The 144,179-nt window shown below is 43.3% G+C and overlaps 1 protein-coding gene across 1 annotated transcript; it reads right to left on the bottom strand.

Annotated features, from left to right (window-relative positions):
• Positions 1–30,713: 30,713 nt before the first annotated feature.
• LOC144820056 (vomeronasal type-2 receptor 26-like) lies at positions 30,714–75,139 on the bottom strand. The gene is made up of 4 exons (XM_078677711.1): positions 74,843–75,139; positions 70,539–70,682; positions 43,453–43,576; positions 30,714–31,639 (listed from the first exon to the last, which is right to left on the bottom strand). The coding sequence occupies exons 1-4, from the start codon at positions 75,137–75,139 to the stop codon at positions 30,714–30,716; spliced, it is 1,491 nt and encodes a 496-aa protein (XP_078533837.1).
• Between the last annotated feature and the right edge of the window lie 69,040 nt (positions 75,140–144,179).

The raw sequence follows: 144,179 nt of genomic DNA, 5'->3' as shown, positions 1-144,179 counted from the left end.
TCCCACACGTCCAGCAGGTGCTACTGTGCTTTGAGGAGGTGGCCGGCTTCAAGGTAAATTACGATAAATCGTATGTTCTCAATCTCACCCTCTCCTCTGCGGAGGTGGACAGAGTGCGGCCGCTCACGCAGCTGCCGTGGGCCTCTTACTCCATCCTGTACCTAGGGGTCCGGCTGACGCCCTCGATAGGGAAGTTATACTCTGCGAATTTCCCCGCGTTGCTGGCAAAGCCCCTTGCGGACTTAGACCGCTGGAAACCGAAGTATATATCATGGCTGGGTAGAATCCACGCGCTCAAAATGGTCCTCCTGCCCAAATTTTTATACCTCTTCCAGGCACTTCCTATACCGTTGGATGTGGACTTCTTCCGACGCCTCAAAACCCAGATGCTTCGCTTTATCTGGCAAGGGGGATGGGCCAGGTTCTCCTTTGCTACTCTGCGTCGGCCACGGAGGGAAGGGGGAGTGGGCCTCCCCGATATGCACTTATACTACAAAGCCACGCAGTTACGAGTCTTGGTGGAGTGGTCCCAGCAATACTCGGAAAAACATTGGCTACACATGGACAGAAGCGTGGCGGGGAGATCAATCTGGGATCTGGCTTGGAAGCCTAAGCAGGATAGGCCCAAGAACGCGTACATCAGTACCCCCACTGGCACCACCTTGAAGGTTTGGGACACAGTGGGTAGTGATGAATGCTGGACTACATTCCCATCCCCCTTTACACCAATACACTTTAATCCGGCTTTCCCGCCGGCGTTGCATGAAGGGCCTTTCGAAGTATGAAGGGAAGGTGGCTGTAGGGCTCTTACACATTTGTTTCATGGCTATGCCCCGCTTACCTTTGACAACTGCATGCGTGATTATGGAGTCCCGCCGTCCGAGAGATTCCGCCACCTCCAACTGCTACACTGGGTCACGGCACCAGTAGTCTACGATGCAGCCACGAGGGCCCCCTCTCCATTTCAGGCCTTCATCTTACGGACCACTACCATGAAGGGCGTTATCTCCTTTCTGTATGACCTTCTGCTTACTACCGCCGTGTCCCCTCACCCCAAGTATATGGGACAATGGGAGGAACTCCTCGGACGAGATATTTCTGACGGGGAATGGTCATGCCTGTGGCGGGACATCGCTGCACATAATCACTCGGTGGATTTGAGGGAGGCCCATCTTAAAACTCTCATGGATTGGTATCTGTACCCGGCCAAGTTAAACCGCATTTTCCCGTCCTCATCGGACAGATGCTGGAGAGGCTGTGGTTTGCTGGGAGATTTCCGCCATATTTGGTGGGACTGCCCGGTCATCCGCCCATACTGGGAAGAGATCCTATCCCATATCAAAGAGATCCTTGGTTACCCAATTGCTGACTCAATGGCCCATGTGCTGCTGGGTCTTCGAGACCCGGCTCTCGAACACCAGACCAGAGCGGACAAAAAGATTTTATGGCTGTGTATTGGGGCTGCCAAACTTACTCTGGCAGCGGCCTGGAAAAAATCGGAGGCCCCAGTAATTTCACGGTGGCATGCGAAGCTGTGGCAATTGCTGAGCATGGAACGATTGGCGGACATCTTCCTGGGCAATTTCAAGAACTTTATATTCCGCTGGGGACCCTTGGTCCGCTTCCTTTCAAAGGGCTTGCCATCGGCAGTGTGCCTGTCCACGGTGCGAGCTCTCCACCTCTTTCAGGTCTGAATGTGACATCAGGTTGAATGAATGACTGAGCGTTGTCACCACCACCGGGGCGGGGGGTGGGATGAGTGCGCAGGTTTTCTGTTGGTTTGGTCCTTGCGGCACCCTCGATGATCCATGAGGCACATGAGGAGCCTGTGCAGCAGATGGCATGTATGAATACTACTACTCCGACCTCACAGAGCGTCCCACTCGTCGAGGTCTTGAACTGTGACCAGCATAGTCTAACACTTACCTGTTCTATTGCCTCCTCGAGCTGCAGTTCGTGCTTAAATGTGGTCGCTCTTTAGATCTTTTCCTTTTTTGCTACCTGCCTCTACTTATGCCCCCTGTGTGGGAAGTTGTGCGGGATTGTCGCTTTTTTCTTACTTCAGTTTTCTCTAATAAAACAAAATAAAGATTTTTTTTAAAAGTCTTTGTTCTCTAAAGTCACAAATCACTGAATCCAGCCTGAACCAGTCCGGTGGAGTCGGGGAGCACTTGGTTTATGAGGCGACATCCTGCCCTTTGAGAATCAGGGGCTCTGCTATCAGATGCCCTGTGGGAGGTGGAGCCATCATTCACGTAGCCAGGCACGGCCCTGTTCTGATCAGAGTCACCCCTCCCCATGCTCTGAATGTCGATCTCTCTCTCCAGCCAGGCCTGACCCAGCTAGCAAAGCCTACGGGAAAGCTTAGGCAAAAAAATACCTTGTTTCTAGAAGAGGCATTTTCGAACACAGGATACATAAAGGGTCCTTACTAAAAGGTGTATCTCAATGTCCTGAGCTTAAATATATCAAATTCGAATTTCCTATCAGGTTCCTGGGGGCAGGTAGGAATATGGAATGTAATACTCAGCCTGCCCATTCTGGCCTATGAGAGCGGATAGCCTCACAATAGTAAACAGTGAAATGGAGGGTAACTCGCTATTAGAACGTGCTGCACAGACATAGGCATGTTCTTCCTGTCACAGACAACTCACCCTGCCCTAGGGATGTCTTACATGGTGCAAAGGGAAGGTGCAGGGCCTGGGAAGTGGGGGTACCTCACAGTTACAAAGGCAGTTCTGGACTGCTGGTAGACATACTTTAAAAACTGCTTCTGTGGGTAGGGCAAATAAGCGCTGCAGGCCCACCAGCGGTATTGGGTCTACCAGCGCTGGGCACACACAGTGCACTTATACCAGGGACTGACAGGTAAACCAAATGAGCCAATTATGGTTATCCCAATTCATACAGTCATCTTTACACAGGGAGCGTTCGCACTGTGGCACTGATTAGCAGTGGCACAGCGCCCAGAGCATCTAAATTCAGCCCACATAAAAGATAGGAAGCGAAAAGAGGAAGGGAGACCCGCGCCAATGATGCCAGGTCTAATACTATTCATTACTGAATCGTGGGTGGGAGATGATATGGCTCCAGTCCTGCATGAAGCCATTCCTCTAGGTTATCAAACAATCACCCAAAATTGTATAGGCAAAAAAGGAAAAAAGGAGGCGGCCACACTGTTGTGTTCAGGCAAACAGTACATAGCACTAAAGTTGACGAAGTCTCCATAAAAAATTGTGAGGCCCTTTTCACCAGATGCAATTTTACACCACCTTCCTCCTGTACATTCCTCCTCCTTTACAGACCTCCACCTAGCAAGGCAACTTTCCCAGATGAACTTCTAGATATGTTTTCAAATTTGGTAACACTACACTCCAACTTATGCGTTCTGGCCGACATCAACATTTGGTTTGACAAGCCAAATATGCCCAATCTGAAAACAATCATCACTGGCCTAGAAGCCCTTAACCTGCATCAGATTGTCCAGGAAGTCACACACATCACTGGACACATCCTAGAAGTAATTTTTGCTAATACAGAAATAGTTACCTTTCAAACGATGACTCCAGTCACATGGTCAGACCACCATTTTCTTGCTTTCTAACATAAAACAACACTAAGCGAAGCACCTAAAACCACCTTACATTCATCCACCATTCTGTCATGGAACAAACTCAATTTGGAACACTTAGAAACACAACTAACATCCAGTAGAGATCTAGAAACGATAAATTCTGTTCCAAAACTGTATGAGTGGCTACCGGAAGCTTTTGATATCCTGAAACCACTACAAACCACACAACAGAGCAAAAAAAAAACAAGCACCTTGGAGAAATACAGAGATAAAAGAGATAAAACAACAAATTAGAAAGATACAACGTGACTGGCTCAAAACAAACAGCAACCAAGACAAACTTTGCCTACAGAAAATTAACAGATTGTACAAGTCAGCTATCAAAAAAGTGAATATTCAGACAGAATTCAAAATCCTAAATGTGCAAATAAAGAACTCTGTAAAATTCTCAATGTATTTCATAAACCAATTTGCCTAGCAGCTCATCCCCTTACTGAAGAATTCACAGACAAACTGGCAATTCATTACACGGACAAAGCAGATACATTGAACTCATACTTAAAACAGAGACAAAGCACCAGCACTAACCCTTTAACAAAGCAAGAATCCAAGAACACTAAAACCCAAACTCTCCGTTTCTTTCAACACATTTCACACTATGATTTTATGGGCCTGGGCAAAGCAAGAAGGCCTGCCAGCAGCTCTTTTGACCCGTGTCCACCACAAACCTCAAGACAATTCTTCTAACAATCTCTGCTGCCACTCCAGTAAGGAAAATCATCAACAACTCCTTAACTACTCGAATATTTCCAGAAGAACTCAATAAATCATACATGCACCCATTATTGAAGAAAACAAACTTTGACCCGCTGAAACCTGACAACTACAGACCCATTTCAAATGGATCTTTCCTGTGCAAACTGATAGAAAGAGCAGCTTTCGCCCAGATGTCAGAATTCATTGAAGAGAATGACATATTTTCAGACTTTTAAACGGGTAAACGGGATTCCATCCTGGAAGAAGCACAGAATCCGCCCTCCTTGCCCTCTGGGATGACTTGCAGAACACAGTTGACCTCAACGGGGTTGCTCTGCTACTTTTCATGGACCTCTCAGCTGCCTTTGACACGGTTGACCTTGACACTCTGATACAAAGACTCCACGAAGCCGGCATAGAGGGGCCTGCTCTAGACTGGATCATGTCCTACCTTTGTAACAGATCTAATATCATCCATACCTCACCTTTCTAGTCCAAACCGTATGTCACAAAAGCAGGGGTCCCTCAAGGCTCTATTATCTCACCTATGCTTTTCAACACCTACATGAAGTCATTACCGGCACTGATCAATCAATTTCCCCTCATGTGCTATAACTATGCAGATGACACACAAATACTCCTTCAACTGCAATGACCCAAAGACAATTGAAACAAGACAATTTTCAGTTGTCTCAGAGCTGTGGATCAATGGATGACGTGGAGCCATCTCTAATTGAAGGCTTCCAAAATGGAAATGCTCTCATGTGGCAATTGGAAACATTATGACCGGCTAGCCTTTGGCCTGATGATCTTAGAACACCACCTAAAATATTGAAGAAAGTAAGAAACCTCAAATGAGCATGGATTCCAAGCTATCGATGAATGCCCAAGTGGGCAAACCCGCAAGATCAAGCTTTGTTAGTATAAAAACTCTGCAACTAATTGTCCCCCATTTGGGATTGCCATACAAGGCCCAGGCTACCATTTCCCTTGTTCTGTCCAACCTCGATTATGCCAATAGCCTCTATCACAGATCACCTTTAATGACCATGAAAAGACTACAACGGATTCAGAATTCGGCTGCCAGACAACTCTTACAAGTAAAACCACAAGACTACCCCTTTCTTCAGAAAACTACTCAAGAATTGGCTCTTCCCCACATATCACCCATACACAAAGAGACATAATATACAGCAGATCTCTCTGTATAATAGCATTTATTTGTAGTATAGATATGTACCTATATATAAATGTGTAGAATACTTATGTTTAAAAAATATATGTCATATGTAGATATTCATTAGTTCTGCTTAACAAATGTACATATTACTAATAGTTACATTATTCTATGTTTTTAACATGTATATAAGTGAGTGCATGAATAAGTAAATATTTTTATCGTAACTATTTATCTATAATTGCTTCACTATTGATCTAAAAGAATATATAAATTAATAAAATATATTTAAATTACAACAAAACTTGAAAGCCAGAGTTTATTTAATGCATCTTTAATCTACATATACTACCTTCCTTTATGCATCTGTATACCTTCAATGAAGTTATGGATCTATATCTTTAATACTTTTGGATCTATATATTTATTACTTTTACTTATTTATTACTTTTCTTCTAATTCACCATATCCAATGAACTATCATATTTTTCACCCTACCGCTCTCAAAATGTTCTCTAGCTCAACCCTCTGACTCATCTCAAACCTCTTTCTACTACTCTTTCCAATGCACAAGCCTATTTCTCATCCTATACCTTTTTCAATATGTCCATTACCTCAACTCTCTCATTAATCCCAAACCCCATACCACTACTATGACCCCCAAAATATCCCTATCAAGACTCCTTCCTACTCCACACCTCCTGGCATCATCGCATACCTCTTTTTACTATTCCAATTCCCCAAAACAAGCCGTTCTAAACCCTCCCTCTGACACCTCCTCCTCCTCCCTTTTACTCATTCCCCTCCACCTCCCTTTTACTCATCCCAAGCCTCCTCCCTCCTACTAATATGAGCTCTAAAACAAACACACACACACAAAAACATTTAAATCCTTCCCTTCTTTCCCTCCACTATCCTTTTCAATCCAAATAACAGACTAACATGCCCACCACTCAAATTAAGTTTATATTTCACCATACTAATTCGCCATTAATCCTTTATGGGTTCTGAAGTAGGGTGCTATTTGCTGAAAAAGCGCTTCAAAGCCTCATCAGGGGTAGTTAGCGCTATATAAATGCAATTACAATACATTAGAATACATATAATCACACGAGAACATGAAATCAGACAAATCACCCATTATCCACCCAGAGAAGGGGACAAAGGGAAAAGGCAGGTGCCAGAACAGACAAGGAGAAATGGGCTGAGTTTAATGGAAAAATAAGGGAGAAAGAAATGTTGGAGTACAGGCATGAGTGACAGTACTAGGGAATAAGAAGGAAAAATGAGTACAGGGATATCCATTGGAGTATTGGTATTTATGTATTGGTAATTGTCATGGTAAAAGTGTATAGGTAAGGGTACATGTTGCACGGTATATGCAAGGGAAGAGCTACTAGGGCAGGGCTAGAGGTAATAAGGCATAGGGAGGGGTAAATGTAAAAAATTGTCAAATGTAAATTGATACTTGTATAGCGCACTACTCACCCGCAAGGGTCTCAAGGCGCTTGTACGAATACCGCTGTGGAACCCATCCTGGCTTTCCCTGTGAGGTCTCCACTCCTGGGCACCCCCAAGGTGGAGGCCAGGCGTCCTTAGCGTTGTGGGGGCCGTTGTGGAGAATAAGCAAGCTATTGCCCAGAGTTGCAGAGTGGGACTCCATGATTGGAATAGGCATCGAGGCGAGAATTATCAGGTCCGTGGAATTTTTTGAGCCCAAGACCCGCCGAGGCGGGGAATTGAACCCTGGTCCCAGGCTAGACCTCTGCATCAGGGTCTGCCGCTCTAACCATTGAGCCACACTTCTCCAGAAATACGTTGTTATAGGTAGGGGGGGCGTTCCTTGGGTATAGCAGTAGGTAGATGTGTGAGAGAGTTAGTAGGGATAGAGGCATAGGGAGTAAGTAGATACCTAGGCATAGGTACTGCAGAAGTCCTCTGATGTAGGTCAGGAGTAGAGGCCCCCAGGGTACACATAGGGGTATGAGAGGCAGGGCAAAGGCAGGAGCAGGAATGGTTAGACATTCAAAGTCATGAACAGTCATACAAGGCATTTGTAGGGACAGAGGTACAAGGGTATATAGAGGAGTGGAGACAAGAGGGTAGCAGCAGTTGCAGAGGTACAGGAGTATCGGTAGTAGTACAGGGGAAGAGCTACAAGGGTATGTGAAGCAGTAGATGTACTAGTTGGAGTTGTAGAGGCATACGTGCAAGAGTACCAGTAAACGTAGTAGGGCAGGAAGAGATTTACTAAGTGGTATAGTGGTAGAGGTAGCAAGGTGTATGTAAAAGTGGAGGTACTTGGGTAGCAGGCGTTGTAGCTGTACATGTGTACAAGTAGTGGTAGAAGCAGGAGGACAGGGGTAGTGGTACTGTTCTGTTTGTAGGATTGGTGGTACTAGCTCAGCAGCCCTTGCAGAGGTACAGGTGCATGAGTAGTGGTAGAAGCAGGAGGACAGGCGTCGAGGTACCATGGTGTATGTAGGAGCTGTGTACTAGCTCAGCATGTGCTGTAGAGGTACAGGTGTAGAAGTAGTAGTAGAGACAGGAGGACAGGAGTAGAGTTACCATGGTGTATGTAGGAGCAAATGTACTAGCAAAGCAGCTGTAGAAGAGGTACGGAAAGTGGTGGAGGCAGCAGGGAAGGACAGGGGTAGAGGTATCCTGGTGTTTGTAGGGGCGGATATACTTTTTCAATTCAATTCAATTCAATTAATTTATATAGCGCGCTACATGCCCAGAGGGTCTCAAGGCGCTTGAAGAGGGTGGGGAATTACTTGTCGAATATCCAGGTTTTAAGTTGCTTTCTGAATGCTAGGTGGTTCTGAGTGAGGCGAAGGTGAATGGGAAGTGAGTTCCAGGTTTTAGCCGCCAGGTAGGAGAAGGATCTTCCTCCCATGGTGGTTTTGTTGATGCGAGGGACAGCAGCAAGGGCTTGGTTGGAAGAGCGTAGCGGGAGGGGGTGTAGAAGGAAAGTCGTGTGTTGAGGCATTCGGGTCCAAGTTCGTAAAGTGCTTTGTGTGCGTGGGTGAGGAGGCGGAATGTTATCCTCTTATTGACGGGGAGCCAGTGGAGGTTTATCAGGTGACCAGAGATCTGGTCTTTACGCGGGATGTCTAGTATGAGTCTGGCTGATGCGTTTTGGATGCGTTGGAGTTTTTTCTGAAGTTTTGCGGTGGTACCGGCGTATAGGGTGTTTCCGTAGTCCAGGCGGCTTGTAACCAGTGCGTGGGTGACCGTTTTTCTAGTTTCGGTGGGGATCCAGCGAAATGTTTGTTTGAGCATGCGAAGAATGTTGAAGCAAGATGATGAAACGGCGTTGACTTGTTTGGTCATCGAAAGTGAGGAGTCCAGGATGACGCCCAGGTTCCGTGCGTGGTCCGTCGGGATGGGTGCTTTTCCAAGGGCCTCTGGCCACCAAGAGTCGTCCCAGACGGAGGTGGAGGTACCTAAGATAAGGACTTCTGTTTTGTCTGAATTCAGTTTCAGACGGCTGTGCTTCATCCACTCGGCTACTTCTTTCATTCCTTCATGTAAGTTGGTTTTGGCGGTGTTAGGGTCTTTGGTGAGTGAGAGGATCAGTTGAGCGTCATCAGCGTAGGAGATGATGTTGAGGTTGTGTTGGCATGCGATGGCCGCGAGGGGGCCCATGTATACGTTGAAGAGGGTGGGGCTGAGTGAAGATCCTTGTGGCACGCCGCAAATGACTTCAGCGGCCTCTGACTTGAATGGTGGGAGGCGGACTCTCTGAGTTCTTCCGGCAAGGAACGAGGTGATCCATTCCAGTGCATTTCCTTGGATTCCGATGTTTCTGAGGCGTTGTAGCAGGGTGCTATGACAGACTGTGTCGAATGCTGCGGAGAGGTCAAGGAGGATGAGGGCGACTGTGTCTCCATTGTCCAGTAGAGTTCGAATGTCGTCTGTTGCTGCGATGAGTGCAGTCTCAGTGCTGTGTTTGGCCCGGAAGCCGGACTGTGAGGAGTCGAGGGATTTGTTGGTTTCGAGGAAGGCGGCGAGCTAGTTGTTGACAGCTTTCTCAATGACTTTGGCCGGGAATGGAAGGAGCGAGATGGGGCGGTAGTTTTTGAGTTTGGTGGGGTCAGCTGTGGGTTTTTTCAGAAGGGCGCTGAGTTCGGCGTGTTTCCAGCTTTCCGGGAAGGTGGCGGAGTTGAGGGAGCAGTTGATGACGTCTCAGAGGTGTGGTGCTATGATGGAGTCTGCTTTGTTGAAGATGTGGTGAGGGCATGGGTCTGTGGGGGATCCTGAGTGGATGGAGTTCATCAGGCGGATGGTGTCCTCAGTGGAGATTGTGTTCCAGTCATTAAGGGTGTTCAAGGGGGGTGAAGGTACGGCAGAAGGTTGGGTGGGTTGGTCTCCGGGTTGGTTGTCGAAGCTGTTGTGGATGTCTGCAATTTTGTCGTGCAAGAACGAAGCTAGGGAGTCGCAAAGGGTTTGAGAGGGAGTGATGTCGTTGGAGTTGGCAGTGGGGTTGGTAAACTCTTTGACGATGTTGAATAATTCCTTGCTGTTGTGGGCGTTGTTGTCTAGTCGGTCTTTGAATGCGGCTTTCTTGTCAGTCCGGATCAGTTGGTGGTGTATGCGGGTGGCGTTTTTGAAGGCGTCCCTGGTGCTGGTGTTTGGGTCTTTTTTCCAGGCCTTCTCAAGGGAGCGACAGAGTTTCTTGGATTTCTTAAGATCGTCGTTGAACCAGGGGGCGTTTTTACTGCCTAGTTTGATTTGACGTTTTTTCAAAGGTGCTAGGTTGTCGGCGCTGTTGGTTAGCCATTGAGTGAGGTTAATGGCTGCTTGGTTGGGGTTCGATGAGTGGGAAGGGGGTTTTGAAGAAGCGATGAGGAGATCTGGTCGATGGTGATTTTGTTCCAGTTTCTTCGCAGAGTAGGTTGAGGATGGTTGTGGGTTGTGGTCTTTTTGTAGACAAAGTGAACGCAGCTGTGGTCCCTCCAATGGAGAGCTGTGGTGTGACTTAAGGAGATATGTTTGCTGGAGGTGAAGATAGGGTCGAGTGTGTGACCTGCGTAGTGTGTGGGGGTTTTAACAAGTTGTTTGAGTCCGAGGTTGGCGAGATTGTCCAGAAGGGTGGTGGTGTTGCTGTCGTTGTTCTTTTCCAGGTGAAAATTGAGGTTGCCCAATAGAATGTAGTCCTCGGAGGGGAGGGCGTGTGGGGTGATAAAGTCAGTGATGTCTTCACTGAATTGTGCACGGGGTCCTGGTGGCCTGTAGAGGAGGGTGCCTCTGAGTGTGGTTTTGGGGTCGGTGTGGATCTGGAAGTGAAGGTGTTCGGCGCTAGCGAGGTTGACGTCTGAGCTGGTTGAGATGCGGATGGAATTCTTATGGACGATAGCGATGCCTCCTCCTGTTTGGTAGGTGCGGTCTTTTCGGATGATCTTGTAGCCTTCCGGGATGGCAATGGTGATGTCTGGGGCTGAGGAGGCGTTCATCCAAGTTTCTGTTAGGAAGGCGACGTCCAGAGAGATGGTGTCTAGTAGATTCCAAAGGTCGATGGCGTGTCTGTGGAGCGAGCGGGTGTTGATCAGGATGCATTTTAGGTGGTTGGTGTCAGATCTCTGATTGGTGTTAGTGGATGAGGAGTTGGTCTTGGTGCCGTCATAATTGCAGGAGTTGCATGTGAATGGTCCATGGGTGTGTCCAGGTGCGGCTTGGGCGCAGTTGGGGAGTCGGCCGCGGTTTAGAGCTAAGAGGGTGGAGGCGTCGTATGTAATGCGGGTGGGGTAGGTGGTACGGGGGCCAGGGGGTCTGGCGCTGGGCGCGGTCTTGGCGCAGACGGGCGTAGATGGGCTTACCTTTGGCGCACCTTCAGCGCGACCGCAGCGCGTGAACGCTGCGCGTTGGTTCATCTGACTTAAGTGGAAAGTGGAGGGGGCGGAGCGTGGGAGGGGCAGCTGGGAGGCGGGAGCGAGGTGGGGGGAAGGTGTGTGTGGACGGCCAAACAAACGAGATCAAAATGGCAGCAACAGAACAAATGCTGCAGGGTAGGACGGGGTAATGCCGCGTGTAGGGTGGGAATAATGCAGCAGAGGTTTGCGAAAATAAAGCGCAATGGAGGGCTCACGAGCGCTAGGATGATTGGCACTATTTTCAAAGCAAAGTTCCCTTAAGCGATCGGATTGTGCAGCCACGCAGTCGGGTCAAGAAGCGCTACAAAGATGGGTCATCTTACTAGCATAAGAGCTGCTTTAGAGGTACAGATGTGCAGGTCGTGGTAGAGGCAGTAGAAGTAGGGGTTCCGTGGTATATGTAGTAGCGGAGGGACTATGGTGGCGGTCTTTATAGAAGTACAGGTGTGCGGTTGTAGGTGTTTCTGTAGCCATGGCCCACTTTGTATGTATATTTACAAGAAGTCAGGTTTTATAATTTTTGCAAAAGTGCTCAACCAGTATTACTCATGAGATCATCCTGGAATAACATCCCCAGATGAAATCAGCCTGGGATCATCAAGGAGTAAAACAGCCACTTCCAAGAGTTACAGAGGCGCTATCCTGGAGTAACAACAGCCACATCCAGAAATCATCATCTTTGACTAATAAATCCTCCCCCTGAAGTCATCAGAGAATAATCCTAGTATAATACCACCCCATCCCAAAGTCATTCTCAGATGATCCTGTTATAATCCTGGAGCAATACAAGTGTCTCCTGAATTCATCAGGGAATACTCCTGCACTAGAAAATGATCTGCACCTTGAAGTCATCAATACACCATCCTAGAGAAGTTTTAAATGAATCTGGAGTCATCTAATTTAAATATTTCACAAACCGACCCCTGCCCACACCACATCTTCAACAAAGGCGACTCCATTATCGCACCGCAGCTCCGGAACATCATGGTTTTATTTATTTCTTACTTTCGATTTTTAGGTTTTTTTTTTAAAGGATTTTTGACTCTGGATTACTTTGGTGGATTTTTCTTGGACTTTTAATTTTTTTCATTTTTTGAAAGCTCTTTTGGACTTTACATTTTTCCTTTTTTGTGGATTGTATTTTGATACCATGGATATAGATGTTATTCTACAACTGCAGAACTGTAAGTTCTATTTAATTATTGTTTTGTGGGTTTGACATTTTATATTTTATTATGTATGTGTGTTTCATGTAATTACATAAAAAAATATTTTATTGAGTTTTGAAGATAAAATACAGAGGATACAGGGGAAAATCATAATTGAACTTATAAGTAATAAATTAAACAAATTAAACAAATAAGTATTTAAATAAACAACGTAAGAGGGGGTAGAAAGGTTACAGAGTCATTTAGAACAATGAGTCATAAGAGATGCAGAGTCTAATATGTGCAGTGAAATGATATAAAGCTTGTCTATCATACAAATAGAGGCAGAGAAATCTACAATGCATAGGTATGCCCAATATATAGTTTCTAGGGCATAGATATGGAATCACACAAATCATGCATGTACATTTCACATTGCATAAACAGATTATAAGTAGGTGTCAGGTATAAGTTGGACAAACTTCCTTAATGCATTTCACTTTGCAGAGTAGCAGTCCTATTTGCTAAATTAGGTTAGGATTGGTATAAGGTTTGAGAATGTCAAGTCACCACACATAGATATGTTATATTTATAAAGGTGCTCCAGGCAAAATGAATAATAAGAAGTTGCCTAGGTTGGGAAGCCAACTTAGAGTTGAGTAAAATGCCCATGTTTGGCAAAGCCTAATGGGAGAGAAGGTGTGGTGAGTTGGGTAAGTGTCTTGAGCATGTGTTAAAGATAGTTTATTGGTAGCAAAATAGTTATCCAATGTTTCCCATATTGGTCTAGAAGATGATTTCCACAGAGAACAAACGAGTGCTATGTTGTCTGCATCCCGTTGTGTGATACCCAATTGATCCAGGTACGAAAGGAAGCCATGCGTGTATTTTTCCAATTATAGAGAACTATTTTGGTTGCTCTAGCAAGATACGATCGGCAGAATAATTACAGTCGGAGTTGAGGAAGCCTTTGATGAGAAAAGAAAGTTCTTTTTTAGGGTTACAGTTAAAAATGTTTTATAGAAATGCAAAGTCTTTGTCCCAGAAGGGGCACAGTGATTTACAGGGAAGCATGAGGTGTGCAAGGTCTCCCTGTTCCTTGTAACAATTCCAGCAAGTGGGATTTTCCAAGATTTATGAGGTATGTAGTCGAGATGGGGTCCAGTGGCTTTGTGTAGTAGTCAGAATTTAGTTTGTGAGAGAACTGGGGAGACTTTTTGAGATGTGACTGATAATGTTCCAGTCTGACTCTGTTACAAGATTAGAGGAGTCATTTTTCCAGTATGCTGTTATGTTCTTGTTTAATTTTGTTGTCTTAGGACGTAGTAGGCGATAGAGGTTGGACACGTGATGTCCGATTTTGTGAAGGTTGGAGACAGATTCAGGTAGGGATGGCACATTCTGGTGGCGATTAGATTGAGAGATTGGCGTTTTAATTTTGAGAAAGTTGTATAAGTCAAATTGTTCTAAATGAAATAGTGTTTGTAAGTCGGAGAAAGATAATGGCAATGTCTTGTTTAGTCTACGTTTCCTCAGCACCATTCTTGCTTTATTGTCATGCCAGATAAATCTTGAGTACAGTGTGTCTACTTTTTGGTGTGTCGTCTGATAGGAGTAGTGGAAGCATGCTAATAAGTTAGTCTCTAGTCTGCCCCACCACATAATAAATGTGGGTAACCAACTATCCAAGAGGGTTTTTGGAAGGTGATTGTTTTGTTGTGTTTGATGGTATCTATCTGGCCCAACCAAGCTCTATTCCAAGATATTTTATGTGTCCTTTCTGCCAGATAAGGCCCGAGTCCCCTAAAAGGTCAATTGTGGTGCGGAGGTTTATGAGTTTAACTTCAGATTTATCCCTATTTAGCTTGTAGGCCGAGAATTCAAAGTAAAGTTCTATGTTGGACATAAGGGCTAGGATATAGGGGAGTGGATTTTCAGTGAATATCAAGATATCATCCACATAGGCGGTCAGTTTGACGCGCCTACCCTTGAAATTAACTCCTGTGATTTTGAGGTTCCTTTTTATGTATTTGATTTATTTATTTATTATTTATTTTGAAATGTGTTAAACGCGCGGCTACCCCCAATGGGGGTGTCCCGGCGCTGTGGACAGCAAACAGCAGAGACCATAGGTGGACTAGTGACTGGAAAACAGCCATGTCTTCAAGGTTCACCTGAACAGAGATTCCGATTCGATAAGCCGGAGACTTAGTGGAAGGGTGTTCCAGAGCTTGGCTGTGACCACCGCAAAAGCTCTACCCCCTTTTCTTGAACGTTGGAAACGGGGGGAGCAGAAGGCAGAGGTGGTTGGATCTGAGTGCTCGAGATGAGTGCAGCAGCTTCAGTCTCCGTCTGAGATACCCTGGTCCCTTGCCCTTCAGAGCCCTGAAGCACAAGACCAGGGCTTTAAACTGGATGCTGGAGGATATCGGGAGCCAGTGAAGTTTCTTCAAATGTGGGGTTATTGAGTGGTGATAGCGGATGTTACATATCAGCCTAGCAGCCGCTTTCTGTACAATCTGCAACCGATAGATAAGATAAGCTGGAGCTCCCATGTATACGTGGTTCGAATTGTCCTGGTGGGAGGTAATGAGGGCATGAATGATTGTCCTCCTAGAATCCATAGGTAGATAGGGAAAGATCTTTTTAATCATACGCAATTTGCCAAAGCATGTAGAGGTGACTTTATTGATTTGGGCCTTACACGACAATTCGTGTCAATTAAAAAGCCCAAATTCCGGGCAGATTTGACAGGGGATGGAGGGGGGTTAAGCTCGGATGGCCACCACACAGAAGGTAACAGTGGGGCCTTTTGGTTGAAGATTAGCACCTCGGTTTTATCAGTATTCAGCTTAAGGGTATTAAAAGTCATCCATGATACAATGTTAGAGAGGCAACATTTAAAGTTGGATAGGCCGTTGTCAGAGCGATCTCTAAATGAGAATACTAGCTGAGTATCATCAGCATAGGAGACCACTCTGACCCGCAGGCTTCTATTACCTTAGCTAGTGGTGATAGGTAAACATTGAAAAAAAGGGGGCTTAGTGCCGACCCCCGAGGGACTCCGCAGCTAAGGGTTTTTTTATCTTTTGAGAGAAATGGCCGAGACCAGACCTGCTGCATTCTTCCAGTTAGGAATGAACTTATCCAGGCCAGAGGAGTATCTCGTATCCCTAAATTTTGGAGTCTATCCAGCAAGATGGTATGTGAGACGGTATCGAAAGCTGCGGACAGATCGAGGAGCACCAACATGGCTACCTCGCCTCTGTCCACGCTCTCACGAATAGTCTCGGTTACCTCCAACAAAGCAGTCTCCGTACTATACCCGGATCTGAATCCAGATTGCGAGTCGTGGAGGAGTTCTCTAGACTCCAAATAGTCGGCCAGCTGTTCTTGCATGACGTTTTCCAATACCTTGGCTGGTTTGGGGCGGAGTGATATAGGCCGGTAGTTGCTGAATATTGCAGGATCAGCCTCAGCCTTTTTTAGAATGGGGATCAGCAAGGCCTGCTTCCATATTGTGGGAAACTGGCATGATGATAGAGAAGAGTTCCAAATTGAGATGAATGGGGCGGCAATGACAAGGGCAAGGGTAGTAAAAAACTGGGTGGGAACCGGGTCTAGTAGCGATCCTGATTTGCACCGCTGTATTTTCAGCAGGGCAGTATCCTGTGGTAAATAAAATATTACCCTGGCAGAATTTCTAGGCATTAACAAAGTATCATGCATCAAATGAGAGACAGGATCCGTGGTGTCCAAGTTAAATGGGCTTTATTCCAATAACTCGAGTCAAAGGGAGAATATGTTCCATCACCTCTGAGGTTCAGGAAGAGTCTTCTAACAATTATTTACTGAACATAGTATATATACATTTCTTGTACATAGGCTAAGCAGAGCAAGAAGGAAAATGAGATAAGAACATGTGGGTGTACATAAGGGTGTGTACTTTGATGAGTCATAGGTAGGTGATAGGTAGGTGTCTTAGGTGGGTGGGTACTTAGGAGGAGTTTGCATGACCAGCTGGAACTCTGCCCTACTTGTGCAACTGGAGCATGACGTGCAATTGACGTGTAACTGGGAGGAGAGCTGACTTTCAACCTAGTAGAGAGATCTCTTGTGTCAAGGCGACCAGCATATCTAGTACAACTGATATCTAGAGTCAGGGGATGTATTATCTGAAGAAAAGGTTGTTCGTCACTAAAAGACAGAGAGGGCATATTTATTCGTTGCATGAGCTTTCTATGGGTGCAAGCACTGTGATTTACTTAAATGGAGACAGAATGGCTAGGCCCTATCTCCCTCGGACGGGTTCTGTGTACCTTCTTCACCAGGCTGAAACGTGACTCTGTAAAGCAAGCAGATAACTGTTATTCATAATACTGTCTTGGCAGGCCTCTTGCTGGGCTTCTCTCGGCTGAGCTAGAAGTATGCGAGGTCAGAGGGACGTAACTGCAGCTTCAGTGTGCCAGGAGTCATGAACTGCAAATACATGGGCCTTATGCTACCTTAACGTTTGGGAGACTTTGATAACTGGCATTTCTAATGTAGGACATGAATGTAGAGGCCTAGTGATTCAGGCCACTACAAGGGAATATGCATGGATGACATGCACATATATGTAACATAGGGTATATGTAGTGGACATTTTTGGTCAGGCAAAATATCATTTTCCTCATTCCCTCCTTGTCCCCTACATAACCCTTTAGGATACATCTATATTCATGAGACCGTATAGTTCATCATACAGAATCATTTGTTCATCTTTAACTCTTTGTTTACGTGGATGGGGAACACAGGCAGTGGCACACAGGCCGCAAATGGCCGGGCCACACTGCAGACAGAGACAGCAACCAAATACCATAAGTAGGGTCATTCCTAGGAAGGTCATCACTTTCCATCCCCAAGCAGATATTATACCCCAGAGCCAACTGGACCAGGTCCATGTGCCTGGGTCTTGATGTATGGCATGAGCAATCTTGTGGAGCCTTGTTATTGCTTCGTACACAGATGGTGCATTATCTGGGATGAAAATGCAACAACTAGATCGGATGACTCTACAAGCTCCGCCCCTATCCGCCAAGATGACGTCTAGAACGAGGCGGTTTTGAAGAACGACAAGTCTAATAGCAGACTGTTCCTGGGTCAAGTTCGCCAGGGCTGATGCAGTTATATTTACAACTGTTTCAAGAGTCCTTGTTAACCTGTGTATCAGTTTACTGTTTTGGACGGGACCTATGAAGAAAAAGAATCCTTTGTTGAAATCTGTATATTGCTCCAAAGCTGTTTCAGTCTGATCGATCCCTGCGGAATCTGTCTCTCTCTTTTGTCTAACATGTTCTAGTCGTGAATCTCTATGATAATTTGATGGGGCTAGAAAAACGGGTGGCAATAAGAATGCTATATAACAAGTCCCACCCCAGTCTAAGGGCAGATGTACATAGGCTGTCTGACCACAAATGAAATAGGTATGGCGTGATGTTTTGAAAGAAGAAAGTCCTTTATCATTAAACTCTACTACAGTGTTACACTCGGTATGTCCCATATGTACTGAGCCTTTCTTACTAACACATAAATCACCTTTTGCTGGCAGGACTGAAATAAACGGTGGACCTGTATTTTGCTTGGGCTGAACGTTTAACATTATAAAATTAACGGATGCATTTCCCTGTTCGTACTCTTCATTCTCTAAATCGGTTCCCTTTCTTTGGGGGAATCCGTCTTTGTCTGGAAAGCATGCTTCATTCATTACTTTATTCAGGTTTCCATATATCCAGCCACCTGGATAAGCTATGTACCTTCTATCTATTGAGGTTATTAGAGCAAACCATGCTCCACATGAACCATTGTGTGAGAGCGGTAAAGGGTAGAATGGCAGAACTCCCTCCATTTTCTGATAAGGGGGCAGTTGGCCACATACCCAGCAATCAGTCGCATTGCTGGTCTGGTGAGAATGGTGTAACATTCGAATAAATGTATTGTTACGTAGTGCAAGTCGATATGACAATTCATGAGGAGGCAGGTCACTAAATGTATGCTCTGCGGTGCTATTACTGGAAGAATGTATATGTGAGGAAATGGGAAAGAAAACAAGTAGCAATAAACTGATACCAATTATAACGATGCACAGAATAAAAAGAATGATCAAGGTAACTATACATCTACTGCGTAATCTCTTGCAGTATTTTTCCTTCTTATCTCTCTTCTTGCTATTCTCATATGTGATCTTATACATGTCAGAAATCGAGTCTAACCGATTCACCACCGGGTGGGCTTAAACAATTAAACTACGTCTGACTTACTAGATCGCAGTTTAAACCTATACTCCTGCTGTGGAGTCTTTTCTAGCAAAGGTCAGTGTTCTTTATAAAAGTTCCAAAGTTCCAAATAGTCCAAAGTGTCTTTTGTAGTGATGAAGGTGAGTTTGGCCTTTACGTCCTTCCACCAACTTCGGCGTCTTCCAACGTGGCTCAAGGGGGCTTGAACGATCAAAGATCCTGAGGAGTCCAAATTCTCCTGGTGCTATGGCATGTTCCTTGACCTGGGTGTTGTCAGGGAAGGCGGCAGCAACCTGTGAATGAAAAGAGAGTAGTGCAGACATCAAGGAAGCCAGGTAATCTGTCAGCATATTACTGTCAACATCAGTTAGTTTTTTTTTTTAGGCATAGGCGTACCCCACATATATACTTCATAAGGAGATAGGCCTGTTCTGGAATGAGCTACCATACGCATGTAAAAGAGGGCAACCGGCAAGGCCACCATCCAATCCACGCCTTTTTCTGTACAGATCTCAGCAACTTTTGTCTTAATTGTCTGATTATGTCTTTCTACAAGGCCTGCTGCTTCTGGGTGTCGTACACAATGGAATTTCCATGTATAACCTAACAGAAGGGACACTTGTTTCATTAGTTCAGAAGAGAATGGCTGATCGTTGTCTGTAGATCACATGAGGTAATTCATATCTGGGGACGTACTCGCGCACTAACTGTCTGGCTGTTGTCACAGCAGTATAATCTGGTACTGGATATGCTTCTGTCCATCTAGACAGTGCACACACAACTACTAAGACATACTTGTAACCTCTACATCTGTCCATTTGGATATAATCCGTCTGGAGAACTTCAAAAGGGTGGTCAGGAGGATGAAATCCACCTTGTTCCACCGGAATGCCTTTAGCTGGATTGAACTGGCAACAGATCATACATGTACACAGATCATACATGTTCGCATTCTCTGCTTCGCTGCTGCACGCATGTGCTTGTTAAACCAAATGTTCTGTAAACTGTCTAACATTGCCTTCTCTCCCAAGTGTGCGGGACTATGTGTTGTGCTTATGATTACTTTTACCATAGAATCTGAAAGAAACCATGTGCTTTTTCCCTTAGTCATCCAACCTTGGTCAGTCTGGACCCCTCCTTGTTCAGTCCAATTCTTTATCTCATCTGTTGTGGCATGTGTCTGTATGTCAAGTACATCTTGTGTGGGATCCCTGACTGTCATGCTTGTTGTCAGTAACGGTACCTCTGTCCTTGTCGTGTCTGTTGGTGTCTGGGCAGTAAGTTTAGCGGTTCGGTCTGCCAGGTCATTACCCTGGGTAATGGTGTCTGTAACTTTGGTGTGAGCTTTGCATTTCAGGATAGAAATGGCTGTAGGTAAATGTATGGCTTCTAACAGGGCCTGAATAAGCTGGTCGTGCTGAATCATGTTCCCATGGGAACTAGCTCTCTTGCCACAGGACCCCAAAATAATGAACTACGCCATAGGCATATTGTGAGTCTGTATAAATGGTTACTTTCAAGTGCATTGTTCTTATGCAGGCTTGTGTCAGAGCGATGAGCTCTGCTGCTTGTGCTGACAGGGTGTCTATTTTCTGTGTCTCTATGACCTCTGTAGCAGTGGTCACAGCATAGGCTGCTACTAAGTCTCCTGTACTTGTTCTCATGCATGAACCATCTACATAGAGTGTCAGGTCAGGGTCTAGAAGTGCAATATCTGTCAGGTCTTGTCTTGGTCACTATATTCATAACTTCCACACAGTCATATGGTGGTGCATTTACTGTACTTGAGGGCAAAAGTGTTGCAGGATTCAGAATGTTACAACGTCTGACCTCTATGTGTGGTTGAAATAATGTCAGTCCATATCCTGTCAGTCTCGCTACAGTCAAATGTGAAAATAAATAAAAATAAAAAAAGCATAAAATGTTTACTGTGACATGGAGTCGCTAGAACTGGCGCGTGACATAATGCTCTTTTTAATTCCTCAAATGCCAAGGTGTGTTCTTGTGTCCTAGGGAGGACAGTCAAAATGGCTGCCTCCTGTGTAGTTACCTGTATGAGTGGTTTGGCTAGATATGCATACTGGGGAATCCATTACCTACAATAAGAAGTGGGGCCAATAAAGGCACGAACCTCCTTCTATGTCTTGGACTTTGAATGGTTAGTAATGAGCTGTATGGTTCTTGTGTTAGCTGTCTACCCTCCTTGGAAAGCAAGTGTTGTACACCAATTGCTTTTCACAGAAAGTGTAAGACTGTCAGAGATGCAATGTCACAGTCTGGTTCTGATCTTGCTGTAATTAGAATGTCGTTTATGTACTGTATCAGTGCTGTGTTGGTAGGCATGTAAACACTGACTAGCTGTCGCTTTAATGCTTGACTGCAAATGCTAGGACTATCTGTCATTAACCTAGCAAAAATGAATTACATAAAAACAAATAAATAAATAAATAAATATTCTCAATGCAAAAGCACTATTTTTATTTTGGGGAAACCTCTTTCCAAAAGCTCTGCAGTTTACAAAAAAACTCCTACTCTAAATCCTGGCAATAGTATGACCATACTAACTACAATATGTTCTCAAAATGTATTTGAATAAAATTCCAAATTATTCCAGCATAGACAGAAGGCTGGAGCCTCTGTGAGAAACAGCCCCTCCCTTTAGAAAGATGGCCGCGCTCGGAGTTTTGAATCAATTCCAAGCCGGGCTACACTGTGATCTAAAATTGACTGACTGCCAGATGCTGAACCCATCGCAAGAGCAAGACTACTGCCAATTATTCTGTTTACACTATTTTAAACTATACATTCGCAAGCGTGACTTATCTGTAAGGAATGAAGCTTTTAGTGTTGACTGTAAGGAAGAACAATTTTCTTTTGTACACGTCAGAGGGGCTGGGGAGGTAACTTCGCTACGAACTCACTCCTTGCTCACCTGCCCCTCCCCTCAGAGCCAGGAGCTGGCTCAGTGTCAAACATAACAAATAGGAGACAAGCCTCTCACTCGTCTCTGCTTCACTAAAATTGGGTCGCTGCCAACGCTGAGCTCATTGAAAGAGTCAAGCGTCTGCCAAGTTTCTTAAAGAGTGAGCTGCAAGCCTCCTCCCTCCACATTCGAAGGAAGCTAGTGTAAGTCGGATGAGTAGCCCTCCCTTTACATAAACAAAGGGATCGCGGAAAGAATTGGGTTATGGTCAATAATAACAAGACAGGCACAGGCCACCTCGCTCCAAGAGGGAAAAGCCCCCCTTTACATAAACATTTACTGGGAGCCAAGCCATCTCGGTCTCGGACGGACTGTCTCAAGGTCGAAAAACACATTCCTTGTATGTCATAACATATCTCTTCCCAGGCCAGAACCATTATTCTCTAACTAACTGAAGCAGATTTAAAACGTGTTAAAAAGTAAATTAATAAAGACATGTATTTTTCTGTAACTGAGTGACATGCTAGCATTTTAAAATAATTTTGTTACAATGTACTGCTACTTAGAAGCTCCACTTTGTGAAGTAGTGTGGCTCACTGGTTAGAGTCGGCAGACCCGAGAGCAGAAGACGGCCCGGGACCAGGGTTCGATTCCCGGCGCGGCAGGTTTCTGGACCAGGGTCAGCGGACTCGATAATTCTCTCGCCTCGGTGCCCACTCTGATCAGCGTTCACACTCGGCAACTCTGGGCATTAGCTTGCCTCATCTTCACTAACGGCCCCACCAGACCGCCGGGGATGCCTGGTCTCACCCTGGAGATACCCATTAAGGGACCATCTCTCAGGGAAGCCAGGAAGGGTTTCGCAGCGGTCGAAGCGCCTTGGGACCCTACGGGTAAGTAGTGCGCTATATAAATGCCTATACAATACAATACAATATACAATACTTTCTAATAAACACTTTTGTCTAACTAATTCAGCTAGAAGGCAAGACATTTGAAACATGGGCAGTTGTTTAGCATGCAAATTAGCACACATAAAAGGGACAATGTGCTTCTGCACACAATGCTAAGCACTTTGCAGTTGAGAGAAAAAAACGTATTATCATGGACTATTGGGTTGGGACTGTTCTCTGCATATATCAATTGAAGCGTCTCCACTAAATGTTTATCTGAAACCATCTGTGTAAGTATTACCTTTCTATCAGCAGCCTGTCAAAGTACATAGGTGAGCCTTGAAACTAAATGCAAATTAAACTAATGTAGGGGACACATAGCAATGCATTAAGATGGTAGTGTATTATAGCTATCAAAAAGGGCCACGTTCATTAATTTACAAATAGCCATTTTTCCTAAGTAAGTGTGCAAGCTCTCTATTCTACCTATAAAAAGGGCCAGATTCATAATTTTTCAAACAAAATAAATAGAAAAAACCAATGTTTTCTAATTGAGTCTATTAACTGTCACAACGCTATTCTGAAGGGCAGCTTGCATTGGGAAAAATATTCTGTAGGAACATTCCTATTTAAAAAAAAACACACGGTTGCAGTACACTAATTAAAAGCACATTCTCTAATGGGTCTATTCTATAATTTCTTCTCAACCGTGAAAACATTAAAGCACTCTCCGTGCAAAAATCCTTAGCTCAATAAGACTGGTTTATTTACAACTACCGACCTCTGAGTCAAACACATTAAATCAAGTGTTCCAAGGCAAACCCTTTAAAAATACACTTCTTTACTCTCCATGCAACATTTTACCATTCAATCTGCAAACTGAATACGCCCATTGGATAACATGGCAAATCGCACCTCCGCACAAAACATGCTTTTATATCATCTTATATATACCAGTAATGACGGAATTTCATTCTCTATCAGATTGTTCTGTCTTGACCCGTTCCCCCTTATCCCGTAGTTCTTTTTCTTTGGCTTTTTTCTCTGCTAGCTTATTTCTCTCTACTTTGTTGAATTCTTTCTCTGATCACCTATGTGACTCTTTGCGCCATAACTCAATGGCATCTTTCTGAGAGGGTCTTGACTTTTAACACATATCATGACCAGGTGTCTCTAGGCGGGATATTAACTGACTCTTCTAGTATACCCTTTCTGGTCCCTATCTGACGTAACTTTGAAAAAAACGGCATGTTGGAACCAAAACAATGAAAACACAATAAACAGAAATAGACTGAAACAATCAACAACCATTCACACTAAAACAACATAACATTGAAACACTAAAACAGATACCATTACAGAGAGTTAAACATGTACTTGAAAAACAGTTTTGTGCACTGAAAATACAGTACAACCATACCGGTCCCAAAAAAATTTGAGACACGTCTTTACCGGGCCCACGTTTAACCGTGGACCCGTCTTGACCGTTTCCACCTTTTACGGTGGACCCGTCTTGACCGTTCTCATTTAAAATGAGCCCGTCTTGAAACTTGATGCATTCCCCATAGTGGTACTCACCGGGAAAGCAGAACTTGAAACTTGAAGGCCTCGGAAACTTGACTTGACTACGCTTGCGCCTTGGAACAGGTGGACCTCTGGAGACGTCGGACCTTGCTCTCTCACGGGCTGGGCTCTGGTTGAGACGATCCGCGTTCCTCACCGCCTCACATGGATGCCTGGTCGCAGTCCGTCCTCCTCCTGGGCCTGAGGGAGTGGCAGGAAGTCCTGCTGAAGCGCTTTGAAGTCCGTCACGGCTGTAGAAGGGGGCAAAGACTAGACCGACAACTCCGGCGAGTGGGGAAAGGGATATGTTCCTATTCGGGCGCCAAATCATGTGGTAAATAAAATATTACCCTGGCAGAATTTCTAGGCATTAACAAAGTATCATGCATCAAATGAGAGACAGGATCCGTGGTGTCCAAGTTAAATGGGCTTTATTCCAATAACTCGAGTCAAAGTGAGAATATGTTCCATCACCTCTGAGGTTCAGGAAGAGTCTTCTAACAATTATTTACTGAACATAGTATATATACATTTCTTGTACATAGGCTAAGCAGAGCAAGAAAGAAAATGAGATAAGAACATGTGGGTGTACATGAGGGTGTGTACTTTGATGAGTCATAGGTAGGTGATAGGTAGGTGTCATAGGTGGGTGGGTACTTAGGAGGAGTTTGCATGACCAGCTGGAACTCTGCCCTACTTTTGTAACTGGAGCATGACGTGCAATTGACGTGTAACTGGGAGGAGAGCTGACTTTCAACCTAGTAGAGAGATCTCTTGTGTCAAGGCGACCAGCACATCTAGTACAACTGATATCTAGAGTCAGGGGATGTATTATCCGAAGAAAAGGTTGTTTGTCACTAAAAGACAGAGAGGGCATATTTATTCGTTGCATGAGCTTTCTATGGGTGCAAGCACTGTGATTTACTTAAATGGAGGCAGAATGGCTAGGCCCTATCTCCCTCGGACGGGTTCTGTGTACCTTCTTCACCAGGCTGAAACGTGATTCTGTAAAGCAAACAGATAACTGTTATTCATAATACTGTCTTGGCAGGCCTCTTGCTGGGCTTCTCTCGGCTGAGCTAGAAGTATGCGAGGTCAGAGGGACGTAACTGCAGCTTCAGTGTGTCAGGAGTCATGAACTGCAAATACATGGGCCTTATGCTACCTTAACGTTTGGGAGACTTTGATGACTGGCATTTCTAATGCAGGACATGAATGTAGAGGCCTAGTGATTCAGGCCACTACAAGGGAATATGCATGGATGACATGCACATATATGTAACATAGGGTATATGTAGTGGACATTTTTGGTCAGGCAAAATATCATTTTCCTCAATCCAGTGAAATTGCTTTGAAAGCACAGAACATCTTTTCACAGGGGGTAGTTGTATCCTGAACAGGACTCCCCTCTCAACTCACTTCAGTCTGATTAAAAGAAGAGAAGATGTCGATAATTTTATTATGAAAAAAATCAGAGAGGCCATTGCAGAGATCTTGGCTCGATTTCATCGAGCCAGCAAGAGCCGTCGGTTTAGTGTAATCCTTCACAATTTGAACTCGAGTTTTGGCAGAGTTATCCGCAGCGTTAATTTTATTAACAAAGTATTCTTTCATTGTAACATGCTTAAGTTTGTGATTTTTTTATAGCAGCTCTGTAGATGACTTTAGTGAGTGGGTCATAGGTGAGTCGCCAACGGCGCTCGAGCTTCTTACAACTGCTTCTTTCTTCGTGTAGAGCCAGGGAAAACCATGGAGCTGAAGGTTTAGAATGGATAATTGAGAGGGGTTGCATGGGGGCAATAGCATCTATTGCCGAGGAGAGGTGGATATTAAAATTAGCGACATCGGCGTTCAGGTCATCCTAAGGCTGCCAATTCGAATTAGCCAGAATGGGTTCAAGGGAATCACAGGTAACTTTATACCACTTCCTACTTAGGTTCCTAGCTTTAATGAAAATGGCCGGCGGTGAGGAAATGGTCAGATTAAAAGGAATTAAGTAATAGTCTCACCAGGTGAGGGGAAATGGGGGCGAAGTGGACAGGCCAGTCAAATTCGTGAATAGGAGGTCCAGGGTATGGCCCGCACAATGGGTGGGACCATGTACCCTTTGATCGAAGTTCATGCCTGCCAGGGTTTCCACAAGAGAACTAGCCTTCGAGCATGTGGTGTCGATAACATGCAGGTTAAAGTCTCCCAGAATGGTAAAATGTGGATGTCTCAGGGATAGATCTGCCATGGTCACTAACAGCTCCGTAAGATAGGAAGGCTGTGTACCTGGGGGGTTATATATCAATACCCCCGCTAAAATCAGGTGAATTGCGTCTTAAATACTAAAATACTTGGCTTCAATAGGGCCAGTGTTTTCCAGTTTCCTAGAGGTTATCCTCCAGTGAGAGCGAAGTATTACAGCGATCCCTCCTCCCACTTTAGCACCTGAGCGACTAATACCGACATAATGGTGATCTGGGGGAATCGCCAGGCAGATATCAGGATTGGATGCATCTTTAACCCAAGTTTCAGTCAAAAACATCAGGTCCCAGGAGTGTGAGGTTAGGGAGAGCCATGTATCACCCGCGTGTCGTGGGAGAGATCGGCAATTGAGGAGACAGGCTTTAACCACTATCAGAGGATCTTTAAGTAGATATTCTCTGCCCTCTACTCGAGATCTTTCTGAGAGAGGGGCGAGAGAGAATGAGCAATCCTTGCATTTGAAACGGTTGGTAAGCAGCCGGGATGGGTTGCACGGAGTGCTACTGCAACATTTTCCTGACCTAAAAGTTAACAGTTGAGACCTCGACCAGCAGGATCGCAACCTCGGGGGGCCACTGGCAGCATGCCTGGCGCTGGTCGCGGCACAGGCCCGGACGGGCGCAGACGGGCTTGCCTTTGGCACGCATTCAGAGCGCCAGCGGTGTGGCCGCTGCTTGCGTCCACTGCGCAAAGGAAAAGGCATCCCCTTAAATTTCTGTAGCCCTGACCCGTGACTCCACCCTCCCTGCGCCGGAAGTGTTGATTGGCCACCCTGCCCACCCTCCACAGCAATCAGGCAAGCCCGTGGTGTACCGGGGTAGGGGCGGAAGTGATGGAGGTTCGGGGGAGCTCAGAGCAAGATGCAAGTAAGGCACAACAGAAAAGTAATATTCAAAGTGAAACGATAATTTTGTAAAAGAAGCGATCAAGGCAGCATTAAAAACAACCTGAAGCAGCTAGCGCGAAATAGTCTGTACTACGCGTGTCCACAGCGAGCAGGTAAAGGCATCCTCTTAAATGTCTGTAGCGCTGACCCCTGACTCCACCCTCCCTGCGCCGGAAGTGTTGATTGGCCGCCCTGCCTACCCTCCACAGCAATCGGGCAAGCCCGTGGTTTACCGGGGTTGGGGCGGAAGTGATGGAGGTTCGGGGGATCTCAGAGCAAGATGCAAGTAAGGCACAACAGAAAAGTAATATTCAAAGTCAAACGATAATTTTTTAAAAGAAGCGATCAAGGCATCATTAAAAACAACCTGTTGCAGCTAGCGCGAAATATTCTGTACTACGCGCGTCCATGAAATTACAATGTATTATTTTACATTTCTATGTGTTCAATTTACATGGCTCCTTTTTGTGTTAATTTCTAACATTGTGCTTTGTCATTGTTTATATGCTGATTTTTAAAAAATATTAAACATATTATTATTATTTATCAGTCTTATTTTCTTACTTAATTGGTCACTAAGAGGTTGCATTTTAAAATATGGTACAGGACCAAGGCACGTGTTGCAGAGATTTGTGTCCTCAGTAGTTTTCAGAGGAAAATAATCATGAGATAATTATGTTGGTTAATATGCTTGTTGGAGAGATCTCCATTATTTCCAGGCACAATTTTGAATCTTAAAGTAGCATAGAAAGTTAATGTGCCTGTTGAAAAGCACATAGTGTAACATACAGATTTGTATTTTATTTATATAGGTATATGGGTTACTTATTTTGGCACACAGATCCTTTTGGTATTTGCAGTACATAAGTTGCAATTCTTCTAGTATACAATAGTGACCTACCAAGAGCTGAATGCAAACTGCAAGACATGCATTTAGAACCCAACATTTTTTTGTTATTTTTGTTCTGTGGGATAATAGAAAAGGGTTTAGTTGGGGAGTAATAAAGGGGCATATTATCAAGAACGGCATTAAAAATGATCGCCGGTTTAGCGGCAGAAAACTTCCGGTAAAGCAGAGATAATGGTCTTGATAATATGCCCTTGAGAATTCCAATAGAAGTCCATGTGCTGGTGTGAACATGGGCTTCTATAGGAATTCTCCAGGGCATATTAACAAGCCCCTTATCGCCGCTTTAGCAGCAGTTTTCTGCTGCTAAACCGACGATAATTTTAACGCTGTCCTTGATAATATGCCCCAAGTTCTTTTTAGTAGAGACAACCCCACCACTGTGTTACATTTTAAATCCTAACTTTCTGTTTCTTTCGATCATTCACTCTTAACTTATTTGTCCTACCAGTATGGATGATGTGTGACTCCTACATCCTGTAACACTCAGTCTTATATAAAATTTCCTATACACTGATTTACACACTTGTTTCTTTTATTGTCTCTGTTTAATATGCTTGTGTCTGTTGTGAGAAGTTAGCCTGGCATATGATGTCCACTAGTTCTAGTGGGCACCTTGCACCAGTCTAATCGACCCTTATTGATGGTGGTTGTAAAGTCAACCTTATAGACAAGCTATCCTAGTGGTATCACGGACCAGCAGTCATAGACTAAGACTTCAGACAGCATGTGAAGCAAGCTGTTTTGCCAATTATAATCCCATGAATACCAAATGAAAGGACACCACACAAGGTATAAATCAAATACATATGTATTTATTCTAAAAACAACCTCTCTGCACTCTTTATGAGGTCAGAGGTAAAAGCACAACACAAGTTACTTAATTCGCATACGATAAGTTGCACAATATACAGTAATGCCCTAGGGGCCTCACAAACCATATACTAAAATAGTGGTATAAGACCCACAACAGAAATAGTGAGTAGACCTAGGGCCTAGGGAATCGCTGGGGCTACACTAAACAACCAAAGGTTAGGAAGTAGGAGGCCCACGGGAGACGTGTGCAGTGTCTAAACACAGTCGCGAGTTACCATTGACTTATATTGGGAAACGTTAAAGTTACAAAGTTACTGTTTAAGGGCACTTCCGGATGTACTACGACCAAATCTCTTTAGACTAGGACACTTCGAGAGTCAAGACCCATGGGAGCACCGGAGTACTCATGTTACCTCACCCAGGGAAGCGGGGTGCATAGGTACCTTTTGGTGTCGGGTTTCGTCAATGTTTTCTATGGAGATCTGCAAAGAAGTGCTGCATGCGACCAGAGGAAAAGTGTCCGGGTGGATCCAAGGGTGGATCGGAGATCTGAAGAACCTGAACAGAGTCTGGGTCACTAGCCAGGTACCAGGAAGGAACCAGGCGATGTTGCGATGATATCAGGTGAAGAGGTGAAGCTTGTCTCTGCAGCCACGAGGACCAGGAGGTGTCGGGACAGACATCCAGCTCAAATTGATGCATTTGGGGCTGTTTTTTCATTATCCTTCCCAGGCACAAATATTTATTGGTGTTAGTTAATCAATTTCACCTGTATTATGTACAATTACCCACGCAAACATATTGACTTTCCTGAACTGTGAATTATCTTAAGAACAGCTATGGGGTCTAATGCAAAACCAAACTGTAAAAACTATTTGAGTAAAAAACTATGGGGCATTTTTACTTACAATTCATGCACCGCAGTGCAGCAAGACAAGTTGCCGCGCTGTGCTCTGTGAATTGAAGAGAACTGAAAAGTGCCATATGTACTGAGATATATTGCTCTTCACCTCTCTCTTATCATGAGTGCTGCCTAAGGCCAACACAGGCACAGACAAAATAGTTTCTGTGCAGAATTGGACACCTTCCTGCAGAAGTAATCCTTGAATGCATTTTCCTCTTTCTATGCATGCTGAAAAATGCAGCACACATAGAAAGAGGAAGGAACTAGGAGCAATACAGATATTTCTCTGAGTTACACCTACAGCAGGAATAGCATTTAGATGCATTCTCAGGTTTTCAAGTCTTTGTAAATCTGGGAATGTGCCAAAATCCATGCATGGATGCATGAAAACACCCATGCTCACCTTCGTAACAGCCCCTGACGCAAAGGGACTTTGTGTGCTATAGAATATGCCAAAATGGAGCTTGCATCGGGACTTTCCCATAAAAGTGACACAACAGCCCAATGACCTGTATCCAATGCAAGCCTTCCTGGTGGTGTGAATAACCAGATGCATAGTGGTCGACGATGAAAGAGCCTCAAGAGAATGATAGCCTTGAATTGGAATGCTGGAACGTGCATGTTTTTACAAAAATTCCAACTTTATCCATCAAGAGTGACTGCAAACAAGCATTCTTCATTTCATGGGGGAAGTCCCTTTATTAACTAGCGCTTTTCATTTCAGATGCTTGCAGTTTAACAAATCAGTACCAATGTTCATGTTCATTAACATGCTTTTTTTTTATTAACTAGATGTGGTTTTCCTACCAGATGTTCTCGGGTATTACGATCAGATCTAACTAGAATGATATAACACTTTGGAAAGAATATACAGCTGACCAGCCCAGCACTGGAGCACAGGTTGGCAAACACCTCCACCGCCACCATGTACTTCCCCCGTGTGCTCAGGTACGCCGGGATGAAGGAGATCCACACACTGACAAACACCAGCATACTGAAGGTGATCAGCTTGGCCTCATTGAAGCTTCCAGGCAGATTCCTTGCGAGAAAAGCCACTATAAAGCTGACTGTGGCCAAGAGACCCATGTATCCCAGCATGCAGTAGAAGAAGATGGCATCTCCCTCGTTACACTCAAAGATAATCTTCTCATTGTACGACTTCATATTCAGTTCTGGAAATGGAGGAGACTTCACCAGCCAAACACTGCAGATAACAGTCTGGACCAGTGAACAGAAGAACACGATGCAGGTTGGTGTCTTTGGTCCAAGCCACTTCCTCGCAGAACTACAGGGATTTGTTGCCTTGAAGGCAAGAACAACAAGAATAGTCTTAGCAAGAACACAGGAGACACTGATGGAAAAAATAATTCCAAGGATAGTTTGTCGAAGCATGCAGGTGATTGTCCTGGGCTGGCCAATGAAGAGGAAAGAGCAGAGAAAGCAGAATATGAGTGCAAGGAGGAGCAGGTAGCTGAGGCCACGATTGTTTGCTTTCACGATTGGAGTGTGTCTGTACTTGATAAAGATTCCCAAGACACACATAGTGAAGAAGGCCAGGAGGGTGGCAGCAATGGTAAGTGTTTGTCCCAGAGCTTCGCCATAACTTAGATACTCAAACACTTTTTGGATACATTGATCACGTCTATCGTTGGGCCACTGACTCTCTGGACACTTTAAACATTTGACAGTTGCTGTAAAAGAAAGAATAGTGTAGGAATAGTTAAATGTAAGGCTGGGATCAAAAAGCAAGCTCATAACAAAGTTTTGGTCGGCACCATTACATTTCATTTATGGCAACTATTGGAGTGATTTGTGCAAACTCCTTCATCGCATTATGTTAGGATATCTTGTACATGTAAGTCCATTGAGACAAATATCGGGCTTAAGAAGTCAAATGATTTACTACTGTGGGAATGAATTTTAGAAGTTGCTTTGTATTAGTCCACTTCTAATCTCTCTGGTCATCTTGTACGAGAATTTTATATTCTTAGGTCTTTTACTTGTATTATTTTAACTGATAGTTTTTTTGTTATTATGAATAAATGAATGACAAAAAATTATTGTAAATCTATGTGATATTCATTGTGTTTTTATGGTTTTTGTAAAACTGAATAAAGATTTTCTACTACTACAGAGATTTAAATGGTATCCTTTCACCCACCGAGAGCCAATGAAGGGAGGTAAGAGCTAGTTGAGCAGATTGCTGTCTAGGTAGGTTGAATAGAATCCCAGCGGCTGAATTCTGTACCACCTGTAATTTCGTTATTGTGGTCTTTGGGACTCCCAGGTAAAGAGAGTTGCCATAGTCCAGGCGAGAGAGGATAATGGCCTGGTGTCAGAGTCTTACTTGAAGTTCCCAAAAACTTCACAGGAGCAGAATAAAGTATTTTCCCAATGCCTCTCTGAGATACTCTCCACACCCCAATAGAGTACTTCAAAGGGGAGTGAAGAATTTCTATGGGGGGAAGGGGATGGGGATAGAGAAGAGAGCATCTCGTCTTTTTCTTAGGGTGTCTTCTACTTCTACCGCTACTTCTAGAACTTCTTCGCACAGAAGACATGGGTATAAGCTGCAAAACAAATTGACACATTACTAAAGCCTGACTTTTCTTTACACTATTATGTTAAGTATTTTACTGTTATGATAAACATACTCTTAATGAGACTGGCTACTGCTTCTCTTCTATTTGTATGTAATTCGATTTTGTAAAGGAAGTATCTCCTAAGTATAGCTTTTTTAGTCCTTAAGGAGTGATAATGGAATACCATTCAGGAGAAAATAATATCCTTCTACTACTTCAGGTAAGTTATATTAGGTAATGATATTATCAAACATTTATTTCCTTGACTTGTTGTGAAAACATGTTTAATAGACTAAAGCAATAATTCTATTCCTTTTTCTCAGGTACTTGCGTGACTTCACAGGGAGACGCTGTGAAGATACAGTAAGTATCAATCTGCTGCTTGGAATTCTCAGGTAAAGAGTGAATCGGATAGTAACCTCTTGGGTTTTCATCTTGTTTCTTTTTCTTCTGTACACTCCTCTTTAAAGCAGAAAACACACCCGAAGAGCGACGGAACTCTATCACTACCGATGAGCATGCACAACGAACACTAAACTACACTAATGCATCTTAGGTACACAAGAACAAAGAGACACTGCTACTCTCCTGACTGGATTAGGTGAAGTACGCAGTTGGGAGGATGCGCACAAGCCTCACAATGTTCTCTAGTCCTCGTGCTCTGACCAGGAAGAGTGGAGCGCTAACTCTTGAAAGTTAGAGATGGCCATCTTAGAAAACCGCAATCCCACCAACCCGGTCCATGATACATTTTTAAGCTCCCTCTGGGAAAGGTAAAAACTGGGGCTCCTCTTCTTCCTGTTCCATGACACTGCCCCTACTATCTGGTACATATGGTTTTGTCTTTTGCCTAGATTCCTGACACCTGGACCACCAACATCTTTGACATGTGTGGGAGAAGGGGGAGAATTTTTCCAATGCAAAATATTGGGGGATATTCTCAAGAACGTATGATAACCATCACAAAATTAGGTTAACGCAATTCTTCACATCGTCACATCGCAGTCTATCACGGGAAAAGAACTTTGTGTTAATGTGGTATTCTCAAGCTGGCGTCACCATGCTATAGTCCCATGATAACGAGTCAAATGACCACGCTAAAATCAGGGCGTCTTGGCAAAAATGCGAAACACCAAACAAAAAAAGTTGCAATGCCCCAAATCGCGATACAAAAATCAGCGTCAACCAGCGACAGGCCTGCAATTCCCATGCGTCATGCGGGAAAATGCACTACAAAAACAACAACAAAAATACACCAAAACCATATCAATCTGAGTAGCAACATGGATGCACCTGGACCGAGTGCAGAAGACAACCCGAACCCCACAAGCCCCACGGAGGACCAGCCAGGAACCCCGTGTTCGGTCAAGGGCAAGGAGAAGAGGAATAGAAAGACGGAGTTCAGTCCGCAGGAAGACCGGATCATCGTCACAGAGGTGATAGAACACTACCAACAACTGTTCGCCACCTCCACTGCATCATTGGCAACACAAACAGAAAAACGGCAGTCCTTCGTCACCAACGTGAAAGCAGTCAGAGTATCGAGGAGGTCAATGGAGGAGGTCAAGAGGTGCTGGCATGAAGTGCGCAGCCAAACCAAGGAGAAACTTGGTGCCAATAGAAAGGGAGCAAAGGCGACTGGAGGTGGATGTCCTGTGTCACAGGAGGAGCTGGATGAGCTTGAGGAAATGGTGGCCACAGTCATCAGTGTGGAGACGGTGCAAGGAGTTGGGGGTCTCCGGACACAGCTCAATATGACCTGACCCAACAGGGTGTATAACGACCAGGGACTGGGGGGACGGGGGGAGATGGGCACAATGGCACACATGCACAATCATGTGCAGCACACTGCATACCCACAATGAGTGTGAAACATGTCCCTGATACCCTTGGCACACTGCAGCACACATATAAACACCAAGTAGGCCTCCGTCCACAATGTGCAAAAATGGACCCCCCTCCATATCACCAATTCCACAATCTACCCATGCACATGTGCTGGATGCAGAAAAGCAGCAGCTCTGTGACTCACACAGACAATGCATGTGACACTGCATGACAGATAGCATGGCTGCAGTCACAATACATGACATGGTGCACAAGACGACTTTGAGGTAGCTGAGTGTGGACCACGTCTTTAAAGGAGCAGGTCACACTCTGACACATCCACGTGCACCTACAACGCATGACATCAAAAACACATCTGTAGACAAACAATGCACAATAGTACAAAATATGTCCAAGATCACAAATGACCCAAATCGCAAACATCCCAGCACCTGAAAAAAACACAAGTCAAAGGCACACCAACTCAAATGGGTAGGGGGCCCCAAATCAGAGCTGCAGGGGCTCTCGCCAACAATGCAGCACACAGACATAGCAATCACAGTACATCAACATTGACAACAATGTCGTACAAAGTGCAACCCTTACACCACAGGACAGAGGACACAACTGGTGCCGCTCGTGCGTAGAAACTGGCCAATCACATCTGGCGTTGCATGACACTGTGAGATGATAATGTACGATTACAACCACACATCCATTATGTAGTCGAAATGTCCACTGTTTCCCATTGAATGGCCAGCTTCACCAAAACAACCATGTCATGCAGTCTGAATGTAAACATCTCCAATGAGTGAACATACATTGAACACACTGTTAACCTGCGTCTCCCCGTTACATTGCAGAGGGGCAATCAACACCTCCTGCAGAGCAGACCACACATCTCTACAGTGATGATGGAGAGGACACCCTACACATTTGCCCAGACACCCTCCAATGGCTCGTGGACAGCCTTCACACCCCACCCCCAAGAGCAGGGCAGCCCAGCTGCATCACAGTGACCCCACACCCTGCACAGACCACGCAGCCGGAACTCTAACCACCATGGCTGGCTCACAGGACCCCCACGACCAACACATGGAATTCCAACATCGTGTGTTAGGGTGCCAGGAGAAGATGGCTGATCAGCTGCGGTGGGGTTCGAACTCATGACAGCCAAACTTGATGCCATACATGGGTGTTTGAGTCCTATCAGGGACCATTTACAGTCTCTAACGGACACCGACTGTCCGCACCATGCTCACCAACAATCCTTGGCTGACATCGCTGCGGCCATTACTCAGATACCAGAACTGTCTAGTCAGACAGGCTCCAGGGATGACAGCACAGAGTTGGCACAGATGTGGAGGACAATGGAGACCATGGAGCCGGCGCAGGCTGGAAGTAGGGCTGCCAAGGATGTACACCAGCAAGATGTAGCTGGGATCTTCCATGCCTTGCAGATCCTCATCTTGCCATTGCAGCCACTAAGCTTGTCACAGATAACTGCTGCAGGAACCTGGACACACACAACACTGCCCCCTGATGTGTCATTGGCACACAGTGATGCAGCCCTATCACCTTCGCACCCTGATATGTCAGTGGCCCACAGTGATGCAGCCATAACACCACCACACACACTGGACACAGAAGACATCTCAGAGGAGTAAGCTGTGGAGGGTAATGACTGTGTGAGGAAGGAGGTAGTAGCATCAGGCAGGATCAGGCCTGTTCCTGCCTGGTTCAGCCCTATGCATCATGCCCTGGATGAATACCTCCCACTGTCTCCCAAAACACTGTGCGACATTCACCTGGACCCCAACAAGGCCTGCCATATCTGCTCTTGTACCAATGACACAGCAATCTGGCTGCGGACTGAACTCTTCCTCTTCATATTAACTTTGCATTCCCCCAAGGACTCTGGATAGGCCCACTACTGGGCAACCACGTTATGTGGGCTTGAACTGGCCATGTACCGCTCCAGCTCCGACACTCCCCAGAATGTGAACAAAACATCCCAAATCACACAGATGTGTCATGCCTATGTTCTGTCATGTTTGCAAGTATGGATGAATGTAGGGACATTGATTGCACAAAAAAGGTACACCCTGGTAAATGTCATCAATGCGCATGTTTGACCTTGATCCACATGGCCAATTGGATGAGTGTGAAGGTGTGAATCAGCTGTTGCTTCATTGCACATGAACAACAATCTTGTAATCCCCAACGTAGCCCCACGTCCATGTATTATATAGGGATCTGTGTAGAAATGTCAAAATCGGTAGCATGCCTGAAGTAGTGTCCCCCATCGCATGTGGCTACAGAACACCTCTTTGCATGACCTACTCACACACATCAGTGTGGACACAACCTGTTTTAATGGATAACATTGATCCACATGAGAAGAAGCTGGACACCATACTCTCATTGCTGAAGACACGTAAGAGCACCGGTCTACCAGCAACTATCAGAAACACAATGTCTGGCTCACAGAGGTGGAGCTGCCAATAGGTATTCACCAACAATGTATATGTGGCAGTCTGACCCTCCCTGTGTACGGACAATGCTCATTGAGGCACACGATTTGTCATACTAATCAACACTCATCACAGTTGTACACTGGTGAAGTTGCGTAGACTTTATTAGCATGTGCCTGTCAGTACGGGCAAAGAATGGGCCACAACAGGCAGACAAAAGCTTAAGACACTTACAGGCAGAATGGGAACATGTTGAGGTGCAAGAAATCGGAAGGGAAAAATTAACACATTTCCTTACGGATGGCAATGGTCTCATCCCACCTTGCCTTGCTGGTCGAGTCATGTGATGTTTGGCATCTGCTCATTGCCCGGATCTGCATGGAGCTGTACCATCAGACTACGCGGACTGCGTGCTATGCTGGCAGTGAGCAGGTGAAAGGGACCAACAATGTCACATGTCATGCTACATTGCCATGTGTGTTGTCGCCCTCCAGAAGTATGTCAGATTTAGGAACGCTGCCAAACGACGCTGTGCAGCTACACCCATGGGGCTGCATCACCTTGCACAGGTGTGTGACAACACACATAGGCGCACGCACATGTATTCTGAGTCCAGGCAAATGCAGACATGTCCACTGTTGTTTTGGAATATGTGACCATTCCTTTATGATGCAACACGGTATTGGGATCTGGGGCTCCGAGCTGCATGATTGTTGGCTCCATGGCATCTGTTGTTCTTCAGGTGTGGCTCTGGGCTCGGCTCCCTTTTCTGGAGCAGGTTGTAGTCCGACTTTGCACCAGGTCAGAGAAGGTGTTAGTTTCCTGCTGCTAACGCGACTTATTGTCCGTTTTGTGATCTTATCGTAGATCTGGCTGGTCGTTGAGAATGTTGTGACGTGGTGTTGTTGCAGCTTTTTGCTCGGGAACGCTTACTTGGCATCTTATTAGAGATAGTTGCCAGGGTCTTCTGTGGTGATGTTTTTTGCAGCTGCTATCACAGGTAAACTGGTGGTATCAGCTGTTAGCACCAGCTTGTGAATGGGGCGATGAATTTATTGCAACTTTGGCTGAAATAAAGTGCTGATAACTCGGCAATAGATCCTTGAAATTATGCCCCAATATTTTGTGATGAAAAAGTGCAGACTGACTGCAAGGAGACAGTCTACATGTGGAGTTAAATTGAAAGAAAAGCCCAGATCTTTGTCATGAAATGTACCTCAATTACTTTGAGTCACAAAGTTCATTTTATGTTAATATGTTATTTTAATAAGAACTTCTAAAGTGTACGGTCACCCGTAGGTTTCATGGCGCTAATTGTAAAGAATGTCGCAACAGGGTGAATATGCATATGCTTGCGTAAACAACCAGGTCTTCAAAGCTTCCCTGAAGCCCAGGAGATTGTCACAGTTTCTGAGTGTCAGGGGGAGAGAGGTCTAGAATTTATGGGCGAGGTAGGCGAAATGGCAGCCCCCTTGCCGATTCCGTTTAAAGGAAGGGATGGTGAGCAAGTGAAGGTGGGCCGATCAGAGACTTTGTGTGGGGGCGTGCTTTGAGATCATGCTCTTAAGGAATCTGGGGCTTTTGCCATGTAAGGCCTTAAAGGCCAGGAAGCCGGTCTTGAAGGCAACCCGCTGGGCTATGGGTAGCCAATGGAAATTCGACAGCAGGGATCTGGCTGAGAGCCATCTAGGTTGTTTATGGATAAGTCTGGCCGCTTGATTTTGAACAATTTGCAGGCGTCTTATTAGTAAAGCTGGTACACCTAGGTAAAGAGAGTTTGAAAAGTCAAGCAGAGAGAGTACCAGAGCTATCACCACCTGTATCAGAGCGGAGTGGGTCAGCAAATGAGTGATTTTCTTGATTTTGCACAGTTGATGGAAGCTAGAAGAGATCACCGCTCCCACCTGTCCTCTATGTGAAAGATCTGCATTAATGATGATCCCGAGACTTTTCTCCAAAGGGAGAGGGAGTGGGCAGAGGCCCAAGTTCTGTCTGCAGTAGTGCGGGCTCCAGCTGGTCTCGCTTTTCCCAGGAAGCACCAATTCCGTCTTACCTGGGTTGCGTTTCAGGTGGTTAAAATCCATCCAACGCTGGATGTGAAGCATGGTGGCCTGAAACTCAGCAGCAGAGTCCGGGGAGTCTAATGCTAATATCAGCTGTAGGTCATCGGCATAGTTGAAAATGGTGACCTTTCTGTTTTTTAAAGAGTGTAACAGGGGCCTAACGTAGAGGTTGAACAATAGCAGGGACAGGGAGGAGCCTTGAGGGACCCCGCAAGTAGAGGTGAGCTTGGGGGCGGTGAAATTGCCAAGCCTTACTGCTTGAGTGCGGTCGGCGAGAAATGATTATACCCATTTTAGTGCGGGTCCACGCAGGCCGGCCTGTTCGACACGGTTCAGCATGATGTTGTGGTTGACCGTGTCCAGATCCAGGAGCACCAGGGCCTGATAGATACCCCTGTCTGCGTTTGATCTGATGGTATCCAGGACTGCCAAAATCACAGCCTCGGTGGAGTACGCAGGTCGAAAGCCGGCTTGGTTAGGCTCCAAGTAGTCTAATAGTTCGATGAAGTTGGAGAAACATCTAGCCACATAGGCTTCCAGACTTTTTTGCCCCAAAGGGGAGGAGGGATATAGGGTGGTAGTTAGAGGGACTGGCGGGATCTGATCCTGGTTTTTTAATGAGGGGCACAACCGTGGCATTTTTGAAGGCATGAGAGACCTTGCCCTGGACGAGTGACTCATTAAGGAGAGGGAGTATACTATGAGGCATGACCGTAAAGATGTCTTTTAAGACATGAGGTGGGCAGCAGTCATAGGGTGAACCATATTTGACACGGGACAAGTTCAGCTAGTGTCCTGGGGCCGATAGGAGGGTAAGATGTCTAATGTGGAGAGGTTGTTGGATGTATCTTCCTGGGGTATAGTGCTGGCACTATTGGGAATGCTGGCTTTGATAGTGGCGATTTTATCCAGAAAGAAATCGTTCAAGGAGTTGCAGAGCCCTTGGGTGGGTGCCTGAGCGGCTGCTGTTCTGTCATCATTACACAGATCATTCACTACCCTGAATATTTCCTTTGATTTATTGTGAGCATTTAGTATTCTTACAGAGAAGTAAGCCGCTTTAGTATCCAATATGGCTTTTTTATACTCTCTTCGAGCTATCGTATATTGCTCCTTGTCTTCAATGGAGTATCTGAGTCTCCATTTCCTCTCTATTTGGCGTAACTCAAGTTTTTGTTTTTTGAGGTCGGTGGAGAACCATTTATGAGCGTCTGCGTGGCGGGCCCGGGAGTTAAGGTGCTGGAGGGGGGGCAGACATCGCCTGAGAGTGTAGGATGCCGAAGGCCGCTAAGCGACTATATGTAACGGGGTCCGGAGGAGGGCAGACTTGCGCTAATGATCTAAGCTCCCAGGATGAGTAGGTGGTAAGTTGGCCATAGTGCGCGTCCCATGGGCCCGGTCGGGCGCGGATGGGCGCAGACGGTCTTGCCTTGTCTTCAATGGAGTATCTGAGTCTCCATTTCCTCTTTATTTGGCGTAACTCAAGTTTTTGTTTTTTGAGGTCGGTGGAGAACCATTTATGAGCGTCTGCGTGGCGGGCCCGGGAGAATTAGGTAAGTGGGGCATGTACATTGCATGCCGACAAAAGCCATTCGGAGAGCATCTCTTCCACAGAATTGACGTCATTGCTGAAAGTGGGTAATGAGCTGGCCAAGGTGTTAATGAAGTTCTATTTATTTAATGATTTCCACTTCCTGGTCATGCCACCCGCCGAGGTGGTGGTCTTTGACTGGCCGCTGATGATGATCGAAAACTGTATTAAGTGGTGATCTGACCAGATACAAGGATTGGTTATAGGTGTCGAAAGGGAGCGATTGTGGGACCATCTTTGATCCAAAATCTGTCCCTTTTCATGAGTGGGAATGTGTAAATGCTGGGATAGATTCAAATTGGAGAGGAGCTCGGAGAGTTCTATAGCATGGGGCCCGCCCGAGGCATCGTTAAACCAGTATTTCAGATCTCCTACGAGTAAGACCTTGGCATGATTTACGACTAGGGCGGCCATTTTGCTCACTTAGGGAGATCGGGAAAGTGGGCATTGCCTGAGGTGGTCGGTAGATGAGTACTAGCACTAAGGACCCTGACTATGTGCCAAATTTGACAACTATATTCTCGACCTCCGGCAGGACCAGGGAGGTCATGGTGGTAAATGCATGGTCCTTGTGGATTATGGCAACGACACCACCACCCGTCCTCCCGGGAGGCTGGTTGGCCGACAGTATGTAATAGTCAGAGGGGAGAGCTGCAAGGATGTCGGACAGGGAGTCAGGGGTTAGCCAGGTTTCAGTAATAAGGAGGACGTTGGGTTTATCAGTGGTGAGGAGCAAAATGATGTCCAGTTGGTGCTTTACCAGAGAGTGTGTGTTAAGGAAATTGAAGCGGAGGGTGGTATAGCTTGCCAAAGTGGACTTTGCACTAGAGGGGAATGGGAGTTAAGGTGCGGGAGGGGGGGCAGGCATCGCCTGAGAGTGTAGGATGCCGAAGGCCGCTAAGCGACTATATGTAGCGGGGTCCAGAGGAGGGCAGACTTGCGCTAATGATCTAAGCTCCCAGGATGAGTAGGTGGTAAGTTGGCCACAGTGCGTGGCCCATGGGCCCGGTTGGGCGCGGATGGGCGCAGGCGGTCTTGCCTTTGGTGCGCCCGCTGCGCGCATCCGCTGCGCTCCCAAAACGCTACCGCGATAGGGCCGGCATGAAGTACCTAGCCCCGGATAAGCTCCTCCTCCTTGCGGCCGATTGACTGAGGCCTCAGGGTTAGATCGCAGGCAAGGGGTGTGCCGTCTAAGCGGTGAGTTTTACGAAGTTACCTCCAATTTCTACCATTCTATGCACAGGAATAATTTAAAACAGCTCAGTAGAAGTGATAGATCAAATTTTAAAAAACGAGCGCTAGCAGTCGAATGCGCGGCAACATATAATACAATTGCCCGCTTCCCGCTCTGCCGCAGCTTAAGAACCTAGCCCGCCTTACGCTCCTCCTCCTTGCGGCTGATTGGCTGAGGCCTCAGGGTTGGAGAGCAGGCAAGGGGTGTGCCATCTAAGCGGTGAGTTTTTCCGAAGTTACCTCCAATTTCTACAATTCTATGCACATGATTAATTTAAAACAGCTCAGTAGAAGTGATAGATCAAATTTTAAAAATCAAGCGCTAGCAATCAAACGCGCTGCAATATACAATACAATTGCCCGCTTCCCGCTATGCTGCAGCTTAAGAACCTAGCCCTGCCTTAAGCTCCTCCTCCTTGCGGCCGATTGGCTGAGGCCTCGGGGTTGGAGAGCAGGCAAGGGGTGTGCCGTCTAAGCCGTGAGTTTTTCCGAAGTTACCTCCAATTTCTACAATTCTATGCACAGGATTAATTTAAAACAGCTCAGTAGAAGTGATAGATCAAATTTTAAAAATCAAGTGCTAGCCTTCAAACGCGCGGCAACATACAATACATGCCACTCTTTTCCACACTGGTCCCCTATTCTTAAAAAAAAAATCTGTTCCACATTTCAACTTCATATAGACCTGTGGTCAACTGGAGGATCACAATTAGTGAAACAGCTAAGTGCCTGATTAAAGGCATGGGGCCCTTTAAAGGGGGCAGGATGGCTCTGAGATCACACTTAGGTATATGTGGAAGATTGAAAACCTAGAAGCAATCCTTTCATGAAGAAGGCAGAATGGAATTTGTTGGGATCTTTTAAGGAAATAAATCTACAAGAACAGACAGAGATTTACATCTGTATGGCAACATAGTTTAAATTCTTTTTTCTTTTTTTCATGAACATTCTTGATTAGGGTTGGCCCGATGTCGGATTGACTGGGACTTCGCACTGGGTGTGAAGACAATTTGGTGTTTGTTGTGGAAGTGCCGGGAGTTGTTGCGGAGTGACAGCAGGAGGTGTGAGTCGATTGGGAGGAGGGCAGAAGATTGATGGGTTGCTAACAATTATGCTGAGGTACATTAAGGACTATTTGCAAAGTCTTTAACAGGACCAGATTGGGATCAAGTGGGGTGGACAAGCTGCTGTTTGCATGACAGTAAGTCAGGCAGCTTCCTGCTGCACCCCTTTAGGGAACTGGCACCCCGAGACTGAGCCCAGCTTGCCCATCCTCTTGATAATTAGCCTGGAAAGCCTTGCCATGTACTACAAACTGCTATTACCTCTGTGCCAAAATCTACATAATGTAGAATTCCACACAAAGCAGATCTGGAGGTGATCCCATCCCCTTCCCAGTGCTTTCCTTTACTGAAGTAAATCTCCAACCATTTCCAGGGTGGAGGAGGTTGTATTGGAGTTTGGGACACACACACAGATGTACAAACCATGCCTTCCAACACCGACTTCCCCTCCTCATGAGTAGGATTTACTACTGTGAATTTCACCAGCTCATGGCAGAGTGAATGCATTTACGCATGACCCGGAGTCCAGTATGCATTTCTAGCAATTATACCTGGCCTATTTTTGCCATTAAACTAATACCTATGGCAGAAAGTACCTTTGTGAAAAGACTCCATTGTGTCTAAACCTACTTGGTAAACTTGTGTGCAATTTCTAAAAATCAGCACTGACCTGTGCCACTGCTGACCTCTCCGTGTGAACATGGAACACAGTCAAAGCAGCACACGGGCTCCCCCTCTCTGGCGGCCTTTCTGTATCCAGGAGGACAACTCTCACTGCAGACGGAGCGCGGAACCTGCGGGAGGAGCAGATAGAAATCATTAATGGAATATAGAGCATGGATTCTGCAGGAGGAGCAAGAATAAACCATTAATGGAAGATGGATGCCAGAACCTGGAAGACACCAGGATTCACTTATGGGCTTTTGGCTCAGTGCATCACAGCAAGTCACCTTGCTCTGCTGCCCTACGTGAAAGTGAAAGGGCAGGAATGCATTGCATTTATCCAATGCCTGTCCTTTTCTCCAGCGCTGGCACAGTTTCAGTAGCCTAGCACCAATGCATGCACCCTTGCACCATGGTGCAATGGTGCCTGTGGTGTTGAAGGATTGTTTTTGTGAAGGAAGGGGCACCGTTCTGCACAAAAACAATACTGCGAGGAGTTTTCCTCCTAATATGTGTGCTGCAGAAGGAATAAATAAAGTTATTTCTCCTTGTTACAAATCACCTCGGGTGGAGTAACGTTTTGGCGCATCCCCAGGTTTACATGGTCTTGTAAATCTAGGGAAGCATCAAAATCCATGGTTGTTGCTGGGGAACACCAACCACAATGCCCATTGAACGCCTCCCAAGTGCAGAGTAAGGCAACACAGCGATTTGCGCTGCCTTCCCTTACTCCATATCTATCACGCCATTCAATGCCACACAAAGTGGATTTGCATGGCCTCATGGATATGATTTCAGGTTTGCCCCACCGAAACTGTTAATGGAAGACAGAGCAGAATACAGCGATTCCACATTTGTCAGTCAGTAGCAGAAATTAGTAACTGGTTCCAATTTCTGTTACTGATTAACAAACGTGGTTAAAGTATATTGAGGCACCACATGAGAAAATATCAGCCAAGACAGATCGATAAAGATCTTATTCAAGAGGTAACTTAATATTTATCCCCTTTTTGATAACACCAAGTTTGGATTTATGAAGACAAAATTTTGTGCGGAGGAATAAGGGGACAACCCTATGTTACAGTTGTGGCTAGAACCTTAAAGGGGGCTGTAGAACTGGAGGTTTATTGATAGGAACTGTTTAATAAGGCACACTATTTGCTGCTAAATAGAAAGCACTGAACTAACTAATTTTCAAGATCTAATTTCTGTACCCAAGTTATGATCTATGTACCTTTTTTGTTAATTTAATGTGTTGTAAATAGAAATGTGAATACTAGACGGAAAGATTTCTATTGGACTAAGGTTGTGCTCATTTTGCATACTTTATTTTTTAAATTGAATATGTACTGATACCGAATTTTTGTTTGTAACAGCCCTGAAGAAGCGAATTTGAGCGCGAAACACATGTTGGCTATTTCTAGCTATTCACAACTTTTGAGGCTGTGTGCTGCTTGGAGGAAATATCTAAAGAAAGATTCAAGAAATTTTCAAAGAAAAATAATTTATTTTGTTTGTGCTTTGAGTATCAGAAAATGGCATTTATGAATTAAGTAATAAGTTCATGGTGGGGACCAGTAACTGAGATTAATAGCGCTGGACATAAGTCCTATTACCCGATACTGTGGTCGGCATAGGTAACTACAGTTAGGACCTCATTTCTATTCAAAAAGAGTTTTTTATTTGCCAATATCATTGGCACCGGTTGACAAATCTTCGCAAAATTTTCAAAACTAATAGGGCGCTCCAGTCAACTATTGTCTTGAAAGTTTCGGGGAGATTCGTCAAGCAGGCAGAGAAAAAAGGGGGGGTTCCCAAAATGCATATTCCCCATGTTAATTTCCATAAGAACTTTAGACTGCAGCCTGAACTGCTGAACGGAGTTACACCAAATTTGGCAAAAAGATTGGTCTTGGTTCAGAAAGAGCCCTTTTTTTAAAGTGGTATAAATGCGATCAGTAGTTCCAGGGAAATTAGAAAAAGAAAAATTTCGATATCTGAGCACCGAGGAGGGTTTGCGACCCTCCTGAGCATGAGCTTCATTCTGATAGACTGTCAATACTCCAAACCAGGAAGTGTTGGCAGCCATCTTGTGACTCAGTAACCGAGTTACTCGGTAGAAACACCCTAACCCTCTAGGCCTGCTGAGGGGGGCCAAAAAAAAGCATGTTTTTTTTAAGGACGTTATAGACATTTCACTCGTACAAAACCGGAGAAACTTGGCCTTTATAGTTAGTTGAGCTAACTATAACTTGTGCCCCCGCAATACACTGCTGATGATGTCACATATTACATCATTCATGACATGGTCAGTGACATTACTGATGACCTCACTGATGACATCTCGAATGACCTCACTGATGACATCATCCATGTGATAATCTTTTTTTTTTTTACAGAGTTTTATATATCCCAAACTTGACCCGGTATCGGGTATCAGAGCGGTTTACATAGCACCAGTTATGTTACATGAGGACATAATGATTTTTGTTAGGGATGGGGAGATTAAGTGATTTGCCCGGAAACACTGGATGTACAGTGTCATTGCCGAGCCTCGAACCAGGTTCTCCAGATTTGAGGTTGACTGCCCTAGCCGTTAAACCAACTCCTCTCCCCAATATTCTGATGCACCTCCTCACACCCTAATATAACCTTTGATACACCCACTTTAAAGTACAAATTACCATTTTCGAAACCATAGACACACCAATACCAGCTACTACATACCCACTCACTGATTCCTAGGTCTACACACACGTCCACGTTCACCCATACAGTCACTCATACATGCAGTTACTTATCAATACAGCACTATCATTTGCACTCATACACCTATACAGACACTCACACATTGCAACTCATCCATAGAGTTACTCACACACCAAGTCAATCATGCAAAGAATCATTTACTCACCAATAGTTATACACACACCACCTCATGTATTCATACAGATACTAAAACATACCTACTCTCTTATACAATCACTGATACATGAACACACTCATCCTTACAGTCACTCTCACAATCACTCACTCTCACATATGCTGATTTCTATACCCCAACACTCACATATACTGCCTTTCACATATATAGTTACTCACACATGTAAAACTAAGACAACCATTCATTCACCAACACATCTATACACACACTTCCCCACCCCTCCAGCCCTTCACAGATGTACTCTTGAACCCATACACCCAGTGAATTACCCACTCACATCTGTGCACACACCCCCCACCCACCCACACATACACTCAGGCACCCATACAGATACTCAGACAATCACTCAATAACCCATATAGACACTCATATAGCCACTCATCAACCCATGCAGCCTCTTACACACCAACTAACAGACTTATACAGACATTCACACAGTTTAGTAACCTATGCATTCATTAAGACACATTTAATCACTCACTTATACAGTCAGTCACACACCTATTAAATCATCCATTCAGACAGTCATACACCCACTCAGTCTTCAATACACCTTGGCATATATATATATAAAACACATTTAAACTTTACAGAAACACACAGTCACTGGATGATATCATCAGTGATGTCATCGGTGATGTCATTTGTGATGTCATCAATGATGTCATCAGTGATGTCACTGACCATGTCATGAATGATGTAATATGTGAGGTCATCAGCAGTGCATTGCGGGGGTGTGACTTATAGTTAGCTCAACTATCTCGAGTCTTCCCACACTGCCCCAGGGACCACCACCTCCCCAGGGCTTTAAACTTCTTGAGAGGAGGGTCACATGGCCCCCTTCTTGGAGCCCTGGATGGCCCAAGGAACTACCATCTCCCAGGACCAGCTCTAGCAATGTCCCGGGGTGACCACCCCTGGGCCATTGCAGTTTGCAATGACAAGGTGTGAGCATGGCTCCCGCCATATCATTGCAAACGTGTGCTTCGCTTCATGGAAGCTAGAGCAGGAAACCTGCTCTTGCTTCCATAAAGCAAAGTAGTATTGCTTTTGGACAAGGAGAGCTGCATTTCAGCAGCTCCCCTTGTCCAAAAGCAATGCCGGATCCTGAATGAGGCGGGGAGCCGACTGGGACTGTTGCAGTATTGGGGTTCCCCCTGCAGTCCCCAACATATCCCCATGGGCAATAATTGGCCTTAGAAGGGGGGGCACGTGTCCCCCTCCAAAAAAAAATAATAATAATCAAGGCTGGCCAGTCCCTGTTGTCTCCAGGGCCATCATTGGCCTCAGAAGGGGGGCCACGTAGCTCCCTCCAAAATTAAAAAACAAGGCTGGCCAGGTCCCGAGGGATGGGGCCCCTGGGGCCATAGTTGGCCTCAGGACAGGAGGGTGACCACGCGGCCCACCTCCAAAACAAAAATAAATAAAAATCAAAGCTGGCCAGGTCCTGGGGGAGTGGTTGACCCCGGGGCCATAAATGGCTTCAGGAGGAGGGGCCACGTGGCCCTCTCCAAAAGAGAGAAAAAGGAAAGGCTGTCCAGGCCCGGGGGATGGGGTCCCCAGGGCCAGTAGTTGCCCCGGGTAGGGTGCCACGCGGCCCCTCCCATAATATAAAGATGTTAAACAAATTATAAAGAGGCAAAGGCCTGTGGGAAAGGGTCCCCGGGGCCTAAATCGATCTCCAGAGCGGGCTGACCGGCCCCCTTCCCAATTTTTTAAATTAAAACATAAAATGTCTCAGGCCCTGGGGATGGGGTCCCCAAGGTCCACAAAATATTAAGAGAAGGGGGGGCAGACAGACACCCTTCTAAGCAAAAAAAAGAAGAAAAAGATACAGAATCTCGCCAGAGGCCCCGCCCCCTCCCTGCACCACTCTGCAAACGTGCCCTCTGCTGGCTTTGGGTTGGGGGTTTAAGTCACCAAGAATCTTAAGGGTCCTTAGGGGCCAAATAGCTAACCAGGTACCTCCAGTAAGCCCACCACAGCCACTGCCCTTTTTAGACCACTCTGCAAATACGCCTCTTGGGGCATTGTTGATGGGGCAATGAGGTCCTCTTGTGTCCTGAGGACCTCAGGACTAACGTGGATTACATCCCCTGAGCAGTAGTGCACCAGGAGGTGTGTTTGCAGAGTGAATTAAAAAGGGGGCTGGTGGGCTAGTTGGCCCCCAGGGACCCTCAGGTTTCAAGGGGACTTAGTCTCCCAACCCAGAACGCACCAGGAGGTGCGTTTCCAGAGTGGTGGAGAAAGGGGGCATGGCATGTGTCCACCTGTCAGCAATCCCACTATCTGTGGCATACTGTAGGTACCAGGTAGGCTAGGTGGCCCCTGATGAGTGTCAACTGCAAAGAGGACTTTAATCCCCATCCAAGAGCACGCCAGGAAGTGTGTTTACAGAGTGGTGGGGAAAGGGGGCGTGGCCTGCTATGAGAAATTTGCAATCCTGCTGTGTGGGACTTACCGCAGGTAATAGGAGGGGTACCCCTCCTGTTACCTCCAGTAAGTCCCACAAAGTGGGATTGCTAAGAGGTCTTCAAACACCACACTCCCCTTTCTCCACTATTCTGCACACATGCATCCTGGTACAATACTGTTGGGGGATGAAGTCCGCTTTACTCCCGAGGGACTTTGTTGGCCAAGTAGCCCTCCTGGTACCTCCTGTAAGTCCTTCGCAGCAGAATTCCTGAGCGCTGGCTGGAGGCCCAGGCTCCTTTCTGCATCACTCTGCAAATGTGACAACTACATTAAAATTAGAAATGAGCATTTAAAAAACCTTAGAAATTCACTGAAAAAACCATAGCTTTCAGGGACGTTATAGTTAGAAATTAGCATTTAAAAACCTTAACAATTCACTGAAAAAACCATAGGTTTCAGGGACTTTATAGTTAGAAATTAGCATGTAAAAAACCTTAGAAATTCACCAAAAAAACATAGGTTTCAGGGACGTTATAGTTAGAAATTATCATTTAAAAACCTTAGAAATTCACAGAAAAAAACAATAGGTTTCGGGGATGTTGTAGTTAGAAATAGCGTTTAAAAAACCTTCAAGGACTTTATAGTTAGTTGGACATTTCACTTTTACAAAACTAGAGAAATTGGGCTGTTATAGTTAGTTGAGCTAACTATAACTTGCGTCCCTGCAATGCACTGCTGATGACGTCACATATTACATCACGTTTGGCATAGTCAGTGACATCACTGATGATAACACTGATGACATCTCAAATGACATCACTGATGACTTTCATCCACTTAATAGCTGATGCACTTCCTCACAACTTAATATAACCTTTCATACACCCACTCTAAAATACAGACTACCATTCTCTAAACCATAGACACACCAATACTAGTTAGTATATACCCACTCACTGATTCATAGGTCCATACGGATGTATGTCAATAGAACGCGATCTTTTAGATTGCGGTACTTGACAACATGGGCATTACAACGCAAGTCGTTACAACGACTTGCGTTGGAGGGCGTGGATTGTGGAATATTATAATTTTATATTCCAACACCAGTCCACACAACAGTGGGGGAGGTGTTGGAATATAAAATTACAACATTCCTTGTCCAATTGCGCCATCCAGCGCAAGTCGTAGTAACAACTTGCGTTGTAATGGCATCGTTGTAAAGGCACTGCGGTGTAAACACCGTGTTGTAAACGATGTTTACCGTCTACACATATCAACTCACTCATTGACACAGTCACTCATGCACGCAGTCACTCATCAATACAGCCATACAGGCACTCACATACTGCCAGTCATCCCAGTCATCCCTAGTTACTCACACACCTAGTCAGTCACCCAAAGAATCAATAACATTGCCATTGACTCACCTATATAGTTATACACACCACCTTACTTATTCACACAGATTCTAACAAATACTTACTCTCTTATACAATCACTGACTGAAGCACACACTCATCCATACAGCCACTCTTACAATCACTCACTCTCACATATAGTCAGTTATATACTCCAACACTCACATATACAGCCATTCACATATGTAGTTACACATATACCACTGAGACATCCATTCACTCACCAACACACCAACACAGCCATACGCACCGCCACTCACCCATGCAGCCACCTCGCAATTTCTCTGCTTTTGTAGGAGTGAAATGTCCAACTAATTATAATGTTCCTGAAACTTATGTTTTTTTCAGTGAATTTCTAAGGTTTTTTAAATGCTAAATTCTAACTATAACGCCCCTGAAACCTATGTTTTTTTCAGTGAATATATATATACATATTTATATATATATATTCACTGAAAAAACCATAGGTTATAGACCATATATAGTTAGGAATTAGCATTTACAAAACCTTATTTTACTCACACAAAACCATTGAAATTCCATATATAGTTAGTTGTACTAACTATATATCGCGCACCCGCAATCCACTGCTGATCATGTCACATATTACATCATTCATGACATGGTCAGTGACATCACTGATGACATCACTGATGACATCACTGATGACATCACATCACAACTGAATGAGTGGATGTATAAGTGTCTGAATGAAGGTTTTATTAGGTGCGTGATTGACTGTATGAGTGAGTGATTAAATGCGTCTTACTGAATGCATGGGTTAGTGACTAAACTGTCTGAAAGTGTGCATCAGTATGTCTGTTGTTGTGCAAGCTGCTGCATGTGTTGATCAGTAGCTATATGACTGGCTATATGGGTTATTGATTGGTTGCCCAAGTATTTGTATGGGATGGGAGACTGAGTGTGTGTGTGGCTAGCTGGGAGGTGTGTCACTCTGTGCATAGATGTGTGAGCAGTTGATTCACTAGATGTATGGGTCCAAAAGTGCATGTGGAAACAGCTGTATGGGCGGTTGATTGTGTGCATGAGTGTATTGGTGAATGATTGGATATCTCAGTGCTATATGTCAAAGTAAGTACATATGTAAAACACAGTACATGTGAGAGTTGACATATATAAATAACTGTGCATAAGAGCCAATGAATGTGTGAGTGGCTGTAAGGATCAATGTGAACTTCTATCTGTGATTGTATAAGAGAGTAAATAAGTGTTAGTATATGTTTGAATAAGTAAGGTGTGTATAACTGTATAGTTGAGAAAATGGAGGTGTGATTGATTATTTGCATGACTGACTAGGTGTCTGTGTAACTTCATGGATGAGTGACAGTCTGTGAGTGTCTGTTTACACTGAGTGTTTCTAAGGTTATATTAGAGTCTGTAGAGTTTCATTGTATTATCACATGAATTATGTCATCAGTGATGTGATCAGTAATGTCAACTGAGATGTCATCAGTGATGTCATTTGAGATGTCATCAGTGATGTCATCAGTGATGTCATCAGTGATGTCATCAGTGATGTCACTGACCATGTCATGAATGATGTAATATGTGACATGATCAGCAGTGGATTGCGGGTGCGCGATATATAGTTAGTACAACTAACTATATATGGAATTTCAATGGTTTTGTGTGAGTAAAATAAGGTTTTGTAAATGCTAATTCCTAACTATATATGGTCTATAACCTATGGTTTTTTCAGTGAATTTTCAAGGTTTTGTAAATGCTAATTCCTAACTATATATGGTCTATAACCTATGGTTTTTTCAGTGAATTTCAATGATTTTTTAATAGCAAATATCAAAAGCTGTAAAATGTATTCTTCTTTTAAAGGAAAAATATATTTTATATGTTTATTAATACATTTTTTTTTTATTATTTTTTTTTTTGTTTTGCTCCCGGTCCGCGAACCGGTTAGCTTTCCGTTAGCTCAATTTGCTGCCGCGACCCGGTCCGCGAACCAGTAAACGTTCCGTTTGCGCAACTGTCGCATTAGAAAACAACATCGTGACACGTCGCGTAAGCGCGACGTATCGCTTTGTCGCGTAATGCGTCATATGACGCGTCGCGTTAGCGCACCCGGAAGTGCTCCGGTACGCGAAGCGAGGAGCGAAGCGCAGCTTCCCAGAAGCGATCCGGGCCGCGGCGCGGAGCGCGTAACGTAAGCATAACAGGTCATGTAACTTGTTAATAACACTTTTCATTGGTTCATTTCACTTTTGGTTTCCTAATGATGTAAGGCTAGGTCATGTGACCTAAAAATAACACTTTTCATGGTTTAGAACTATTTTTTTTCCCCAAATGATGAAAACCCCTCCTTGTTTCCTCACTCTGACTTTCATCTTTGTGAGAGGAAGACCTTTTTTCATCACTTAGCAATGGCAAGTGTTGTAGCTTCAGCTAGTGCACCCCCCCCACCACCACCACCTCCTAGGAAGAGAGGACCACCTCCTCAGGTTGTGGTTCAGGAAGAGGAGGAAGAAGAGGAAGAAGAGGAAGAGGAAGAAGAGAGGCAGTTTTTGCCAGAAGAACCTAGGAGGTCCCGTGTCAAAGAGAATTTCATTTGGCAATTTTTTAAATATCCCCGGGGCCAAAAAAAAGTGAATGCCCGGTATGTAACTTGCCTTATCTGCAAGACAGATCTGTCCAGAGGGACAGATAAAAAATACAGTTATGGCAATTATACAATGCATCGCCATATGGAAAGGTGGCACCCTATCAACTACAGTGCTGCGCAGGTACGTGACCTGCAGGATAACCCCCCTCCTGTGGCCAGTAGATCAAATGTACAGGAAGTGACGGGACCAGAGGCGAGGGAGACGGTCCCAAATATACAGATGAGGTTCGGGGCAGTCAAACAAGTGTGCGTGCGTTGCGGTCAGTTGATTTGCTACAGAGAAAGTAGCATCAATGTAATCAACTTAGCAATTGACAATCATGATTGTCCAAAACGCCCCAGACAGTAAATTATCTTTTTTTTTTTGTTGCTCCTGTTGAGCCCTTTACAATGAATCGTTTTCGTTTCCCCCCCAAAAAAAAACCAAAAAAATATAAAACCGTTCAAAAAATACAAAAAAAGTAAAAAAATGTTCAGAAAAATAATTAAAAAAATATAAAACAACAAAAACAATAAAAAAAAAGTTCTTTTCAGAACTACCTCCCATTTATAAAAAATTGCTAGAATGTTTAGCACTCTGGCAACCTCTATTTCTTTTGGTTCGCTTCCCGGTTCGCTCGCCGGTACGCGAACCGGAAGCGAACTAAAAAATTTTTTAAAAAAAAAAGAAGAGTAAGTATAAGGGAAGGAAACAGAGAGTAATGTTAAAAGAAAGACAGCTAGAGGGAGTAACACAGAGATACTGTTTAATGGATCTATTTACCAAAGAAAAGATGGAAGAGGGTGTAATTGTGAAAAACAAAATAGATAAGGAAGTGAAAGAAAAAAAGGAGAGTAGAACAATAATAAACAAGAGTTTCTTAGAGAATGTGAGTGAATGTTCAAAATAAGATTAAAACATGTGGAATAACATAGAGAAAAAACAGAAAGCAGAAAAGAAGAAGTAACAGAAAAGGAATGATTGAAACAGCAAAGAAATGTAAATAACATAGGGGCATATTATCAACATAGGCGATAAAATTATCGCTGCTTTTATCGGCAGAAAACTGCCGCTAAAGCTGCTTTTGCGGCAGAAAACTGCCGATAAAAGCAGCGATAATTTTATTGCCTGTGTTGATAATATGCCCCTTAGTATGCTTGAACTACAGGGAGAAAGCATAATGAAGAAGTAGTGAAAGAGTGATGAGTCAGAGACACTAAGAGTAATAGAGACGGAGTGGGTGAACAAGAGTGAGTAACTATGAGAACAGAGGGACTGAGAAAAGGAGTGGAAGGAGTAGAGTAAGTAAGTAATAGAGAAAGGAATGAGGTAAGTAGCAAAAGCAGAAAACTGAGGGTTAAAGAAATGAACCAGTGGAACTAATAGAAGTTAAATGTGATAGAGACGTAACGAAAAGAGTACAAAACATTTACCTTATAATTGTCGTTAACTTAGTCACTTGTTATTTTTATACTTTTAATCTGTGAAAGAAAGAACAAAAATTTGAAAAATATTAAAACATGTTTTTAAAAATTAGAAAAGACAAGGGAAAAGATTGACAATCATCCAATTTTACAAAGAAATAAAGTTAGAGGCCTCCGCTTCCCCATGCCCCCTACACAGTCCTAAATATGTATATATTTTAAACTGACGGTATCTTGTTGAAGATGAAGTGAGGCCTATCTTGCAACATGGTGCATCTTTTGCACTGCTGCTGCGTCACAAAAGTGACGGAACAGCGGCGCAAAAGAGGCGCACGGACATCATAAATCTACCCCTAACATTTTAAATGATTGTTTCTAGATGCTGATAAGGTGTGGCCGATCCACAGATTTGTTTCAGGTGAGTCCAACTCAGAGTTACAGATGAAATTTAAGTTATTGAAGAGTACAGAGGAGATAATACATGAGCAGGCCTACCAACGAAGTGAGTCATGTCCACTGCACTCTTGAACAAACATCAGACCTCCTCTATCTCCTTGAACAGGCCTAAATCTCATCTACACAATGTGATTCGTAATGTTATGAAACACAGGTAATGTAATTGAAAAACGTGCAATTTTTTTTGGGCATTCCACAATCACATCACTTGTGTTTTTCCTTTGCTTAGGTATCTCATTGTACAGATGTAGTCTAGCATATGAAAGACTACGCAAAAGGTGAGCATTGTATGCAACAACTTTGACACCTACAGAAGCCTCAGCTTCTCCATGCCCCCTACACAGTCCTAAATATATACATTTTAAACTGACGGTATCTTGTTGCAGATGAAGTGAGGCCTATCTTGCAACATGGTACATCTTGTAAATCACTGCTGCATTATAAAAGTGACGGAACAGCAGCACAAAAGAGGCGCACGGCCATCATAAATCTGCCCCTAACACTTTAAATAATTGATTCAGGATGACGATAAGGTGTGGACTATCTAGAGGTTTGTTTGAGGTGAGGCCTACTCAGGGTTGCAGATGAAATTTAGGCTTGTTGAAGAGTACAGAGGTGATAATACATGTGCAGGCCTACCAATGAAGTGAGTCATGTCCACTGCACTCTTGAACAAAGGCCAGACCTCTTCTGTATCCCTGGACAGGCCTAAACCTCATCTGCACAATGTGATTCATAATGTTAGGAAACACAGGTAATGTAATTGAAAAACGTGCAATTTTGTTTGCTCATTTCACAATCACATCACCTGTATTTCCTCAGCTTAGGTATCTCATTGTGCAGGTTTAGTCTAGCATATCCAAGAGTATGCAGAAGGTGAGGACTGTATGCAACAGAGCAATGTACATTACTCACCTCCCTTGACACTTACAGAAGCCTCAGTTTCTCCATGCCTCCTACACAGTTCTAAATGAATATCATAAATACAAAAAGGTACAGAAATATTATACATGTTAAATGGTTTATTTTTGCTGTTCTCAGAATGTATCAAATTTCACTAAAAACAGTTAGTTGAAGGTATTCATCATATAACAGCGGGGAAAAAAACCCACAATCAAAATGATCGTGTTTAAAAAACCCATATAACATATCCAATCAGAAATCACAACTCCTCAAAAGTAACTTACTTTCCATGACGTCGAAGGATGTCCTATGAACAGCTTATACTCTGTTGTGCTGCTATTATTTTCTGCATAGGCAATTGATTAAATTTTGAAGGTGGCAATCAGGGGGGGAGATATATAAAAATTAAAAAGGGTAGGGCTCAGGGAGGAGCCCTGAGGGGCCCCTGGTGATAGCCACTTCCCTAAATATGTTACATACAATAAATGACTTCTCGCTCTCTACCGCACATTTCCTCAAGGCCAAATCGTGTAAGAGCCATTTATAACTCTTGGAATTCTTCTAAGCAAATCCCGTCATTTTCTTTTTCCGCAACTTTTAGAAAGAAAACGTTCAAGATCACTTTCACAATCCTGTACTAGTAATATCTCACCCTTCTTGCTCACTCAGTTTCAGTTTCAAAGAACTTTATTCGGTTAAAAACAAGTAACCATAAAAGTGACAGACATAAAAACAGATTACAATAATTACAATAATTACAGCTCTTAATGTGAGTTCATTGAGGGGGATCAATAGACAGTTATTCGGTTATTACCAATTGTTTCCGTAATTTAGAAACACTTTTTAGGAAATTTAAAACCACAGTTACAGTTAAAACCGTATCCATTCTCTGGACTTCTAAAAAAGGTGGGCGGCATCTGGTTAAATTCATTTCTTTTAAAAAAGGGACGACAATTTTTCTACGAGAGGCACTATAAAGCCTGCAAAAGAAAAGGATATGGATATCCGATTGATGTGAGGTGCCATCACACGGGCAAGTGGGCAATATACGTATCCATGAGTTCATACTAGGAAAGGACACCAATCTAAAAAATATACAAAATCTAAAACGAGTTAAAAGAAAGCGATCATAGTTTATCATGGGCAGGGATAAGTATGGCTGTACAGACTTAATCTCACATAAAGCAAGGAGGTGGGAATGTACTGAATGTTTCAAAGTTTCAGCTCTCCTCCTCTTATCCTCAAGATGGTCCAGGCAGAGGGCTTTCAATGTACTCCTTGAGATGCTATCCATTGTAGATGGATCCGAGTAATAAGAATAGCACCCAATCTCAGTCAGGAAGCACTTAACATATCCCAGCCATTGTGATCTCTCCACGTAATCCAGGCTGAGGGTATCCTGTAATAGGGCCCGATTCATAACGCATTCATTTGTGGTCCATACCCTGTGCCACAACAGGATAGGTTGAATTTTGATAATGTCTGTTATGTGAGGTTGAGCCAGTTCAGCGTGACAATTAAATGTGGCAACACACTGTGGAACTGCAAGGACTTCCCTCATAAATTTGTTTTCCACCACCTGGATTGGATCAACATTTGCGTACGCCCACAAGCCTGAGCCATACATAGCCACGGATAAGCATGTTGCTTTATATATAGTTAACATTTCTTTTATCGGCTTCCTGCCCAATTTTCTAACAAAATTCTTTAAGGCCATGATCGTTTTCATAAATAAAAGAGTTCTTGCCTTAATTGCACTTGTCCAAGAACCTGACTCATGGAATAGAATGCCCAAATAAGAAAAGGTTGGGGTGTTATCGAGTGGAACATTATTTAGAAACATCCGTTTCATCGGTTTACCTGATTTTGGACCACAGTTCATTGTAAAAGTTTTACTACAGTTTACTAGCAAATCAAGATTCAGCATGAAGTTCTCAAAGCTTACTACTAGTTTTTGCAGAGCCTGAGGGGTACGTGCCATAAGCACGGCATCATCCGCATACATGAGCGCAGGGATTGCCCTCCTCCCCACCCTGGGCATATCTCTGCACTCCTGCAGCAGATGATTTTCGAGCCCATTAATGTAGAGGAGGAAGAGAAAAGGTGCTAATACGCAACCTTGGCGCACTCCACGACCCACACTGAATTGTCTGGAGCATTCGCCCCCCCTACCGTAGCGAACAGAAGCTGTGGCTCCACTATAAAGTTCCCTCAGGAAACAGATGATGGTGTTGTCCACTCCCAAACTTTTCATTATTGCCCACAATTTGGTGTGTGACACGCAGTCGAACGCTGACGAGAGATCCACAAAGGTAAAATACAAGCGTTCTGACTTAATCCTTATATATTTATGTTGCAATAACATTAAATTTAGGCCTTGCTCGATTGTGCCAATCCCTTTTTGAAAACCAAATTGCAAGTCGCTCATGACTTCATTTTCCTCCGCCCAGCTTTGGAGTCTTGCCAACACTATTCGTCCCAAGATTTTTATTGAAGAATCAAGAAGGGAGATTGGCCTATAACAGGCACAGCTGTTTCTATCCCCCTTCTTGTAAATAGGGACGATGACAGAGGTGAACCAGGAATCTTTTAAGCCCCTCGATAAAGCCGCATTAAAAAGTTGTACCAACATTGGGCCCCAGATTTCAGTATTTACTTTGAATAAGTCCGCAGGGATCCCATCAGGCCCAGCTGCCTTTCCTCCTTTGGTAGCTCTTAGGGCGAGTAATACCTCATCAAGTGTTACAACCAAATTTGGGCCTGGTTGTAAATCCAAGCTGGTCTGAGGACCTCCACTACGAGTATCATCCTGAGCCTTGTAAAGATTGGAGAAATGGTCCACCCAATTATCCTCATTTATTGCGATCTCAATTCGCGCCGTATGGGTTTCGTAAGGGAAAGGGGTGTTAATTACTTTCCAAAATGCGGCGGAATTTTTAGTTTTTGAAGCCTCGCAGAGTGAATCTATTGCCTCCTTGTTTAGTGCAATTTTCCTTACTTTAAGGGCCTGGTTATATGCAGACCTGCATGTTCTTATTTCACCTGTGTCCCTGGGGCTTCTGTGCACTGCATGTTTTAGATTTTTCAGCGCCCTGGTACATGCATTGTCGAACCAACTCCTGGATCCCTTACCTCTACGTTTTGACTCCACCCGTAGGCCACTTTTTATATTTGTAGCTATAATACCAAAGTGTTCAATTATTTGATCTGTGGTAAATAAATAATTAAATACCTGTTCTATTTTTGACTAGATATACAATAACAGATAGCTCAATAAATAAGAGTCAAGATTCGAGGTATCTTGAGTTTGCAGGTTTTAATACAGCATAAAGGACAGCAACAGGACAACCTGCACGGGAATAGGATGGCAGCTGCCGGGGGGCAGGATCGGGACAACAGCTAACTTTAATAACAGCGTATAACATATATATACTAAAACAATTGCATTACAGTTAATACAGTAGGCGTAGCAGTGGGCGGAGTTCGTAGCAGTCGCGAAAGATAAGAGTGAAAGTAGGTGTAACAAGAGGCGTATACATAGACATGTGATGTAAACGTAACAGAATATGTCATAAATGGGGCGGAAACATGGAGGGGGCCACCTAAGGAGCCGGGACCTCTGACCTAGTGGTGCGCGCAAGCTGGCAATGACGTGTTACTAGGAAGAACTGGGGGCTATGACTTCTGCGCTAGAAGAGGATACTAAAGTCTGCGGAGTCAGAGCGACATGTACCTAAACACTATCTAGTATCTGATCTTTAGAGAACGTGTTGATAGAATCCAAAAGTTATCAGGGCAAAGGCTAACAGACTCTAAGACTGGGGCATGCATTATTCTACATGTAGTGCGTGTTGAGGAATATTAAATGACCATTAATACAGTATTTCTCTTACATGGAGACAGAGAGGCTAGACTATGACTGAAACTATTGATGCGATTCGGTAGCTTAGGAATGCAGAGAAGGAGAGCTGAACTGATAACTAGAATCATAACATACTCTTGGCAGACTGGCAGGCAGAGCCAAGCCGAGCCGGGCACTGTGAGGCAGGAAGTAAGTGAAGGGTCAGGGATGCAGGTGGGGGCTGTATCGCTCCTCAGCGAGGGTTCAGGAGACAGGAGCTGAATCTGGTGTCTGGGCCCTTTTGAGGCCTAGAAACGGGGACTTTTACTGAATTAACATGCACACTGTGAAACGTGGCAACATAGCTTTACATAGGCCTAATACTCGTAGCTTTCACGAGAACTGGAAACTAGCATACTAGAGTTGGACACAACTGTAATTGCGTCTTTAATCGATCATAAGGGAATACATATGCATATTAATCATGCACATATAACATAAGATGGGGAACACGTAGGGACACAGAACATGGCAAAATTTACTTTTCCACATTCCCTCCTTGTCACTACGTTTCCATCAGGAAACATCAATATTCATGATACCATCTATCATTTCATACAGTATCATTTGCTCGTCTCGAATTGTCTTGGAACGGGACTTAGGACTAGGAATACAGGATGTAGCACAAATGCCGCAAATCGCAGGGCCACATTGTAAACAGAGGCAGCAACTGAAAATGATCATTACTGCTATACCTAGGAATGACAATACTTTCCATCCCCAGGCAGAAATTATACTCCAGAGCCAACCGGACCATGTCCAGGTGCCTGGATTCTGGTGTAACTGATGGGCAATTTTATGAAGTCTGGTTATAGCTGAATAAACAGACGGCGCGTTATTAGGAATGAAAATGCAGCAACTAGATCCGATGACTCTACATGCTCCTCCTCTATCGGCCAGTATGACGTCAAGAACGAGACGATTTTGGAGCACAACAAATCTCATAGCAGATTGCTCTTCGGTTAAGTTACCTAGAGCAGAAGTAGTCTCATTCACTACTGCTTCAAGGGTTCTGGTTAACCTACGTATTAACTTACTATTCTGGACAGGTCCTATAAAGAAGAAGAAGCCTTTATTAAAGTCTTGATATTGTTCTAGAGCAGTTTCAGTTTGATCGACAATTGGGGACTCGATCTCCCTTCTATGTCTAACGTGTACTAGATGTGTGTTTCTATGATAATCAGATGGTGCTAGGAAAACTGGTGGCAGTAGGAAGGCAATGTAACAGGTTCCATCCCAATCGAGGGGCAGACGAACATATGCGGTCTGACCACAAACAAAATATGAATGACGTGAGGCTTTGAAAGTAGATTTCCCACTGTCACTATACTTGACAATAGTAGTACAATCACTATGTCCTACATGTGCGGAACCATTCTTTCGTACACATAATTCGCCTTTGACTGGTAGTACTGAAATAGCAGGTAAATCTGGAGTAGTATCAGACTGAACATTCAGGACCATAAAATTCGTAGAATAATTACCTAAATTATAAACTTCATTTTCTAGATCTAACCCGGTTCTATGGGTGAGACCTTGCTTGTCTGGAAAACATGTACTATTCAGAAGGGACATATCAGTTGAGGATGATGTTAACGTGGACCATGCTCCACACGAACCATTATGTGAAAACGGATAAGGAAAGAGTGGCAGAACTCCCTTCGGTGTCTGGAAAGGGGGGAGTCGACCACACACCCAACAATTAGTGGCATTGCTGGTCTGGTGTGAGTAGTGCAACATACGGATAAATGTGTTATTACGCATAGCAAGACGATAGGATAGCTCGTGAGGAGGCAGATCACTAAATGTGTGCTCTACTGTAGCATTAGAAAACTTATTTGCATGAGAAATTGGAAAACATAAATGCAATGCATAACTTGTGCAGGTAACCATCAAACTCAAAAAAAGAAGAAAACATAGAATAATGATACATCTGATAGAGTTTTGACTAACTCTCTCACTATTGGGGTCTATCTCATACATGTCAGAAACCTGTCTAACCGTTTCACCCGAGGGGGACTTAGACAATTAAACTGGCTGACTTATTTTACTAGACCGGAGCTTACTTTTATACTCCTGCTGCGGAGTTTCCTCTAACAGGGGAAGCTTGGAATCAAAGTTTGTAGCGGGACAGTCCTTGAGAATAGGGCAGTCTTTAAAATTCTGACAGTCCTTAAAAATGGAACAGTCCAATGTTTTTATGCGACATCCATGGAATTTCTTGACGTGGGACAGATGCACCCAGCCCTTGCGGCCGTGCGGGTGGTCAGAAGGACAAGTTGAGGTTGTTTCCAGCGGGGCTCCAGTGGACTTGAACGATCAAAGTTCCGGACAAGTACCAGACATCCTGGAACGATTTCATGCGGTTTCACCTCGGTATTGTCTGGAAATGCGGCGGCAACCTGTGAACGACAAGAGTGTAGGGCAGACATCAAGGAAGCTAGGTAATCTGTCAGCATATTACTGGAAACATCTGTAATACTTCGGGATCTAGGTGTACCCCACATGTTCGGGGGGCGGCCGAATACGACCTCATAAGGGGACAGACCTGATCTGGAATGTGCGACCATGCGCATATAAAATAGGGCGACTGGCAGAGCTACTAGCCAGTCTACACCTTTCTCTTTACAGACTTTGGCAATGCGGATTTTTAATGTCTGGTTATGTCTCTCTACGAGACCTGCTGCTTCAGGATGGCGTACACAATGAAACTTCCACTGGTACCCTAACAGAAGGGAAACATGCTTCATTAACTCAGATGAGAATGGCTGGCCGTTGTCTGAATACACGACCCTAGGGAGTCCATAACGAGGGAAAAATTCACGAACCAGCTGCTTGGCAGTGGTCGCGGCTGTGTAATCTGGAACTGGATATGCCTCTGTCCACCTGGACAAAGCGCATACAACTACAAGGACATACTTGAAACCTCGACATCGCTCCATCTGGATATAATCCATCTGGAGGACTTCAAAAGGGTGGTCAGGAGGCTGGAATCCCCCTTGTTCCACCGGGACACTTTTACCTGGATTGAACTGACAACATATCATACAGGTACGGACTTTCTGCTTGGCGGCAGCTCGTAAATGCTTGTTGAACCAAATGTTCTGGATACTGTCTAACATGGCTTTTTCTCCTAAATGTGCAGGACTATGTGCGGTATTAATAATGACTTGAACCATTGAGTCGGGGAGAAACCATGTGGCTTTTCCCTTCGTCAACCATCCCTGATCTGTCTGGACCCCTCCTTGTTCGGACCATTTCTTGATTTCATCGGGAGTAGCATGTAACTGGATATCTATGACATCTTGTGTAGGGTCCTTAACTGTCATACATGTAGTCGGATCTGGAGTGTATGTCTGTGTCGTGTTAACTGGAATGTCTGGAGTCTGGGCTGTAAGCTTGGCTGTTCGATCTGCTAGATCGTTACCTTGGGAAATAATGTCAGTGACTTTCGTATGTGCTTTGCACTTCATGATAGCGATAGCTGTCGGTAAATGTATTGCTTCTAACAGAGCTTGTATAAGGAGACCATGCTGAATCTTGGTTCCATGAGAAGTCATGAAACCTCTTTCTTGCCAGAGCACTCCAAAGTCGTGTACGACTCCAAATGCATAACGTGAATCTGTGTAAATGTTAACTTTCAGGTTCTTGGCACGTATGCAGGCTTGAGTCAGAGCGACTAGCTCTGCTGCTTGAGCGGACAGAGTGTCAATACGGTGTGTCTCTATAACTTCAGTGTCAGTAGTCACTGCATACGTGGCTACTAGTTCTCCTGTACTTGTTCTCATACATGAACCATCCACATAAAGTGTCAGGTCGGGATCAGGTAACGGAATATCTGTAAGGTCTTGTCTTGGCTTGGTCATGGTGTTAATTACTTCCACGCAGTCATGTGTGACAGGATTTGAAGTAACTGACGGTAACAGTGTAGCGGGATTTAGAACGTTGCAGCGTCTGATTTCTATGTGTGGCTGGAACAGTGTCAATTCATAACCTGTTAAACGTGCAATTGTCAAGTGCTGAGTCTGTGTTCGGTTTAAAAGAACTTCCACGGAGTGTGGAACTTGTACTGTCAGGGAATGTCCTAATACTATGGAATCACTTTGTCTGATAGCTAGAGCTGTGGCTGCAACTGACTTGAGGCACGCAGGCAGAGCCTGGGCTACTGGATCTAATGTGCTAGAAAAATAAGCACAAGGCTTGTATTGTCCTGCTTGATCTTGTGTGAGAACAGATAATGCTGTACCATCACGTTCAGTAACAAAAAGTGTAAAAGGCTTACTGTAGTTTGGTGTAGCTAGAACAGGTGCTTGGCATAACGCTTTCTTTAATTCATTAAAAGCAAGTGTATGTTCAGACGTCCAAGGGAGGACAGTCGATACGGCTGCCTCCCGTGTCGTTAACTGTATCAGTGGCTTGGCTAGAAATGCATACTGGGGAATCCATTGTCTGCAATAAGAAGTGAGGCCGATAAAAGCTCGTACCTCCTTCTGGGTCTTGGGCTGAGGAAGACTCGCTATTAACTGGATACGGTCAGGTGTCAACTGCCTACCCCTCTTGGACAGTAAGTGGCCTAAATAGATCACTTGCTGGACACAGAATTGAAGCTTCGAAGGGGACACCTTGTGCCCCATCTCGGCTAGGAAATACAGAACTGTAAGTGACGCACGTTCGCAGTCACGTTCAGAACGGGCTGTGATCAGTAGATCATCGACATACTGGAGCAGGGCAGTGTCAGTTGGCATGTGAATATTGTCTAGTTGTCTTTTAAGTGCTTGACTGTAAATACTAGGACTTTCTGTGAAACCTTGAGGAGCTCGTGTAAATTTATAGCTCCTTCCATTTAAACAGAATCCGAAAAGGAACTGGCTGTCTGGATGAATGGGGACACTGAAAAATGCATTTTTGAGGTCTATGACAGTGAAAAACGTGGCTTCAGAATCAATAGCTGTCAATAGGGAAGAGATATCTGGAACAACGGGGTACTGGGGAATGATACATTTATTAAGCTCTCGAAGGTCAATCACTAATCGATATACTGGAGGTGCATTTGGATCAGTACGTTTCATGACTGGAATGATAGGAGAATTACATACATTGGAGTCAGTTTCTACAACCACTCCTTGAACAATGAGCTCGTCAATAATTTTGGATAAGGCTGCTACAGCCTCAGGTGGCAATCTGTACTGTCTGATTCGTGGTAACACTACACCTGGTTTCAGAGTCACACGATGGGGTGTGATTTTCATACAACCAACATCAGTTGGACCTTGTGCCCATAGATGCTGCGGGACATTCAGTAATCTTGGATCAAAATCACGTAATACATGGTGACCCTTAAAGTCACGTAAAAACAAACGTATTCCTTCTGGAGAGCAGCAAATAACTGCACCTAATTCTTTCAATGTCTTAATGCCTAACAAATTTTCTGGACATGAGTTCGTAAGTAATAAATCAGTAGTTCGGGACAATGGACCTACTTCTAGAGTAACTGGTTTGGAAATCTCGTTAACTATTGGCTTTCCTGAAAATCCAAGGGAAACATTTCTAGAGCCTGAGAGCGGAGCCCCTGGAACCTCGTCATGACTGATAGTAGTCCTACTTGCCCCTGTATCAATCAGAAACTTTCTGTCTTTCCCTAATACTTGACTGTGAACATAGGGACCCTCTTGATCTACAGGTATCTCGATGAGAGGCAAGCCTACCTCCCTCTCTAGGCTGTTTCATGAATACTGCTGGTACTCTGGATACTCGGACTGTGCATACTGGTACATCTGCTGTGTAACATGCTGTGTTGCAGCAATAGGCTGCGGTGCTGTAACTGTCTGTTGTGCATTCTGCGGTAACTGAGAAGTCTGTGAAACTTGTTCTTGTCTAGGCGGACGTGGTCTTTCTTTAGTCTTACCAGTAGCTATGTTGTGTTTCAGAACTGCACACTCGTTTATAAAATGACCTGGCTGCTTACAATAATTGCAGGTCCCTTTAACAGGAACTGCCGGATGACTGGCTTGATTCGGACCCCTCTTCTGACTATCTTGTGGAACAGATTGTGCAACTAATACTTTCATTTTCGTGTCTTTCATACGTTTCCTTTCGTGATCTTGCTCTTCTCTGATTCTATTCTGGTGGTATTGGAGCATCTGAAGCATTTGGGACGGAGTATTAGCTTGCCAGGTACTTTCAACTTTCAAAACTCGATTTTTAACTTGTGGGCTTGAATTCTCGACTAGTTTGGTAACAAAAAGATGAGGGTATGACTCGCTACTCGTCTTCAAACCACTGTTAATACTAAAACATTTCTCGAATCTAGAATAAAAATCACTAGTATCTTCGTCTGGTTTCTGTTTACAGGCTGAGATTGCATCCCAGTCTTCCTTTTTCGTGGCTAGTAATCTTGGCAAGACTTGTATTAACAGTTCGGGTAATTCTTTACATTTGTCTCCTAGACCGGTACCTGGTACACGTGTATTTTCTTCAGCTTCTAGAGCTGTCCAATCAATCTTTTTCTCTCCCACCTCCCATTCTTTTTCCTTGAGTTTTTCATATATGCCCGCAGGCAACAGGACCTTTAACATTTTAATTATATCTGGATACGTGTATTCTCCCATACGGAGCATGTCTTTTAATTCACGGTGGAACCCTGCTGGATCTTTGTCGTGACAGGGAATTAACTTTTTCATCTCTAAGAGTTCCATCTTTGTAATCGGGGTGTAAACAAATACTCGTTGCATTTCACCACCCTGTGTCCTAACTGGGTGTACTTCTCGTAACGGATGCTGTCTATCTATGTAAAACGGTTTACTTTCTGGAGGTGAGACGTGAACAAAATGCGGATTCAGAAACGTTCTATATTTGTGGCGCTGTTCTAGAATGATACTAATTAAATCGGTACCTATACCTTTCCATCTATACTGGAGTAACTCGTTCAGAACATCATGTAACGGACCTGGATGAGAGTGCTGACCCTCATACAGTGTAATGAGGTGCTGGATCATATACATACCCACCAGTCGCTGCTCGGCTGGGGGCAGTTTCAGAAACATTTGTGCCACTATTTCGTCTGGAAAAGTGGTAGAATCAGTAGCCCATCGGACTGCTGATCGGGCTAGTTCTTGTTCATGCATAGTACTAAGTTCACTATAACCGATTTGTGATTTCAGAATGTGATCGGTTGCTTGAAATACTTGTTCTAGAGAACACTGTTCTGGTGCTGGATGAGAGATAACTTTCTTGTGTTCTAGACGTGAATGTCGGTCGGAAAGTCTAGTTTTACCTACATACGCTATTCTGGAAGGATTCTCGTCATCTACCTCTTCGGTAGGAGAGTCGTCTTCTTTCTCGCTTACTTGTGCTGCTTTACGTTTCTCGTGTAACCTTATTATTTCTTTACGGATTTTCTTGTACATACTCTCTATACTACTGAGTGTCCTGTGTCTTCCCTCGGCTATATGATCACTCCATTTTGTCAGAACTCTCATTTCGGTCGGATCTTTAGTCGGATAATCTTGTTCCCTTATTAGACAATTAATTAGAAACTTTAATAGCATGAGCTGAATCTCAGCTTTCCTTAGAGACATGGCTTCGCCAATACTTTCTGGGTCCTCTCCTGTACGGATGAAACGATATATTCTGTCTAGATCTTCTTTCATGTTCGGTAGGGTGTCCAGATACTCGGTCACCCGTCTTACACGCAATGAATATATAACCATACTATCATCACCTGGGACTGGATCATAACGGCATTCGGTAAGAGCTCGCCTGATATCTGCAACGGACTGGTGTTTGGGCGTACGCTGTAACGCACGTTCATGTAACTCGACTGACGTTACACGTTTGTGTGGCGGCGGGGTACCAGGAGGACCTCCTCCCGCGGCCCCTAAACTGGAATCGTCGACTGATACTCTTCGTGCTGGCAGAGTGACCGATGTAGCGGGAACTTGTAATGTAGGCTGGACCGGGGGTACCGTAACGGGTGCCCCGGTGGCTGGAGGAGCAGAAATTACATTATTTACAGGAGCTGGCGGAGCAGGATTTGCATATTCTGGGATTGTGTCGTCCAAATAGGACGAGAGGAAAATATCGTCTGCGGTCGGTTTATGACGTAGCTTGGTCGGAACTAATGGTGGCGGGAAATTGCTGGATGCCTCCGGGGTTGCTTTTGGCAAGCCCTCGGCAAGAAGAGGGTACATACCCTTAATAAGGGCATTCCTCTGTCTGTCTGACTGTTCGGTTTTAACTCGTTCACCTATCTCGATTAATTCCCTTTCTTGGGCTCTTTCTGTGGATTCTCTACTTAATTCTGACTTTCTGAGTTCTTTTTCGGTTCTTTTATGAGATTCTTTGCGCCATAACTCGATGGCATCTTTCTGTGACTGTCTGGCTTTCTTTTTCCATAATACTTCTTCTACTCGCATGATGCACTCGGCATCCCATGTGCCTGATACAGGCCATCTATATTTCTCTTCTAGATTTTTAGTATACTCGACCCATAAATCTAGATATAATATGGCACTTATGCCATGCTTATGATACATAAAATGACCTGGACTGTCCCTAGGCGGGACAGGAACTGCTTCCTCGAGCAGACCTTTTCTAGTTCTTAACTGACGTAACTTGGAGAACAGAGGCATGACGTAAACTGGGATCTGGACACAATACAATACACAATGAACACAATAATGACTGAGGAAACAACTCATTCATACCACGACATTGAAAACACATTGAAATGACATTTAAAATAACAGTTCGGACAGAAACATTACCTGGAATACTTGAGAACAGAAACACATGAATTTCTCGAGAACAGAACTTACTAGAATTACTAGATGCACTGCTAAAACAGTACGAAACATACCGGTCTCATAAAGAGACACGTCAGGACCCGCATCCACCTAGGTGGACACTTCGTGTTGGATTTGCGTACCCAAACCCACGGACCAGAGACAAATTAATTGACCCTGTCTAGATACTACCCCAGCAACGGTACTCACCGGGCAGCAAGAACGGAAGGCCTCGGACTGGACTGGACTGCTACGACGACGGACTTCAGTTACGGGTGGGCCTCCGGATACCTCGGACCTTGGACTCTCGGCTTGGGCTCTGGTCGGGACTCGCCGCGTTCCTCCACCGCCTCGTCTGGATGCTGGACCGCAACCTCCGTCTCCTCCGTGGGCCTGAGGGATACTTGAAGCAGAAATATCTGCCACTGCGCAGGATGGTTCCGTCACGACTGCAGAGGGTCAGGGGGCTTGCGTGGCTTCTCCGGCGCGTGGGGAAAGGGCAAGTCCCTATTCGGGCGCCATTATGTGGTAAATAAATAATTAAATACCTGTTCTATTTTTGACTAGATATGCAATAACAGATAGCTCAATAAATAAGAGTCAAGATGCGAGGTATCTTGAGTTTGCAGGTTTTAATACAGCATAAAGGACAGCAACAGGACAACCTGCACGGGAATAGGATGGCAGCTGCCGCGGGGCAGGATCGGGACAACAGCTAACTTTAATAACAGCGTATAACATATATATACTAAAACAATTGCATTACAGTTAATACAGTAGGCGTAGCAGTGGGCGGAGTTCGTAGCAGTCGCGAAAGATAAGAGTGAAAGTAGGTGTAACAAGAGGCGTATACATAGACATGTGATGTAAACGTAACAGAATATGTCATAAATGGGGCGGAAACATGGAGGGGGCCACCTAAGGAGCCGGGACCTCTGACCTAGTGGTGCGCGCAAGCTGGCAATGACGTGTTACTAGGAAGAACTGGGGGCTATGACTTCTGCGCTAGAAGAGGAGACTAAAGTCTGCGGAGTCAGAGCGACATGTACCTAAACACTATCTAGTATCTGATGTTTAGAGAACGTGTTGATAGAATCCAAAAGTTATCAGGGCAAAGGCTAACAGACTCTAAGACTGGGGCATGCATTATTCTACATGTAGTGCTTGTTGAGGAATATTAAATGACCATTAATACAGTATTTCTCTTACATGGAGACAGAGAGGCTAGACTATGACTGAAACTATTGATGCGATTCAGTAGCTTAGGAATGCAGAGAAGGAGAGCTGAACTGATAACTAGAATCATAACATACTCTTGGCAGACTGGCAGGCAGAGCCAGGCCGAGCCAGGCACTGTGAGGCAGGAAGTAAGTGAAGGGTCAGGGATGCAGGTGGGGGCTGTATCGCTCCTCAGCGAGGGTTCAGGAGACAGGAGCTGAATCTGGTGTCCGGGCCCTTTTGAGGCCTAGAAACGGGGACTTTTACTGAATTAACATGCACACTGTGAAACGTGGCAACATAGCTTTACATAGGCCTAATACTCGTAGCTTTCACGAGAACTGAAAACTAGCATACTAGAGTTGGACACAACTGTAATTGCGTCTTTAATCGATCATAAGGGAATACATATGCATATTAATCATGCACATATAACATAAGATGGGGAACACGTAGGGACACAGAACATGGCAAAATTTACTTTTCCACAGATCACTACTAGAATTATCTCCCAAACAGGTCATGAAGCCAGTAGAGCATACCTCCCAGAGTTCCTTGAAGAATGTTGCGGGGATTACTTTGCTCCAGTTAAGTGTGTACCCATTTTGTCTCCCAAGAACCACATCAACCGCTGCCTCAACAAGAGGCGCGGCCGAAGATGGGTCTGGGAATAAATCTGCTACCTTAAGGCATTGGGGGAGATGATCACTTATAGGCATTGGGATATTTGTAACCCCCACAACTCTATGATTAAGATTACTGGAGGAGATAATAAAATCAATGGTTGACACCAAGCCTCTACCAACAAAGGTCGGGACAAAGGGTGTGGGTTTTAGCGCTATTTCATTGGCAAACCCCAAGTCAAACATGAATAATAATTCGTTCAGCAAATCCCCCATTAAAGTGTGATCAAAGTGAGTCAGATTCATATCTCTCTCTGTCATTAGGCCGCATAGGCCCTGACTCCCTTTGGTACACAGTGAACAGTTAAAATCCCCCCCCCATAAAATTACTAGTTCTCTGTCATTTTTATCTACCTCTAGCTGAACTTCCTCCTTGAGCTGCTTCATCGCAGCCGCAATTTCTTCCCTCGGGACATTATTATAAAAATTAATAATGATCACCTTTGCTCCTTTAAGATCTCTTAGAATTATGAGCTGAAAATAATTGGAATATAAATGACATTGGACCTGTTTGATTTTAAGTTGATTTGAAACAAACGTAGTCAAACCACCCCTTGCCCTTCCAAAGTGGCCTCCAACTGCTTGGGTAAAAAAGGTTCTATAACCATTTACGTGGATTGGGTCCTGGATCCATGTTTCTTGCAGGGCCACTATGTCCTGGCCGCTTATTACAGACTCCCAGGCTGGGTTAGTGATTTTTTGCCTCAACCCAGCTACGTTCCAGAAAAGCAGTTCACAAAAGTCACTCTTCACCTGTGTCGGGCCATTACCTGTCTTTTCTCTACTCCCATTATTGTTGCCTACGATAGGTTGCGTCTGCTCCATTAGATCACTGTCACAAGGTGTCAGCCTATCGAGAGTGAGGGTCTTATTTACTATGGGAGGTTCTTGAGATGACTCAGTGGGGGCCTCGGTGTTATTAGAGAAAACCCCACCCCTAGTAAGAACTTGAGAAGCTGGGGAAGAGGGCTTTTTCCCAACCACAGTTTCTATGGGAATCTGGGCTTGCTGTCAATCTACCCCATCCAGACCAGAAAAGATCTGGTAGCGATTTTGGATCGGTAAATTATACATATATGGAAACAATCCTCTATTGTTCCATGGTCCACCTTGAGTAAGGTTGGGTCCCAAATATGGTAGGTAATGATTACTGGGAGGGGGGTATTGGTAGACCTGATGCTCATTTCTGAGGTAAAAGTCCTCCGGCCTCTGAGTGTAAAGAGAGGGGCCTTGACCACTTGGATAACCAGAACTACCCAGCATAGGCGGTGCTCCCCCAGGCCCAACCTAATCCCATGGTCTTACATTTCCAAGCCCCCGACGTTGATGGACTGGCTTCTTAATAAGCTGCCTGTCCCTGCCCCAGTTATTAAAACTTTTTGGGGGTGCATAGGGATAGAAATAGGAGAGAAGATGTGTGGAGATGGAATCGCTACTTCTAGCATCGAACCAGTCCCCAATATGCCTCACGGCCCTATGGTCCTTAAAATTTATGATTATAACATCACCATTTTTATCCTTTGGCCTGGCTCCCACCCAGTTGGCACGCCTTAGACTTATAATTTCACCATTTATTGATGCAGGTAACGGTCTATTATCACGGAGCCAGAAGACAACCTTATTCCGTAATGCACCATGATCTTCCCATTTACCTGCAGGCAATTCTGGGACCCCTGCCATTACAATAACATAAGGAGCAGAATCAGGGGTTAAGTCTATGACACAATTAGTTTTTCCGGGAGCGATGGCCAAAACATTCCCTTTACTTGTCTTGGTCGTTAGTAAGTCCTTACTACCACCTTGATTTTGAATTCCCCCTGGTTTAGATGATTGCTCCTTAATTACAGGAGCCGCCAGTTGAGATATGGCCGTTTGTGGGGTTGGAGTTATTAACGTAATCACAGGGCTACCCGATCTTACCCCCTCTTGCACAGATTTCTGTTTTTGTACAGGTACCGGTGTTGTAGATGCTGGTATTATGGGTACTAGCATTGGAGGGGGAGCTGTTGCTATGGATTTTGCAGGTGGCTTGACTCTTAATAAAGGGTTCGCCTTAGGTTTCTCTAGCCCCTTTACCAGGTCAAATAAGAGGAGGGAATTCTGTTCGACCTTCTTCTCTATTTGATCTAGGTGTGCGCACATCATAATTGTCTTATCTAGGAGTGGTTGCGTCACACCCCTGATAAGTTCTGCAATTTTGGCCATCATGACCACCTCACATCCTGGGATTTGGCCAGTTTGTGACGGGGGGGCATGAACAGCCCCTTTCCTTATTTTATGTGCTCGATTTCCCAGTGACTCGCCCCCCCTTTTTTTGCTGTTTGTCGTAATAAGGGGGGATGTAGGGACATGGGCGATGGCTCAATAGGGAGTTTTGGGGAGCCCGATAGCCTAACACTATCATTCCCAGTAAGTAAGTCCAATGCAGATGAACTAGCGGGTGTACTAGACAAAGGATGATTACTTATTGAAACAAACGTAGTCAAACCACCCCTTGCCCTTCCAAAGTGGCCTCCAACTGCTGGGGTAAAAAAGGTTCTATAACCATTTACGTGGATTGGGTCCTGGATCCATGTTTCTTGCAGGGCCACTATGTCCTGGCCGCTTATTACAGACTCCCAGGCTGGGTTAGTGATTTTTTGCCTCAACCCAGCTACGTTCCAGAAAAGCAGTTCACAAAAGTCACTCTTCACCTGTGTCGGGCCATTACCTGTCTTTTCTCTACTCCCATTATTGTTGCCTACGATAGGTTGCGTCTGCTCCATTAGATCACTGTCACAAGGTGTCAGCCTATCGAGAGTGAGGGTCTTATTTGCTATGGGAGGTTCTTGAGATGACTCAGTGGGGGCCTCGGTGTTATTAGAGAAAACCCCACCCCTAGTAAGAACTTGAGAAGCTGGGGGAGAGGGCTTTTTCCCAACCACAGTTTCTATGGGAATCTGGGCTTGCTGTCAATCTACCCCATCCAGACCAGAAAAGATCTGGTAGCGATTTTGGATCGGTAAATTATACATATATGGAAACAATCCTCTATTGTTCCATGGTCCACCTTGAGTAAGGTTGGGTCCCAAATATGGTAGGTAATGATTACTGGGAGGGGGGTATTGGTAGACCTGATGCTCATTTCTGAGGTAAAAGTCCTCCGGCCTCTGAGTGTAAAGAGAGGGGCCTTGACCACTTGGATAACCAGAACTACCCAGCATAGGCGGTGCTCCCCCAGGCCCAACCCTATCCCATGGTCTTACATTTCCAAGCCCCCAACGTTGATGGACTGGCTTCTTAATAAGCTGCCTGTCCCTGCCCCAGTTATTAAAACTTTTTGGGGGTGCATAGGGATAGAAATAGGAGAGAAGATGTGTGGAGATGGAATCGCTACTTCTAGCATCGAACCAGTCCCCAATATGCCTCACGGCCCTATGGTCCTTAAAATTTATGATTATAACATCACCATTTTTATCCTTTGGCCTGGCTCCCACCCAGTTGGCACGCCTTAGACTTATATTTTCACCATTTATTGATGCAGGTAACGGTCTATTATCACGGAGCCAGAAGACAACCTTATTCCGTAATGCACCATGATCTTCCCATTTACCTGCAGGCAATTCTGGGACCCCTGCCATTACAATAACATAAGGAGCAGAATCAGGGGTTAAGTCTATGACACGATTAGATTTTCCAGGAGCGATGGCCAAAACATTCCCTTTAATTGTCTTGGTCGTTAGTAAGTCCTTACTACCACCTTGATTTTGAATTCCCCCTGTTTTAGATGATTGCTCCTAAATTACAGGAGCCGCCAGTTGAGATATGTCCGTTTGTGGGGTTGGAGTTATTAACGTAATCACAGGGCTACCCGATCTTACCCCCTCTTGCACAGATTTCTGTTTTTGTACAGGTACCGGTGTTGTAGATGCTGGTATTATGGGTACTAGCATTGGAGGGGGAGCTGTTGCTATGGATTTTGCAGGTGGCTTGACTCTTAATAAAGGGTTCGCCTTAGGTTTCTCTAGCCCCTTTACCAGGTCAAATAAGAGGAGGGAATTCTGTTCGACCTTCTTCTCTATTTGATCTAGGTGTGCGCACATCATAATTGTCTTATCTAGGAGTGGTTGCGTCACACCCCTGATAAGTTCTGCAATTTTGGCCATCATGACCGCCTCACATCCTGGGATTTGGCCAGTTTGTGACGGGGGGGTATGAACAGCCCCTTTCCTTATTTTATGTGCTCGATTTCCCAGTGGCTCGCCCCCCCTTTTTTTGCTGTTTGTCGTAATAAGGGGGGATGTAGGGACATGGGCGATGGCTCAATAGGGAGTTTTGGGGAGCCCGATAGCCTAACACTATCATTCCCAGTAAGTAAGTCCAATGCAGATGAACTAGCGGGTGTACTAGACAAAGGATGATTACTTATCAAGGTGGGGTCATCGGAAGTGCTTTCAATATTATCTGTGACCCATGAGTGTGATAAATCAATAATAAGAAAAGAATCTTTAGGGCGTTTGGACGCGGTGACATCCCCTATTTCTCCTAGTCTGACTGGTCTGGTTTCTGTAAATAGTGATGAAGATCCAGACTCTCCCCCCCCCTCCTTGTGTAGTTTTATGGTTGATTTTCCTTTGCTTCCCCCTGCGTCTCACTCGGGCTTTCTTAAATCTTCTAGGGGATTCCCTTGCAGCAGGCTCAGATATTTCAGAAGAGCCTATACCTGTCCCCATGAGGGCTTGGACGTTAGAATCCTCATCGTTCTGACCCGCATGGACCGTGGCAACTACAGTAGTTACTTTGCCTACAGGGGGAGGGGGCTCCTCTGGCAAGGGTGTATCTGTGACAGTAAATGGAAGCTCAGGTGTAATTGTAGGAGAATGCTCCAACCCCAGAGACGCCCTTCTATTGTTGTTAATTTGCGCAACCTTTTTAATTAAAAAGTTGTCCATAGTTACCAATTTGGAGGGCATAATAGAGAATAATTCCAGACTTAAATAGGGAAAGGGGTGTGGCCCCGGCCCGGCTCCTTCGGTCCCCGGAGGGCCACAGAGGGCCCGCTCTTTGCCCGGTCTTCGCCCTGGTCTCTCCCGCGCGCTACCGCGCAGCGGTTACTCCGCCCTCTTAAGTAGGGTTAAGACAGGACAGGGCAAGGGGCGTGGCCGGCAGGGAGAGCGTCCACAGGTGGAACACGCAGGGACTCCTGGGCAATGGAGTCCCTGCTAGACTGCTCGCAGCCCTGCCGGTGCACTAGGAGTTTAAGGATGACCAATCCGCCTCCCAACGCCCCGAGGAAGCTGCAGACGCAGCGGGACCCGCTCAGCGGGTCCGGCAAGCTGTAGGCTTCTCCAACGACGACGAGCAGCAGGGATAGGGATGCCTCCAACCAGGTCCGTGAAACAAGTGTCCCGCTGGATAGCGGAAAAGGTACAGCTTTATCCAATGTCCAATGTCAGGGGGCGTGGCCGGCAGGGAGAGCGTCCACAGGTGGAACACGCAGGGACTCCTGGGCAATGGAGTCCCTGCTAGACTGCTCGCAGCCCTGCCGGTGCACTAGGAGTTTAAGGATGACCAATCCGCCTCCGAACGCCCCGAGGAAGCTGTAGGCTTCTCCAACGACGACGAGCAGCATGGATAGGGATGCCTCCAACCAGGTCCGTGAAACAAGTGTTCCACATTTCCACATTTAACTTTTGACTCTGTACTACACTTATCCTCAAGGCCAAATAGTGTAGGAGCCATTAGAACCTCTTGAATTTCCTCAGAGCACATCCCGAGATTCTTTCCCTACAATTTTGGTTTTAAAAACACCAGGTAAGAATTTTTAAGGTCAAAAGGCAATTTCTTTTTTTAAGTTAAAACAGAATCATTGCAGAATGACCAGCCGTTTCTAGACTTTAAATAAGCTGTGTAATGTCCTGATGTTGTTGAAGGACCGTCATGATATATAATTGCTGCAGTTACAAAAGTCCTTCCTGATATTGACAACTGCGAAGCCACAACATTTTTAATTAAAGTTGTCAATTTTGTTCCATCAGGCCTACATCGTTGGAACATTAAAATGACATACTGGCCATATGTTTGTATAAATAATGTGGACAGCATTGCTGACTTACATGGGCTACACTCCATGTTGTGATCGGCTGATTTTACTAGCTTATTAAAGGACACTGATTTACTGTCTGGCAAAGTTAAATATATAAATCTTTCTGAGTCTACACTACTAGTACTTGATACCCTACAGTTCTCGCAGTCATGCTGCCATTGATAAGAAAGGCCAAACAGGTGATCTACATCTACACCTTCATCTTGCAATACATCAAGCATATACATTAAAAACTCCTGACAATCTTGCTGAATATTTTGAGAGAATTGCGTTTGACCTGAACATTTGTCTAACAGATTTCGAATTTCAGACACACTTTCTAATTTTGTTCTATCAGTGCTACATTTCTCTAACACAGAATTCAGCAAGCAGCAAAAACTTTGATCCGAATTGATCACAATCTGTTGTTTTAAAGTTTCTAGAGAAAAGACAACATTAACCACTACATTAGCATAGCAGTTGACACCAGAACTATTTTCAAATTGAAAACCAACAACATCTTCAACAGAATCCTTTTTCTTTCTGCTTATAATTTCAGGTTCATCGACTTTTCGTCTTTTTGCTACAACCTCCCTACTATTGATCACATTTCTTCGTTTCCGGCCTACCACACGTTTCTCAAACAAAGGATATTGAGGCAAATGTGGCGCATACTCTCTTCTTAACCTATTGTATTCCTTAACACAATCTAGATCCGCACAAATGTTTGTGACATCACACTCAATCAAGTACAATCCCGATAAAGTTCTGACTCGTGACAATGCCACATATGCCATACCCTCCTTGAACACAGAACTGCCAATATTCACCAATGCACTGTCTACACTTAAACCTTGCGATTTATGGATTGTCACCGCATATGCCAAGCAAACAGGAAACTGCTTACGGCGAACATATAAGTCTTTTACAAGCAAAAACCTAGCAGAGCAACGACCAATTAGCTGTACTTCCTCAATGCCATCAAATTTAATTTTAAAAAATTCAATTCCATCTCTATTTCTGTATTTCTCAAAATCAACAACATTACCCATTGATCCATTTACCAGACCTCTTTCAACATGTAACGTTCTTCTTAAAATTATACGACAATTTAAGCACACATTCAGAGTCTTTTCAAAACCTGCAGTTTTAGATATAGTCTTCTCTAATGAATCCAATTTTGATTTCAAATTCTCAGACAAAATAATTGTTGCTCCCATATGTTCTATTCTGTCAATAGCTTCCAGTTTCACAATCTCTTGGTTTTCTAAATGCAACATTTTGTTGTTGAAGATGGCACATTCTGCAAGAGTTGGCGTCAAACATATTCCAGATTTCTTCTCAGTAATTTTCCGAAAAATATTCTCAGGCACAACGTCTTCTTCTGGATACAAATTTGACAGTAATCGTGCATGTAAAGCTTCTTTCCCATGCTCGGTCACTTTTCCAATTCTAACATCTTGTAGAATATTCTTATAATCTTCATCCTTCGCTTCACGCATATTTTCACGCAGTTCAGCATAATTGAAGTTTAACCATATATTGACGTTGCCAATACTCCCTAGGCACTTCCTGGTATCTTCATGCGTGAGCATTTTGAACACACGTTGTCCTTTCACTGGTGTCAGCTGCAGAAGATCACCGAAAACAATGATGTGTTTGCCACCAAATAACACATCATACTCTGTTTTGAGAACTTCTTGCATTCTCAAATGCACAAAGGCAAGCATGACATTGGAAACCATGCTTACTTCGTCAATGATAAGAAGTTTCGTTTTCCTCAAGACTCTTGAAACTTCACAACAAGCATCTCCAGATAACTTGTGGTATTGTAATTTGTTATCATGCTCCACTGGCAGCATCAGTAGACGATGTAAAGTAATACCTTTAATGTTATGTGCTGCCAGTCCAGTTGGAGCAGTGACAACACAAGACAGCGATGACTCAGTCCTTTTCTGCAAATAACATGAAATTGCTTTAATGAGAAAACTTTTTCCAGTTCCCGCTTCTCCACTCACGTACAGTCGGACAGGCTTCAACGACGTACATGAGCACTCTTTCTTCTCATGACTTAATCCATGATCAATTTGGTTGGTAACTTTGTCATATATTTTCCTCTGCTCAACGTTGAGTTGTCTTTCCAAGTCTTCTAAGTTAACCGCATCCTCCTGAGCATGTGCCATAGCTCTTTCCACTTCAATCATAGAAGTGGCAGCTTCATTTTCGATAACTGGTCCTCCTAGTGGATCCTGACTCAATGAAACAGAACTCTGACTGTCCTGAGAACTGTCTCTAGCAATCTCGGCTGCAATCGTTGCTTCCTGCTCGATTTCCGCATTCAAAATTTCTAGATATTTGGGAAAAACAGGACATTCTATGGTCTCTTTGGCGGCATTGAAAGAGTCTTCGTAACAGAGGAAATCTCCAAGCAGTTCCTCTTCTGCACGCCAAGGCTTGAAAAGTTGCAAAAGAGCTAAATAGAAAAACTCTTTTCTTTCAGGAGATTCACCACTCAATTTTCGATGATTTACCAATTGACATTTTCTTTGCTTGACCAGACATCCCTCACTTCCAATTACAGCATACACTCCTTTATCAATATCTTCTTTGATGTTCCTCTTGAATATGTAATTTTGCAGAACCTCATACAGACAAACATTCTCGAGGTGACTGCTTCTATTTGGATAATATGTATCCAACATGTTGGTCTTCAAAATATCTGTACTGTTTGGCTCCTTTTCCGCCAAATACTCAATTTCCCGTACAGGTTTCAGAACTCGATTACGCGTTGCAGCAAGACCAAGACTCGCCCAAATGATACTCCTGGATTTGGCATAGAGACTTGCTGAAGACAACCGGTCAAAACATTCGTAAGCTCCGATTTCTCGATGTGACAACATCTTCAGACTGAAACTGTACAACTTCTTACTGAGGCTCTTTTCATGGGAAATGTCCTCCCACATATCCTTCAATTCTGTCTTTTCTTTTTTGGTGATGTAAGATGTCACATACCGAGCCACAGCCATACAGTTATCAGCCACAAACTGTATATCCATGTTAGCATTCCACATGGACAAAATCACTGGGTTGTAGTCGTTGATATACTTGGACTCTTCGTTCCTTTTCAAATTGTATGTATTTTTAGGTGATTTCTTCATCACATTATGTCGCAGCGAAGACATCAAACTGTTCAATCTTCCTTTAGAAATCACTGGTCGTGGAAAGGCGAAACGACATTTTGTGTAGAACTTGTCCTTGTTTCTGAATTTACGACGACAGTACTTTCCGCAACGATGGCTTTGGAAGCGTAAAACTTGTTCTCTTAGGCTTTTGTCTTCCTTTGCCTTTGGAACAGCACATGTAGAATACTGTTCTATGAAACTCATCACTAAGTCATCTGGATCTGTTCCAAATTTGGGTGCATCTTTGATCCACAGCAGCATATGTATATGAGGAGCACCTCTTGCTTGGTACTCCTTCCTCCAGAAAAAAATCTAACACCTCTCCAAGAGGTGGAATTTTCTTGTTCATGATGAAAGACATCATAGCTTCAAATCTATGATTGAAGTACCTGCATACATTCACTGGATCCAAAGAGCGCAGTTCTCCGGGTGTCTTGAATTCGATATTTTCAATATTTCCATTTGCCTCTCGTAGAAATTCAAGTAAGTCTTCCCAGCCATACTCGGCACAGCTGAGAGTGAGGAACCATGTGGGAGTTCCTAAGTTCCTCAGCATACATTTTAAATCACCATGACGACGGTACCAGTACTCATTAGTACCACGCTGACACGCCATGAGATTAATCAGGTGAGAATCCAAAATACTGTCTTGCACATTGACTTTATCCATAAAGTCACTTGCCGAGATGTTTTGCATCTGTACACCACTTTTCAAGATGTGGTTCACTGCATATGACAGTCCAGACAGATTGCTTTCAAACAGGAGATGAAACAAATAGGGAATGCATTTGCGAAACCTAGGATCTTCTGCATACAATCGTAAAGTCCGGTATTCAGAAGCAGGAATTTGATCAGGTCGCTCATCATATCTTCCTCCTTGACCTGTTGGAAATAGCTGTGGGAAACACCGAGCTTCCAAACTTTCCTCCCAAACACTAATGGGACTCCCTTTGGCTCGTTTCGTTTGAAACAACTCAATAGCATTCCCCATGACTTCCTTGGAATGCAAAGGATGAACACTATAATGTTCATATATTTCTTCATTTTTAGAGGGTTCTACTTTCTCAATTTGACCAGCACACAAATCGCTATCCTCTTCTTCACTTACTTCCTCTTCTGCAACATATACATTCTTATAGTACTTATTGTTTTTCTTCAAATACAATGTTGCCTTTTTGACTTTCCTAACATCTACTAAATCTTGCCATGTTTTCTTACTCTTTGTCGGAACCCCATTAACTAAGATAACCAGAGGTTCCTCTTCCACTTTCTCTACTCCAATTGTATTAATGTTTTTCTTCAAATCTAGAGGCAAATAAACAACTCTTCCCTTTAATCCTCTCTGTAAATCTGATGGAGGCAATTTCCCTGTCTTTGGCTCCATTCTTACAATAGCCTGAAAGGGATGGATACTTTGAATCAAAATAGATTCATAAGTATTTAAATCCTTCAATTCAGAAGGAATCTCAACCAATTCCAGATTATTATGAACCGCTCTAGCAGGCATCCGGTTTTGATTTAATTTGTTACAACAATAAGTACACACACGTTGATCCAATCCCAAATCAAAACAATTTTCTACCATCAAGTATGTTGCAAAATCCTTCCATTCACTATTATTTTCCCTTTCACTTTTCGCATATAAATCCACTAACTTAGTCTGATTCTAATAATAAGTGCGTCGACAACACACACAAGTGAAATTAGGCCTCTCACTTGATTTCACCTGAAACGTGGCAATTTCCTTCTGAAAATTATCTGTACTGGAAACCTGTACGCTATCTTCCACATTACCCTCTTCTTCTGGGTCAATTTCAACATTCTCCTCTTTAAAAAATTGAAAACTTTCCTTTTGGCCAAATAGTTCCATCCCCCCTCCCCCTTTTTGGTCTCCACTGATTTATAGCGCGGGGATGCCTCCGGGTCACCAGGCGCTCTACAAATCGCCAAATAAATAAATACTTGCGAAGTAACAAAACTCAATTTCTTCACAAATATTCTTCACATCTACTTCAGAACCATGCAAAAGAGCAGTGCATAATTGTTTAAGCATAATTGCTGGACTCTTAGCATAATACAACATTCTAACTAATTTCCTCACTTTATTATGATGCACTGCTAGCATCCTGAAATGATGAAAAACACTCAGGCATACTCTCCTGGAAAGACAAGCCAGTAAATGACCATGCAAACCTGTCACTTCTCTCACTCTGCAAGGATCTAATTCTTGCAACATCTTCATTTTCTGTTTCAAACTTTTCTTATTAAATGTCCGTACAAAATCACAAAGCAAATTGATGGAATCCTGTCGCACACTGCAAATACTACTACACTTCCAGGTGTACACAAGTCCCTTAGGACGTCTTCCTAAAACCTCATTACCTAACACCTCTTCTGCCTCTGTTGTCACAAGTTTTTCTTTTTCAACCACACATCCATCTTTCACCTCATATGCTCGACCACTGGTGTCAACTGCATGCACCAAATCATTATCCTGAAAGTAACTCTCCTCATTAAAAAATGCCTCAGAACTTGAACTATGCATCCATTCTCCTGAAAAAACTTCACAAAAATTACTACGATTAACTGTTCTCTTCCATCTACTATTTGTTTTTAAATCATAAATTACCTTGTTTAGTTTCCTAATTCTATTGATTATCAAAATAAATAACTTTCGCTTAATTTCGAATGCCTGATCAATAATTTTCTCAACTTTTTTTTTTCTCTTATAAAAAAACACTTTCTGTTGACCTTTCTTAATATTTTTTAACAAATTACCAATTATCCTGTTGCGGAACATTCGTCTACGAATGTCCCTAAACTGATTTTTCCTTCTACTACCATGCACAGAGTTATCTCCTGCTCTACCAGTAACATTTTTGTTTGGCCTTTCCTTTCCGTTTAAATTGGCTCTCTTTTTCTGGACTAAAACTTGTTCTGTTTTGTTTCTACAAATGTTTCTAAGGAATGATTTCGTTCTCTTACCCGGAGCTTTCTTGGTGACTTGACGAGATTTTATTGTAGAGGACTGCTGCAAGCATTTACTAATCTGCTGTCTTTGACGTTTTGTAGCCTTTCGGATTCTATCCTTAGACGGCATGGTCTAATTTCGAAATGATCTGCAGTTGAATCTGTGGTAAAATAGAATAAAAAATGTTATTAACCACTATTACCAAACAGTAAATCAATAACAGTCGTCAAAAAATTAACATACTAGTTGTTAATTCTATATACAAGAATTTTTTAGTGCATTATGAAATGTAAAACTCACAAATAGTTGCAAAGAAATGGAATGCTTCTACATTTGACCTGTGCTCTTTTATATGTGAATCTGAACTAATTTTATTAGTATATTTTACTATTTCATTAAAGACACTTCACACAATTTGTTTTTGAAGTTGTATTTAATTTTTAATAAAACGGTTTACATGGTTACTTTTCATTTCGAGTAACTTACATTTATTTTTAAAAGTCTTTATAGGTTAATAGGCTCGAGCAGGTCAGATGCCCACCCTATGTCATACAATTCTGACAAATCAGCATCCTCATCAACTACTTCATCATCCACAGGATATAAATCATCCAAGGAATCTACTTCCACTGACGTTTCAATGACAAGTTCAATGATAAGATCGAGATCAACAGATTGCTCATTATCACTCATGGTTGATGTTCACGTTATCTTTAAAGAAAGAGAACAACAATGAGATGTTGCAGAGTAAGAGACAAATCTCAGACACTATAATACTAAAATTGTTTAACAAGAGTAACATTTTGCAGATATAATTTAACGATGTCCAGCGATGCTGAGGAGGTAAGGCCTATGTCCAAGTTTTCAGTGAACAGGACTCATCTCTTCTTAACCTTGGATAACCTCACCAACACTGTGTCCCCTGCTAATACTTAAATTTAAAGGAGCAGATTTATGTTAACTGGCGCATCCCCAGGGAGGCACCAGTTAACGTGCGCCACTGCTCTGCCACCCATGATGTGCCGCATTTACAATGCAGAGCACCATTGAGCAAAAACAGCACAGATGCATCACGCATCTGTTCCACAAAAACGGCGCATTGCAGGAATCACGTCATAAACGCGACATATCTACTGCAAAGCACAGGGGCAAGCCACACATTGCATGGTGCATCTCTCCTTATGCCTGTTTCAAACAGGCGTAAGGATTTGATTCAGCAATGCTATAAAGGTGACTCAGTGAAATCTTCTTAATTTTACTGTGTTAGTTTTACAGGGCTTTCATGCAAATGACTGCCCACCCTGCAACAAAATGCCCACATGAAACCTGACGCACGTTTCATGTGGGGCAGGACTTTACAGCATGACACATCTTCCTTGATGCTTCAAGTTGTAAATATGTCACAACATAGCGCATCTTTTGCTCCGCCGCTGCGTCACAAAAGTTTGAGGTGAGGCCTACTCAGGGTTGCTGATGAAATTTAGGCTTGTTGAAGAAAATAGAGGAGATAATACATGTGCAGGCCTACCAATGAAGTGAGGCCTATCTTGCAACATGGTACATCTTGTAAATCACTGCTGCATTATAAAAGTCACGAAACAGCAGCACAAAAGAGGCGGACGGCCATCATAAATCTGCCCCTAACACTTTAAATGATTGATTCAGGATGACGATAAGGTGTGGACTATCTAGAGGTTTGTTTGAGGTGAGGCCTACTCAGGGTTGCAGATGAAATTTAGGCTTGTTGAAGAATACAGAGAAGATAATACATGTGCAGGCCTACCAATGAAGTGAATCATGTCCACTGCACTCTTGAACAAAGGCCAGACCTCCTCTATCTCCCTGAACACGCCTAAACCTCATCTGCACAATGTGATTCGTAATGTTAAGAAACAAAGGTGATATAATTGAAAAACGTGCAAATATTTTTGCACATTTAACAATCACATCACCTGTATTTCCTCAGCTTAGTTATCTCATTGTGCAGATGTAGTCTAGCATGTCCAAGAGTACGCAGAAGATGAGGACTGTATACAACAGAGCAATGTACATTACTCACCTCCCTTGACACTTACAGAAGCCTCAGTTTAATACTTCTCAGTTCAATATTTATTTAAAGAAGCAGACACCAATATGACCTTCTCATAAATGTGAAAAGTGTTTGTTTGTTTTTTAAACGATTTTCTGGTCTAAATTTGAAAACACAACACAGGTCCTATGTAGAAGCACACCCTATCAGTACTTAAATTAGCCAAGCACACATGGGGGCGTATTTACAAGGACCTTGCACCACGGGGAAATGTCTTAAATTAAAATGGAAAAAATAACATCAAAGGGACTCAAAGGCCTTGTAAATATGCCCCAAGCAACCTATGAAACTCTAGCAGTACATATCAAGAAACCTAATTGATTTCAAAAACGTTTTTAAACCTATCATGTAAAACAATTATATACCTACATTCATGGGGAAGTGACTTAAAATGCCCTAACACACATGAAAGCTTTTTTTTAAGGCCCTTGCACCTTTTTTTCCATCACTTTTAACATGGCTATGTAACTCAAAGAATCAAAATCTAAATTAGCCAAGCACACATGGAGGCGTATTTACAAGGACCTTGCACCACGGGGAAATGTCTAAAATTAAAATGGGAAAAATAACATCAAAGGGACTCAAAGACCTTGTAAATATGCCCCAAGCAACCTATGAAACTCTAGCAGTACATATTAAGAAACCTAATTGATTTCAAAAAACGTTTTTAACCACATGAGCGCTAGCGAAATTCTGCCCCTGTGCTTGTTTTTAAAAAAAACCATTATTCATGACGAGCTGGGCTCGTCATGAGCGTGCGAGGAGGCTACCTCATGACGAGCCCAGCTCGTCATGAGCGTCGAAGGGGTTAAACCCATCATGTAAAACAATCATTCAACCATATTCATGGGAAGTGACTTAAAATGCCCTAAGACACATGAAAGCGTTTTTTTAAGGCCCTTGCACCATTTTTGCGTCACTTTTAACATGGCTATGTAACTCAAAGAATCAAAATCTATTTGTAAAACACTTGACACAAAGCAACATTTTAAATACACAACTTTCTTCTTAATTTTCTCCCTAAAGCATACTATTCTCTATTTAAATTAAATGAATCTTTTCTCACCTTAGCAAATACTTTTTGAGTTTGAAAACAGTCTCAGACACACACCAATTTGTCTTCAGAAGAGCAAAGGGTATGCACTCCAGAGGCTGCAACCAACAATGGCACAGAAATGCTGTAATTCATCACACATATCTCTAATGTCACCCAATCAAAACTCTTCCCTCACTTTTTTCAAATCAACACCCTTCCCCCTTCTGCCCTTTCTGCCTTTTTTCCATAGCAACCACCTCCTGAAAGACCTCTGATGTTTGAAAGTTCACACAACAATGTTTCAATTGATCTCTGAACTCTCAGTGCACCTGCGTATCCAGTGCAATCTTTCATGAAATGATTTTTTCTTGACCATTCTAATTACATCTTTCAAAAACTCATCCATGCACCCTAACTTTCTGTTTTCAGCAATCAAAATCCACCAATCACTGCTACTGATTCATTAGCACAGAAACTCCACCGTTTTTTTCATTACATACTCATACTATTTCAACTGCCATTTCATTCCCACACTTCATCTGACTGCAGCAGAACCTCCTCTCACCATGTTTTCTGTCTGGATTGTTGGACATAGTAACATCCACTGGGCTCAAAGGTATGCTGATAACAGAAATTTACCTAACCTCAATTTACAAAACGTGGAAATCAAGTGGATTGGCCACAGAGGTTTAAGATGTCACCAATTGATACCATTGGTGAAAACCTTTTTGCATTTGCCAAAACCTAACCTGTTAATTGTGCACTGTGGAGGAAATGACTTGGGCACTTTGACTGGGGTAGGTCTGGAAATGCTTTTAAAGGACACCTTTGAGCAATTGATGGCACTTTTTCCTCAAACTGCCTTGGTATATTCCAATATATGCCAAAGACAGAAATGGAAGTGGTCCAACGAATTTTGTCCACAAATTGAGAAATCGAGGAAGCATGTAAATAAGTCTGTTTCAGCTTACATGAGAGACCATGGAATGGGCTGCATCTACAACAATGCAAGATATCTACAGAGGAGAAATTTACAAAATAATTCTTGTTCTGTTGACTTCATTCGAGTGCACCTTCCCCTTTTGGTTATTCTATTGTTGTAATTCATACATCTCTGAGCAGCGGATGTTGGAAGTGGTTGCACCATCCAATACTGTAAATATATGGAACCATTGTGCTTGATCTTTGTCTGCTGCTTTGTGCCTTTTGCACTCACAAGAAAAGAATTGCCTGTTTACACCTGGTATGAGAGGGTCCAGTGCTTGTGGAAAATATTCTACACTAATCCTCTACTTTCTTCAGAGGTAACAGTGGAGACATTGGTTTCTGTAAAGCTATTCATACACCATGTTTTCTTAGAGGAGACACCTTTGTGCAGGGGTGGCTCTTTCATTAAACATTTTTAGATCCATGCTATGTGTTCTACAAACCTTTTAGTAGAGAGGGAATTATCTGGTGAGGTGAGCCAATGACTGTGAATAGAATTATATTAGAAATCTGTGGTTTGACATCAAAGTTTAATACACCTCATCTTTCCTCTGGTAAAATGTAGTAGCACAGGGATAGTGTTTGTCTGAGTCCATTTACCCATAACCTCTACTCTGTACTGAGAAATTGGTAGATGTGTAACACAGGTGGTAGTTGCATTTAAAGTTCTTCTACACAAAACAGTTAGTCTCTGTTGAGCTGTCAGTTTTAGAGAGTTATGTTACACAGTAGTATGAGATGGGGTCACTAGCCTAAGACTACATGACAGCCTCAGCCACATCAAAGTTTGGCTGCCTTAGAGCATTATACCGTGTGGCTCACCACGGAGCTGTAGTCCCTATACCATTGCACTCAAACTAAATTGCTTGGGGGCCTGGACTTCTTTTACATAGATCTACTCTGGCTTGAGGGGGCAATATCTGTCAGAGGTGAGTGGTCAGGCAAGCAAATATATAGGCACAGTGCACAGCATCACCTACCTTGCTAATGGGGTCTATTCCCTTGTTGATCTTCACTGTAGCTGGCTGGTGATGTTGGAGCACGCAGCCATGAAGGGGAGGGGGGGTCAGCGTGAGAGGCAGCCCAAATTTCTCCCTTCCACCATTGTCCAGTGACATCGAACGAGTTCTCCTCCATAGCCCCGGTGAGCTAGCTGTGTAATGAAGGGCTTGGAGGCATAGCAATGGCCCAGCGAGTAACCATAGGAAAGGCAGATAGTAGTCAAACACGCCTTAACTTTGAGACTGTGAGCTCCACTGAGCCATCACAGAACACCAGTCTGATCATGAGCAGGCCTCAGGCTCCCAGAGTGCTCCTACGTTGGAGACCACACTGCTGGCGATGCTAAACAACCCCCAATCTATCAATGGTGAAATCGATAGCCTGAACTTATGTATGTCCCAAATATCTGCCAAGTTGGATGAGCAATCAGCACAACTTATGGTGGTGGAGCAGAGAATCTCGACAACAGAAGATTATTTGGAATCCGTAAGCATGAAATGCCTGAATATGGGGGAAGGTCTTGGCAGTAATTCAAGCAAAAAATGAGGATCTGGAGGTGCACTCACACTGAAATAGCCTGTTAATAACTGGGGTCCCTGAGTAAACCAAAACTGGAAAGACGGAATGCTACGTGGAAATTAAGTTAACCACATTGTTCAGCACCGAAAACCTGTCACACTTACCGATAGTGGAAAGAGAACATAGATCACTCATTGCTTGACCTCCACCTAGCACATCTCCGCAACCAATCATATTGAAACTATTAAACAATTGGAACAGAGACACAGTGCTTACGCTGGTGCGTGAAAAGCACAACCTTAACTATCAGAGTAATCAGATTACATTCTATCCAGATTTCATGGTGGCGGTCTACGCGGCCCGTGGGGACTTCTTGCCTGTAAAGAAACTATTACAAAAGACTGAAATTCCATATGCCATGCTTCACCTGGTGAGCTTTCCCATAGACTACAGAGGGAAACAAAGCATTTTCACGAATCCCAAGGCAGCAAAAGATTTCATCAAATCCCTCTCTCCACATAGGCCCACGGAAGAAATTGATGAAGAGGAAGCATCATAGGATTAGATTATATGGATTGTTTGGCAAATGGACAGACTGTGCTCCTGCACTGTGAATAACGAATTGGAAAGGACACAGGCCTCTGCATCTAGGTGGCAGTCCATCTGCACTGTAAGACCTGCTTTGTGAGATGGTATGGCCCATATTTTCCCAGCCACCTCTTTTCATCTGGAGGGGAACTGGGAGCCTGGAAACCCCCCAAGAGGCAGCACTCCGAATGGTCTTGATAAATAGAATTGTACTAGTAATGCCTTTTTTGTTTGTTCTGTTTTTTCATTTGCTTGTTGTTGAACCTGGTAATGTCTTTAGCAAACTTGGAATGCTGAAGTGGGACGGGGGTTACTTGCATGATTTTATGTACATTACCTGAGTCTCACCCATACTGCCTGCACTCACATGCACCATATGTTGCCCCAAGGGCTACACCCTACAAATGTTGTTCATATGTCTCTACGGTGGCAAGATCTGAGGGTCGTGTAACTCTGGTTACTGGGAATATACGAGGGCTCAATAATCCCCACAAAACATGACTGGTCCTTAACTATCTGCACCATCATGATATTCAGATTGCACTCTTGCAGGAGATACAGCTGATGACCTGCACAAATAGGGCAATTTGTTCTCAATGGGCCGTTCACAGATTGGCATCATCCTACTCCTCCTACACTAGAGGGGTCTTGGTATTGGATAAACCCTTCATGGTTACTCACACTTTGGTGGATGATCAGGGTCATCAGGTGATTGCTTGGGGGACTTTATGCAGCACTCCATCACACTGGTCAACACATAAACCCCCATTGTAGACAACCCTGGGTTTTTCACATCCACATGGTGACACATGCACACCCTGTTGCCAGCCAATTTAACATGTGGAGGTGTTTTGAACACATACCTAAACCCTATAGTAGACAGGTCTGCGATGTCAGACTGGCATGGTAAACAATCTGCAGGTGTCATTCGATAGAGGCTAGAGGAGTAGAGCCTAGTTGATGTCTGGCGGATACAACATCCGCTAATGAGAGAGGGCATAATTGTGTCATCAGTGCAAGGGTCATGGTCTAGCTTAGACTACTAGTTGATATGCAAGGTGGAAGAGGTAAAGCACATGTCTAAAACAGTTTCCAACTATTCCCCAATGGTGTTGCAATTAGCACTACCAAACACCACTCCTGCCCCATTTACATGGAGGTTTCCAGAGACGGCGCTCCTAGATGCCCTGTTTAGCAATGGGTTTCATTCAACAATTATTGAATACTTTGCAACAATTGGCAGGACTGTAGCGGGGAAAGATACTATATGGAAGGCACTCAAGGTCACGATTTGGGGAATATGTATGAGAGGAGTGCTGGCCCGAGTGGAACTGGTATCCAGGTGAATCCTGGATTAACAAGACATCTCCGCAAAAGGCAGCACTCAAGACCCTGTATTGGAACTGGATTATGAACGAAAGAAACAATAATCACACACTGGGCAGACTGACGGAGGATTTTTTGAGATTCAAGGACCGGCCGATCCGGGAACTATACTTAGACATCATCGAGAAACCATTTGACAGGTCTTTGTACTTCAAATTTAGAACTGGAACCCTGCCTCTGCGCACTTTTACATCTCGGTGGAAAACGCTAGCTCAGACCACAGAGCTCTGCCCCTCTTGTCCGCTCAAACGGGAGACATTGGCCCATTTCATGTTTGAGTGCCAGGAGTATGCCCGCCCAAGACGAAAATGGCTTAAACAACTGTGCCTCATGCTGGGGACTAGACACTATGACGAGGCACTACGCATTCTGACATCAGATTCACGTCCATTGTATGCATGCACCCTTTCTAAATTTTTATCCTGTGCTTGGTGTATTAGATGCAAAAGGCTTAATGTAAATGTTTAATTCTTTTTTTAAACTACATATCTTTGATATGATTATCTTATTTGATTAACTGAAATCTTTTTTAAATTTGATATAACTAAATCATTGTATTTTTTAATACCTTTTAATGAATTTGTGTATTTCATATGAAGCTTTTATGGTAAACTTTTATCGAAATAAAGCCTTTTTGACTTTGGAACTGGTACCGGCGGCATGTTCCTCCTGTATTCAGTATACAGTAAGGCTCGGGAGAAAGCGGCTAGTGTTGAAATACACGTGTGCTGTCCGACAAACGTAATTTTTGAAGCCTGGGTATCGCGGATTTGGAACTGTTTAGCAACATTGTTGTTAGACATTTGTGTATACGAACTTTTGCACTACATTATTACAGCGTAATCATGGTCTAAAAGCGCCCCTCTTTTATTGTGGCATTCGCTGTTGAAAGAAGGACTATTTTTGGATTATCTTGCCGCTGCCGCTGAAATGCCGCTGACTGTCCTTGAAAGTTCTAGTTGCACGCCGGGGCTCCGGCATGGGTATCGAAGCGGAGGTACTCTTTCACCTGTAACTTGTTACGGGAGCAACGGGAGCTGAAGTCGGGAGCCGCAGCAGGGACAGGAGAGCAGTACGAGGAGACACCACCCAGCGCTTCAACATCGCGGTTGTGGACATCCTCAGTAGCGGCTACGGGTGCTGGGAGGCGCCGCGATTTTCTGGAGGGCTAATCACCGGAGTAGGGAAATCAGCGTGTAAGAACACTGCAGCAGCTAGTGGAATTAACGGCCGCCTGAATGGGACTCTGTGGCATTTTTGGCCCATAGTGACTGAATCGGGGATGCTGTAGCTGTGCAGCCGTGAATCTTAATTTTGCCACTTACGGACTGCCATACCTTGCTGAAGAGCGCTGAAGGGGCCCGCTGTCCTTTGTAGCCTGCCGACCCATGAGCCCACACTGCCAACATCGAGGAGCTGGGACTACATTTCCCAGTGGCCCGGGGCGCTGACTGAGTGTGTCATCACTGGGCACCAGGAGGGCTTTTAAATTGCAGCTGGAGCGCGGGAGCGCGCGGGACAAGTGCAGGGCCGTCCTCGGCGGTCTGAGGCCGGGCTGGGCCACATCACTGTCATCTACACTGCCGAACTGTAAGCTTTGTATTCTCTGGACTGTTCTCACTGGTGCTGGGGTGTGAAAGGGACTTGATGCCTTCCTCATAAGAGCGGAATCGGTGTTAATTCATGAGATTGAGGCTACCGAACATAGACTCTCACTTGATCCCAGGCTCTTGGGGGGGGGGGTTCACTGCCATGTGCCCAGTTGCCTGCTACCCAGTTATCACCAGATGCAGCCGTATCCAAAGCTCACCCCCTGACTAGGTCCCCAAGCTTGTTCCCCAATAGCCCAGACCCACCGATCTCTCAGTCCCAGAGCAATGCGAGTAGCCCGGCTATGGTTAGGACAAGAGGGATGAAGGCTTGGGGGTATAAACAAAGAATCACCAAACAAAAAAAGGAAGGGGCGTGGCACTAAGACACATAAGACACCACCACCCCCCAGTGGCTCGAGCGGGGCGTTTGTTTTCGGCAACTCAAGTTCTATTACCGATGATCCCCCCCCTGGTTCTTACTAGTCCCCCGCTGAATAAAAGTGATATTTGCTCTATATTCAAGGAGCAAATAGCAGTCCTTCTTGAACCGCTCCTAAAAAGATAAGATTCTGTTGATCTTAGGCTGTCCAAGATTGAAGTTGCATTGGCAGGCTCATCCCAAGCGATCCCGGCCCAGCCCAGCAAGCATGCTATAGCAGGTGCCACTTCAGCCAGTTTGGGGCATATTCACAGGACCCAGGGTGGTGTGACGACGAGTGCCCAGATATTGGTGGGAGGGGCCCAAACAGAAGGGAGCGCTAGGAGTACACCACCTACTGGTGTCAGTAATGACAAGATTATGTCTAACCAAAGACCCCTAGCGACAGAGTGATTAAGGAGGCAGGATGACAACTGTATTGATGCTCGGCCAAAGAAGCACCCCTATCTACACCTGCCACCCGAAGCAACACCTTATACTGTTATTTTAGCAAATGTCCCCCCTCTGCCCCAGGATTTACATGAGCACTGGTCGACCCTCAAAAACAAGGCCCTCCATTATTTGAACAAAATAACCGGCATTGGGGATGGCTTATACCAGGAATTTAAAATGGTAAGACGCATTGAATGGGTCGGTCACTCCACCAAAACCATTCCGGGAGACTGTGTGGTTTTGAGCTTCAGGTCTCCGGGGCTGGTTCGGTATATTCTTGAGACGGTGAGTCACGCTCCATTCGATAAGGCTGCCATTGGTATTCTCCCCCTGTTTTTTTTCTACAAACACCAAATGCCTCCCAGACCGAGGGATGTTCAAGGTGTACAGGATGACTGTCTTAGGCCTGATTTCTCCATACAGTTACATAATCGTTTTGAGCCCTTCTCCACTCTCGAAGAAATAGACTGACTGGGGGTGGATGTACAGGGAGGATTAGCATTGGGTGAAATCAAGGCGGGTGTAGGCGACCCTAGGACAACTAATTACCCTTCACAAGTTGTACCTAATGCACAAATCTTGAGTCCCATTGCCGCGCCGTTGGTGCCCATTAGCTGCCCATTGGTAACAGCAGACGCCCCTGGTCGTTATGACCCCGCACCGCCGTGGAAACCCCTGACTATATCTTCTTGGAATATAGCGGGCTTGGAAACAAAGGCTGCATCAGCTGATTGGTCATCATTTATTGATGGCGTAGACATTTGGGCCTTTCAAGAAACATGGTCAACTGCTGATATGTTCCACGCTGGCTACTTAAACTTCTCCAAACCAGCATTAAATGGCCTTAGGGGAAGACCAGTGGGAGGGTTGTTTGGCTGGGTTATACAATCTGAGGGGATAACCGTGGACGAGGTCCACTTAGATAATCCAGATATCCTGGTCATTAGAGTCAGATCCACAAAAGGTCTTGACCTACTCTTGTTTAACATTTATGCCAGGGGCCAACCGGGGGGTAGGAGCTCACAGGTCATCACATCTCTCGAGTCCTTTTTGACCGAGGGCATAATTAATGCAAATTTGATTATTGCAGGTGATTTTAATACTTGTTTCGAGCCTTTGGACACTGATGATGGTTGGCTCAGCAATGAGGTGGATGTGATATGGGGTGTGCCACAGTTGGACCCCAAGCCCATAAAAAAATGGACCGAGGCAGCCCTTCAGGTTAAAGGGTTGTGCTTGGAATGGGGTCTCAGGGCTGTAAATGGAAGGACCAAGTCCGATGCCCTGGGTGCGATGACCTTTGACAACGGGCGCTCCAAAAGCCGAATAGACTACATCTTAGTGAATGTGGAAATATGGCCCCTAGTCCTAGATATGGAAGTTCATCCTCAGCCCGAGAGTGACCACAACCCTCTGGTCCTTTCGCTGAATGATAGGAGTTTCTGTGGCACACAAACTCTGGTGGCTGTTATTAACCCCAACGAAGTCATTCTGGCAAACGACTTGAGAAGGGTACGATGGGCTAAGGTGGTTCTCGATGAAAGGAAGGTGGTAGAGATTAGGGAACTAGTATCAGGGTCACTAAGGAAACTTAACGAATGTGGCTCACAAGAGGTCTTTAATGCCGAATTACCTGGGATCCACAATGAGCTTTTTAGTGGGCTGAAAAGGTGCTTCATTAACACTAAGCCAGCAAGGAAGAACCTAAAGCTTAAATCCAATTCATGGTATAACGACTTATGTAGGTTGGCACATAAAGCTCTTGTGGTATCCATCAAATCAAGGGATCACCCCAGCATCCAACATGCTAGAGTTGCTTATAAGTCTACCCTAAGAAAAGCAAAGAGAGACTGGGATGAGGAGCGATGGCAGGACCTCCTACTAGCATGTAAAGGCAGGAATATGTCACAGTTTTGGGACCTAATAAAATGGGGGAATGGGCAGAGGTCGATCATTCCAAATAACAATGTGGACCCACAACACTGGGTCACATTCTTTGAAGCCCAATTTCAGCAGGGCACGGAAAGTGAATCCCCTGCCCCGCACAATATTACAGATACCCCCTTGCTATTCAGCACCAAAAAGGTCGGGGCAGTCTTAAAGATCATTCCACATGATAAGGCGCCCGGGCCTGATTGTATTCCAGCTGACCTATTCAAGCAGGACTTCGACCTTTGGACCCCATACATTACCAATCTAATCAACTCTTTAGCGGGGGAGCCCCAATCCCTGCATCTTGGGCCGGAGCGGAAATCATCCCGATCTATAAGAAGGGGGATCGCTCCGCTCCGGCCAACTATAGACCCATTAGCCTCATAGATGCACTACAAAAAATCATAGCTCGAGTGCTTCTGGGTAGGATACAGAGTTGTATGGGCAAAGAGAACATCTTATCCCCAGTACAGGCAGGGTTTCGAGCACACATGGGGACCCTGAATCAAGTCTTCAGATTCGTCATGCTTTATTGGTAGGAGGTTCTCTTGGGCAGGGGAATGATCTTCGCAGCTTTCGTGGATTTAAAATCCGCATTTGACCTAGTCCCGAGATCGAAATTGTGGGATGTTCTCCTAGGATTAGGGATGCCCAAGGAATTATTGGCATTTGTGGAAAGACTCCAACTCCAACTCCAACTATGCCCTGGTTCGATGGGGTAAACCGGGTGAGGTCACAGAGAAATTTAAAGTGGGGAAGGACGTCCGTCAAGGGTGTGTGCTGGCCCCCACCCTATTTTCACTATTCATAAATGGGGTGGTGCGGTACTTTGATAATTGCCCTACGGACGCACCCATGCTAGCTGGCCAAAGGGTACCACTGCTTATGTTCGCAGATGACACCCTGATTCTATCTAAAACGAGACAGGGGCTTCAGCTGGTACTGTTCCGCTTTGAGGAGTTCTGCTGCGACCATGAACTAGTGGTCAACGTGGAAAAGACTAAATTCATGGTACTCCATGGGGCCAGGTCTGTTAAAGCAAGAGTTTTTATGAGCAGGAAGCTCTTGGAGCAGACCAATGTCTTTACTTATCTAGTTCAAGTTCAGGTATTTATAAAGCGCACTACTCACCCAGAGGGTCTCAAGGCGCTAGAGGGAGGGGTTTATTGTTTATCGAATAGCCAGGTTTTCAGTTCTTTTCTGAAGGAGATGTGATTCTGAGTAAGGCGGAGGTGGGTGGGGAGTGAGTTCCAGGTCTTGGCAGCCAGGAAGGAGAAGGATCTGCCACCCATGGTGGTTTTTCGGATGCGCGGGACTGCGGCGAGGGCTTGAATGGATGATCTTAGATGGCGGGTGGGATAGTAGAAGGACAGTCGGGAGTTGAGGCATTCTGGTCCTAGATTATAAAGGGCCTTGTGTGCGTGGGTAAGAAGGCAGAAAGTAATTCTTTTGTGGACGGGAAGCCAGTGGAGGTTTTTTAAGTGACCGGTGATGTGCTCTCGGCGTGGGATGTCTAATATGAGTCTCGCTGATGCGTTTTGGATGCGCTGGAGCTTTTTCTGCAATTTTGTTGTGATTCCGGCGTAGGGAGTGTTGCCATAGTCCAGTCGACTCGTGACCAGAGCATGGGTGACAGTCTTTCTTGTTTCGAGGGGGATCCAGCGGAAGATCTTTTTGAGAATGCGAAGGACGTTGAAGCAGGACGACGATACGGCGTTGACTTGTCTGGACATTGAGAGTGAGGAGTCTAGAATGAAGCCAAGGTTACGTGCATGGTCAGTGGGTGTGGGCGCTGATCCCAGAGCGGAAGGCCACCAAGAGTCGTCCCAGGCTGAGGGGGAGGATCCAAGGATGAGCACCTCAGTTTTGTCTGAGTTGAGTTTTAAGCGGCTCTGTTTCATCCATTCGGCTACTTCTTTCATACCTTCGTGAAGGTTGTCCTTGGCGGTGCTGGGGTCTTTGGTGAGGGAAAGTATCAGTTGGGTGTCGTCGGCGTAGGAGATGATGTTGAGGTTGTGTCGACGTGCGATGGGGGCGAGGGGACTCATGTAGACGTTGAAGAGGGTGGGACTGAGTGAGGATCCTTGAGGTACGCCGCAGATGACATCGGTGGGCTCTGAGTAGAAAGGGGGGAGTCGGACTTTCTGTGTTCTCCCGGCTAGGAACGAGATGATCCAGTCCAAGGCTTTTCCTTGTATGCCGATGTTGTTGAGGCGTTGTATGAGGGTGTTGTGACAGACAGTGTCGAAGGCGGCGGAGAGGTCGAGAAGAATGAGGGCCACTGTTTCACCGTTGTCCAGGAGTGCTCGGATGTCGTCGGTCGCCGCAATGAGGGCGGTCTCGGTGCTGTGTTTGGCTCGAAATCCGTTCTGTGAGGGATCCAGGGAGTTGTTGGATTCAAGGAAGGCTGCGAGTTGGCTGTTGACGGCTTTCTCGATGACTTTGGCCGGGAAAGGGAGGAGGGAGATGGGTCGGTAGTTTTTCAGTTCTGATGGGTCTGCTGTTGGTTTTTTCAGAAGGGCGCTGAGTTCGGCGTGTTTCCATATTTCTGGAAAGGTGGCTGAGCTGAAGGAGCAGTTGATGACATCGCGGAGTTGGGGAGCGATGAAGGAGTCAGCTTTGTTGAAGATGTAGTGGGGGCAGGGGTCAGAAGGTGAGCCAGAGTGGATTGAGTTCATGAGGCGAATGGTTTCTTCAATGTTGATTGGGTTCCAGGAATTGAGGTAGTTAGTTGGAGGGGTGGGATCAGAAGGGGGTGGGGTGAGTTGGTCATTGGGAGTGTTCTTGAAGCTGTTGTGGATGTCGGCAATTTTGTTGTAGAAGAAGGAGGATAGCGCATTGCAGAGGTCTTGGGAGTTAGTGATGTCGTTGGATGCTGCGGGGGGGTTGGTGAATTCCTTGACGATATTGAAGAGTTCCTTGCTGTTATGAGAGTTGTTGTCGAGACGGTCCTTGAATGCTGATTTCTTGGCGGTTCGAATCAGTTGATGGTGTTTGCGGGTGGCTGTCTTGAGGGAGGTCATGTTGTCTGAGGTTGGTTCTTTTCTCCAGTTCTTCTCCAGGGTGCGGCATGTCTTCTTGGATTTTTTAAGGTCATCATTGAACCAGGGAGCCTTTTTGCTGCGTGATTTCAACTGGTGTTTTTTCAGGGGTGCTAGTACGTCTGCACTGTGTGTAATCCATTGCCTGAGGTTTGTGGCCGCTTGGTCTGGGTCCGTTGTTAGGGTGGGAATATTTTGGCAGAGGGATGCGAGGAGTTGGTCGGTGGTGATTTTGTTCCAATTTCTTCGGGGAATGGGCTGTGGACGGTTGTGGGTCAGGGTTGTTTTGTAGCTGAAGTGAACACAGCTGTGATCCGTCCAGTGGAGAGCTGTAGTGTGATCGAAGGAGATGTGCTTGCTGGAGGTGAAGATAGGGTCGAGCGTGTGTCCGGCTGTGTGAGTGGGGGTGTCGACAAGTTGTTTGAGTCCGAGATTGGACAGGTTGTCTAGGAGGGTGGTGGTGTTGTTGTCGAGAATGTTGTCAAGGTGGTAGTTGAGGTCTCCTAGAAGAATGTAGTTCTCGGAGGCGAGGGCGTGCGGGCTGACGAAGTCAGTGATGTCGTCGCAGAATTGGGATCGGGTGCCTGGGGGCCTGTAAATGAGCGTTCCTCTAAGTGTGGTCCTGGGGTCGGTGTGGATCTGAAAGTGGAGGTGTTCGGCGGTTGCAAGATTGTCGTCAGAGCTGGTTGTAATTTTGATGGTGTTTCTATGGACGATGGCGATGCCTCCTCCAGTTTTTTTAGTGGTGCGGTCTTTTCGAATGATCTTGTAAGTGTCCGGTATGGCTATGGCGATGTCGGGGGCAGAAGATGCGTTCATCCAAGTTTCAGTGAGGAAGGCGATGTCAGGTGACACAGTGTCGATTAGGTCCCAGAGTTCGGTTGCGTGTCTGTGGACCGAGCGGGTGTTCAGTAGGATGCATTTCAAGTCGTTGGGTTCGGAGCCGAGTGTGGAGGAAGTGTGTTTGGTGAGGGTCCTGAGGCAGTTGAACTTACAGGAGAGGCAGGAGAATGGGCCGTGGGTACGTCCTGGGGTAGCTATGCAGCATAGTGGGGTGCGTCCTGTGTTGAAGGCGAGGAGAGTAGCGGCATCATAAGTTACTCTGGGGGGTTGGGAGCGGCATTGGGCAGGGGGTCTGGCGCTAGTCGCGGTCCAGGCGCGGACGGGCGCAGACGGGCTTACCTTTGGCGCACCTTCGGCGCGACTGGGGCGCGGTCGCTGCGCGTGAACGCTGCGCGTAGGGATCTTGGTCATATATGGATAGTGGAGGGGGAGGGGGGATGGCGGAGCAGCTGGGAGGCGGGAGGCGGGGTGGATATCCGGGGAGGGAAGTCTAAATAACAACAACAACAGACTAAACAAGATGGCAGTCGGCCAAATCCAATGCAGAGATGGGGGCACAAAGTATTAATGACACGCTCAAACTAACAAACAAATTCGGGCACAGACAATCAAATCAAATTATTGAGAGGCAAGGCAATGCAGACAGAGCTCAGCGTTTCAGCACGGTAAGGAGGCTAGCGCTGTGTAATAATGCTAATTGGTGCAAGTGGGACAAGCGCTACGCTGTGAAACTAACTGCGCAACTACTGAGGTATTGGAGCGCTATGGGAATGATTATTTAAGATGAAATTGGGCGCTCACGACAAATTAAGGCAGGGAATAATAATTAAATAATATCGGCCGCTATGCAGGTCAATAGCTGAGATCGGGCGCTGTGGGAGTGAATAAAAGCGATCGGGTGCAGCTCAGAGCAGGTTACAATACCGCACTTAGGTCCGGGAGGCAGCTTGAGGTGGAGCGACCGCGTCTGACGAGTCAGGGCGGTCACAGAGGTCTCGTGGAGAGACCGAGCCTGGTGAACTGTGGGAGGGCGGAGCAGCTGGGAGGCGGGAGGCGGGGTGGATATCCGGGGAGGGAAGTCTAAATAACAACAACAACAGACTAAACAAGATGGCAGTCGGCCAAGGTTTGGTGAAAAACTGAGCTGGACCCCTCAGGTGAAGTTACTCGCTCTGAAACCTGCACAGCTTGCGGGAGCACTGATAAAGGAACATAGGCTGTCACAAACTAAGCCTATAGCCCCCGCAGTCAAAATATATTCCTCGAAAATCACTCCGGCACTTTTATACGGCGCTGAGATCTGGGGATTTAGTCATCAAACCCATTTTGCATCAGCCCAGAATAAATTCCTAAGATCACTTGTGGGCCTCCCCAAATCCACCCCCGTATCCCTCTACTGTTAGATCGTAGATGCCATGCAATTGAGGATATTGCACGGTATAGAATGCTGGTCTTCTGGAGAAAGCTTCGGACAACCAAAGAATTACATCTATTCTCAAGGGGACTGACTGAAGTAAGGGGATTGGACCGCTCGAATAAGATTCCATGGTTAAATAGCATCAAAGCTTAGCTCTTTGACATGGGGATGAAGGACCTGTGGGACAGTCCAGTGTCCGCTGAATTCCCACCAAGAGCAATCTATAGAGCAGCTTATTGGAATCATATTAAAGTTAGGAGATTTTCAACTTTGACTAGTCCATCCCTGTCTAGTGTTTTCTGGGAATTCAAAGATGAAACATGTTTGGAAGGCTATTGGGATGTTATAGCGAAACTTAGAGATCTCAAGCTTTATCACCAGTTCCGAGTTGAGACACTTCCGGTTAGGAAGCTTACATGTAAATGGAAACCTGTTACTGGTGACAAATGCCCTTTCGGCCCGGAGTGTACAGAAGACATTGACCACCTACTATATGTTTGCCCTGCCTACCATCAACCGCGAAGCACGTGGCTCAAACCCCTATGTAGATCCCTGGGAACTAGTTCAGCGTTAACTGCTAAAAGGCTATTGAAAACTAGTTGTAATGATACCGTAGTGATAGGGGTAGCTAAGTTTTGAGCTGGTCTTGGGACATTCAGGAGAAAAATGGAGGCTTTATTACTTAGTCCTGACACTCCTGGGCTTGGCATGCTTAAATTGGAATTGTATGGGTTTTTATCTATTGTCTCTTAGACATTTGTAAAAGTTCTTTGCGTATGATATATTTAATTCTGTTTTATTGAATTTTATCTTTTTATAGATATTTATATTTTTAACGGTAACTTGCAACGATACATGTTATGTGTATTTATGACTGCCCACAGCTGTATTTTGCATTTTATTATTTTTTTCTGTCTTTTATGATGAATAATCGCAATAAAGACTTTTTGATGATGATGGTATGAGCACTCACGCGAGAATATTGAACGTGATCTGTGCTGAACTACACAATACAGCTGTGCATACGGTGACTAGGAAAGACCATGTTGTAGTCAAGCTGAAAAGCTGAGGGCACAAGGAATGCAGAACACGTAGTAAGGATAGTAGACACGGAGTCCCATGAACAATATGATACACCTTTTATCCTTATTGTATTTAAGCTGAGGAGAGAGGAGTTGGCCTAACGGCTAGTTAATTGAGCTCCTAGCACCACAGCTACATGCCATGGACAAAGAGGCTTATTAGAGACAGGTGCCATCCCCCTCTTTACGCAAGGCCCTTATAGTGACTCTATTGAAACCTGATAAAAAAAACTGAACATTGTGAGTCCTACAGCCCTATGTCTTTAAACTTGGATGCTAATGACAAGGGTAACTCGTCATGGAGTGCCCATTCATTTCAATGGAAATAACATTGAAGTGCAGGAGGCAGCTTAGCATCCAAGTGGTTAATAAACACTAATATGACATCCCTAGCTAAAATACTGGCAATGCGGCTCCAACCTCTGATCAGTCTGGCTTTATGCCATTCCGGTCCACTGCACCTTATTCGCCCTATCATATCAGTTAGTCCCTTCTTTACAAGCAGTGGCTATCTTGTTGGATGCTGCAAGGCCTTGGTTTCTATTGCACAGGAGTAGATGTTCGCAATTATGGCTGTATGGGCATTCCAAAGATATTCCACCACTGGATTAACCTCTTGTACACAGAACCGGTGGCCTGGGTGCATGTAATGGACACGCATCTGATGGGGTTCCAAAATGTTATGGTAAGCGACAAGGTGCCCCTGTCGTCATTAATATTTGCTATAACACTGGACCCGCTGGCATGTGTCATCCCGCAAAGGCTTGCAGCGTCTGTACTGCAGTTCTGGCTGTGGCCTCTCTGTATTTCCCTCCGTGCAGATGATATGGTACTGTATGTTAGAGACCCTCCTTTGTATCAATCCCCAGTGATTTGGAAATGCATTAGATTCAAACACTACTCATGAATATGCATTAACTGGTCAAATTCAGATATATTCCAGCTTACACCTAACACTCAGCAGAGCTTAAATTCCCGCTTGTGTGGGACACGGACCCTGTCAAAAATTTAGGAGTGTGGATCATTAGAAATGCTGAACTGGTGGTTAGATCTAACTATAGCAGAGCCATTTCAAAATAGGAGGAGCGGTTATCTAGCTGGTAGAAGCTGGCGTTGTCCTTGGCAGATAGAATAGCAGTCATAAGAAGGTGGTACTGCCCACATTTTTATACCTAATCGTTAACATACCTATTGTCTTATATTTAATTTTTTTCTGAAACTCAGGACACTCTTGATCACAATGGTTTGGAAAGGAAAGCAAACAAGAATCAGTTGGGATCCACTCACATTGCCATACGCTAGTGGGGGGTTTAATGCACCTGATTTTCATCTGTACTACCTTTGCGCGGAGGCCCATTTTGCCTACTATTGGTATGAACACATGAATACACATCACACATCACAGTGGAGCATGATGATGCCTTCCCCATCCCACATCAGGCTCTCATACCACACAAAATGGGAGGGGATACCATGCACAGAAATGTACACACTGCACTCCACGTCAATGGCTTGTCGAATACTGGGAGGTCGGGCAGGGAAGCGCCCTCTATATGCCCCAGCATTACCAGTGCAGTGCCACCCTGAAATTTTGGTCTCTAAAAAAGATAATGCGTTCCAAATACTCACTCAGGTGGGCCTAAAAACAATAGGAGACACCTATACTAATGGTACCTTTGCAGCCCTTGAAGATCTCACATGCACTCAAAAGCACATTCCATTATTGAAGTTCACCTATTACTGACTCCAGGTGTCTTTGCGTGACTTATACCCTCAATTCCTAGAGGCCCCGCCTACTATCACTGCATTAGAGATACTGCTCACTAGCACAATATTCAGACACTGAGGGGCATATTTGCAACTGGCAGCGATAATTATCGCTGACCTTGTATAGCGCATTATTTTCTATCCCTGGAATATTTCGCCAGGCTAGCGTTGTATTAACAACGTTTAGCGCCATGGCGATGAATATTCCAGCGATATCGCCCTTTTCCATGGAACATCGCTGGTTTTTCAGCAATGTCCCATGTAAAACGGCGTATTGCTTGATAATACGACCCTGTGGTCATATCACATGAATCCATCCCCCATGTTAGGTATGCCTCAGTCAGGAATTTAACAGACGTTAAATTCCTGCGTTAAGGCATACTTAGCGCGATTAAAATAATCGCTTCCCCGCGTTGTAAATATCGCAAAGCTGCCTTCGCGATATTTACCCATGTTGTTTCCACAGACACGACCACTTTGCATCTCATTAGTGATGCAAAGTTAGACGTGCTGGAAACGGGAGCAAAATCAGCAAAACACACGATAGCGTGTCTTTGCTGATTAGGCGATAAAATTATCGCCGCTTTTCAGCCGAAAACGGCTGCAAAAGTGGTGAGAATTTTATTTTGCCGCCTTGTTAATATGCCCTTAATCACAAAACTGTATAATGAAGCACAGATGGATAGATCGCAGACCCCTGAGAAGGCGCTACAGGGCTGGAACACAATACTTTCACATCCACTAGTGGGGACAGATTCGAAATTCTGTTGTGCACAACTACATACAGTTACTTCAAATTGCAACTTACAAGTAATGCCTTTCAAGTTGGTCGACCAAATGTATTGTACACCTGTTAAACTATGCAAATTTGGATTATGGTCGGGTGCAAACTGTGTACGATGTGGAGTACTGGCAGCACATTTCTCACATCTGGTCTGGCAATGTGCCTCCACAGTACAATATTGGACTCAAGTAACTAGGACTCTAACAGATATGGTATCAGAACAAATAGACTGTGACCCTGCAATGTGGCTACTGGGATTGGTCAAATATCTCCAAATGTCCAACCATAAATTTGTGTCTGTGGCTCTCTTGTTAGCAAAGAGAAGGGTGGCCCTTCACTGGGGAAGCAGGCTTAAACCCACCAGGAAGAACTGGCTATCAGAGAAGGCCTGCTGTAATTGGAACCTTAGGCAGGAAAAAAATTACAGACTCCCAAGGACATATGGGGCCCTCTCACAACTTACCTGTTTTTGAATATGAAAGAGCCTTAGGGGGTGGTGCAGATGAGAAGCAAAACAAGTTACACATATAACAAGTATGATATATTGTTACTGTGTGTGCACCAATGAAAATGTTTTGGCTACTTTCTCTTTCTGGGCAATACAGGTACTGGGGATGCTTGTGATCGTAGGTTTGATGTCTTTTTCTAGTCTGATGCATGTTGTATGCTAACAAATGAATTACAAAAAAGAATGCATTGCATGCTGACATATAGTGCACATGGCCCGCTTCTTGTCTGAATGGTTCTAGAGAAATAATCCATTTTGCTCAGAGTAATATATAGAGAGGATGGTCTTTCTGCATTGCGCTAAAACCCTGTTCACTCAGACAAAATATCTTTGGAAAGCACTGACTTTCTTAGTAAAGCCTTTCACATCTAGTCCTCAACATGAAGACATGTGTCAATGGAAAGGCTGAGTTGTCATAAAATGTCATTTTCCTGCATACACTTATATGAACACAAGCCTCTCTCTATTGACATTGAACTATACAGAATCTGTGTATTTTTAAAGTATGATAGTAAAAGACCTACTATTTGCATACATCCTTCAACATACATCCCATTTCCTCCTCAGAAATGTCACTCTTTCTGTTTTGAAGCATACACACTGTTCACTCTGAGAAAACATCAGTTGAGAGGCATGATTCTATTAGCAAATTCATTCACAGCCTAGATGTAACCGATATAGGGCTGCAAGAAGAGATGGTGCACTGTTTTGAACCATTTCATGTCTACCGGCTAGTATATGAGGGAGTTACTCTTTCACTTGTACCAGAAGCAAAACTAAACAGTAGCACAACTAAAGTGTACACTCTTTAAATGTGATAGGAACAAACCTAGTGATTGTGTAAAATCTTTTACAAAAAATAAAATATTTTCCCTTTTCCTGGTTGTGGATGATAAAGCGGACTGCAGTGTACAGCCCTTCTATCAATGAGTTTAATCAACAGCTGGGGAGTATAATCAAGTTTGAGGAGCCCACACAGTAACAAATTTACAGGGGAACTAATCAATATGGGTCATATTCTTTTCTTACTTAAACTTGCATAGTTGTAACAAAATTCAGGGATACATGAGTGGTAAGACAAGAGGTAATGATCAGATAATAGAGGTTTGGTTGATTTAAGCCAGTATATTTATTTATCACAAAAATTGATATTATACATTTTATTAACATTTCATAAAAACAATATATCATCCATTTTATACAAAGGCATAATCATAAAACATTTTCTATTAAAAATAATAATTAAAAGAAAAAGCACAAAAACTGTTGACGCGGCGTTTCGGTGAACAAGTTGAACACCTTCTACAGGACAATGCTTTCTATGGTTAAAAACAATCTATACAAAAGATGTAAACAAAAAAAACTTTGTTACTAAGCATTCTTTTCAACACACCTCTTTATTCCATTTATTAAAAAACTGTAATTACTCCGATTAGTATTACCTCAGTCTTCTAAATATCTCTGTTTATACATTACATGTCATTTCATTCAACAATAAGAATTCCAACGACAAGGGGGGATCATCTATACATATCTATTAACAAAAGATCTATTTTAACTTCTACCATTTGTTGCCCCGTGGTGTCTCATTTCTTGATCTACTTTGGTATCCAAGTTTAGCGTGCTAAACTTTACCGTAAGATTTCCATTTTAGCTTTATTATATTTGGCTCTATGGTGTATGTCCTCCAAATACTACTGGTATAGTTATATTATACCGTTAAGATGGTCCTCTTGGGGTAATCATCATAAAAAACGATTATCACTATTTACTGTAAATCGTAGAATTGACTTACTTTGTATTTTATAAAGCAGGGTTTTGCATATCTTCTCTGATGTTGAAGTTATTTCTCAAGCTGCTGGTTATTCATTACCAAGTGTTAGCTATGGAAACAGAGATACCTTCACTGATTATCGATCGCTTGCTCGGGACATCTAAAGCGACAATTAAAAAAAAAAAAATGTGCTTACCTTTGATTGGATAAACTTAGTCTTGGTTGGTATTTTCCTTTTTATGTTGAACGGAAAATTCCCCTTCTGTGTTGTTTATTAACATTTTTATCACAGGTAGTTCTGTTTTGGACTGCAACAAATACAAGTAGTCACAAAGGATAACATTTTTATAACTGTCCACTCCTATTAATGGTTACAGAAAGTTTCAAATGATAACTCTTACCTCTAGTTCGTTATGCATGGGGTCTTTTACAGGTTAGGTGTGGTTTAAGCATCAGGTAACTATAGAAAACATAACCATGCGTTATTGATTGTCCACTTCTAAGAGAAATACATTTCATTATTCTCACTCTTCATTATCCGTATTGCCTTTTGATGGTTAACTGTGAACAACCTTCTCTTTTCAGGGATTCTATTAATAAAAAGATAGAAAAAATCTAATTTTATTCTAATGGTCTCTTCTAGTAGATTAAAACAGAAGTATTAAGAATAAGGCACTGATTCCTTATTTTTGTAGTTGGTTAACCAAAGGTTAAAGCTACTATTTGAGTGGGACAGCACTTACTTGTAAATCTCGAGGTTACTTCCACACCGTCCTGTGTCTGAGCTGCAACTGAGATCGTGGTTCAGTTTTACTCTTTTACTTATACTCTGGTTAATTGAATAACAAGCACCTAATTGATTCTGATTAGGAGAATTTCGAACGTTTCCCCGGCCTTATTTCTGTGAACACTTCGGCCATCTTTGAACATGTTCTGCCTGCTTGTTTAAATCTTTGTTGCCCAAGTTTGATTTCTGTCTTAATATATTGACCTGTTGTTTTGGATCCCACTTTTCTTCGCTATTGATGTAAAAGATCCAAATAAGTTGTTAATCACATCGCGGTAATTCTGGCTTCACGTCTTTTAAGTACTCAATTGGCTAGAATTTTTTGTTTATTAATTTATTAATGAATTCTACTCAAGAGAATTGCCGTTTTTGCTCATCCCGCTGTTTCTCTATGTTTTGATGGCTGTTTAAATATCTAGTGTGGGTAATGTGCTTACTACCCGAACGTGATCTTTTTAATGCCTGGTTGCGCCATCTTGGCGCAGAGACCCAACACCGGACAACATGACTGCCCTCAAGCTCGCCACCCGAAAACACCACCAGCTGATCCACGCAACCAAGAAAACCACATTCAAGGAACGACTGGACAACAACGCACACAACAGCAAGGAACTCTTCAACATCGTGAAAGAGCTCTCCAACCCCAACGCCGGAAACAACGACATCACCCCTTCGCAAGACCTCTGCAACTCCCTCGCCTCCTACTTCCACAACAAGATCGCGGACATACACAACAGCTTCAGCACTCAACCGACGCACGCCACGACCGAACCACCGCCCCCCACCACCACCCTCCGCGCCTGGACCCCGATCAGCACCGAAGACACCATCCGCACGATGAACTCCATCCACTCCGGATCTCCGACAGACCCCTGCCCTCACCACGTCTTCAACAAGGCCGACGCTGTCATCGCACCCCACCTGCGGGACATCATCAACACCTCCTTCGACATCGCCACCTTCCCGGAGTGCTGGAAGCACGCCGAACTCAGCGCTCTACTCAAGAAACCATCAGCAGACCCAACCGACCTCAAGAACTACCGCCCCATCTTGCTGCTCCCGTTTCCGGCAAAAGTCATCGAGAAGACCGTCAACAAGCAACTGGCCGCCTTCCTCGAGACGAACGGCTCCCTCGACCTCTCGCAGTCTGGCTTCCGGGCCAACCACAGCACCGAGACCGCCCTGATCGCAGCTACCGATGACATCCGAGCCCTGCTTGACAACGGAGAAACAGCGGCCCTCATCCTCCTGGACCTCTCCGCGGCCTTCGACACTGTCTGCCACCATACCCTAGTACAGCGCCTCAGCAACGTCGGAATCCAGGAGAAGGCACTGGAGTGGATCACCTCCTTCCTCGCCGGAAGGACACAGAGAGTCCGCCTCCCCCCGTTCAGATCGGAGGCCACCAAAGTCATCTGCGGCGTTCCTCAAGGCTCCTCGCTCAGCCCAACACTCTTCAATGTATACATGAGCCCCCTCGCAGCCATCACACTCGAGCACAACCTGAACATCATCTCCTACCCGACGACACCCAGCTGATCCTCTCCCTCACTAACGACCCCGCCACCGCCAGAGCCAACCTGCACGAAGGGATGACAGACGTAGCCACATGGATGTCGAACAGCCGTCTTAAACTGAACTCGGACAAGACGGAAGTCCTCATCCTGGGATCCTCACCCTCCGCCTGGGACGACTCCTGGTGGCCGCCCGCCCTGGGCAGCGCACCCAAACCAACAGACCACGCACGCAACCTGGGCTTCATCCTGGACTCCTCCCTCTCCATGACCAGACAAGTCAACGCCGTCTCCTCGTCGTGCTTCAACATCCTGCGCATGCTACGTAAGATATTCCGATGGATCCCCACCAAGACCAGGAAGACGGTCACCCAGGCCCTCGTCACCAGCCGTCTGGACTATGGCAACTACCTCTACGCCGGAACCACCGCCAAACTCCAGAAGAGACTCCAGCGGATCCAGAACACCTCAGCACGACTCATCCTGGACATCCCCCGCCGCAGCCACATCTCCGGACACCTGAGAGACCTGCACTGGCTCCCGGTCAACAAGAGAATCACCTTCCGGCTCCTCACCCACGCACACAAAGCCATACACAACCAAGGACCAGGATACCTCAACAGCCGCCTCAACTTCTACGCTCCCAAACGCCAGCTTCGATCGACCAGCCACGCCCTCGCCGCCGTCCCCCGCATCCGAAGAGCCACCACAGGAGGAAGGTCCTTCTCCTACCTGGCCGCCAAGACTTGGAACTCCCTTCCTACCCACCTCCGCCTGACCCAGGACCACCTCGCCTTCAGGAAGCAGCTCAAGACCTGGCTGTTCGAGCAGTAGCGGACCCCCTCCCCCCAGCGCCTTGAGACCCTCCGGGTGAATAGTGCGCTATATAAATGCATTGATTGATTGATTGATTGATCTTGAAATGGGTTAAATTGTCTAGTCTAAAATCTCTAACTGAACCGTTAAGCCAATTTGTAGATAAGTTTATCCAACCTTTGGTGATGGCCCAAAAAGCCTATATAAAAGACACAATGCACATCATAGAGAAGATTGAGAACACACCTTATAACACGGAAAAAGAGTGGCTCGTGACCTTAGATATAGAGGCACTATACACAAACATTCCGCAAGATGCTACCATAGCTATGATTAAAAATCCCTTAAAAGATCACCAAGATGAATTAACTGAGCATTCGAGATTCATAGCAATTGCGTAGAAATAATTCTGAAAAACAATATTTTTTTATTCAAAGAGGACTACTTCAAACAAACGAAGGGCACGAGCATGGGTGCTACTCACGCCCCAAGTTTGGCATGCCTGTACCTGGCAGCATTCGAGGAGGTACACATCTTTAATGTAGCGGCCCCTTTCTTCGAAAAATGTGGATAGGTGGCCCCGCTTCATTGACGATGTTTTCTTCATCTGGAAAGGAAATGAGGAGGACTTAAAAGCTTTTATTGAATGGATAAACCTGGGGGATGACAATCTTAAATTTACATTCTCATACAGTAATAAAAGCTGCAATTTTCTTGATATAAAAATAAAAGATGTACATGGTAAACTACAAGTGGACCTCTATCGAAAACCCACAGATCGCAACACTATGTTGCATTACAAGAGTAATCATCCTGCTAGCCAACGTAACAACATACCCTTTGGTCAATTCCTCAGAGTCAAGCGAAATTGCACGGATAAAAGGGAATTTGAGAAACATGCAGAGGTCCTAAAAAACAACTTTATCGAAAGAGGTTATCCGAAAAAGATGATCAAGAAAGCTTACAAAAGAGCAAAATATTACAATAGGGAGAGTTTTTTTGAGCCCAAACAAAAGACAGAAGATGAAGATAGAAAAATAGTGTGTGTAACCAATTTCACAAACATAACCAAAAAGGTGAAAAATTTGATAAATAGGAACTGGAAGCTATTGGACAATGGAAAAACCAGCCCAATTCCAAAACCTATCTATGCGTTTAGACGCAACAGAACAATTAGAAACTGTTTAGTACACACCTACCCAGACAGGGAAACTAAAAAGATAGGAACCTTAGATGGGAAAAATATTGTGGGGAACTTTCCCTGTGGGACCTGTAAAAATTGTAACACGATAATAAAAGGACCCATGATTACATACAAGGGAATTAATCATAAACAACAAAAATTAGTCAACTGTAGAACAAAAAACGTGATATACATGATCCAATGCCCATGTGAAAAAGCATACGTTGGGGAGACCTCCAGAGTAATCCGGATAAGGCTCAACGAACATAGATCAGCAATCAGAACGAAGCGGGCAAATGCACTATTAGTGGAGCATTGGATGGGTGAAAACCACAAAGAAGATGAAATTAGGTGGTGTGCACTAGAGACAGTAAATTTAAATAAAAGAGGGGGTGATCTGAATACAAAACGCAAAAAAAGGGAGCAGTGTTATATGTCTACATTTGAGACCTTTAAAAACGGTTTAAATAACAGGGAGGAATGGGAGAGAGTTCTCTGAATACACACTCCATCTTGTCCTGTGTACCTCCCCATATCTGTAAAAACCTGCTAAAAACCTGGTAAAAAAAAAAATTGGTGTTAGTTAATAAGAGAGATACAAATATACTGTATGTCTTTTACCTTGATCAGTGTAATCAAAATTTAAAGAGAATGATGATTAATTCACTGTCAATGACAGCAGGTGAGGAACTATAATATCAACTTAAGCTAGCTTTTATTGGAACCCTGCGAAAAATGAAATTAACTTGATTAACAACACTCAGCAAGAACTCGATTAATTGTAGACCATGGTATTGACAGACATAAACCGGGCACCAATATCTTACCCGGAAAAACTAACTTAGAATTAACCGCAATACATAGAATATACAGACACTCCAAGATGGTGGGGTCTGATCCGCTGGAGTACATATTTGACTTTGATAATCAAGATTATTTTATTGCGGTCAATGAGAATTTACCCATAGGCCCTAAAACACTGCCGCAGGCTCTTTTATACACAAAACGGAGTAACGGTGTTTGGTGGATATGACAAGCAGTTATCTGGTATGCCGCAAAACAGGCAACCCAATCCACTTCAAGATGACGGAACCAGGCACCAAATAGAACACGGCCGGTAAGCAAGTATATAATGTATAATAACCCCATTATAAGTTCAAATATCCATATCTATCTGAAAAGAACGACAATTGTCCTGTGTGGAATAAATCAATAAATGAATAAACAAAAAAACATAGAGGAACAGCTGGAAGGGCAAAAACGTCAATTCTCTTGAGTAGAATTAATGAATAAATTAATGAACAAAATATTCTAGCCAATTGAGTACTTAAAAGACGTGAAGCTAGAATAACCGCGATGTGATTAACAATGTATTTGGATCTTTTACATCAATAGCGAAGAAAAGTGGGATCCAAAACAACAGGTCAATATATTAAGACAGAAATCAAACTTGGGCAACAAAGATTTAAAAGAGCAGGCAGAACATGTTCAAAGATGGCCGAAGTGTTCACAGAAATAAGGCAGGGGAAACGTTCGAAATTCTCCTAATCAGAATCAATTAGGTGCTTGTTATTCAATTAACCAAAGTAAAAGAGTAAAACTGAACCACGATCTCAGTTGCAGCTCAGACACAGGACGGTGTGGAAGTAGCCTCGAGAAAATTTACAAGTAAGTGCTGTCCCTCTCAAATAGTAGGTTTAACCTTTGGTTAACCAACTACAAAAATAAGGAATTAGTGCCTTATTCTTAATACTTCTGTTTTAATCTACTAGAAGGGACCATTAGAATAAAATTTGATTTTTTCTATCTTTTTATAAATAGAATCCCTGAAAATATAAAAGCAGGGATATCAAGAAGCTGATAAACCAGAAAAAGAGAAGGTTGTTCACAGTTAACAATCAAAAGGTAATACGGATAATGAAGAGTGAGAATAATTAAATTTATTTCTCTTAGAAGTGGACAATCAATAACGCATGGTTATGTTTTCTATAGTTACCTGATGCTTAAACCACACCTAACCTGTAAAAGACCCCTAGGATAACGAACTAGAGGTAAGAGTTATCATTTGAAACTTTCTGTAACCACTAATAGGAGTGGACAGTTATAAAAATGTTATCTTTTGTGACTACTTTTATTTGTTGCAGTCCAAAACAGAACTACCTGTGAATTTTTTTTAATAAACAACACAGAAGGGGAATTTTCTGTTCAACATAAAAAGGAAAATACCAACTAGGACTAAGTTTATTCAATCAAAGGTCAGCAAAAAAATGTGTTTTGTAATTGTCGCTTTAGATGTACCAAGCAAGCGATCGATAATCAGTGAAGGTATCTATGTTCCCATAGCTAACACTTGGTAATGAATAACCAGCAGCTTGAGAAATAACTTCAACAGCAGAGAAGATATACAAAACCCTGCCTTATAAAATACAAAGTAAGTGAATTCTATGATTTACAGTAAATAGTGATAATCGTTTTTTATGATGATTACCCAAGAGGACCATCTTAACGGTATAATATAACTATACCAGTAGTATTTGGAGGACATACACCATAGAACCAAATATAATAAAGCTAAAATGAGACTCTTACGGTAAAGTTTAGCATTCTAAACTTGGATACCAAAGTAGATCAAGAAATGAGACACCACGGGGCAACAAATGGTAGAAGTTAAAATAGATCTTTTGTTAATAGATATGTATAGATGATCCCCCCTTGTCGTTGGAATTCTTATTGTTGAATGAAATGACATGTAATGTATAAACAGAGATATTTAGAAGACAGAGGTAATACTAATCGGAGTAATTACAGTTTTTTAATAAATGGAATAAAGAGGTCTGTTGAATAGAATGCTTAGTAACAAAGTTTTTTTGTTTACATCTTTTGTATAGATTGTTTTTAACCATAGAAAGCATAGTCCTGAAGAAGGTGTTCAACTTGTTCACCGAAACGCCGCGTCAACAGTTTTTGTGCTTTTTCTTTTAATTATTATTTTTAATAGAAAATGTTTTATGATTATGCCTTTTTTATAAAATCGATGATATATTGTTTTTATGAAATGTTAATAAAATGTATAATATCAATTTTTGTGATAAATACATATACGGGCTTAAATCAACCAAACCTCTATTATCTGATTATTACTTCTCGTCTTACCACTCATGTATCCCTGAATTTTGTTACAACTATGCATGTTTAAGTAAGAAGGGAATATTACCCATATTGATTAGTTCCCCTGTAAGTTTGTTACTGTGTGGTGCGCCTCAAACTTGATTATACTCCCCAGCTGCCGATTAAAGGCATTGATAGAAGGGCTGTACACTGCAGTCCGCTTTATCATCCACAACCAGGAAAAGGGAAATCTTTTATTTTTTTGTTGACTATAAACCCATTCCCTTTTCGCCATAAAGGGTGACTCCCTAATTATTTTGTATTGTAAAATCTTTTACACCCACCAGTCAATCTGTTCAGAGATGTTAATAGATCCCTTGTTGTTCATTAAGCCATGTAGTACAGTAGTTTCTAGCTCTCAAAGGCCTTCTGCAGTAAGCAGTTGATGTCCATTGAATTGTGACTAAGAGAGGATGATGCTACAGGGTAGTGTGAGATTGGATCAGTGTTTGATAAAACTGTACCATGGAGAATGTGTAGCATGCTTAAATGTAGTCCCACACTGCTGCTTTTAATTAATTAGTACTCACATTTTAAATAGCAGGAATAAATAATATGTGGTGTAAATTGTTTCTAAAGGTTTTGCAGGCAGTTCAAGATGCCAACAAAGCAACAGAAGAGAAAGAATACAAAACAATATTACTACAAATAACTATCCAAACATGAAGCAGACACAGAAACAAAATGATGGTAAGTAAATACCAAGTCTCAAGTACTAAGTCTAGTAAGAGTACCAAATGTTTCTTAAAATAATAAATAATATAATGTAAACTTTCTTTTATAGGTGTCACTTGAATGTAAAATGTGTTAACATCTAACAAAATATCATATTAATTTTCCAAAAAGAGCCCAACCAGACCGATTTAAGAAAAAGAAATGTAAAGAACTGCGTCAGTATTTCATAATTTTTGCAATTAAGAGGGATGGTCTTAGATATGAAATCAATGAAAGTACACTGATTGAAAAAGAAACATTAGTGCCTAGAAATGTAGAACAAAAAGGAACAAATGAAGTATTGGGTCAACTTCCTCAAAATCCAGGTTTTGAGTGATAATGTAGACGTGTATGCGACATAAAACAACAGTCTTTTGATAAACTTAGACTCTTCTTAAACAAAGACAGCAAAGGAACTTTGAAACGAAAAAATGAAACTACTTCAAAACCTTGATCCTTTTCATGTACAGAAACTTACAAACCTTCAAGGATATTCATCTGCTTGCTTATCACAACAGATGTGTGACAGTATCTTCCGTCTCAGATGGATGCTGCCTGTGCACCATACTAATATACGCAATACAATAAGAAGATTGTATTTTGTAAAAAGTCCACCTCTGCACCTTCAGAAACTAAATGATATGTTATCAAAAGGTACTCATCAATAGATGACATTCAGATGCAAAACTTTGGGCCTGAAAGGCCAAGTGAAGAGATTGAGATGGTTGTTGAAAACAACACTGAAAATTCTAACATTAGCACAAAAAAAAGAGAAATTGATGTATTTGCTAGAAAAACTGCAGAAATTCCAGACAAGGAGTGTTTTTGTTGCAGGCGAAAAATGGTTATTTGTGAAAAAAAAGAAGACATTGATCTCGCACGGTGGTTTAATCTTGCTTTTATTTGATCACTGAAGATAGATTTGACTTGTGCATACAGCAGTTTGCCAGTCAATATTGTGTTGACAAGCTAAATAATAATAAAATAGCTGCTAAGGGGATTTATAACGAATTGAAAGTTTTCCAATTCCTCCTCAACAAATCTGAATGTGTGTAATACTATTCTCATACAGACCAAGCATTGTTAGAAGCATTGTTCCAAGCATTGTTAGAATGGAAACTAGAAATAAGAAATTACCTTCTTCTGAACTACTTAAAGGTGTGAGTTAATGTTGTGTACTTGCCTTTGAATATGAAAGGGAATATTGTCACTATAGGGGTAGATCGAGTTGAAGAGGAATCACTAGTTTTTCTAGTTAATTGACTTCCTACCAAAGAGAAAGAAAATTGGTAGGAACTTGTCAGCAATGATAGGGTCAAGAAGGTTTTACAATGCCTTAAAATAGAAAATGTATTTTACAAAGATATGGATGTAGAGAAACATATCGCCTTTCTTAGAACTGGAAGTTGCACATCAGATGTTTCTGCTCAGTTTGAAAAGGTTGATTTAAGTTAAAAAATACATTAAAAAGATGAGGTACTAGAAAGTATTTTGATGAATGTTGTGGCTTGCCATTGTGGTACTAATGAATATTGGTTCCATCATCAGGGTGAACTGGAATATATGTTACGCAATATAGGTCCACCTACCAGGTTGTTACTTTGAGTTGTGCAGAGTGTGCTTGGGATGCTCCTTATGACTTCCGCAGGCAAGCTAATGCAAACATTCCAGGTATTGTTTCATGACTGTTGGTGAATTGTGTTCCATTGATCCTGAAACTGTTTGTAGGTACTTCAAGCACAGATGTAATGCCATGCTTCATTTGAGCTGCAATAAAAATTATCCACCACTAGCTGAGGTTATAGACTTTTTCTGGAGAAATGAATATCAAGCTAAAGGAGCACCACATATGCATATGTTATTGTAGGTGAAAGATGCACCACCATTTGGTCAAGATACTGATGCTGTCATTCATTGAACAATATGTGACTGTGAAATTTCAGAAGATTATCAGGACAGAACTCTTAGGCAACAAGTCTCGCAATACATAAGAAATAGTTTTTTCCTTGGTTATCTAAACACACAGATGCACACAATATCACATCCTATTCCAAAGAGATTTATACTTACAAAACCACACATTAAAAAGACAAATAAAGAATGAAAGCCCAAACAATAAACTCAAAAGGACTTTGACTACACAAACCTCTTTTCCTCGTAGACATAATCAACAGTGCTACAACAACTGTGATTACCATTTATATGATGAAGTACCCTTTATAAACCGAGGGTCCTACAACTAAATGCGGGAGGTATGTGAGCTAAACACCCCCCTTGTTATAAGTATAAATTCTATTGATACAGTGTGATACAAGGCTAATGTGTTTGCTTGATTCCCAGGTGGAGGTATAAAGCTCCTTCTGTGAGGAATACCACATAGTTACAGTATAAGCCTTGGACTAAAATCAGTATTTCCATTATCTTATAAGGTAATGGATTTGTTTTTTTGGAATACAAGTATGAGTATGTTAACCTTAGAATATATAGCTTCACATAGTAAGTCATTTGCACTCAACTAGTTGAGTCATATAATTACAGTGATGACATTTAGATCTGCTTATCACTTTCATAGAATCAGGCAGCCATTTGGAAAAACTCTTAGAAAGATCGCTTGTGTGTAATGTGCATGTGTGAGGAAGAACAGACCCTTCTATGTGTGTTCTCTTCTCTTCTATCTACCTACTCCTCTTTTCCATTTAGCCCATCCAATATGCCAAATGTAATGTTCGGGATCCGAGGTATGAACTTTGATTAATTGACTGTATGTTAAAGAGTTAATCCAATGTTTAGGTATTTAAAAGAATACATTATGTTTTAAATATAAGAGAGAATTGTTTCTTGTATTTCATACACAGGTCTTGATTTATGTGATATTGTGAGGATTTTCCATAGAGATAACTATAAGATAGTCTTGATAAAGATGGTGTGAATATATGAGTGCCATCGAAACATGTAGATGCAGCCTTTTGACACAATTCGGTAGTTGACTGTTTCAACAGATACGTCCAGACGAGCGTGTATCGGGTTCCAGTCAACAGTTTGATTTCTCTTACGGATGTGTCAAAATCTATGACAAATTGTATTGTCTGTTGTTCTTCTCTCGGGGGTTACAGTTAGGATTGAAATTGGCTTGTTGTCCCTGATCATCCAGCAAGCGTACAATATTGTATGAACTTGCCTTTTTTACTGTATGTTTTATACAATATTGATTTTATATACTTTGTCTTTAATTTCGATTTTATGATATTTTTTTACTTGAATTGTATATTATTTTAATAAAACATTTGTATTGACTTCTACTTTTGACATTCCTTTTGAGTTTATTGTTTGGGCTTTCATTCTTTATTTGTCTTTCCAATTTGTGGTTTTGTAAGTATAAATCTCTTTTGAACAGGATGTGATATTGTGTGCATCTGTGTGTATAGATAAGCAATGAAAAACCTAGTTTTTATGTACAAGAGTACCCTATTTCCTTTGGATAGACAAAGGGGTCCCTCTCCTTTTTTTGCAGAACAAGTCTCGCAATTCCAGTCATATAAATATGGCATTGGAGATAGAGAGCAAAAGGAAAATACTACACTATGGCCCCAATTCCGATCTCGGACGGAAGGGCTCAGAATCTGATTTGGTTTACCTAAACTGATCCGGACTCATTGTTTCTGACCAACTAGTTCCCCATTCTGATCAACCAAGTACAATGCCTGGAAACCTTTGGAGCTGACCAAATAGTTTCCGGAAGGCATACAGAGAGATAGGACCCTCTGCAGCTGAATCGTACAGCTCTATGGAGTACGTTTTTCAAGCGAGCAAGTACGATGAACGATTCGGACAGCCTATACGAGTCGTTGTGCCCAGATCGAAAAGGCAGCCGGAATTGGTGTTTGGGGGCCCATATTAGGCCCCCCTTTGCCCAGGGCACTCCGTATCATGCCTGTAGGGGTACCCATGCCCTCCCCCCTTTTCAGACTATGCATTGTGTGGCAGGCACCAAGGTGTGCCCGCCACAGTGTGCACGATATTCCACAGTCAGCCCTTTCTTTAATATAAGCCTGTGTACGCGCTCGGTACATAGGCTTCCATTGAAGTCAATGGGAGACCTACTGAATCGTATCCAGATACATTCTAATCCATCATATGTGTTCGGTAATACTCCCCTGACACGAGTCGTATGGAAAGCATTACAGACATTCGTTGTTTGGTTTGCTTTCCTAACGAGATCAGAATCAGACCCTAAGTGTTGGTTTGGATTCCCTAGGCCTGTAATCTCTACAAGAGGAGTTAACAATTTTATGCTTGCAGTCAGTCACACTGTTACTGTCAAATCATCTAAAAATACATATAATCTGAAAAGAAGCGATGCTTCAAAATTTACCAATGATTGCAATCCAGTAATCCTGTCCATATTGAATGCCAACATGAATATTCAGTTTGTAGCACACAATTTTATTGCTGTAGCCCGTTACGTCCCTTCATATATAACAAAGTCAGAAAAGACAGAGCTGAAGGATTTATGGGAAGAGATAGCAGCAGAGAAGTCTTTAAGTAAAAAGCTTTACAGCTTCAGTTTTAAAATTGTCTCACACAGAGAAATTGGATCCTATGAAAGTTGTGACAGACTGAGTTCCTCCAGCTTATATGAGAAGTTCAAAGCAATAATTTGGCCTAGTTTAGGTCTGGCATCAACACGAAAACCTGTGTTGAGACCTTTTTTCCTGAAATTGAGTACCTTGCTCAGTTTGACCTAGAAAGTACTGAGTTTTTAAAAACAAATATGATGGACATCACATATGAACCTAACCGAAGTGTCGATACAGAAAATGTTTTTGTATGAAGTACTGCAGCACTATACATACAGAAATAACATAGATAAGAACATTGAGCAAGGAATGTTTGGGCTAACTGGCTGTAATGGATGTTTAGTGGGACTTGTAAAACTAAGTCGCACTTTCCATAAATTGAGCTGTCAAAACAGGTGAGAAAAGAGAATTCTTTTACTTGGCTCTCTTGAAACTTTTAAACCTTCTGTTCAGAGCTTCCAATGTGAATTGTTTCCCACAGATCAGAAAATTTCAAACGAGGAAAGCCAACAATTGCTATGGAAGTTGCAAAAGACAGGTCACAAGACAGCCAGAGCTCAGGGCCTAATTTAAGATCCCCTAAGCCAGCCTATCATTGAAAAAGATGCGCCCATGGCTTTAAATGAAGCATAAAATGCTATGGGTTACATGAGGAGTCATAACATTGATTTAGAAAGTTTAACCTCACAATAAAATGAAGAACCAGTGAGGATTTTTCAGCAAATAATCTGTAGAGCATGGACTGCTAAATTATAAGTCTAAATGTACTTGCAAATCTTCGAGCCTACACTTCTCTATGTTAGTGTTCAGGCAGGTACAGGGACAAGTTTTCTGATTCACAAATCTTAAGCAATAAGTTTGGATGCAGCTATGACGTATATAGGTCACACACTCTTTATAGAAGGAAAGTTTTATGTTGCTTTATAACAATGAGGACATTGCCAGGCTTGTACCTACTTGATTTTGATGAGAACAAAGTAAATGCTGACTCATCATGTGTTATACAGTATAATCACTTGCAAGGAATCTATGCTCTTCATCTGAACATATATCCCATTGTTGAGAAGCATCCAACTTACAGAAAGAGAAAAAGTGATGAGATTGTAGATTTTTTAAAAGTTTCAACACAAAGTGAACAATCTACAAATACTTCAAAATAATGAATTAAGTCTCAGCTTTGCTAATCACCATCCCAAAAGGCAGGAACATGGTGGCCACAGCTTGAACAACCGTGGGCTCACTCCTCTGGGCTCCGAATGGCGGCGAGAGACCGAGGCTCAGATAAGCTTCTACAATTATCTACAACTGGTTTGAAACCTGTTTGGAATTCAGTATTCTTTTTGTATGGGTATTTTCTCCTGAATGCGGCAACGTTATGCAGTTTCTGCTTTCCGCGTCTGGATATGTGAGGGGGTGTGCTTTTATTGCCGCAGGACAGCCGGACAACGGTTGGCGCTCTAGCTTTTCTCGGCGTCTCAGGCAGCGATGGTGTGAGTGGCGCAGCCCTACGGAAGCCGTGCTGGAGGTGGGGATCACCAAAAGTGAGTGGAGACGCAGTGAGATGTTTCCCCTGCTGTTTCGCTACACGGGAGGAAGAGTGTACAGTCTGGAGGTTCTTGGTTCAGTCCTGGGGCAGGTAGGGGGGGGACCAGTCTCAGTGAGCCTAAACTCAAAAGGGTAAGGCGAAATCTCATGACAAAAAAGTAACTCTCACTAAACCAAAAATCACCCTGTCTCTGAAAACCTTTTACCAGGTTATGTCTCTTTCCTCAACGAAACCAATGTCCCCACCATCATCTTTACTTGGCACCAAAGGTACGCCTAAGTCCATCTCCGAGACCACTCCTGCTCCTACACTGGTCGCAGCATCATCCCTTGCCCCCCCTCTCACAGCCCCAAAAGCGAAAGAACTGGGGCTTAAACTTCGCAAGCATAATGGATCTCAAGATAAAACCACTCTGCTGAACCCCGGCGAACTATCTAAGCCTCTAGAACTTATCAAATTAACTAGTTCGGAACTGAAGATGCATCCGGAGATTAGTCTCACTAATAGATATTCATTCTTGGGACAACAGAAGGGGCAAGATTTGGATTTAGATCAGGCTCAGGATCAGGAACAAGTCCAGGTCCGAGGGGAGGGAATGGGTTGGGCTGAGCAAGAACCAGCATAGAAGGTTGGGTCGGAGCAGGAAAAGGAGCAAGCTAAAGTTCAAATGGAGAACCCAAGCAACTCTGTCGGTCAGAGCAATGAATATCTAACTCCCCCCTTCTCAAAACCCATAGCGCTTGAGCACCAAACACACACTCCCTGGCTGACCTTCTAATGGCCCTTAAAGACGAGATCACAAGTAGATTCACAGTTTCTGAGGCGAATCAAGCAGAATTGGCGAACAGGTTCCTAGTCTCGGAGGCAAACCAGGGGGCTATTCGGACATCATGTGAGGCTCTTGCTCAGAAGTTGGAAGAGGTCACTGCGAGAACAGAAGCAATCGAAGAGGAAATTCCCAAGATGAAAAACGTGATTGAGACTACCACTCTTCAGTTCGCGAAATTATCCACTCAAAACAAAGAGTTGAAAGACAATCTCGAAAGATTGGAGAATCATTCAAGGAAAAATACCTTGACATTTTTAAAAATTCCTGAAGCTTTGGAGGGAGAGGACATAAAGGGGTTTTTGACTACCTTACTGAAGGGTACAGTTCTTAAGAATCACCCTAACATTGACCTTAGCTATGAAATCCAGAGGGTTCACAGAGACCCCTTTAAAAGAAATCTGGGAAGGCGGAAACCCCGGAAAATACTGGAAAATTTCATATTCAGTTAAAGAACAAATTTTGTCCACTGCCTTAAAGGAAGGGGTTATCTCTTCTCCATTTTCAGATCTATCTCCCTTCTCTTTCTCCATCAGATCTGACATTTCCCATACAACGGCAGAAAGACAGTGGGAGTTGGGGAAAAGACTAGCAGAGTTAAACAGTCTAGGGGCAAAAGCCCAACTGAGGTTTCCCACCACATGCACATGATCCACTCTACAGAAGAGGTAGATGCTCTTATCGTAAAGATACAGCATGAAAAACAGGGAGGGGAGTAAAGGAAGAATGTAGAGGTTTCTGAGAGCTTGGTTCCCTGCCTTCAGTATTTAGTAGATGTAACGTACCTACTTATAGCCCGGGGGGTAGTGCCCGAATAGGCATTAGCCTATGGGAAGGAAGGCTTCCTCAGCGGGCAGGGGGACACAGGGGCCACGAGGGTCTTGAAAGGGAGAGGGGTGGGGGAGCACATGGTGGGGTGCACGGCGGGAGAAAAATGGTTAAACATTTTTCCTCATCTCACTTGCTCATTAGGGAAATACATCAAACCCTAGCTAAAGGCGCCCAAGCCGTGTAAAGGTAAAATGAAAGGGGGTCAGAATATCAAATTTATTTCCTGGAACTTAAATGGCCTGAGATGTCCGAGGATATAAAGGCTGACCTTTAAATATCTAGAGCTGTCACCAGCTAAGGTCTGCTTGTTGCACGATACCCATTTAAATCAAATAGAGTCACAAACTATCTTTTCCAAAATCTCCTGAATATGATGTTTCTTTGATTCTCAGGAATCAATAAATAGCCATGGGGTTGCAATTTTGGTAAAGAAAGGGGTCCCTTGTAGGATTAAATATGTCCAGACTGACCAAACAGGTAGATGGATCATCGCTCAGTTGGATTTCGAGGGGGAGGGAGTGACCTGTTCATCTTTTTACAGCCCTAATATCGATGATCCAACTTTTCTGGCTAAACTACAAGACAACCTGATAACGGCAAATCCTCCTCTGGCAATAGGAGGGGATTTTAACATTCAGCTGGATCCTGTAAAGGATAGATCCAATCTGAGCCATGTTAAAGGGACCCCACGTTCTCGCAGGGTCATGAAAAATGTATTACTTAATATACATTTGGAAGATCTTTGGAGAGCTAAGATGGGGAGTGCCCAAGGCATTACTTTTTATTGTAAAAAATATCATCATGCCTCCAGAAGAGATTATGTTTTGATCAATAACGAGATCTTAGATGACGTTCTTAACATATCCGTACTGCCGAGCCATCTATCTGAACATGCCCCCCTTCTGTTTTTATATTATATGAACAATAACTGTCAAGATGGACACTGAATAGAATAATGTTAGCAGATCCAGAAATCATTCAGTCTATGAGAAAGTTTTTTCTTGAATTTGTTACCATTAACTTAGGCTCCACCTCAATAGAACATGTTTGGGATGCCTATAAGGCCAGCTTGAGAGGCTCGTTACACAGCCTAATAAGCTCCAAGAACAGAATTAAGGTCTTGGAGGTACAGACTTTGGAGAGCAGAATATCTGCACTTGAAGCGGAAAGGAGCCATATTAATCAGGAGGATATAGGAAAACTGAATCAGATAGAGAAGAGATTGGATGAGGTCAGGCAGGATCTCAGGACCCACCTGGATTTGAAATGTAAGGCCTAATGGCAAGCTCGAAATATGGAATACGGGGAGAGAGCAGGGTCCTTACTGGCTTGGAAGGCGAGGATAGATTGGGCAAAAAATAATAAATAAAAAATAAAAAAAAATAATATTAACAAACTCATTATCGATAAAATTGGGAACAAATCTAGTAAGCCTGTAGAGATGCAGTAATGTCTCCTGTCTCTTTTTTTGAACTTGTATAGGGAGAGCATAGATCCTTCTCAGGACTCAATATTGTCATGGTTAAGGGATAAGTCTTTGTCTGTTCTCACTGAACCCTCCAGAGATGTCTTAGATGCGCCCCTGTCCATTGAGGAGATCAGGGACCAAATAAAGAGGTCAAAAAATAAAAAGGCAGCAGTTCCCGATGCTCTCCCCAATGAAGTATACAAACTGTTACTAAATGAACTTTTACCTGCACTCCATACTTTATTCAATTCAGTTTATTTATAGCCCCACTGGGGTGATTCCCAGATCCTGGAAGGAGGCCACGATTGTTTTAATATTGAAGCCAGGACAGGATCCTCTGATGGCTGACTCCTACTGCCTGATCTCCCTGCTGAATGACGATTATAAGATCTTTATGAGCATTCTGGCAGGGAGAATGGCAAAATTGGCACCAAGCCTGATCAACACTGATCAGAAAGACTTTATGGTAGGGAGAATCATCCAGGAACAAACCCAATTACTGATATGAAATATCGATCTGTCTGAGACAAAGGTGGATCCTTTGACAGTTGTGGCCTTAGACGCCGCCAAGGCCTTCGATCGGGTGTGTTGGAGATACCTTTGGGGGGTTCTGGAGGCCATGGGTATGGGCCCAATCTTTGTTCAGACTTTAAAGAATTGTTAAATTCGGGGCTTCGACGAAGATCCTATAGAACGGTTCCCTGACTCCAAGTTTTGACATTCAGAGAGGGACAAGACAGGGGTGCCTCCTATCCCCCCTTTTATTTAATATTTATTTTGAGCCCCTAGCGCAGACAATCATATTGGATAACACCATCAGCCCATTTAAATTGCAAAATTATCAATGCAAAATAGCATTGTACGCTGATGATGTAATAATTTATACCAGCAACCCAGATCTTTCCATTCCACGGCTTGAAAACACATTGAAGGAGTTTGATTTAATTTCAGGATATCTTGCTAATTCGGCTAAAAGCGAAGTAATGTGTTGGAACACAGTGTATAGAGGTGGCCCTATCAGTAAAGAATTCAGGTACCTACGGGTCAAAATTGTTAAATACCTGAATAAAATCCCCCTGATAAATTTGGGTAAAATTGAAAAGGAAATTGACTACCTCTTCGCCAGATGGAAAAACCTCCTTTTGACGATCTATGGGAGGGTTAACCTGGTCAAGATGTCTGTCTTACCTAAGTTGACTTACCTTTTCAATGCGGTGCCTCTAACCTTTCCCCAGAAAAATATCAGTAAGATCCAGGGGAAAATTGGAAGCTTCATATGGGGGCAAAAAAGCTCAAGGATGTCATTGAAAAAATTAAGAAGAAAACTCTTAAAAGGTGGGTTAGCACTTACGGACATTAATTGGTACCTAATGGCTTTTCAATTTAAGGGCATTAGGATGTTGCTGACTACACCAGAGGAAACCACATGGGGTAGGCTTCTGGGCGAAATGGCATTAACAGAGGGAGGTAGTGGTCAAGGTGGGTTCTTATACAAATTTGGGGCACCTAGATTTTTCAAGCGCGTACGTCTTAAGGTTCTGCCATGATGACCTGGTACAAACTGAGACGTATTTGGGGCATAGGTCCTTTTTCCGATTCTGGCCCTATATGGGATTCCCCGGGGACCCCCTCCTGCCTGGTTGACCACTTGGCGGCCCGATTAAAAGAGCTGGTCTGGGGAAGTGGTCGGACCTGGTGTATTCAGACGGAGTTCTACCTTCAATCAATCAATCAGTGGATTTGTAAAGTGCCCTACTCACCCGTGAGGGTCTCAAGGCGCTGTGGGGAGGGGGTACTGCTACTGTTCGAAAAGCCAGGTCTTGAGGAGTCTCCTGAAGGTGAGCAGGTCCTGGGTCAGCCGCAGATAGGTGGGGAGGGTGTTCCAGGTCTTGGCGGCGAGGAAGGAGAAGGATCTGCCGCAGGATGTTGTTCGTTGGATGTGCGGGACGGTGGCGAGGGAGAGGCTGGCAGAGCGGAGCTGGCAGGCTGGGGTGTAGAAGTTGAGTCTGTTGTTCAGGTAGGCTCGTCCGGTGTTGTGGAGTGCTTTGTGTGCATGGGTGAGGAGCTTGAAGGTGATCCTCTTGTTGACAGGGAGCCAGTGCATGTCTCTTGGGTGGGAGGTGATGTGGCTGCGTCGAGGGATATTGAGGATCAGGCGTGCGGAGGCGTTCTGGATGTGTTGCAACCGCTGTAGGTTTTTGGTCGGGATTCATGCGTAGAGTGCATTGCTGTAATCCAGCCTGCTGCAAATGAGGGTTCGGGTCATCATTCTTCTGGTTGCGGTCGGGATCCACTTGTTGATCCTGCGGAGCATGCGGAGGGTGTTGTAGCAGGTGGAGGAGATGGCATTGACCTGCTTCGACATGGAGAGGGAGGAGTCGAGCATGAATGCTAGGTTGCGTGCGTGGTCCGTGGGTGTCGGTGCTGTTTCCAGTGAGGTTGGCCACCAGGAGTCGTCCCAGGCGGATGGGGTGGGGCCGAGGATGAGGACTTCCATCTTGTCCGAGTTCAGTTTCAGGCGGCGTCTCCTCATCCACTCGACGACAGCCTTCATTCCCTCGTGGAGGTTGGCTTTGGCAGTGTGCAGGTCGTTGGTGAGGGAGAGGATGAGTTGGGTATCGTCAGCGTAGGAGATGATGTTAACGTCGTGCTGGCGGGCCACTTGTGCGAGGGGGGCCATGTAGACATTAAATAGGGTCGGGCTGAGGGATGAGCCCTATGGTACGCCGCAGATGATGTCAGTGGTTTTGGATTGGAAGGGTGTGAGGCGGACTCTCTGGAGATTCTACAAGCTAAGATCGGTCCCACATTTTCCAGGTTTAAGTTCCTTCAGTTAAGATCATGGCATGAGGTGGAAGCAGTAGAAATTACAGGGAACTGGGAACTTGAACAGATACTACAAGATCCGCAGACAAAAAACAAAGAAATATCTTTGTGGTATTGAATGCTTCTCGAAGCAGAGGACTGTGAGGTTCCCCCTCAAACATCGCTATGGAACTTAACTCCACTTGCCCACGGTATAGAAGACCTCTTTGAAGCTTCCCTCAAGCTACTTTATAGATACATCAAGCCCGCTAGTTTAAAGAAAAAACTGTTTTTCTGTCCTCAATAGGCTCTATTATACTCTGGCCAAAATTGACAAGTTCGCGCTGGTGCCTGCTCCAACTTGTTCCAGGTGCAAACTTGTTAATGCTGATGACATCCATATGTTTTTTGAATGTTCAGAGCTACGCTTTTTTTGGGAAAAACGTGGGGGATTCTTTGACAGCCATCTTTGAAATTGACATAGAGATTAATCTCCATCTAGTGATCTTTGGTAAAAATGATATAATAAATGGGGCCCTTTCGCAGTCCCACTGTGGCTTGCTGTTATATCTTATTATCCTGGCCAGGAGGGAGATTTGTATTAGGTGGAAAGTCCCGATCCCTCCAGACAGAAAAAGTTGGTTAAAAGCCGTGTTGCGCATGGCACGTCTAGAGCAAGAAGATGGGGTGGAATTGTATGACAACATCTGGCTCCCATTGCTAACCTGGTGTCGGCGCCTGCGACTGATAACCTGTTAAATCTCGGTGTCTTATGTGGGTCCTATGATTACATCAGACCTCAAACACATGAGGTAGGCTAAGTTGGCCTAGACAAACGCAGTGAGCTGAAGGGTGCCCAGGTTCAAATAAGCCGGCATGTTGAATCTGCCAACGTCTTTGGTGAGATGAGGACAAAAAAATAAAAAAATAATAATGAATGAAGTCAGCAATGTAATAGATTTTCCATTTTCTAACACTTCTGGAGTCTCATGTTACTGTAATGTGGTAGTTACTGTTCCATTCCACCTACAGATGGAGGTTGAAAACATTGTTTAATACAAAGAGAAACCATTATGTCAAGCTTTGACAACTCTTTTAAATTTAGTACATATTCAAAAACACATTTGTAATTTTAGTGCATTTACATGTGATATGGTTGACCACTGTAAAGGCGGTACACAATTCACTATGAATGAGCAACAAGATGCATAGGAGTTTTTAATGGTAGTGCTGAATGTATGCTGAATGAAACTATAAACACTTACAAGTAATGACAGAAAATCCAAACCCTAAGCACCTGGTAGGCCTCTACTATAATGCCCACTCCCTTTCTAAACACACACTTGAAATCTGGTCGCTCCTGGGCTCTGAAAAACCTGACTTGTTCGTTGTCACTGAGACCTGGCTGCACAATTTCTCCCAACCCGACATTTCAGTAGCTCTACCTCACAACTACCAGCTGATCAGACATGACAGAAAAGATAAGAAAGGCAGAGGAATTGCTATTTCTTTTTAGAACTGGCATTAAATTACGTACGGTTCAGACCTTACAGGCAGATTGGGGTGAAATCTGTGTCTTCACAATAGAGAGCTCAAACCCAAGACAGGAAACCAAGAAAGGGGCCCTGCTTTACAGACCCCCTGGAAGTAAAGCCCAATTCTCTAGCAAATTAATAGAGACAATTGTGCCATACGGCCTGGCCGCAGATAACCTTTTTCTCATAGGAGACTTTAACTACCATGCAGAGCACGAAACAGATCCTCACACACTTGACCTGATCACTATCCTTGACACCCTTGGTCTTAAACAGCTAGTCACAAGCTCCACTCATATCGCTGGCCACACTTTAGCCCCTTCGGTCTTCTCATCATGAGGTACACCTCTCGTGTGCTCATGACGAGCTGAGCTCGTCATGACCACACCCATTTCTATTATGGCCCAGCACAGCAGAGGAACATCTCAAGCAGCAAAGGTCCTAAATTTAGTATTTACTAACTCCCCTCATGTTGATATAGATCAACCTTTTCCCGTCCTGTGGTCTGACCATTATATAATAAGGTTCCATATGCGTGGGATACCGACTCAAATACATCCCATGAAAGAGCGTAAACTAAGCAGGTCATGGACCAAGATAAATCTAGAATCTTTCTCTGCAGTTTTTGTTCCTCTTTCCTTCTCCAAAATGACTAATATAAACCAGGCAGCAAAAAGCTTCGAGACAGCAATCAGTATGTCTCTTGCCCAAAGAAACTGTCCCCCTGGTATACTGGTGATTTAGAAAGCAAGAAACTGGTCGTCAGGAAGGATGAACATAAATGGCGACCCACAAAAGATACCACTGACAGCCATGACTACAAAACAGTACATCACCGTTACATGGATAATATAGCCAAAGCTAAATGAGTCTACCTTAGCAAATAGAATCAACCGAGCCTCCAATTCTCACAAAGAATTATACCAGATCGTAAAGGGCTTTACCAACCCCCCTTCCTGTTTACCATCTCACACTGTTTCCCAGGAATGCGCTGACTCCATCCCAGTATTTTTTGTGAATAAGATGAATGACATTTACAAACTATTTCCCCAAGCGATAAACACTTCAGCTGCACAAAATTCCATTGCAACGCTTCCCCAGCGTCTTAACTCTCTTAGAGAATTTAGTACAATAACAGAGGAAGATACCTCCACTGCACTTAAGAAGATGAAATCGGGTTCACCAACTGACGGAGCATCTGCTGAGATCTTATCCAAGGTTTCACCAGACTTTATTTCCAACCTAACCAAAAATTTTAATCTCTCATTATCGCAATCCACAGTACCCCTTCACTTGAAAGAAGCCATTGCTAGGCCCATTTAAAAAAAAAACTTCAGCTGATCTCAAAGTACTATCTAACTATAGACCTATCACTCTCTTACCCCTGTTTGGCAAATTAATTGAATCCTTGATCAACAACCAACTGTCCAAAACATTTAGAAAGTAACACTTTTCTAGATTAATCTCAGTCGGGTTTCCGGGCGCATCATAGCACCGAAACGACCCTGGTAGAAATAGTCAACAACATCATGCTCTCTTTAGATGCCAGACAATCCGCTATTCTAATCCTACTTGATCTGTCAGCTGCCTTCGACACCACTCTCATGACATCCTTTTGGACCGTCTATGAGAATGTGGTGTGGAGGGCCCCGCCTTATGATGGATAAAGAGCTACCTAACTGACAGGTCCTCGAGGGTACAAATAGGTGGTTTCTTGTCCAAGAATCAGATTATCGACAGAGGAGTTCCTCAGGGATCAATTTTAATCCCTAATCTTTTTAACTTATACTTGTAGCCTCTGGCTAAAATAATCAGAGCCCACGGGTTCAGTACTGTGTCTTACAATGATGACACACAAGTATTATTCACTCTCAACCCTGATCACACCGACACCCAACACAGATTTAAACAATGTATGCTAACTGTCAATGACTCGATGTCGAAAAATCATCTGCTGCTCAATGCGAGCAAGACCGAGATCATGTTTTTTGGCGATGCTCAACACAGCTGGTCCTGCGACTGTTGGCCGTCTTCACTGGTGCCCTGCCCTAGCCCAAGACAACAGTCCGAAATCTAGGAGTAATAATGGACCATAAACTCTCCATGGCCGACCACGTAAACTCAATGGTACGCACATGTTATGGCCTAATGCGATCCCTTAGGAAAATCTTTAAATGAATTCCCGTTTGCACCCGTATGCCACTTGTCCAGGGATTAATTATTAATCACCTGGACTATGGTAATGCGTTGCTTGCATCCATAAATGAAAAGATCTTGTCCAAACTCCAGGTTTTGCAGAACACCGCGGCAAGACTGGTCTTAAATCTCCCCCCGTTCCTCATCGTCTCCCAGTTTAGAATCTCTCCATTGGCTCCCTATCATGAAAAGGATTAGCTTTAAACTATGTTGCTTGGTTCATAAAACACTCAACAACACTGGACCAATCTTTCTAGCAAAGAAACTCACCAAATATCAGCTAGTTAGAACCCTCCCCTCCAACACCAAACATTTATTACCCATACCCAAGGTCGGCACTGTTAGTTACGGTGGCAGGTCCTTCTCTAGAACTGCGCCAGAGTTATAGAATGCTCTGCCAGTTCAGCTCCGCCTAGAAACTGACCACAAAAAATTCCGCAAAACACTTAAGACATGGCTTTTCTAATACACTGCCTGCCCTTCTTGAGTCTTTTGTTTTCAGCTAGCGCTATGAGACCCACGGGTGATATATGTGCTCAATAAATACCAAAAATAAATAAATAAATAAAACTAGAAAATTAGGGAAAGGCAACTCTTTGCATCAAACTATTCATGGAAACATTAATGAGTAAATTGTCGCTATGCAGGCAAAACAGATATTCAATCAGAGCGATAAGTATACCTTACAGTACCAGATTGCAAGTCAGTGTTATTTGAAAAACTATTAGTAACAGCTGTACGGAACAAATCGTGTCCAAACTGCACATCAGAACTGTTATCTATATTGGTGGTAGGACACAATTCAAAATATCTACAAAGATGCAGAGTTGATGGTAGCAAAATCAATACTGATATCCCAAGCTTTAAAGCTTTTGGATATCAATTTATAAAAAAGCATATACTACTGTGGCCATTGTTTTCCATCATAGATTCTCAATCAACTCTGGTCACTACACAGTCTACTAGTCTATCAGTGATGTCATCGATGATGTAATTTGAAATGTCATCAGTGATGTAATAAATTATGTCATGTAATATGTCATGAGTGATGTCATGTTTGAGGTCATACGCCGGGCATGGTGCAAGTTATAGTTAGTCCTGCTAACTATGGTGAATTTCTGCTTTTTTTTAACTTTAAAACATTAATGTTGTCACTGAGAAATTCACCTAACTATAATGTTACTTTAAACTTCAATTTTTCAAATTAATATATATACATATATGGTCAGATATAATCCTTTTAATGACGAGGTACAGTCCATAAGGGTGGCAGTGGACATTACGTCTGCTACCCTAATGGGCTACTATTTGCCAAATTAAGACATCAGTGCTGCCCCAGCTGTGATTTCTGTTCCTTGAGAGGATCCATGGTTCCTCTCAAGGTACAAATAGGTTGATGAACTCCTGCTGTTGGTTTTGATGGTCTTTCACTAAACATTAACACAGTTTCCTCATTTTAAAAACACAACTCCCAAAGTGGGAGTTTATTATTGAAAGACAAATAACTAATGACCCCTAACATACATAATAATGTGTTTTCCTCTGTCCATCACTGCTTGGTGCAATGCCAGTCATTCGACAGTCCCAACTCCGTTGGGCCATAGGAGGAAGCTTTCTGTTGACGGTGACAATGTGAGCTCTGCTGAAAGCTGGGGGTACACCTGACTATAAATGAGGAGGGTGAACCTACGGTTTGGTGAACAGGATACTCCATCGCAAAGTACCATGTCCACCAAACTCTAAATCAGTCACATAGTTACTGAATTTTTGTCATGCTTCAATTTCAGTGACATCATTTTAATTCTAGAATACAGAAAGTTGGTGACTTAAACATACTTTTAAGGTAGATCCTTTTTGCAGTTAAGATTAAAAGCAACACCTCAATAACAGACTATTAACATCTCTCATTGTGCCTTTCGATACACACTTTGACATTAGATGCTCATGCTCAGAAGAGTGAGAAGTCAGAGTGGTGATATTCAATGCCTCTATTTTCTCCCTTATCTCTTTCCCTTTTCCTATTTTCTATTATTGGCCATCCAATTCCTTTTGTGTGTGGGTAAAGGTGGCTGGTGTAAGGGCCCAAGAGTGCATCACTCTCAGATATAGAAGACAAGCTTAGTGCTTTCTGACAATCTCTGACTCCAGGGTGAAAAAGGGAAGGCAAGAGCATTTGTGAATGCCAATAATGCAGAGTCCAGTATGACTGGCAGTGCCCAGAACCGAATCCACTATGACTGATTGCCTCCATCAGAGGAAAGCGTTACAGTGTCCGCAACAGAGTCCAGTGTGATTGACAGTATCTGGAGCTGAATCCAGTATTATTGGGACAGAGTCTAGTATTCGTGACAGTGACTGGAAGAGAGTCTAGTATGAGTACGCTTATAGCAGTGTCCATTATGGCTGACAGTGCCTAGATTAGAGTCCATTCTGGCTGACAGTGCCTAGATTAGAGTCCATTCTGGCTGACAGTGCCTAGATTAGAGTCCATTATGGCTGACAGTGCCTAGATTAGAGTCCATTATGGCTGACACTGCTAACAACCGAGTCCATTATGGCTGACAGTGCCTAGAATGTAGCCCATTATGGCTGACAGTGCCTAGATTAGAGTCCATTATGGCTGCCATTGCCTAGATTAGAGTCCATTATGGCTGACACTGGTTACAACAGAGTCCAGTATGGCTGACAGTGCCTACATTAGACTTCAGTGTGGCTGACAGGGGTTTGTTGTGTTTCTGCAGGGGAGTGACAGGCATGAAAGGATATAAAAGGTGTGACAGAGGGTCCAAGCTAGTCTTATTGAAGGCCCAGTGAGTATCTCAGGGATCCGCTACACTAGTGGTTGCTCTGGGCCTTGGCCCTTCCCAGCCTGGTATGAGGTTGGGACGTAAAGAGGCTTCTCCTTTGAGACAGACTAAAATATATGTATAGTCAATGAAATTCAGAGTGATAGCAATAAAAGTTGATCAAATACCTAAATTGTATTCTGGCTTCTGGAGAGGTGCCACGTACATGTTATGTTATTATAGTGCATTAATGGTTAATGGTAGGATAACTGTCACCCTGGAGAGCACTTTTTGAGCTGGTCAGATACTCATCATTACCCTGACATTCTTTTCCACACTCAGGCCTTTGTCTCTTCACTTGGAACAGTTTTCACATCTCATTCAAGGCTGTTCAACTGCTGGCTGATAGTTGGAGGCTCAAGCAAATGAGCAACCAGAGATTTTAGGCAAGAAAAAGGTAAGTTTATAAAAGTACCTTTTACTTCGTATTGATCACAGATCTAATGTTGTCATTAAATTGGACTTCTGTTTTATATTAAAAGGGATCCTTGAATTATGATCCTAGCTGTTTCCTAACTGGAAATAGCATTATTTAACATTGCATCTCAATTTTTCCCTAAATAGCAGACAGCCTTGATACATTGAAAATAGGCTCTGGGGCCCAGTCACTGTAAGGACATGCTAACTTTAAATTTCAACATGTCCTACCTTTAAATACCATGCACCATGCCTTATGGGCAATACAAACTACACAGTGATAACATATTAATATTTAAAAGGATTTTAGGCAACACACATGGAGGGCCTGAAGTAACTTTAATGTTTTATTTTGTTTAGAGAGTTTTATAAAGGGCGAACATGACCCATGAGTATCAGAGCGCTCTTCAACATATCCCCTAAAACATCAAAAACGTCCTGCAAAATAACATAGTAACATTTTCTGTTAACCGTCAAACACATATGATAAGCTTCAAGTTCAATACCATAACACCTCTTCTCTATGAATGATAGCACTTGTTCATTGATGTAGCTGAGTCTGTCAGAGCAGGAACCCTGCTGGTGAGGAGAGTTTATTGCCTAGAACTTAATCTTTGAATCTGTTTTGTAAAATCCTTTCAACCTTTTTTATAAATGTGGCTGTAGAATGGTAGGACCTGTTCTGCAAAGATAGAGTTACAGAATCTTGGTGCCGATCCAAAGACGTTAAGGGTGTAGGTCTACTTTTTACTGAATCTTGGAAGTGTTTGCTTGAGGGAGTTTGCTATACATAAGGAATTGCTGCCCCCTAATATAGTGAGAATATTTTTGAGAGACCTAGATGTCTCATGATGAAGTTCTTTGACTGTCAGGCAAGGTATTTTCAGTTGAATCAGGGCTGCTACTGGGACCAATGTAAACACTTTAGAGAGGGAGTGCTATAGTTGAATTGCTTTTTTCCTGTTATTAATTTCACAGCAACATTGCGTATAGCCTTTATTGGTGCTGTGTATGCGTTTGGTGTGCCCGCTAAGGTTCGGATCTGTAATCTACAAGGATTGTATTGCCATTTTAAAGTCTTCTAGCATCACGCAAGGTTTCACCTTCTTAAGGAGGTCGTCTTGGTTAAATGTACTTCAAGTGGATGAGCTGATATGGTGTCTTCGCTATAGGGAATCTTTAGGTATAGTTGCTTGTCATATGTGTAAGATTGGTTTGCCTGTTCGAAGAGCTTCTTTAGCAGTTCTATGTAAAGATTGGAGTTTTGGGAATGTGGTGTATCCTTGAGGTACTCCCAGCTTGATTGGGTATAGATTTGATAATGAGGTTATGTTTTATTGAGAGCAACCGTGGAGAATGTTTGTGAATGGATAATTTGGGGTTGGGAGACTTCTGATCAAGTGTAGCTACTATTCACTCTAATGTGCTTTATCTAGTGAAAGAGATTCTGGCATGTGTGAAAAGAAAAGAGAATTAATTCATTTTCACTGGGGAGCTTTACAAACACTTTTTTAAACATAAAGCCTGACTATAAATTCTAGGAGTTTATAGACGATCTTCAAACTCCACTCTGCAGGAAATTGTATGTACAACTAGGATTGGGCACTCTCCCACTGGCATCTTGTGGGAGTAGTTGGTCAGATCCTAGTTTATATTCTGGTTTATGCCCCGCATTTAGCATTAGTTATGAAAATGACGAGTACGTCCAATTATTTTGTCTTGCGTATAAACAACTCCTGTTAGAGTGGATTCAACCACTATGCATAACTGTGAGGATTAGGCATTGTTAAGGATCTGTAAAACAAATATATCCACATGGTTGTGTTTGCTGTGTCTACATTTCTCCCAGTGGCATGGTTTGTAAGATCTAAACTGTCCAATACTAAGATTGATTTGCACTTTCCATATTAACAACCTTACAAGCCACTTTGTTTGCCTGTTTGTCTGGCAAGGCTGCTAGTTTGTATTAAATACTCAGAGGAATTACCATTGAGATTTGAATGTAAGAGCTTTTAATCTCTTGTTTTTATTTTTTTTAACTATTTTATTATTGTTATACTTTACATATATTGTATGTATTGTCGATGAACTTAATGAATATTTAAACTGACAAATGAACAAGGATAGGCTTGAAGACCAACGTGTTCATCACATTCTATTGACTTTTTTTAAGCATTACTCTCCCTGCCACAGTTAACGCGAATCTCTGGCTGTAGATTCAACATACCTGAGAGTTCCCATCACTCCACAGGATAGCACCTGCATGGACAGTGATGGCTCGGCCTTCTGGTGCAGTTGGGTCTATCTTTCCCACTTTTACCACCCGGAATTCCTCCTCCTGGGATATCTGCACATTCATGATGTTGTAGGTGGCGGGGGCATCTCCGTTTACATCAAAGAATATTTCTTCCCCAGCGGGAGTCTTAAAGCGAAGGTTTTGCAGGCAGCGAAGGATCTGAAAGATGAGATCATATTATTTGTCCAATCAATTATTTGTTTATTTCTGCAGGTTTTATGTGTTTTACTATTGTCTGCTCTCAAACTTGCTTGCCCCTGTTTACTTCCCAGTCTGCTGCCAAATGGACCTGGAGCGGTGTAGTCCCTATCAGACTTTGATGCTCCCCGCTGGATCCGTCTCTCTGTTAGTCAAGTCTCAAAGCGTGAAACATTTAATGGAAAGCATTTCTGCTCAAAGATTGACGGACATAGGCTTAATTTGAAAGAGTTACTTAAAGTAATTTGGGGCCATATGTACGAAGAATTTTTCAGGTCGGAAATGGACTGATTTGCAGAATCGCTGCATTTACAATTGGAAAAATGCTTTTTTGGATGTACAAGTCCAAATTGCGATTCAGTAATTTGCTGCTGCATCGCAGTTTGGGTTTTGCTATTTTGTATTCGGAAGGGTGTGTTAGGGCGTCTCTTCCAAATATTGATTTGCGTTGGTATGTACGAATGTTTTGCGAGCAAAATGTTGTCGCCAAACTTTCGCACTTTACCACCAACTCAATGGGGATGGTTATGCATTCACAAATTGTGAATGTTGAGAAATCATTTTTTAGGAGCAGGCAGTGGTCCCCTGTCATGGCTGCTATTCCTAATGGGTCGCAAACGGAGACCTACCTTATTATAATTCATGAAGCAGGACGATTTGCAGCCCACTAGAAATCGAAAGTATGAAACAAAAAGTTTATTGCGTTAGGAATAGCAATTTTCAATTATTGATTCAGATAAAATTGCTATTCCTAGTCTTTCTACATCTGGCCCTTAGTTACAGAGAGGTATAGGCTGGGCCAACAATTAGTAATATCAAAACATACAAGTTCAACAAACAGCATAAAATCAAAGAACTCAGTATATGTCAAGCAATGGCAAATCCAGCATATGGGTGTACCTTCATAGAATGGAGAAAGGGTCTCCTCTTCAGATGGAGAAATCACACGTCTTTGTAGGACTCTAAACAAAGGGTTTCATACATTCATTACACTAGTACATTGCTCAGAGGCTTTTAACCCCATTACCATGGCGGAAATTCCGCCGCTGTGCGGTGGTTTTAAAGAGTGGGCAGGGCTGCTTTAGCCAACGAACGTATGCAGCACTAGCCAGGTTTTGCTCGCAACGGCCGTTGGCCGACAGAAGCAGCGAACGGGTTAACCTAAGAAAAGCAAGCAAAGAGAAACATGGAATACAGAATAGATTCAGTGATTCTCACATCACTCTAATACATGAGTTTGGGTGTTTCACACGCCTTCACAGGGAGCATGACATCTTACATAGTATGTTATTTGGTCTGGACAATGAGCTTTGTCTTTGGAAAGGTATAGTTCATCTGACTCAGCTCTCTTAATATAGCAAAGCCTGAAAGTTATTTATTGCAGCAGGGATCAAAGGGCAGAAACAGTCAGGTGATGTACTGGGGTGTCGTGTCCAAGATGGATGACAGAGTCTAAGGTTCCCTAAGTTAATTAAAGCACAATTTCTTGCATTATACTTTAAGGGACATTGCTTCCTCACATATGTTTGAATAGTACCTTAAAGCATGTTGTGTTTTATAAATTTAATAAACAAACAATCATGTGTCTTTTCTATCAAATTACAAATGTACACACTGAAGAAAAAGAGCGGAGATCATGTTGTCCCTTGTGTGCATCCCATGCCCCATGTTCCTCTCTCCTGCTACTGCAGCTCCAGGGAATCATTTGTTTTTTAATAACAAGAAAATGAAAAAAGCACAAGTTTTATCTTGTAAGTGGACATATGCCACTTACACTGCAACTTGTCTTATTTAGCGAGAGTAAGGAAAGTACTTGTAGCAGCCGTTGCTAACCTTATATCTTTAGTGACCCCAAAAAAATCACCATTGCAAACCCAGGACCCCGGCACAAGCAATTTCTATGATTTGAACCTCTGAACAATACGCAATAAGACAGACATAACTCAGGAACAAAAACACAACATATGAAATATTTTAAATCATTCACAAACAAAAGAAATTTAAAAATTCTAAATTTTAATTTTAATGGGAAAGTTGTAGCTTTTCAAATGTGCCTCCTACTTCTAAAAAAAGAAGCAATATGCTACACTCTACTACATCACTCTTTTTGCTCCTAATTCATACTATCTTTTTACAAAAGCATTTAAATTTTTTCAATTTTGTCTTTTTTAAGTATATATATTTCATTAATTTTCAATTTGCTTGAATGAAAAGGCATTGCCTGGATTGCCAGGCCCTACCAGATCACCTTGCCTGGTCACCTTGGTCCTCCAGCCAGGCCCAGCCCCTCTGGACCTCGGAACTGCTGCCGATCTGCTGCTCCTGATGCCCAGCCCCTCACTGCCCCCTCTCTCACTCTCTCTCTCTCTCGCCTCACTTTTCACCATTTTTCGTCTACTTTTCTTCACCGCTTTTTTCAACCTTTTTGCCCAGTGTTAGACCTGTCAGCCTTCGGGTGGACTTCCCCCAAACATTTTGACCACTTGCCTCCATTTTGTCTGGATATCTGCTTCTGTTGGCCTTAGGACTCTGTGCACTTAATCACTTCTTTTTCTAAAATTGTATTTATTTATTTCCACAGTAACTCAATGGACCAATACATAAGTTACAAAAACACTTCAAGCGAACACATAATCAGAAAACATCCCCCAAATTCCTAAAACAATATTTCGTTTCTTGACCCCCTTAACAGAATACAAAATAAATTGGAACAACAATAAATTATACATCTTAGCCCTCCATCGATCAAAGGAGGGAGGTTCAACCTGTAACCACTCAGCCGCAATACAAAGTCGGGCAACAGTCATTGCAACGAAAATAAAGTATCGATGTTTATATAAGGGAGTACCCTTGCCAACATCTGGTCCAATACCCAAAAAAATCATTATAGGTGTTATAACGATTTGAACTCCTATTACTCTAGAGACAAATCGTTCAATGTGTTGGATATAATTTGTCAAACAGGCACACGAAAATTCTTTTTGCAGCATATCTGCATTATCCCCCCGGCATCGAAAGCATTTTCCATCTTGGCCGTTCCCCACTTTCGCATGCGTGCCGGCGTATAATATCAATTAAAAAAAGTTTTAAAACATTGCGCTTTCAGGTTGGCAGACAACAGAGTCTCCCTGGATCTAATATTAGCATCCTTTAGGCTCAAATTCTCAATGCCCAAGATCGCAGCCCATTTAACACTATGTTTATCTAGGTCATCCTTCCTGCAGGGTAACAATAATTGGTACAGCAATTTTGACCTGACGTTGGACAGCAGTGACTACTGAACTGGAATCCGATCGAACTTTTTTCTGGAAAATAAAATCTATTAACTGTAAAAACGTAAAAAACAGTTTTTGGGGAAAATTATACTGTCGTGATAATTCTTCATATAGCATCAGGGAGCCATCATTACAAAAGAAATCCCCAAGTTGACAACGCCCTTTACCCTCCAGCCCACAGCAGTAGTATCCCAGAAAATAGAAGGAAGAATATTTACAGCATTTGTTGGGGTATATCGGGACAATTTCTCAACTAGACAAAGCTTTTGTATTCTTTTCCACACATTGAAAGCTGATATAAGCACCTTAAACCTTGTGCGCGTATAGTAACTGCCGTCAATTTGTTTAAAGAAACATTGACGTGCTACAGGACCTAGCAAAATCTTGAAAATAGACAGGGCCTCCGCGATATTACCAACTTCCATTCCGGTTAATACAATACACATTGTTGACAAAAAACAAGCATAAATATAATAGGCAAAGTCCGGAATAGTAAGCCCCCCCAACCCCCCGGTCAATGGGTAAAGTCAAGAATCTCATTGCTCGTCTAGGTTTACCCAGGGTCCAGAGAAAGTTAGAGCAAATAGACTGCAGGTGCTGCAATTGTGCCACAGAGAATTCCAACGGAACTGCTCGAAATACATACAACACCTTAGGTAAAACATTCATCTTGATAATATTGCTTCTACCGATCAGAGTAAATTGCATTCTGGACCATTTATCCAATGAATCTTGATTACTATGTAATATCGAGATCCAATTGACATTAACCAATTCATCCATGGATGCCCTAATTTTGATACCCAGATATACCACTTCTTTTACCACACGAGCGTCGTGCGTGATCAACTGATCAGTAATTAAAACCTGTGTCTTAGTAACATTTAGTTTGTAGCCTGATACTTCCCCAAATGAAAATGCAAGCCGCTCAATCTCTTGAAGCGCTAAAACAGGGTCAGAAGTAGCTACGGCAATATTGTCTGCATATGCATACATTGAGTAGACACATTGTGACCTTGAAAGGCTTGATCAACAAATTATTCCTTAATTGTTCTAAAAACAGATTTATAAATAGCGCAAAGAGAAGCGGGGAACAGGGACACCCCTGCCTTGTGCCTCGAGTGATTTATACCGTTTCAGAAAGCAGGCTCAATGAAGCAATCTTGGCGACCGGTGAAGTGTACAAGACTTGTAGGGCATTTATGAACCGTGTACCGAATCCCATCATTAACATCAATTCCCACAAGTAAGCCCACTCCACACGGTCGAACGCCTTTTCTGCATCTGATGGAGCGAGATAGAGAATTACTTTTTATTCCAACTCACAAAGTCATACTTCCATAATATAAAATAATCCTTTTAATGATTTGTGATGTGTTTGTATTAATTCAACTTAGATTAAACTTATTACACGCGGGATTCTAACATGTGTGCTCATAAATGTGCATTATTGTTGCATCTTTTTGTTCGTGCAAAAATAATAAATTAATTTTGTCTTTCTGTCATTTCATGACTAATTGCGGCTGAATGTAAAAAGTGGCATGTGCTTATTTTGCTTTCCTTGTCTATGTGGTGTCATTCTATTCTCTATAGGTGCATAAAGAATTTCGTGGATTTTAGAAGACTGGTAGATATAAAATGCTGCTTTATTTGTTCGCTTTAGCTAGATAACATTAGACTAATGGGTTAAATAAATTAGCAATGGAGGGTGGAAACAGAATAAATAATATTTCTTACATTAATCATTTTCTTGTGTTTGTTTATACACTAGTGACACTAAATTGACTGCTTTGGGCCTAGTTTACTCGAGTTTACTAAAGTGATGAATTTTAATTTCTGCACGGAGCAAGAGATGTCCATTCCGAAAGTTTTCCGTCAAAGTATCAACATTTGCTAAATACTATGAGGCTCTGACAATTTTCTAGTCGGACAAGGCCAAGGCCAGGAACCGGCAGGAGGAACATTTGATAACTTTGCATCCGAGGAAGTGAAACGAGACCAGTGACAATTTATTACAAAAAAGTTTGCAAACAGAGGAAGTCTCGGAGCTTGAATGTAGAGACAATGGAGTCTAAGAATATGACGGAACTGATGTTTTGAAATATGTGGTGACATGTCGCTTGTCACTCGCGGACCAATGGGACTCCGACTTTAGCAGAAAAGATTTACTTTTATTTAGATTAGCTTAGCTCAGAAAGGTATAAAAATCCATGCCCCGTAGAAGGGTCACGCTGCTGCTTTCTGACTTTTGGATGAGGGTGTCGTGCTGACGGACTTTACTTGGAGCACGTAAGATACCTCAAGACTTACTTTATCTCCATTTATTTAGCTTAGTTAGAGACGTAGGTTTTGAAAAATGCAAAATTAATAATTTCATTTGCAATAATAAAATTTACATTTTATAATGTTTTCTCTGCAATGATTCTAATAAAGATGCATTTAATAAAAATTACAATTATAAAACAAAATAATAATTAATAAAATCTTACTTTTGAAAACAAGCTGGTCTTGTCATTTCAGAGGTTTAGGTTACAATTAGCTAGATTCAATCGCCAAGGTGGCTTAATAAATAGTTAGGTTTATTAATATGATGTCAATTATTTACTGCGGTTGTATATAAATGTATATAATTTGTGAATAGGTTAATTAGGCCACATGATTCAGTTGGTCAAAATATGTCATGTTTGATTAATGGGCCTTTGTGTTTGATTAGTGAATTATAGAGTAATTTGTGGAGTTGGGTAGCGTAGATTATGACATATTTCCTATAGGCCGCTGGATCAATTCTTCTGGTAGCAGATATTGATGGTTGCTATGGTAACCAATGTGATATGGTATTGATATAAGATCGATGTTTAACATATGTTGAGCTCGTTCTCGTGCTATATGTGAATTGTACCGGTACAGATAGTGTGATGAGAAGGTAATCACACAGTACATTTGATCTGTTTCAGAGTAGTGATATCGCCGTGTATCACAAGTGTTGTGGCCGTGCAACACATGTTAGGGTTAGGTGTGAATGTTGTATAGTGAGGATTAACTAAGAAATTTGACCAGCATGAGTATAGGGACAATGAGCCTGTTATAAAACTCACTGTGATAAAAGTAATAGTATATATTCGAGCTTGAATGAAGGATAGGATAACGTCGGTACATGATTATCTATAAACAGGTGAGAGTCCTGTAGGGATAACATGTTTTATATCTATAAACAGGTGAGAGTCCTGTACGGATAACGTCGCTTATTTTATTAACGGTGCATGATATCTATAAACAGGTGAGAGTCCTGTACGCATTTCATGTGTGTTTGATTTTAGGGTCTTTTCCGTTTGAAAGTGCGTAATTGTTTTGTAATTGTGTTCAAGTTGAACTTTGAATTGTCACTTGGATGTGCATTCTGAGGGAAACAAGTTCATTATTACTTGCTTGAAGGGTAGAGTAAAGGGATTACTTTATCGGCAAATGCATATTCTGTGAGAATAGCGTTGTCTATTCCACGCAAAGAATTCTTGTGTGATTGAAATTCTGTCACTTATTAGAGAAACAGACAGATGAGTCTTTCTTGTCGTTGTTAAAATTAATTTTCACTGAAAAAGCGTTCTTAAAATGGCGCTGTGAAAAGATTTTGTGAAGGAGGGGTGAGCGCTGAGAGTGAGACGCGAGAAACTGCAGCAGTTGCATACGTCACAGGGTCGTGCTGTGATTGGGTGACATACGTCACAAGCTGTGTTTTGATTGGTTCTTGAATCTCTGACGAACTGTAAGATGATTGGCTCTTCAAGAAAACTCCATTACTATTAGTTGAGCAAGGTGGTGACGCAGCTCAATCCTGATTGGCTTGTTGGTGTGTTTCGCGCACGGATTGGCTGGCCTTGTGGAACATCCCGGAAATATTTTACGAACAAATTTATTAATTGAATTTTGACTTTTAAAAATGAGTTATAATTTTAAACATGTTGAGAAAAAGCCTACGATGCATCAGAAACTTAAAATTTTTATTTCACCTGACAAGAAAATAGAAACGCGAGGTGGTAAATTACTTCATAAATACAAAACACCTGCAGCGTATATGGAAGGTGAATATGGTTATCATACTGTTTTGTGGTTTGATATTTGGAAACACTACACAAAAGATGATGGTGTTTTGGCGTGGCCAGACGATGGTTCATTTAATGTAAAAGTTTTAAGAAATTTGAGAGAAAAGATGAACGCTCTTGTACCAAAGCCGAGACCTACTCAATTTGAAGCTTTAGTTGAATGGGAGGATGAGATGTTTCAAATACAAAGAGAAGCAAGTGGTATTAAGAGACCTCCGAAAATACCAAGTTATAGAAGGGAAACGCATGAAGACAGGATGCGAATGTGAAGACAGGGAAGCATGAGTGATGGACTCTATATAATTAGAGAAATGGTTTTAGGGTCTCCAGGTGTAAAAAGATCTGAAAAGAAAAATAATATTGTTGTAGAAAGTGAATCTGAAGATGCAGTTTTAGAAGAAATGTTTACTTCTAATAAAAGAAATGAGCCTTTGAGACCTCCTCGATCATGGTCTACTCCGATGGTTTCTACTGAGACCACACCGAGTGCACCCCCGATTAATGAATCCCCTAAATTATATCCAAATAATTCTGAATCTTTTGAAACTCCAGAAAAATCAGAAATTGGGACAAATGCTGATGTTTACATTGGAGGTAGACATTTTTCATTAATTCCAAAAGAGAGGGAAGGTCCCTAAAAATTTAATGAGAGAAATTAGAGACGAGGAAATTGGAAATTCTTCTGAATATTTACGATCAAAAGAAGAATTAATTCGACAAATGACAAAAGGCATGGAAGCTGTGACAGTTCCAGTAACAATCGGTCCTGTTCAGCCTGTTTTTGAACAAAGGGAAATTAACAAGTCAGGTTTAACAATTCCTTTAAATGCAGAAATTCAAAAAGTTGCTGAAAAATTTTATTCAGAAATATCAGAATTTAATTCTGCGAAAACGAGAATGCCTGATTTGACTTTTAATGAAGGTTCTTTTTCTAAATCACCAATGGGTGCAGAATCTGATGCTGAAACTTCTGATACTAGAAGGTCAAATTCCAAACTTGATGTTGCAAAATTAAAAGCAAATTTGGAAGAGTTAATAATTGGTACGATTGGTCCTGACAGTTTAAAATGTTACCGTGATGATGAACTCCTGTTCATTTGCAAAAGTATTCAATGGAAAACAAAAAATAAATATGATCAGTTAGAAGAACTGGCAGCAGAACTTGAAATTGATTTGACCAGGCAAAAGAATTTTGCAAAACATTACAGATTAGATATTACAGTAAAAGATATCGAGAACTTTAACTCAATGGGAAGAATAATGCACATAAAAGATTTGATTGTTTACATCAAATAATTAGGGGAATTGAGCAAATGGAGAGTGAAATGGACAAGAAAGAAGGAAGATGAGAAATTGGAAAAATTGTCAAAACAGTTTCCAATGAGAGAAATTGCAGGTGGAGGGTATGTTCATGTCCCTTGGTCAAGACAGGACATTTTGT

Source organism: Lissotriton helveticus, chromosome 2_1, assembly GCF_964261635.1.
Source record: "Lissotriton helveticus chromosome 2_1, aLisHel1.1, whole genome shotgun sequence".
In the NCBI taxonomy this organism is placed as follows: domain Eukaryota; kingdom Metazoa; phylum Chordata; class Amphibia; order Caudata; family Salamandridae; genus Lissotriton; species Lissotriton helveticus.
Note: the sequence above shows the minus strand (reverse complement) of the source record. Positions and strands in the feature narration are given on the sequence as shown.

Bases quoted from the DNA above. Each gene is read 5' to 3' on its own strand.
- LOC144820056 (XM_078677711.1), bottom strand. From the start codon at position 75,139: ATGGACAACTTTTTAATTAAAAAGGTTGCGCAAATTAACAACAATAGA. The intron at 70,683-74,842 runs GTGAGACGCAGG...AATTATTTTCAG, and splicing joins GAAGATTTAAGAAAGCCCGA to CTCATAATTCTAAGAGATCT. The intron at 43,577-70,538 runs GTAATTTTATGG...CTCCTCCCGCAG, and splicing joins ATAAAAATGACAGAGAACTA to GTTCCGCGCTCCGTCTGCAG.